Source organism: Tenrec ecaudatus, chromosome 17, assembly GCF_050624435.1.
Source record: "Tenrec ecaudatus isolate mTenEca1 chromosome 17, mTenEca1.hap1, whole genome shotgun sequence".
Taxonomy (NCBI): Eukaryota; Metazoa; Chordata; class Mammalia; order Afrosoricida; family Tenrecidae; genus Tenrec; species Tenrec ecaudatus.
Genome location: NC_134546.1, coordinates 82,712,233 through 82,856,411, shown reverse-complemented (window position 1 = coordinate 82,856,411; position 144,179 = coordinate 82,712,233).

Genomic DNA, 144,179 nt, shown 5'->3' with positions numbered 1-144,179 from the left:
ATTTGACGCTTAGAACACTAATAACAGAAGACCTATAGGTTGACATAAAGAATCTCATATTTGTGCAACACTGAAGCTTCAGCCCAGAGAGAGGGACATGTCTGATTGGAGTACACAGGAGCAAATGAAAGGAGAGGAAGAGAGAGTGAAACACATTCTGACGCACCAAGCCCTGAGGACGATATTCCTGCTCAGAACAGCCAGTGCACAAAGAGGACCCTAGGGCCATCCCCACTACAAAACATGACATCTCTCACTGACCCATACCACTATGGGGGACAACATTGTAGACACAGTGTGGGAATTGCATCTGAATCTGGCCCCACCACACCGAGGCAAATCACTAAGGGCTTGCAAAAAAAACAGCAAGGGGAGCAGAGCAAGGAAGTTCCCAGGGAATATAAAAATATATAGGGTTGTTTTTCTTTCATTTTTTGTTGTTGCTTTGTTTTCTTTGCTTTGTTTTGCTCTGTCTTATTTTTGTTGCATATTATTATCTCTGCAGGTCTATGCAGATAAGATAGGCGAGACATACAATCTGGAGGAGAAAACTACAGGACTGACAGTTCTGAGGTGGGGACATGTGAGAGGGAGCGGCATGGGAAAGGAAGTGGGTGTTAAGAAACCCATGGACAAGGGAAAAACAAGTGATCCAAAATTGATGGCAAGGAGGCTGTAGGATGTCTGGTAGGAATTGATAAAGGGCAACATAACCACGAGGAATTACTGAAACCCAAATGCAGGCTGTACATGATAGTGGGACAAGAAGAAAGTAAAAGGATATAGAGGAAAGAACTAGGAGGTGAAGGACATTTATACACCTGTAAATACAGGCATGAAATATGTAAATATATTTTTATATGATGATGGGGAAATAGCTCTATGTGCATATATTTATAGGTCTAGTATTAAGTTAGCAGATGGACATTGGGCCCCTCCCCCAGTACTCCTTCAATGCAAGAACACTTTGTTCTATTAAACTGGCATTCCATGATGCTCACCTTCCTGACACAATTGCTGAACACAAGTGGGTGCATAAACAAATGTGGTGAATATAGCTGATAGTACCCAACTGTCAAAAGAGATAGTGTCTGGGGTTTTAAAGGCTTGAAGATAAACAAGTGGCCATATAGCTGATAAGCAACAAAGCCCACATGGAAGAAACACACCAATCTGTGTGATCATGAGGTTTTGATAGGACAAGGTATCAGGCATCAAACCCAGAACAAAAAAATCATATCATTGTGAATGAGGGGACACAAAGTCCACCTGCAGGCAACTGGACATCCCCTTACTGTGGGAAGCCGCAGCTCTCGCCGCCATTACAAAATGGCGCTGGGCAGTCAGGGCGGTGGCCCAGTTAAGTGGTAAACAACCACTTAGAGCATGTGCACTGCTTAGATGATGTAGTCATAACTCCACCCTGGATTATGCTAATAAGGGTTCTGGCGAACGCACCAATCAATGCACAGCACGTCCCCATAGAGCGCATATAAGCAGCAGTAGTTTGGGGCTTCGGGGTCTTTTTCCGCATCTGCAAATCGAACCCGCATTAAACGCCTGTGGAAAAATCCTGTTGTGGCGCGTCCTTATTGCTGGCGAGACTGAGCGCGCGACAAGTGGTGCCGAAACCTAGGAACGACCACCTCCAGCACGAGCGGAGACCCCCCTGTCATCAGGGAGGATTCAGAACCGCACGGCGTGGGAAGAAACGGTAAGTTCTGAGAGACATGAGCCTGAATGATTGTTAAGCCGCTTGCTGGTGCTTGAGTGTCGGCGTGTGAATACTTCCGCTTTTGGTTTTAACGGCGAACAGCCAGCCGCCTTTTCTTTATCGCGCATAAATCGGGTGTAGATAAATCCGTGCGCGCCCGTGTGTTAAGTCCTTGTATACATAAGCAGGCAACATGGGGAATGCGGCAATAAAGACTATGGCTACGGCTCTCGATGCCCTATTGAGAAAGAGAGGATTAAAAATTTCAGAACAGACTTTGTGTAAATTTGTAAAAAACATAGATGAGATAGCACCATGGTTTGTTTCCACAGGCTCGCTAACATCCGCGAGCTGGAATAAGCTATGGCGAGACATAGACCGAGCTGTTGAAGCCGGACGGCTGAAGCTGGGGATTAGACCCATTTGGAAGCTAGTGAAAGCATGCATTGAGGACAAAGAGTGTGAGCAGCCATTGCGCCAAGGGCAGCAGGCTTTAGAAGATGTTCAGGAGAGCATGTCAGAAACAGAGCGGGAGGAAGAACAAGGAGGTCGCAGGAAGCAGCAAAAAGCTGTTAAAAATGAGGAGGCTGCACAGTTAAAATTAAAAGAGGAAGTTGATCAACAGAAGAAGAGCCGTGCCCGCCATTCGGAGCCCTTGTACCCGTGGCGAGACCTAGAGCTTCTTGAGTTAGCAGAAAGAATGAAGAGGACAGCGATCCATCCAGCGCTACTATTGACGCTAATGGTGATATGGGCCCCGGTAGCACAGGGAATTAAGAACAGTATTGTGTCTCAAACCGCTGAAGCGTTACTACAATGTCAGCGTGTGGATGCCCATATGACCTCTGGCATTTTATTATTAAATCAAAAAACAGATTTGCTCCAGCAGCAAATCAACCAGCTTACCACTATGGTACAATTAAGCTGTGTCTCTTCCACCACAGTGCTTTGCATCACTCCAGTATTATGTGATAATTTTAGTGCATTGAGTGCTAATATTTCTCAGTATCTCACAGGACAATGGTCCAAAGAGTTGAACCAGCTGCAAGAAGACCTCCTGAATCAAGTTGTCCGATTGAATGGAACACGCGTGGAACCCCTTACCCTTGAGCATTTTTCTTCTTGGCTTTCATCTGCATTTTCCTACTTTAAGGAGTAGGTGGGGGTGTTTACATTTACTGCAATAATGTGCTGTGGAGGAGTGTTGTTGCTATGGTTGCTCTGCAAACTTAAAGCTCAGCAAAGGCGTGACAAGGTCATCATTGCGCAGGCGCTCTTAGCGATTGAGCGCGGTGTTTCCCATGATCTTTGGCTTTCTTTGTTAAAAGAAAACTAACCCCCATAAGTTGTCAGCTCTCCCACCCCAAGGGGAAGACCCCATTGCACTGGGAAGAGTGACAGAAATTGGATCTTGGCCAGCCCTTGCACCATGCGGAGCTCTGCTCATTGAACGCATCAGGGTGACCAGATTTGGGTTCTTATATCCATCTTGATCTCCTGGGGCTGCTGGAGGCTCCGGGATGGATCGATGGATTAGGCCTAAAATAAATAAGAAAGGAGGAGATGTGGGAAGCCGCAGCTCTCGCCGCCATTACAAGATGGTGCCGGGCAGTCAGGGTGGTGGCCCAGTTAAGTGGTAAACAACCACTTAGAGCATGCGCACTGCTTAGATGACGTAGTCATAACTCCACCCTGGAGTATGCTAATAAGGGTTCTGGCGAACGCACCAATCAATGCACAGCACGTCCCCATAGAGCGAATATAAGCAGCAGTAGTTTGGGGATTCGGGGTCTTTATCCGCATCTGCAAATCGAACCCGCATTAAACGCCTGTGGAAGAATCCTGTTGTGGCGCGTCCTTCTTGCTGGCGAGACTGAAGCGCGACACCTTACAAAAGGGTTGGTGGGAGGAGACGAGGCAGTCAGAGTGCAGTATAACACTGATGGAATGTACAACTTTCCTATAGTTCTTTAATGCTTCCTCCCCAGCATCCACCCCAACTATCATGATCCTTACAAATCTGACTACACCAGAGAATGTACATGGGTACAGATAAGAGCTGAAAACACAGGGAACCCAGAACAGATAAACACCTCAGGACCAATAATGAGAGTAGCAATACCAGGAGGGGAAGGGGAAGGTGGGGTAGAATGGGGGAACCGACCACAATGATCTACATATAACCCTGACCCTGGGGGATGGACAACAGAAAATTGAGTGGAGGGAGATATAGTACCATGTAAGACCTGAAAAAAGTATAAATTATCAAGGGTTCATGACCGAGGGAGGGTGAGGGAGGGAGGGGGAAATGAGCTGATACAACGGGCTCAAGTAGAAAGAAAATGTTTTGAGAATGATGATGGCAACAAATATACAAATGTGCTTGACACACTAGATGTATGTATATATTGTGATAAGAGTTGTATGAGTCCCTAATAAAATGATCAAAAATAAATCTCATATTTGTGGAAAATGTTATTAAAGAGATAGAAAAGAATGTAAATATCAAAGTGGATATTAGGAGAGACTTTAAAGTTTGCTCTTGATCTTTTAATGGCAAAAGAAATTAGAGGAAATGATAATGTACAAAAGCTGAATAGAAAAAATAAGCACAAATATCAGCTAGCTAAAAAACCCCTGATGTTTTCCATCACTCTATGAGCAGTATTAAAGCTAGTAAAGATGATTTTATGGAATGAATTATAATTGGAATTGAGTCTAGGATTTTCCATTATAATGTAAAGCAAAAAAATCCAATAAAAGAGTGACTTTCAAGGGAATATTAAGTGAAAATTAAATTTAAGAAACACAGATCAGCTGAGAAGTTACCTTGATAGATATTCTGTAAGGATATAGAATGATCATGGATACTTATTAGGAAGAATTTTTAAGAATATTGGAAATTACATTGTTGAGAAAAAGGCTAGGGAAGCAGGTTCTTACCCCCATTTCACCCGCTATTACAGCAACACACTTGCTCTTTCTCATAGGGTATCAAGGGCTGAACGATTAGTATTTCATTAAAAAACAAAACAAAAACAAAAAACTGTTACCTCATCTGTCCTACAGCCCTGCTCTTTTTCAGAAAACACAGAGTGGGGATTGTGCCCAATCTGACCCCAACACACCGAGGTGAAACACTAAGGATGTGCAAAAGAACAGAAAGGGGAGCAGAGCAACAAAGCCCTAGGGAATACCAAATATAGACTTTGGGGCCAGGGCATGGCATCTCATCAGACTCCACCAAAAAACACTCCTAAAGATCAACAGACAGACTTTGAACTATTTATGGCCTTTTCTTTCTTCCTTTTAATTCCTTTGGTTTTTGTGGTTGTTGTTTTGTTGCTTTGCTTTTCTCTGTCTTGTTTTTGTGCATATTATTATCTCTGCAGGTCTATCTGGATAAGATCGGTAGGATAAACAATCTGGAGGAAAAAACAACAGGACCAGTGGTTCCAGGGGAATATGGGAGAGGGGGGTACAGGCGAAAGGAAGTGGGTGTTAACAAACCCAGGGAAAGGGAACAACAAGTGATCTAAAATCAATGGCGAGGAGGGTGTAGGAGGCCTGGTAGGGCTTGATCAAGGGCAATGTAACTGAGAGAAAGTACTGAAACTGAAATGAAGGCTGAACATGATGGTGGGACAAGAAGAGAGTAAAAGGAAATAGAAGAAGAAGAAGGAGGTGGAGGGCATTTATAGAAGTCTAAGCACAGGTATATGCATATGGAAATATATTTATATATGACAATGAGGAAATAGATCTATGTACAAATATTTATAGATTTAGTGTTAAGGTAGCAGATGGACATTAGGCCTTGAGATAGTTAAGGTTTATTCAGCCACCACTATTAATATAAACTCAATGCTTCTTTAGCAAAAACTCTTTTTCCTTCACCCATAGGAACTATTGGTCAAATTGATTGTTTCCTTTTTTAAAAGTAGTTTTCTTGATATAAAATTCACATATCATACACTTTCATAGTCAAATCACTTTTAAAGAAAGTCATATTTACGTCATCACAAATCAGTTCTAGTGCTCTCCGCCCCCTCCCTCATTCAGTTTTTACTCACCAATAACCACACATTCCCGACCCTCTGTCCCTGATAAACCATTTAATCAGTTATTGTCTGTACATGACTCCTTCTTCTAGAAATTAATAATTATATAAAGATAAATGTTAAATGTAAGAAATCCAAATCTTGCAACAATATTAAAAAAAAAACAGAGAAGGAATTACTCTCGTGGATAATTTTTTAAAATATTTAACCCTAGAGAAAATTCATGTTGGGTCAAGAGGGAGGTAAAGTGACCTCATATCATATTTTTTCAATGATTCAATCAAGTATAATCAAGTTTACAATAGTCTATGTGTGATACTAAAGCTGAAACTATTTCTTCAGGGATTAGAAATCAAATGAAGGAAATTTTAACATTATTCATTATTTTTAATTGTCTTAAAGATAACTGATATTTAAAACAATAACAAATGTGTATACTTATCTATTATATTCAAGTGCTTTTGTTTAAAAAGGGAGAGAAGATAGGGAAGGAAGTATTGGAAATATGTTATTGAAATATCCTTATGCTCAATGGAAAGAATGTATTATTGTCTAAGTGTAAAATAAGCTAAAATTCATGTTATAAAGCATTTGATAACTAAGTAAAAGTTCATGTAAGAAGAATTTAATGATTCAATTAATGTAACTAATATTTCTAAAATACTAATTCAAAGCAAGAAATAGAAGAAAAAACTAAATCCAATAAACAGAAAACTACTAGTAAAAATAACTTCTACTAATATATTCAGCTTTAATGCAAAAAAGTTCCATATGGTATTAATTTAAGTCTGAGTACTAATTTGAGTTGGAGACATTTCCTTTGAGGTAAATACCTGTCGCTCCCGCATGGGAACCGTGTGTGATTGTCGTAGGAGAGGGACACATGTGGGTAAAGTTTAATCCAGTGTGAGGGGAGAGAAAGTACATTTGACACACAGTATAAATTTTTTTTTCTTTTTAAGAAATTCTCTCAATCACAGAGCTGATGAGAGTCCTCAGGTTTATCAGAGGAAAAGGTCGCATGTCATGTAGGTAAATGGTCTAAGAACAGTCACCCTGAAACTCACTGATGGCATCGAGTCAATTCCAACTCACAGTGACCCAATAAGACAGAGTAGAACTACCTCACAGTGCTTTAGAGACAGTGAATATGTGTAGAAGGAGACAGCCTCATCACTCTCCTGCAAAGTGGCTGGTGGGTTTGAACCAACAATTTAGCCATTAGCAGTTGACCACTTAAGCCATTACACCACCATGGCTACTAAGAATGTTTTTAGTCAATGGAAAATTCTCATCTGTATACAGAAAATATCACTTCCTCCTTCTAAAACTGCATTAGTGATCAATGAAAGGCACAAAGAAAACACAAATTAAAAAGTGCTCTTGGGGACAACTGACAAAAAGGGGAACAGAAGAAAAATCAAGATAATATTGTTGTGCATATATCTGAATGTGCAAATTAAATAGGCAAAATTAAAAAGAAAAACAAGCTACCACTTCCTCACATACAAGCATCAGAAAACCAAAAACTGAAACCAGATACCAAAGATTACAGCGAGATATTAATGAGGATATGATAACATGTTACATGTCTTTGCCATTAGGGAATTGTAAAGTATTAACAGTGAGATACCATATTTTTGAAATGAATGAATCAAGGAAACAATAAAGAGCAACTTGATAATGCCTTGTGTTGTTTAGTGTTTTGATAGTTGTATAAAATACATAAATTTATAAAGTTGTTCTCTAAAACCTGGTCTGGAATATGCATCAACTGTTCTAATTTTAGTTTTGTGTTTTAATGCACGATGGTCTTAATAAATGGTAATATTGGTTTAATGATTTCCAAAGTATCTGTTGAGGATTGTTATAGTTAGGTTTTGTGTCAACTTGGCTGGGATAGTGTTTTTAGTGGTTTGATAGTTGGCACCTAGTAATTCCTCATCATGTGAAATGAACACAATTCAATCAACTCCATAATGGGGTCTGCTGTGAGTAGCCAAGCAGTTGTATGATTAGGGTGTATTGTAACTCCTTTACTCAGAACACAGGTCTGAAGCAACTGAAAGAAAAGACTCCGAGTGTGTGTGGCCTACTTCCTTTATAAATAGACTGGTAGGGAAATTTGTTAGTTTCCTTCTGGGTTTGGATCCTGAATCTGGGCTCTTCTGTCTCTAGTTTTTCGAATTGACCAAACACTTAAAATATCCCCCGCCTATTCTGAGAATCCACATGTGATCTGACCTTGGAGCAATATACCTCTTCAATAACAAGTATAACTTGCTAATTTTTATTCACCTGCTTTTAAAACTGCCATCAAGTTATGTTATTTTAGGTTTATCAGCCCCTGAAACAACATAAATCAGGAAAAATATAAATGAGACTTAAGGACTTAGAATTAGAACTAATGTACCCACTTCTACAACTGCATGAGCAATTCTCTTTATCTATCTATCTGAGATAGTTAAGGTTTATTGTGCCAACCTGGCTGATAAACACATGTGGAATTAATTGAAGGGCAGAGAAATAAAAGGTTTGGTGAGCCTCACCCTTTTGGTTCTCTGGTCTCTTTTTCTCTGATGGTCGGACCAGTGTGAGGCTGCTTTAGTTGGCAAGTCTCACTTCCTGCAAGACATCCCTGAGGAGAAGCCACATGGACTTACCCTGCTGCAGCCCTGGGTGCTGGAGAAACCACGTGGAGACCCTGCCAGCGCTGAGATGCTTATACCGCCACGGGATTCAAAGACTTTCTACCCACTGGCCTGTGATCCGCCTGCATTCAGCGTCATTGTGTGTGTTTTGTGATTTGAGGAGGACTTTGTAGATCGGTTTCAGAGGTATGGACTAAGTCAGAATTATGAGCTAGGACTGGACTAGGTTGAGATGCTTTCTGAATGAACACTTACCCTATATATAAAACTGTCATATATATGCATATATAAATGTGTATATATATATACACATATATATGCATTTCTGTGCATTTGTTTCTCTAGTTACCCGAGACTAGCACACTATTTATCTATCTCTGGTTTTATTTTTCTAGTGGACTTATCCTTACTTAGATGTTTAAAGTTATCGCATTGGATTTATCATTCAGTTTTAGAGATGGCAAGATGTAGAATCACTGAGTTTTACAATAAATACCATGACATGCTCCTCAATTTATTTCGGTTATATTTCATTTACCTCAATAATATTTTAAAAATTTATATGGAATTTTAAATATTTATATTGTATCCTTTCTTATGCATTGCATTTTTTGAAAAATATCATCTTGCTTTTTATTTTTTCAAAAACCATTTTTGAGGCACTAATGCAGATATCATATCATTCCATAGTTCATTCACACCAAGTGTTCATTTGCTACCACAATCAGTTTCAAAACAATTTTCTTCCTTCCTAAACTCTTTGATATCAGCTCCGCTATACTCTACCCCCCCACCATACCCCTGTACCCTTCAGGAACACTTTTTTGTTTGTTTTTAACTCTTATTATACTTGCTGTCTCTGTAGGGTTTCAATCCTGTGTTTCATATACTGGCAAATAGAAAACTATATATCATGAATTCAGTAGGCTTACCACCAGTGACAAAATACATCTGAGTATACCCAATAAGAAAGAGAGAGAGACAGAGAGAGAGAGAGAGAGAGAGAGAGAGAGAGAGAGAGAGAGAGAGAGAGAGAATGTTGAAAACCAGATCAGGCCCAGCCTGCATCAGCAGGGGTTAATTGAAAAAGTTTTAACCATTTAAATCAGGTTTTTCATTTTGATCTACTACAGTCATCTCACTAATGCAATCTGAGTAGGAACCAGGTGATTCCCATTTTCTATTATGGCCAGAGGGAAATCAACTGAGGTTTATTTCCTCTGTATTTCTCACAAATCTATCTTGTCTTTAGACATGTATCTTATATTCTTCCTAAAGTTTAGAATAATTACTTATTTCCTTTGGATCTTATGACCTTAGAAAGGGAAAATGCTATTTCTACTTTTTCCTTTTTTTTTTCTGTGAACACAATGATGTTCCATCAGAATAATGAGGGTTTTGTTGCTCGTTCCTCAGATAGATTAGTGTATTTCCTTACTACATTGAAATTTGACTTGTATTTATGCTAAAAGCTGCTATGGTCTCAGTTAAAAATGCTAATGGAAGCTTTAAACATAAGCCATGAAGTGTGATTATTTTATTTTATTGACCTTTCCTGAGATATACTATAATTTATTTCCTTAATATATTGAAAGTTGGTGTGGATTCTTGCTAAAAGGTATTCTTGTCCTATTTATAACCACAGAGGTAAGCTTTAATCATTGTGTTAGTGTGAGTAGATGAGAGAAGCAAAATCATAGATGCTTACATGTGTATAAGAGAGATTTATATAAAGGGTAATTGTACATTAAGAATGCATCCCAACCCAATCCAGTCCAAGTTCATAAGTTTGATATTAGCCCATATGTCTAATACCAATCTATAACATCTGCATCAGACTCACAAAACACATGCAATGACACCGAATGCAAGATGATCGGAGGCTAGTAGGTAGAAAGTCCTTGGATCCAATGCCATTGTAAGCATCTCAGCGCTGCCAGAGGTCTCTGTGTGGCTTCTCCAATTCTGAGGACTGCATCAGGGTAAATCCATGTGGTTTCTCCTCAGGAATGTCTCACAGGAAGTGAGCCTTGTCATTAGAGTGTCTCCAAGGAAGAAAACCCTGATTTCCCAGAATTCTCAGGAGAAACCCAAGCCCACACAGAGGCCTTGTTGGCTATGATCTGATTGACAGACTAAACTCCACCCCTTCACTCTTAATCCTCTCAAGTCCCAAATTGACACCAGATTATGTAACTACTGCAATCATATCCCATGAATTTTGATGATTTTACTTGTATATAGTCTTTATTATTTATCTATTACATGTTTTCTAGTTATTAATAACTGTAGCTTTTATTTTAAAAGTGTGATTTGTGTTTATTGAATTTTTTGGGTAAGGAGCTGATGAAATCCAACTTTAGTCATCAAAATGTTCTGATCCATCAGACACACACTAGGACAGTGGTTCTCAATCTTCCTAATGCTGTGACCCTTTAATACATTTCCCCATGTTGTGGTGATCCCCAACCATAAAATTATATTTTGTTGCTACTTTATAACTGTAATTTTGCTACTGTTATGAATTGGGTGACCCATTTGTGACCCACAGGTTGAGAACTGCTGCACTAGCAAGTGACCCATTGAAAGGCTAGTGGCAGCTCCCAGATGTCCTTGAAGCAGTGGGAGCCCAGAGATACAAAATCTCACTGTCCTGCTGTGCAGAATCATGGACGTGGTGTCTGAGAGGAGTAGTAAAGGCTGTCTGCTAAGAAATGATATCTCTGTCCACTTCCAAAAGTGAATCCTCATTGCTGTTGACAGACAGCATGGGGTCTGCTATTCCCTGCTTTTGCTTAAGGATCCTCCAGATGCCCACCCAATAAATATTCCAGGTATACTGTCAATCTCTTACTGAATCTGTTCTAGACCATGTGTTCCAAGGGGTGGAAGTTCTTCTTAGTTTTTCCTTGTGATCTGTTATATCAGGCACAGAGAGCAAAACATCAACCCTGAAGGTGCCAATGTAAATTGGGAACAAGAGGGGATCTATAATTAAAAAATATAAGATATTGGAAACAAGAACTTGATTGTAAAACCTCATCCAGGAAGGAATAAAAAACATATCTCTCTTTATTTAAAAGCAATGCAGGGAGAAAAGGTAAGCATCAGATATAACCAATAAGCGACATTGCTAAAAAGCAAGCAAAAACAGACAAGATGTATCACCAGAAAAGTCATACATATGGGGAGAAACATGTGATAAGATCCTCAGCATTACTTGTCATTAGAGTGTAAGGTTAAACAATGAGATACCATCGCATACTGTTTGAAAATAATACACACACACACAAAACAACAGCAACCCCATTCTAAAACAGGAATTTGAGAAGTAGATGCAAAACAGACAGATCATAACTAATGTTACTGCATTTATAGTTGTCTGAAGGCCATAAACACAGTGTTGTACTTCAGAATATTGTACAAAGTATATACATTAGCTATAGTTATTGTTTATTTTTAAATTTTATTTTATTGGAGGTTCTTACAGCTCTTATCACAATCCATCATAATTATCGATGTATGGCCCCATCCCAGGGGGATGGACAGCAGAAAAGTGGGTGAAATGAGACAGCAGTCGATGTAAGACATGGAAAAAAAAGAATTTATAAATTATCAAGGGGAAAAGGGGGATGGAGGGCAGGAAATGAGGAGCTGATGCCAGGGGCTCAAGTAAAAAGAAAAAATTTTTTTTTAATATGATAACATCATATGTACAGATGTGTTTGCCAAAATGGATATGTATAGGGATTGTGATAAGAGATGTAAGAGCTCCCAATAAAATATTTTAATCTACAATCACCCCAACTAAATTTTAATATCATTCTGATGATTTCTGAAAATTTCTGTAACAAAATTGGTAATTGATTCAATTGTAACAAAAATTTAAAAGGTAAAATGTTTGCAAATATTTTTTCAATAATATCTAGAAAACAAATATACTTATAACCCTTGGATCAGTGATCTTAGCATAGTACGAATTTTGTGTCACTGTTTACTTAGTTTTTAATTTGCAAATTCAACGATATCTTACCAGGATCATAAGAGTTTTATGTGTATTCCTCTAATGCAAATTCATTTGTTTTTACGTTACATGGGAATTTTTATTGGCTTCAATAAGGGAATCATTTATTGTTTACCATTATTTATAGCAAACTCCCAACTCCCTGCCCTTGAGTCCATTCTCTGTCATCACAGTCCTGCAGGGCCCTGTGGGTTGCGAGGATTTAGTACTCTACTACCTGCTAAACCTGCAGTTAGCAGCACGACCTGAAATCCACTGTGTCACCATGGCTCCTTGTTTCATTACAGTCATTATTATTTATTTCTTACACTTGTCCTTGGTTTTGTGTTATGCCTAAGGTTTTATAATAATTGGAAATAGCAGATGTATTGAATTTTAAATCATTTTAACACTTCTAAATAAAATAAAAACAATATTCAGTAAGATAGTATATTGTTAATTTAGGAAATTACATTTACTTCCAAAGTTATTTCAGTTTTCTGCCCCTCACTCATTAGAGATGTTGGTAGGTGCTGTTGAGTCAGTGCTCACTCATGGCGACTCTGTATAAAACAGAACAATAACAATAATCCCCAGGTCCTGCACCTTTCTCACACTTCTCCCATGTGTGAGACCATTTTAGCACCTGACTATTCACCTGATTGAGGATGCTCCTCTTGTTGCTGACACTCCAGTGCAATGGGACATTCTTCCCTAGCGACTTGCCTCCCTGAGGACATGCTCAAACTAGAGGAGAAGTGTTGTCATCTCCACTTCTAACCAGCATGCTGAGACACTCATTTGAAATGTCCTGCTCTTGTAACACACTTGCCATTTTAGAAGGATCAAATTGTCCTTCCAATGAGTGTTCCCTTCAATGAATGATCTCAGAAAGAAGTCCTCCAGTCACTCCAGGCCATTCCATTTGACCTTGTCTCACAAGTCAGGGCTCTCCCTATGTCCAGAACTCTTATTTCTGCACAGATGGAGACAATGGGGAGCATCATTACGGGCATGGCACAACGTCATGGCCAGAAGTCACAATTACTTTCTGAGACAGAGCTAATCAGTCACTCCTCACAGAGACAAGGACCAATGCAGAGAAGCAGCTCAGAGGACCTGACCCTGCACTATGAGATCAATGCACTGCCTGAGCTCAGGATATTTAAAACCATGCCCTGTACCAATTAGTGTGCACATGCCTTTTTTTCTTTTAATATCAACAGTTTTCCAGTGACTAGTAGGATGAGAATGTCTATGGTGTTCTGTTTGTCAAGAAAGAAAAATATGTAATAAAGAAGATAGTAAAGGGTCATGTAATTTTTATATTTCGATTTCAAACAGAGAATATTAGATGCTCCTTTCAAGCCTGCATTGTGCAGGAGAAAATTTAGACAGAAAAAAAATGAAAAGGCAAAATTGTCCTTGGGGATGTTGAGAGCTAAGAGGAAGTCTTAATTTCAACTGGACATCCTGTCATTCATCTGTGAATGTCTAGCGCTGGCTGGCTGTGCTCTGTGGGTCCTGCACAACCCCTGCTGCCCACTGTCTTCCCTGCAGGGGACGTTTGTGTCTGGGCTCACACTGATTTCCCCTCACTGTGCCCCTTGCACAAAAATACATGGCCGTGTCCTCAGCAGTCACGGAGCTCAGCTGCAGGGAGAACTGATTCTTCTGTGTGTCTCTGGTGACAGAGTCGGCTTTGGAAGGACGGGTTATAATTTGTACCACCACCATTATTTATGTATCCCATCCACTGTAGCCCCTTCCCGGCAGTCTGGCGTATGCAGTTCCAATAGTAACCACTGCTTGTGATGGAGAAACCAGAGACAGTGCAGATGAGGGCCAACTTCTGGGAGGGTTTCACCAGTCCTGGACCTGACTCCTGAAGCTGCACTTGAGACAGGACCCCTGCAAATAAAGGTAATTGGTCTATGTTAGTCACTCACAGTCACAACCACCCCAGATTCCACACTAATATCTGAGATCCTCACCTTGGGGAACTGTCACCAGGCACAGGAGAACACACAGCAATGGCATTTTTAGCCCACAGCTGTGCTTTCCCAAGTGACCCACAGTCCTGTCAGAAGAGAACTGATAGCCTTCAGTGCCCAAGGCTGGTATTTTAACCTAGTGCCTGAAAAATGATTTGCATAGGAGGGAGCCCTGTTCTTACAATAGAGGCTCCTTTGTTTCCTCTGAGGCCATGGTAGGGGAATTCTTCTTTTGAACTCATCTGTGTGTTAGTCTGTAGTGAGAGATCATTTTTCCTAGGATTTCTGAGCCCAGTATTTTCTCCTCCCAGCCCTTATTGCTCCTGCCCTGACTGAGGCTTCTGTATATCCTGTGTGTCAGAGACTGGGCAGTACAGAGTTCCTTGAAACCATCAGATCCACCCCACAGTGTCTCCATTACCTCACAACCCCAAAAATACATTTCTTTTTTATACACTGAAGCCACTTAATCAACCTCCTCAAAGTCCTTGGTAATTTTCATTTGTGGGAAATATATGTTTTAGAAGAATTAATACCAGGCTGGTCCTAATGGTTCGGGATTGCTGATGCCTCGAATATCCACCTCTTCCATGACGCAATTCAGGGCCCTTTTCACCCCTCCTCCCTTGAGTATATTTCATCATGTTTCTGGGCTCTGTGAATTGTTGCAATGTCCAACAGAAACTCATGAGTGCTTGAAGAAATGGCTCACGTGGTGGTGGGTACACTTCAAACCATATTCCTAAGGTCAGGCAGCGGTAAGCTGGGGCCAAAGGCTGTCCTTCACTTCTGTCCCCATATTTTATTAATGCACAGATTCCCTGAGGCCTCTAGCAGGATGTCTGCAGTCGGCATTGACCTCCTACTAGTGTTCAACAACAGGTCTTTCCCCACCTTGGCCAAGATCCTCACAAACCCCACCGCTCTTACAAACAACACCATCACTGTATCCCAGTACCTGATGGTAAGGAAATCCGCAGTGTAAGTCAAGTGATTCAAGTGCCATCTTGTTTCAGGGAAGAAGTTGCCAACTAGAAAAGTTGGTCCCCAGACAAGACAAGGTTTTATCTCTGTGGCCTCTAAGAAATGCAAGACTCTGAAGAGAGACCCTTTGTTTGGCAGAGAACATTCAGAAGAGTGCAGATCAGTCAGGTGTCATGACTTCATGTGTAGAGATACAGCAGAGCAGGGAGGGGGAAAGAGATGTTTAATAGACAGGGCAACGTAAGAGTAAGATCCCAAAACAGTATTTGAGACCCTGAACCAAAATACACTCGTTTGAGACAAAGGCACTCTGGGTTAAATGAGGTCCATTCAGTTCCTTAAATTTTAGGAAAAACTATAGACTGCTTTAACTATTCTTTACCCAGGGGACTCTGGCTCACTTGGAATTTGAACATTTACAACCAAAGTCTTTCTGCCTCTCTGTTTGTGCTTTAGGTGTGACCCCATGATAACCACAGGAATCTCACCCTTGAATTTTTTATGTAACTCACAGATTGTCCAATTTTGGAGTCCTTTGCATGAACTCAGTAGCACTCTTTAAACATGCATTTTTAATGTTCAATTCCATTAAGATTTTTTCTCATTTATATTCATCTTCTCAAGTCTTACAGCATTTTCTCCAGTCTTGCATCATTTTCTCCAGTCTTGCAGTTGACACCACTCATTTACTGAATGATGAAACTGTCTGTAGGTCTCTAAATTAATATTTCTTTTACCAATGTGGAAATCCAAGCACAAGGTGGTGGTCACCTGGACTTTTCTGAGCCAGAATTTGCTGAGGAGAATAAGCAAATCCTTTGAAAAAAATTAATGAGGTTCACTAAAATTCAGGTTTCAAAAGTAAATGATACGATGGTATTTTTCAGTTGAAGATTTTTGGAGTCCTTCAGTTTCCACATACAGAGTAGTATGGCCTTACGTGAACCTGGTCATTCCAGCACACACTCATCTCATAACATCTGTTGCTGCTGGTTGGCAGGACAAGTTAAGGATCACACTGTGATGTACCTGCACACTAGTCCAGGTCACCTCCATCTCTGAATGTGAATCTCATGATTGTGTAAGCTAATCCTATGACATGGATTAGTATGAACCTTCTTAAGTATAAATCTGTTGAAATTATCTATGTGCACATAAATTTCACACTAATTATGCTACCCATATGCTGAATGAGCTCATAAATTCTCTCTCAATCTTTATAGTATAAAACTTTGTAGCTTAAAAATTAACTACTTATTTTTGTTTTGTTTTTCTGATTTTATGAGTGACAAATAGCATGGACGAGAACGTCTCATCCCTGAACCCATGTAGTGCCTGCTTGAAAAGCTTCATGGATGGATGGTGACCCTTCTTCCAAGAAGGCACTTTCATAGGTCTGACAACCTGCCTCTGGCTGGAACTTTCGAATGCATCTAGGGCTGAAGGTCAAGCACTTGTTCCAGCACCTCGATCTCTCCTTCAACTCAGCTTCCTCCCAGCATGGTGCATTGGTGTCTCCTGAAAGTTGAAATAAAAATAAAGTTAAATTTAAATTATATTAATTATTGAAATTCATTTGTATTCAAATTGAATAATTAAATTCAACTATTTAAATTAATATGCACCTATAAAATTCTGACACATGTACAATTTCAAATGTTAGTGGGGAAAATTTGCAATCAAAACACAAGTCTAACAGTGGACAAGAGGTTGCTCAAGTGAAGCACCTGTCCTTACTCTACAACAAGGTAGCACAATGCTCCAGGTCCTCAAATGTGTTCCTTGAAACCCATCACCTGTTTTGTCCTGATTCCCAGCAGTGTCTGAGGATGTCAAAGGGATGAAGACAATCCGGTTTTTGAGATACACGGGACAGCTCCGATGCACAACTATGGCTTGAGGATGCACAACTGTGATGTGCTTGCTGGTTCTTCCTGGAGTGAGCTAACTTTAGGGAAACCCCAGTCATCCTCGCCTCTCAATACCCCTACTGAGGACAGATTTGCATCATGGCTGAGAGATATCTCATCTTTGCCTTGTCCCTCTGTGTGTATCTGACTCAATATGTGTCCTGCTCTTTGGAAATGGGAGACTGTTTCCTCCCCTTACAATGCAGTTTCTAATTCGGTGGTTGATACAAACCTTCACATCGAGAGAAGCTCCAAGGAAAACTGTAAGATGGAGAGGAACCCAGACACTGACAGGAAGCCAGCTCTTAACTCCCCTCCACACTGTCTGCCAGAACTGAGAGTGCTGAGCAATCCCTGAAATCCATACCTCCCTTTAGGGAGGTTTGTGTACAGACTTTTACATAGTCCCTTTTCCATGTCTCCATTATTGAAATAGAAGGTTGTGTTATCAATGTTGAGGCTGTCCATTTGAAGATGCAAAATGTTCTTGGTTTTATCTCTGGTGACTGTCAATAAGGTATTCACAGTGCATAGGTAGGACATGGAATAACTATTGCCCACTTCAGGCCCTTCATGGAATTGGCTAATGACATCCATGCCATCACTGCTGGGGATGGGTCCAAAGGTGCCCTAGTCTGCCTCAAGTCTCCCAGAACCCACCAGCTGCATTGGAGGCATGCAAACACAAAGACATCCTGATCAGGTAAACCATCACACAGCTTCAATCTCTTGTTCAACATGTTTTCTTTTCCTTTGTAATATTGCCACAAGGGAAACTCAGGTCAGCAAAATTTTTACTGCGACTTATGTATAATCATACCTTTCCAGTGAATGGGGAGACCTCAGCATCCTATGAGGTGTGTCCTCTCCTCTAGAGTTGAAGGGCTGGGCTAGTCCAGTTTTCATCAGCAGTGTGTCATGTGTGTCATTTATTATAAAACTAACTGAAGGGCAGATATGAATGTCCTGGGTGAAGTAGCTGGTAACTTAATATGTAAAAAATAATTTATTATGTCAGTTTACTGTATTGGTCAAACCACGTTGATACCAAGAGGAACAGAGGACAACATATGACTTTCCCCTCAAATATAACCCATTTTATCCATAAGATATAATGCATAGATATATGAGCTAAAGGCTCCAAAGCAGGATGTTATGGTCACATGTGATAAACTACAACAACTGAGGGGCAAATGGATGAAGTAAAAAGAGAAGTTCTCTCCTGTAAGGAGGCCAGGAATTTCTTCTGCTCCCATATTGCCCCTGAGGGAGAAACACGGATGTTTGTAAGGCCACACCTCAGACCTAGGTTCACAATGTTTCCTTAAGAATGATGAAATCAGAAGCCCATATTTATCAGACTTCCCTTTATCAAAAGCCCCACACAAAACTTACAATCATCAAATATAATAAACCTAGAATGTAACTGGGAGTGCTGAAAAGGCAAGTGCAGGTTTTTTTCCTGGCCAGTCAAAAGCCAAGAGAGAAACAAAAACAGCAACAGAATGTCACTAGAGGCCTGAGGACTCTGGTGTCCAGAACAAAGGGAACTTCAACACTGATAGCCACTAAATTGAACCTCTTATATCATTGCCTCCTCTGATCTTGGCTTTACAATTTCAAAATCTTGGATCATAGTCTGAAGCCCAAGTTCAACAGAGTAGTTCAGTTTCTTTAAGGACACTGTTGCAGGAGGTGCTGGTACATTGAAGTAACCCTGGGATGCTGCTGAATGTCAGAGCTATTTCCCCTTTTCCATTTCATGCTAGATGACAAAGTATACCAATCTGAGGTGGATCCTTTACTACTGAGGTCGATCCTTTACTACACACCTGTTTGTTTGTGGTTGTTTTGTTTGATTGTTTTGCTCAGTCTTTTTAAATTTTAGATGAACAAATGAGAGTGATAAATAGTACATAGAGAGTCATGTCACAACATTGCCTGGGATGTGATATATAATATTTACATGATCTCAACAGAGTTGTCAGGCTCTGTTGCTCTTTCTGATAGTGGTCCAATACAACATTTTCCTTTTTGTGATTGTCCACTTTCATTGAATATAATTTTCTATAGGGCTTACAGAAGCTGGTGCTTGTGTGATCACAGATGAGCTCTTCTGCTGTGTTGAGTTCGTTTTGTTCCCACTGTTTATAGTAGATGAGAGTACACTCCAGTGTAAAAATATTGCTTTTATACTTATCCTTATTCAATATATGAACCAAGCATCTCTGTCTTTTAATGCACTGCTACAAAAGACAGAGTGTAAGGATTAAAGAGCAATGTGGTAAAATCATGGACTGAGTGAATATGATCCAAGCAACAGTACTGCGTGGAAATTCTCAGATGCGTGGGAAATCTGTACAATTATTAAAGAAGACTGACACAGAGTATATCCTTATAAGTAGGTGTTGGGGGAGGGAACATTGAGAATATCATTGACTACCAGGATAGTTATAATGATCTGTGTTGGAAGAAGTAGCATAAGAATATTCCTTAGCAGCTTGAATGTTGACAGTCATATCAGAAACTCTTTACAAGATTTAGGAGGGGTCAGTCCCTAGAATATGACACTTTCTTTCTGATTAGAGGATAAGAAAAATGTACTGACACTGTAACAATGTGATCAGACATGCCAACAATTATGTTGATGGCTTGGGACCGGGCAGTGTTTTATTCTGTTGCACATAGAGTCGCTATGATTAGGAACCAACTCAATGACATCTTACTTGATTTGGATTGAGGAAACATGTTTTCCTAATCAGTAACATTTTACCTAAAAATCATTTATAGAAAAATATGGAAATTAAGGTTTACATAATGAACTGAATCACTGTTCTATGATAACACTTTTTGTCTGAGAATCATCAGGATTTACAAAAGACAAATACTAATGTCCTTTTCTAAGGCTTTTGCTGAGTCTGAATAGTAAAGAGAGATAAAAAGGACTAAGGGGGGCATAAGCAACTGTGGTGAAGAAAACTGATAGTTCGTGGCTATCAAAAGATGTAGTGTCTGGGGTCTTAAAGGCTTGAAGGTAAACATGCGGCCATCTAGTACAGAAGCATCAAAGCCCACATGGAAGAAGCACACCAGACTGTGCGATCACGAGTTCTGGAAGGGAGCAGATATCAAGCATCAAGGACCAAAAATCACATCATTGTGAATGAGGGGGAATACAAAGTGGGGAGTCCAAAAGCTATTTATGGACAACTGGACATCCCCTTACACAATGGTCTCGGGGAGGAGACGAGCTGGTCAGTGGGCAGTGTAGCAACGATGAAGCATACAACTTTCCTCTACTAATGCTTTCCCCAACTATCATGATCCCGATTCTACCTTACAAATCCAGCTGGACCAGAGAATGTACACTGGTACAGAGAGGAAGTGGAAACACAGGGAATCCAGGACAGATAATCCTTCAGGTCCAGTAGTGAGAGGGGTGATACCAACAGAGTGGAAGGAAGCTGGGGTAGAAACGGGAAACCGATTACAAGGACCTGCATATAACCTCTTCTCTGGAGGTCGTTCAACAGAAAAGTGGCTGAAGGGAGATGTTGCACAGTGTAAGATATGACAAAATAATAATGACTTGTCAATTATCAAGGGTTCATGAGGGAGGAGGGACCTGGGAGGGTGGGGAAAAATGAGGAGCTGATGCCAGGGCTCAAGTGGAAAGCAGATGTTCTGAGAATTATGATGGCAACAAATGTGAAAATGTGCTTGACACAATGGATGTATGTATGAATTGTGATTAGAGTTGTATGAGACCCCAATAAAATGACTTTAAAAAAAGGAAAACTTGGACTTCCTCTGCACCTGCTCCCAGTAGGCTTCCTTTACTACATGCAGACTGAGCACCAGCTGCAGGCCCACCCCTTCCTGCTGGGGAGGTTTATGTCTGGGCTCCCTGTGACTTCCATACACTGTGTCCCTTGTACAGTAATAAATGGCTGTGTCTTCTGCTTTCAGGTCTGTCATTTTTAGAGAGACTGTGTTTGTGGGGTTGTCCCTGGAAATTGTGAATCTTCCTTGAACTGACGGAGAGTACCACTGTTTACTCCCACTTGGTTGACTCACTGTTGCAACCCACTCCAGCCCCTTCCCTGGAGCTTGCCGAACCCAGTACATTCCATAATCAGAGAAGGTGAATCCAGAGGCTTTGCAGGATAAGCTCAGAGAAGTCCCAGGTCCTGTCACATCTCCCCCAGACTCCACGAGTTGAACTTCACACAGGACACCTGCACACAGAGAACGGAGACTAAGCTCAATCCAAACAGCAGCAGTTAGAGCAGATCGAATGTAGGAGAGACTTTACCTTTGAGAGTGAAGAGAAGGGAAACCCAGATCAGAGATGTCGTCATGATGCCTACAGTGACAAAGAGCACAGACCAGGGATGCTCCTCCAAGACCTGCACACACAGAGCAACACGTACTTTTCATGACTAGAGGAGGAGGGACCTCATTTGCATGCTCTTGTCCCAGTGAACATATATGAACCGCCCACCCGGGATTCCTGAGACCTGATGCTCAGGGTTACTCTGCTTGTTGCTCTGTGGACCACATGAGAGGAGAAGAGCAGTGCTTTCCCCAAAACTAGGTATAGAAGGCAGACAGGGCAAGAAAAAAGGACAAATGGGAACAAGGCATGCAAAGAGGAAATGGGAAGATAAGGGTGAAGGTAAATCCAGAGTCTTGCAGGACAGGGTCAGAGAATTCCCAGCGTGTGTCATCGCTCCATCGTTGACTTGCCAACAAGAGAGAATATGTGGACACTGGTTGGGTACTTCCATCATATCAGCACAGATCACCGAAACTCCAGTAAGAGCTGCATAGACAAAATGGACAAACAACTGCAGTCTGTGCCTCAGTTAAGGCTGTTAGCTACTGTCTAAATGTGTTAATGAAAGGAAATCCAGGGCTGCACTAGCTGGTCTTACTGTCACATTACCAGTATGTGATTTCTCCTATGATATTGCATGAAAAGACCTTTGGGGACCTCTCTATGCTACTTCCTGTGCATTGTAAGAAGAGATTGAAAATGGTCTTGATTTCCAAAACAGAGTTTTACTCAATCCTGCTATCACCTGGGAATATATATATATTTCATTCATATATATATATATATATATATATATATATATTTCATTCATATATAATGAATATATATGAATTAATGAATATATATGAATTAATGAATATATATATTTCATTAAAGTGAGATCCTGTGAACAGCAGGCAGATGTCTCAGGTTATGAGGGATTAGAGGAGAAGAATTGAAATCAAAGGATACAGTGTTTGAGGAAGTAAATGAGATGAAGAGAATTTAACCTAGATGTAGGAATTATGAAAGCATATAGGAAATTGGGGGGATTAAAGATGAAAAAAATAGAAGCTAAGTTCAAAATCATCATATCATTACAGGGAGGTTGGGCTGGGTGAAAAAATATACTGTTTCCCTGAGGGAGACTGAGATGGAGAAGAATCTCCAGACACCACTGAAAGACAGGGGTGAATCTGCGCCCGCACCTTCTCCTGGGTCTAAATCCTATGCTGTGTGGGTCCTGAGTGCCCCCGGCAGCCCAGCCCCTCCCACTAGGGGACAATCGTGCCTGGGTTAATCTCCAGGTCCCTTCAATGTGTGTCTTTTGCAGAGTCATACATGGCTGTGTCTTCGAATTTCAGGTTATCCACTTGATAACGTGTGTTCTTGCTGTTGTCTCTGGAGATGGTGAATTGGCCCTTCACAGTCTGTGTGGGATGTCCTACCAACACTATAAATGTGTGAAACCCACTGCAGCCCCTTCTCTGGATCTAGTCAGACCCAGTACATGTTACAGCTACAGATAGTGAATGCAGAGCCTGCAGAAGAGAGGATCAGAGACGCCTCGGGCTGCCTCAAGTCTCCCTGAGATTCCACTTCTCTTAGGACACCTGCAAACACAGACTTCTTGGTTATCGAAAGTGTAACCCATATTCACTGTCTCTCACTCATGCCTACTTACACACATTTGCTATCCATCAAATCATCTTTTAAAACTTCAATAAGTAAAAGTCAGCTCAATACAGACTCCACGGTGACTTAATGTGTTAAGTCCTGAATGGAGTCACGTGGAAATTCCAGTGCGGGGGCACCTCTGCAAAACATTCAGAGTTGGATCTGGGTGGTTCTCATCAGCAGAGGAGAGGGGAGGGACTCTATTTGCACACGCTCTGCCTATATATCCATAAGTGAATTTGAATGACTTCAAAGAACATCACTCCAAGAGGAGATAAGAATGTTCTAGGTATCTCGAAGAGCTTACGGGTTTGGATCATTACTGAGTGGGCTGCTAAAAGAAAGATTTGTCATTCTAAATCACCAATTGCTCTGCAAGAAAAGTGTAATGCTCTCTACTCCCATGAAGGTGTACAGGCTCAGAGGCCTACAAGGGCAGCCCTACTCTGTTCTAGAGGGTCCTTATGTGAATGAATTGACTTAACGGAAATGTCAACCACAGTTAGAGACACTCCCTAAAAATGCAGCCCCCCTCTCCACCCCTTTAAGTGTGGTCCTCATTCTTTCACTGAACCAGTTACATAATCCTGATAGAATTAGTTATTTAATCTGACACAAACATCCCTTGTCTAATGCTGTTTCCAATTACCTGTGGAAAAGGAAAATTCATATGCTAAAAGGAAAACCCTTCCCAGTCCTCTCAGGATCTGCCCTTAATTGTCCCCTTGGGTTAGATATGACAGTGGCTCCCAAGTCTCGCTCATTTTCTGCAAGTATGCTGAGCCTTGACTCGAGTTACCTTCCCTTCACAAGGCCTCTGCACACCAAGCATTTGAAGGTACCAAGTTAACCTTAGAAGTTCTATAGATGCTGAAGCTCTCAGCATCCTCCAGAGAAACCAATGCTGTTTGTAACTTTGTGTAGCACATTGGGAAGCTTCCAGTGACGCTTCCATAAACTTGAAGGAAGTTTCCCATGTTTGAGCAGTTGATTGTGTTCTCCAAATCTAGGTATTATGCTTTGTGATGTCCATGAGGCTCTTTTTTTTTTTAACATTTTCTTAGGGGATCATACAACTCTTATCAAAATCCATAGATATACATACATCAATTGTATAAAGCACATTTGTACATTCTTTTCCCTAATCATTTTCAAAACACTTGCTCTCCACTTAAGCCCTTTGCATCAGGTCCTTTTTTCCCCCGCTCCCTCCCCGCTCCCCCCTCCCTCATGAACCCATGATAATTTATAGATTGTTATTTTGTCATATCTTGCCCCATCCGGAGTCTCCCTTCACCCCCTTCTCTGCTGTCCGTCTCCCAGTGAGGTGATCACATGTAGATCCTTGTAATCGGTTCCCCCTTTCCAACCCACTCACCCTCTACTCTCCCAGTATCGCCCCTCACACACCTGGTCCTGAAGGTATCATCTACCCTGGATTCCCTGTGACTCCAGCTCCCATATGCACCAGTGTACAACCTCTGCTCTATCCAGTCCTGCAAGGTAGAATTCAGATCATGGTAGTTGGGGAGATTTAGGGGAAAGCTGTATTCTTCATCGGTACTACATCACACCCTGACTGACTCATCTCCTCCTCAAATCCCCTCTGTAAGGGGATCTCCAGTGACCAACAAATGGGCTTTGGGTCTCCTCTCTGCACTTCCCCCTTCATTCACTATATATATACCATATATATATTGCAATATGCCTTATACCTGGTCCCTTTGGCACCTCAGATCTCACAAGCTGGTGTGCTTCTTCCATGTGGGCTTTGTTGCTTCTCAGCTAGATGGCCGCCTGTTTATCTTCAAGCCTTTAAGACCTCAGACACTATCTCTTTTGATAGCCGGGCACCATCAGCTTTCTTCACCACATTTAATTGTTCACCCGCTTTGACTTCAGCAGTTGTGTCGAGAGGGTGAGCATCATAGAATGCCAATTTAATAGCAGAAAGTATTCATGCATTAAGGGCGTGCTTGAGTAGAGGCCCAAGGTCCTTCCGCCACCTTAATACTAAACCTATAAATATAGACACATAGATCTATTTCCCAATTCTCATATATATATTTGCATGTACATGTCTTTGTCTAATCCTCTATAAATGCCCTTTGCCTCCTAGCTCTTTCCTCTATTTCCCTTGACTTTCCTCCTGCCCCACTATCATGCTCCATCCTCACCTGGGTTACAGCTATACCCCTTCTTTACGTAACATTACCTTGATCATTCCCTACCAGGAATGCCACTCCCCCCTCACCACCAATTTGGTCTCATGTTGTTCCCTTGTCCCTGTGTTTCTTAACACCACTTCCTTACCCGCCCCCCCCACCTCCCTCTATCCCATGTTCCCCCAGAACTGTCAGTTCCATTGTATTTCCTCCAGATAGTTCATCCAGCCTGTCCTATTCTGACAGACCTGGGGAGACAATAACACAAAAACAAGACAGAGGAAAACAAAGCAACAGTATACAACCAGACAGCAAAACAACAACAACAAACCACTGACAAAGAAAAAAACAAAACACATCAAGAAAGAAAAGCTTGTAGTTAGTTCAAGGATCGTTTGCTGGCCTTTAGGAGGGTTTTCCAGTCCAGTCTGTTGGTGCACCATGCCCTGGCCCCAAAGCCCACTTTCAGCATTCCCTGGGGACCTTGCCACTCCATTCCCTTGCTGTTCCGCTGCATTCCCCCAGTGCTTTGCCTCGGTGTGCTGGGATCAGGTCAGGTGCAATTCGCACACTGTGTCTCCGGTGCTGTCCCCTGTATCGCCTTTGGTCACTGAGGGTCATGTCTCATAGTGGGGTCAGCCATGTTGTTCTCTCTGTGGAATGGCTTCTCTAATCAGAAACATCATCCTTACGGCCTGGTGGTCCAGGCTGTGCTCCACTCTCTCCTCCTCCCCCTTCATCTGCTCCCATGTGCTCTGATCAGACATGTCCATCTCCCGAAGCTACAGAATCAATGTTGTCCTTTGGAACAAATCCTTTTTGGGGGAGGGGCAGGACTCCACTTAATTTATGGTGCTGGGGCCAGCCTCCCAGACCTCTCCACTGGTTCCCTACTCCACGCCGGGATGTTACATTCACACCTTGTGGCACTAGGCTGAAGTCTGGTCCCACTTTCTCTGTGGAGATACAAACAATACCCTCCCCTTGGGTGGGTTAGTGCCCCATGCCCCCACTTCCCTTTTCTTCCTTATGTTCATCCTTTTATTTTCCTTTCCCCACCTCCTCCCCCGTTGTCTACCATGTGCATCCCTGGTTTTGATGTGGTCTCTGCCATACTACAGTCTTCACCCCAGAAATGTTTGTATACAGTAGCTTTTACCCTATGCCCTTTTTGCATTTTTTTAAATACCTCAGTGGGCTCTTGTTGTACTTGTCCTTTTGTGACCAGGAGGGTCTTTGATGTTTTATTCAGAATCTCAAAACTTCAGTTTCTCCAACTTTCAAAATGATAAACAATTATCAATTACTTTAGGAATTTTAAAAAAGGTTTTGTTTCATGATGTTTTCTCTTCACGAGAGACATTTGGGCTGGGATGTACACACATACAGTTTCAAACTGCTGGCATTTTGGGGGAAATATAAGGATGGAGAGAAACGGAATGTATTGAAAGAAGCACATTGAAGTCAGAATTTAATGGCATTCAAGAGACCACTGATCCTTCAGGGATTGATTTCAACTTATGCCAAGTTTGGTGTGTTTCTCCCCTGTCTTCTCAGGAAGAGTGTCAGATTTTCATTTCCAAGATGTCCCCAGCAGGAAAAAAAGAGAGATATTTGAACTCTACTTGCTGAGGAGTGCCTGGGGAGGCTCTCGACGGGTAAATTGGGAAATTCTAGACACAAGAGGAAACAAACACTCTGTACCCTGCACCTGCTCCCAAGGCAAAAATGTGTACCGTGTACCCTGAGCTCCCTCTGCTGCCCTCTTGGTCTCCTGACGCTTGAGATGTTTGTCCACTTCCCCTTCTCTGTGTCTCCTGGTTTATTTCTCACATAATATGTGCCAGTGTCCCCAGGTTTCAGAGTGCTCAGTTATAACACACTCAGCAGGTTGAGCTATCGTGGTTGCAGTGTGTTGATTTGTGAAGACGGGGTTGTTGCTAAAACCGTCATCACAAGGCTTTTTTGCCAAATAATGCCGGCTTTGTTTCCTAGAGCATGATAAATCTAGAAACTTGCTATCTGCAGACATGGCAGTGAGACATAGCCCTCAGAGAAAGCTTTCACAACCCATGACTGATATGTAACAGTTCTACCTTCATGATCACTCCTAGGAATAAGTTGGAGGTGGGCAGAATCTAATTGAAAAGGAGTCTAAGATGAAAGGCACAGTTTTTGACAATGAAGGTGCTCACAGGGTAGGACATCCATGTCGCCAAGAAGAATTCAGAAGGGTGTCACCTCCACTGGCATCTCTGATCAACATGGGAAGGATGAAGGCCGAAGAAGACTGACCTTCACATTAGACTTGGAGCTTTGCTGCCATAGTCTACACTGCAGCTGATTCCCATGTGCTGTGTTTGTGGAAGCAGAAGGAGGATGGCTCTGAGAAGGAGCAGCTGAGCAAAGACCGCTGGAGGAGATTTTCCTGACCTGTGTTCTGCGATTCAATCTCTCCCGTGCATCATTTGCACTGACTGTGGACAAGCAAGTCATCCCTGAAAACCATGGGCAGTTTGGTAGAAACTCAGGTAGTTGACCTGTGTTGTGAGCCACAATGAATGAAATTCCTGGGAATGCCATTTTCCTTGGAATGTTCCACTTTCTCTCTGGGCAGCTCAGTCCCATCCTAAGGACAAGGTTAGTCTATGAGAAATTCAGGCTGTTGGGTAAAGTGAGGGTAAAATGATGAATATTTCTGAGCATCCACTTCTCTTTAAAAAAACACAACATTTTATCGATACTTTATCCACATATTTTACAATTCAGTAATTAAACCATATCAACAGGGTTGTATAATCTTTACCACAATCAATTTTAAAATATTTTCTCCCCACCATAATCATTATTATTTATGTAATATTTTCACGTTTTGCAAAAATATACACAACAAAGCTTTCACCAATTCAACAACTTCTACATGTGTGAGTCGGTGCCACTGACCATTCTTTTTATGTTGCACAACCATTATTTTTATCCTTCTGTGAATTGCTCCACAGCCATTAAGATGAATTCACTGCCTCCTAAGCACAAACTCTTCCTCCTTCCCGCATAGTAAAAAGCTTGTTTTTTTTTAAATAAAAAAAATTTCTTGATATAATGTTCAAACTTCTATCTTTAAACCACCTCTAAAAAGAGTTCCATATGCATTGTCACAATCAGCTCTAATGCTCCCTCCTGCCTCCCGCACCCACTGATTACTCCTCAATTACCCTTGTCTCTATGCATCCCCTTCTGTGCTCCAAACAGGAGACAAATAACAGAAACAACAAACAAAAACAGGAAGAAATAATAATAGCATAAAGATACAAAATAAATTAAAGGATATGAAAAAAAAGAGGGAGCACGCACTTCTCATTTCCTCCTTCTCATCTGCCTCCGTGGTTGAGGAGTCTCACCTGTCCTTTTCCAGGTACTCAGTAGAGGTGCCCATGGTTTGTGACAAGATTTAGCTAGATCAGTTCTCTAGGTGATCACATTCTGAGGACAGGATCTTATAACATGGTTCTACACAATCCTCACCTTCATGAGATCACTGAAGATAAGGGCATTAGAGCAAAGTGTGGTGAGGAAAGCAATGGCACAAGGCTATCAACTATCTGGGGTCTTAAATGTCATGTCTTCAAACAAGCAGCCATCTCAGTGAGGTGTCAAATAAGTTCACTGAAGAAGCACATCAGCCTGTGTAATCCAAAGTTCGTGACAACAAAATCCAAATATAATGAAGGGAAAAGTTTCAGAGATCAAATTGAGAACATACAATTTGTTGAAGGCTAAGTGAACAGTGGTAACTCACAGTCCATCTGAAGAATATCTAGTCATATTAGTTCTTTGGCAGATCCCCTTGATAAGCTTTACTTATTCATTTATCTATACATCTATTTATTTATTTTGACAAGCTTTATTGTCAGAGATGATTGTAAACTTGATCATGGTGGATCAGACCATGGCATAATATGATACTTGGTCAGTTGACCTACCTGTTGACCCAACCTGAATTTTTTCTAGGGGTCAAATATTTCTCATTTGTTCCACAACAGATAATTTTTTTCTCTGGGCTTTAAAATACTGAGGGTGATCTCTTCTTTATTACTCTTCATTTTCATTTGTATATTATTATTTTCTTCTTGATGTTTTATTTTGTCTTTGTGTTTCTATTGGGTTTCCAAGAATGTAAAGCACAGAAGGAGCGGATACATAAAGACAAAAACTGATCGAATGGTCTGGGGCGTGTGGGGAGCAGAGGAGTGAGGAGGTGAGATGATTTGGGGAGCAAACAATGAATGCAAGAGGAAGAGGGAACATAAGAATTCATGATGATGATATATATGTGTGTATGCAAATATATTCACAACTCTTTTAAAAAGCGATTTAACTATGTAAGTGTATTATATTATATAATATGTGAATATTATATTAAAAACCCCTACATTAAATAAAGAAACAGAGTTGTCCAATGGTTACCATGGGTGAAAGAGAAAGGGTTGTTGCTTAGGGTACATTCAGTTTATATTAATTGTGACGGGGTACTTTGGAAAAGGATAGCAATAATAGCTGTAAAAGTAATATATAAAGAGTATAATCAAAGTCACTGAATTATACACGTTATAGTTGTTGAATTAGGGATTTTTTGTTGTGTATATATTGCCAAATTAAAAATGTAATGATATGACTAACAAAGAGTATAAACAAGAAGAAAAATTTGGATCCACAATGATGATTGTATGCCTTTTTTTCCCAAGATACATCTTTATTGACAGTATTTATTTGCCATCCCTCTGCCAAACCCTCAGCCAATTACTATGCCCAGCCTGCTGTGGGAGGTGCAGGGAAAGGAACATACTGGCAGACAGACGTGAGACAGAGAACTGTGGGGGTGGATATGGCCCTTTCACATGGCAAAGAGGATGAGGAAGGCCACTATCAGGCAGAAAAGCCCCATGGTCTCTGAGAAGACAAAGCCCAGGATGGCTTAAGAGAAGAGCTGCTGCTTCAGAGAAGGGTTCCTGGCATAACCAAAGATGAAGCTCCCAAGCCCAGTCTCAATGCAGGCTCCAGAGATGCCACTCCAACTGTGGCAGCCACAGTCCCAATGAACTTGGCTGCTGTGTCAATGTCCCTTTAGGTGGTGCTGGCTTAGAAGCTGCGAGTAGGGATCAGTGAGGTCAGGGAACGTGGGGCTATCGAGTTGATGAAGTGCTCATCTGTCAGTGCCTCCGGCTGTTTCTGCACCAACACAGACCAGGGTCGCGTCAACAACTGGGAGGTGTTCCTAAGTAGGGAAGGAGTGGAGACAAATTTGACGCAGACATACATTTTTAGGGGATGAGGGCCAGTGTCAGGGAAGCTGCTTTTGGGGAGAGAAGACAGACAGCTGTATGCCTCTCCTTGATATGATTGAATTATTGAATTGCAGCATATGTGCATGAAGTTCCAATAAATCTGTTTTTGTTTTGTTTTTAATAAAGAGAGGCTATCTTTTAATTACACAGACCTTCAGGTAGGGCTTTGGTTAACAGGCTCAAGGCCCAGTGTCTTGCTTTGTGAATAAAATTCTATCAGCACACAGCTATGTCCTTCTCTACTGCCTGCTGTTGTTTTCACACTCCATCAGTAGGTTTGAGTAATTGCCTCCAAGGCTACATGACTAATGGAATAATAAATTATAGTTTTATAGTTTTCATGCCTTTTTCAAAACATAAATTTGCTCACCTCTGCTCTAAATGAAGAGTCAGGAAGAAAAACATCAAGGCTTTCTGAAATACATAATTTTAAACTATGAAGATGAGTTGACAGAATAATATTTAAATTTTTTCACCCGGATGGCTAGGATAGAACTACCAACACTGGTTGCACAGCGGTGACTTGCCCAGCTGTTAAATGAAAAGCCAATCATTCAGACCCACCAACTGCTCTGTGGGAGAAATTTGTGGTAGAATAATATAATAAGGAATATAGGCTTGGAAATCTTATAGGAGCAGTTCTGGTTTGTCCTATAAGATTACTATGAGTTGGAAATGATCAATGTCAGCGGAATTTTAGTTTGGGTGAAAAGCAACCTTTTCAAATATATTATACTTGAATAAATGACACCAAGTTTCAAACCACCAACTTTACAGCAATTAGTTGAGTCCTTAACAGGTAACACTATCCAGGAACTCCACTGAGTCTGCCTGAAAGATATTCCGACTGTAGCAGTTACATGATCTCCTGTCAACTTGCAAAAGAATGAAGTTTAACCTGTCAATCAGGAGGCAGCTTAATGAACTCATTTGGAGGTGCAAAGGAGACACATAGCTCACTGGAGGCCAGATACACTCTCTCCCTGCCAGGAGTTCCTGTTGACAAGACACATGGAGATATGCAAATGAAGGCCAGAGCCTTGGAGTTGGAGGAGCCATGTGATCTTCCTGCACTCTGTGTTGTTGCATGTGTTGCATGAGTCTGAAGAGGAATTTACAGACTACTATCAGAAAATGGGCTAATATCAGACGTATGGGCTTGTTTGGACTGGGCTGGTAGTGTTTTTCAATATCCAATTGCTCTTTATATAATGATATTTCCTGTACACATAGGAGTGTCTATGAATTTGTTTCTCGAGTCCACCCAAACTAACACACCCAAACCAAAACATATGATGATCACTCCGACAGAGTAATTTCCCCTCCCTATGGAATAAGTTCATTTTGGTTGGTTGTTTTTTTCTCTATGAGAATGTTTTTTCTTCTTACATTATAACTTTGAATCCACAGATAGCAAGGGTAGGCACTGAATCATAAAAAATATAGATTCCTAGTGGGAAACTGAGAGATGAAGAACCCTGGATCACAATAGGAAAGCAGACAAAAACTCCCTCTCCAAAAGCTCCGGAGTCAGAATCCTTCCTTCTTTCCAGGCCTTTATAGCACCCTGCAATATACAGCTCCCTCCCTGCATAGCTGATTTTTATCTGTACTCACACTGACTTCCCTCAGTGTGTCTTACCCACCATAATACATGGACGTGTGATTGACTTTTAGACTGTCCATTTGCTGATACAGTGTGTGCTTGGCAATGTTTCTGGAGATTGTAGACCAGCCTTCATGGAATCTGTATAACATGTGATAGCAACAGTACTAATATATGAGACAAATTGTAGGCCTGGAGTATGGCTGTTACAGGTCACGGCAGTGCTACTCAAAGTGAATCCAGAGATTGCACAAGAGAACCTCAAAGACATCTTATGGTCCTTCAACTATCCTTCAGACCCAACCAGTTGCACATTAGTATTGACACTTGCAAACACAGTATGTGCTGGTCATGAAAACCATCTCACTTTTCTACTCTCTCCTACTCATACCTACTCACACACACTAGCTCTCAATAAAATGACTTGTTAAAATACCTGAGTGAAAAACCCAGCTTAATACAGACTCCATGATGACTCTGTGTTCATAAACACTACTGAATGGGGATACCTGGGGGCTATGGTACTGAGGATCTTCTCCCAGAGCTGTATGGTTGGGAATGGTGTGGATTTTATTAGCAGAAAGCATGGGAGGAGGGGGGCTCTATTTGCATATCTTCCTAATGTATGGAGGCAAGTATGGCTGGATACTTCCAGAAAGCTCATGGTCCCACCTACACACAAATATCCCAGAAGGATTATATGGGAATAGTACTTGGAAATGATTTATTATGTGGCTGTGATACACAGAATACAGTCCTGTTCATATTGTTTCATACAGAATAAGCAATTTATATATAGATGATTTAAGACAGTATGTATGCCCATTTGCTTAACTTATTCCACTCAATTTCTTTCATTTATGTGGCAACAGACCCATACGTTTGCATATAGTCAGCATGCATTGATTTTAATGCTCAACATCTTAGAGCAGGAACACGTGTATACCAAAATTTATTCATCTCTTTTTAGACATTTAGGTAGTTTCTCATTTCTGGTTTTATAATGAAATTTACTATTGGGGTTGAAATAAAAAAGAGAGGAGAAAAAAAAGCACTCACGTTCTTATTACAAGAAATCACAGTAACAAGCATGGCCATACTGTAAACTTTTCTTCAACACAATTGTAATATTAAAAAGAACAATAAATGTTATTTTTAGTGAGAGAATTCCCAATAGGACAGAAAAACACCAGTCTTAACTTTGCTGGAGTAGATGTTTTGGATGACATTTAAGCTGCATAAATGTTTTTCTAAAATATGTAATAGTTTAAAGCTTCTTGTGTTAAAGGGACTAGGATATCCCAGAAGCACAGACTTACGACAATAACTGTTTTATTGCAGAACATTCCTTAAGATGTAGATAATAAATAAAAATCGATTTCCTTCTAATCCCTTGATGACGGCTAGGGTAGCAGGAGAGTAATCACTGACAAAATGCAGCCAAACTTACCTCTCTTGACCCTCAACAGAATAAAATCACTGAAAGTCTCAGTATAGATTGATATAAATCTATATCTAACTGGCACAGGCCAGAACGAATCTGAAATTATGTCCAGAAGCAACTCTCTTTGGTTTGTTTATGTATGAAGCCTTCAATCTGAAGAGAAAGAACATAAACATTTGTAGCTGAAAATCTTTTTCAGCAAGGGAAAAAGGAAAGGGCAGGCATAGCTTCTCGACCAGTAGAACCTTTGCAGGAGGAAAGAAACAACGAGAAAGCCTTATCTCAGATCCAGCTTTTAAAAGGAAAGAAATGGGCTCTCTTGAGACAATGATAGTTACCTGGGCTCAAGATCAGTGATCTTCAGTGGGGCCTTACACCCTGAGTATCATCAATCCTCCAAGGCCAAGCCAAGCAGCTCTAACATGGAAACATCTTGAGCAGGTTGCTCTGGAGGTCTAGTGGAATAAACTATTCCACCCACATTCTGTCGAGTTAGGCAGTCATTTCCCCAGTGACCTTTCTGTTCGTAGTATGGCCTTCTTGGTGGTCATAGATTAGGGCATACATTTGCCCAATGCCCTGATAGGGAGCATTTGAAGCAGGGTCCTTGTGGCACAATCATGTGCGGCCCAATAACTAGTTTAGATATACTCACTCTGCCCTGGAGGGCACTTGCTAACATTGGACATTTCACTGTATCTCTTTGTAGCTTATATAACTTTTCCTGATCCTCCCTACTGTTGAAAACTTTGAATGCTGCACTGAGAAGATCTTGCTGTGAAGTATGGGGTACACATTCTCACTTTTTAAGTTTTCTTTTAATGTCTGGAGCTGATTGTGAGATGAAATTTGAGTGACGTACAATGATCCCTTCTGGAGTAGTAGGGTATACTTTGGTATACCTAAACCTTCTGGAAGATGATGTGACAAAAATTTGGCAGAATTTTCATTTGGTTTCTAAATGATTTCCCTAATTTTGTCATAACTGACTTCCTTGGTTGCGGCTTTCAGAAATCACTCAGTGAGATACAAATCACATCATTTTAAAGAATACGGTCCTCATGACCATGTGATAATTCCAATAAGGGTTGTGTTGGGTATTGCCTTGAAGTTCACGGGCTTATCCCGGTCTGGGAATGCCCTTCATCACTTCTCTGATTGCAGCTATCCAGACTCTCTCCTTATCTTCAGGGGTCAAAGTAGTTGTCAAATCATATGTGCAAGGGCTTAAGTGGAGAGCAAATGCTTTGAGATTGATTGGGGCATTGAATGTATGGATGTGCTTTTTACAATTGATGTAGGTATATGTATGGATTGTGATAAGAGTTGTATGAGCCCCTAAATTGTTAAAAAAATATATGGACATCATGACAGGTAAGATCATATGACTGAATGAGATGCTTGAATTCTTTTTTTTGAAACAATTTATTAGGGGCTCATACAGCTCTTATCACAGTCCATATATATATATACATCAATTGTATAAAGCACATCTGTACATTCTTTGCCCTAATCATTTTCTTTTTTTTTTCCTCCTCTTTTCTTTTTTTACATTTTATTAGGGACTCATACAACTCTTATCACAATCCATACATATATATACATCAATTGTATAAATCATATCCATACATTCCCTGCCCCAATCATTCTCAAAGCATTTGCTCTCCACTTAAGCCCTTTGCATCAGGTCCTCTTTTTTATTCCCTCCCTCCCCGCTCCCCCCTCCCTCATGTGCCCTTGGTAATTTGTACATCGTTATTTTGTCATATCTTGCCCTACCTGGAGTTCCCCTCCCCGCCCTTCTCTACCATCTCTCTCCCACGGAGGAGGTCACATGTGGATCCTTGTAATCAGTTCCCCCTTTTCAACCCACTTGCCCTCCACTCTCCCAGCATCTCCCCTCACACCCTTGGTCCTGAAGGTATAATCCACCCTGGATTCCCTGTGCCTCCAGCCCTCATATGTACCAGTGTACAACCTCTGCCCTATCCATCCCTGCAAGGTAGAATTCGGATCATGGTAGTTGGGGGGAGGCAGCATCCAGGATCTGGGGGAAAGCTGTGTTCTTCATCGGTACTACCTAGCACCCTCATTGACCCATTTCCTCTCCTGAACCCCTCTGTGAGGGGATCTCCATTGGCCGACACTTGGTCCTTGGGTCTCCACTCTGCACTTCGCCCTTCATTCAATATGGTATATATACACACACACACACACATATATATACATATACACACATATATCTTTTTTTTTGCATGATGCTTTTATACCTGGTCCCTTTGGCACCTCGTGATCACACTGGCCGGTGTGCTACTTCCATGTGGACTTTGTTGCTTCTGAGCTTGATGGCCGCTTGTTCACCTTCAAGCCTTTAAGACCCCAGACACTATCTCTTTTGATAGCCGGGCACCATCAGCTTTCTTCACCACATTTGCTTATGCACCCATTTGTCTTCAGCGATCCTACCATGGAGGTGTGCAGTCATTGATATTTTTTGGTTCTTTGATGCCTGATAACTGAACCCTTCGTGACCACTCGATCACACAGGCTGCTGTGTTCTTCCATGTGGACTTTGTTGCTTCTGAGCTAGATGGCCGCTTGTTTATCTTCAAGCTTTTAAGACCCCAGACACTATCTCTTTTGATAGCCGGGCACCATCAGCTTTCTTCACTACATTTACTTGTTACCCACTTGGGCTTCAGCAGTTGTGTCGAGAGGGTGAGCATCATAGAATGCCAATTTAATAGAAGAAAGTATTCATGCATTGAGGGAGTGTTTGAGTAGAGGCCCAAGTTCCTTCCGCCACCTTAATACTTAACTTATAAATATATACACATAGATCTATTTCCCCATCCTCTAATATATATTTGCATGTACATGTCTTTGTCTAGACCTCCATAAATGCCCTTTGACTCCTAGCTCTTTCCTCCATCTCCCTTGACTTTTTTCCTGCCCTACTACCCTGCTTCGTCACCACCTGGGCTACAGTATACCTCTTCTCTACGCAACCTTACCCTTGATCATTCCCCACCAGACCTGCCACTCCCCCCTCTCTACCATTTGGGGTCCCATGTTGTTCCCTTGTACCTGTATTTGTTAACACCACTTCCTAACACCCCTACCCTCCCACCCCAAGTCCCCCCGGAACTGTCGGTCCCGTTGTTTTTCCTCCAGATAATTCATCCAGCCTCTCCTATTCAGACAGACCTGTGGAGACACTAACATGCACGAAAACAAGACAGAGGAAAACAAAGCAACAGTATACAACCAGACAACAAAACAACAAAAACAAACCACTGACAAAGAACAGAACAAAACAGTTCACAAGAGAAAAGCTTGTAGTTAGTTCAGGGATCATTTGCTGGCCCTTAGGAGCGTTTTCCAGTCCAGTCTGTTGGGGCACCACGCCTTGACCCCAAAGTCCACTTTCAGCATTCCCTAGGGACCTTGCCACTCCATTCACTTGCTGTTCCACTGCACTCCCCCAGTGCTTTGCCTCGGTGTGTTGGGATCAGGTCAGGTGCAATTCGCACCCTGTGTCTCCGGTGCTGTCCCCTGTATCGCCCTTAGCCACTGAGGGGCATCATTTCTCATAGTGGGGCCAGCCATGTTGTTCTCTCTGTGGACTGGCTGCTCTACTCATGAGCATCATCCTCACGGCATGGTGAGCCAGGCTGTGTTCCACTCTCTCCTCCTGCCCCTTCATCTGCTCCCGTGTGCTCTGATCAGATATGTCCAACTCCCGGAGCTGCAGAGTCAATGTCGTCCTTTGGAACAAATTCTTTTCAGGGGAGGGGCAGGAATCCACTTAATTTATGGTGCTGGGGCCAGCCTCCCAGACTTCTCCACTGGTTCCCTACTCCACGCCAGGATATTGCATTCACACCTTGCGGCACTGGGTTGAAGTCTGCTCCCACTTTCCCTGTGGAGATATAAACAATACCCTCCCCTTGGGTGGATTTGTGCCCCATGCCCCCACTCCCCTTTTCTTCCTTATATTCATCCTTCTGTTTTCCTTTCCCCTCCTCCTCCACCATTGTCTACCATGTGCATCCCTGGTTTTGGTCTGGTCTCTGCCATACTACACAGTTATTCACCGCAGAAATGTTTGTATGCAATAGCTTTTTCCCCTATGCCACTTTTGCTTTTTTTTATTTAATTTTTTAAATTCTTACCTCAGCGGGCTCATTTTGTATTTGTCCTTTTGTGCCTGACTTACCTCGCTTAGCATGATTTCCTCCAGTTCTTCCCATGCTGCTATATGCCTCATACGTTCATCACTGCTTTTTAGTGATGCATAGTACTCCATTGTATGTATATACCACGTTTTTTTAATCCAACCGTCAGTTGATGGAAATTTGGGTTCCTTCAAACTCCTTGCAATTGTGAACTGTGCCGCAATGAACATTGCAGCACAGTTGTCTGGTCTTGGTTTGTTTCTTGCCTCTTCTGGGTATATACCAAGTAGGGGGATTGCTGGGTCATATGGTAACTCTATTTCCATATGTTTTAGGTATCGCCAGATTGATTTCCATAGTGGCTGTTCGTACTTACAGTCCCACCAGCAGTGGATGAGAGTTCCTGTCTCCCCACAGCCCCTCCAACACTTGTTGCTTTCTGATTTTTTGAATTGGGCTACCTTTGAGGGTGTAAGGTGGTACCTCATTGTTTTTTAATTTGCATTTCTCTTATGGCTAAAGATCGGGAACATTTTCTCATATGTTTGTTGGCCATTCGGATTTCTGTCCCTGTAAAATTTCTGTTCAAGTCCTTTGCCCACCTTTCAAGTGGGCTATTGGTTTTTTTCTTTTTGGAATCTAGCAGAGTATTGTAAATTTTAGTAATAAGGCCTTTGTCTGATGTGTCATTGCTAAAGATGTTTTCCTAGTCTGTGGACTCTCTTATTACTCTCTTGGTGAAATCTTTAGATGTACACAAGTGTTTTATCTTCAGTATATCCCATTTGTCAATTTGTGCCTCCTCTGTGTTTGTGTCTTTCCCTATTTCCGATAGCCTGTGTATTCCCTGCGCCAAAGTTCTCAAGTTGGTCCCAATTCCCTCATTGATGGTCCTAATAGTTTGGGGTTTAACTTCAAGGTCTGTGATCCACCTTGAATTTATTCTTGTGCATGGAGTGAGATAAGGGTCTTGCTTCATTTTTCTGCATGTTGATATCCATTTTTTCTAGCACCACTTGTTAAAGAGGGCATCTGGTTCTCATTTGATATTTTTGGGGCCCTTATCAAAGATCAGCTGTGTGTATGCTGATGCTTTTATTTCTGGGTTTTCAATTCTTTTCCATTGGTCTGATTATCTGTCATTGTACCAATACCATGCAGTTTTGAGAACTGTGGCTGCATAGTATGTGCCAAAGTCAGGTAAAGCAAGCCCTCCCATGGTGTCCTTCTTCCTGAGGAGTTGTCTGCTAATTCTGGGCTTCTTCCTTCTCCATATGAAGTTGGTAATCAGTTTTTCCATTTCTCTGAAGAAAGATGATGGTAATTGTATCGGGATAGCATTAAACTTATATAGTGCTTTTGGCAGAACTGACATCTTAACTATATTAAGTCTCCCAATCCAAGAGCATGGAATATTCTTCCATTTGTTGAGGTCGCTCTTGGTTTCTTGTAATAGTGTTCTATAGTTTTCCCTGTATAGATCTTTTGTTTTTTCAGTCAGGTGTATTTCAGTTTTTGTTTGGCTATTTTGAAGGGTACCACATTTTTGATCTCTTCTTCTGTGGTCTTATCTGATGTGTATAACATTCCGATGGACTTCTGTTTGTTGATCTTGTATCCGGCGACTCTGCCAAACTCCTCTATTCTTTCCAGTACTCCCCTTGTGGAACTTTTGGGATTTTCCATATATAAAATCATATCATCTGCAAATAACGATAGTTTCACCTCTTCCTTCCCCAGACGAATAACTTTGATGTCACTTCTTTGCCTTATGCTGTTAGCTAAAACCTCCAGCACGATATTAAATAGTGGTGGAGACAAGGGGCATCATTGTCTGGTCTCCTTTTTCAGTGGGATTGTGTTAGTCTTTTCTCCATTGACTACGACATTGGCTGTTGGTTTTTCATATATAGCTTGTATTGTCTTGAGGAACTTTCCTTCCATTCCTATCTTTGCTAGTGTTTTAAACAGGAATTGGTGCTGGATGTTGTCGAATGCTTTTTCTGCGTCTATTGATATTATCATGTGATTCTTATAATTTTTCATGTCAATGTGACGAATAATACTAATGGTCTTTCGTATGTTGAACCATCCCTGCATCCCTGGTATGAAACCACTTGGTCATGGTGAATTATTTGTTTTATATGCTTTTGTATTCTGTTGGCTAGTATTTTGTTAAGGATTTTTGCATCAATGTTCATTAGGGATATTGGTCTGTAGTTCTTGATTCTTGTGGGATCCTTGCCAGGTTTGGGTATCAGAGTTATACTAGCTTCATAGAAGGAGTATGCCATCTTTTTCTATGTTCTGGAAAAGTTTGTGTAGGATTGGTATTAGTTCTTCCCTGAATGCTTGGTATAATTCTCCAGTGTAGCCATCTGGTCCAGGGAATTTTTTTGTTGGTAATCCCTTGATAACCTTTTCTATTTCTTCTATTGCTATGGGTCTGTTGAGATTCTTTATGTCCACCGAGGATAGTCTAGGGAGGGATTGTTTTTCCAGGAATTTGTCCATGTCTTCCAAATTGTTGAATTCATTGGAGTACAATCCTTCATAGTATTGTGTAACTATCCTTTTGATTAATTAGGGTCTGTTGTAATGACCCCTCTTTCATCCCTTATTCTTGCTATTGAGATTTGTTCCCTCCTTCCTTTGGTTAGGTTTGCCAATGGTCTATCGATCCTGTTTATCCTTTCAAAGAACCGTCTTTTAGCGATATTAATTTTTTCCATAGTTTTTTTTACTTTCCTTCTCATGAATCTCAGCCCTGATTTTTATAATTTCTTTTTGTTTCCTATTAGTAGGGTTGTGCTGCTGACTCAGCTCTAGCTTTTGTAAATTTTGTGTCAGCGTATCCATCATGAGTCTCTTCCTTTCTTAGGTGTGCTTGTATTGCTATGAACCTTCCTCTGATGACTGCCTTTGCTGTGTCCCATAAGTTTTGGTACGTCGTGTGCTCATTTTCGTTGATTTCTAGAAATTTCCTGATTTCGTCTCTGGTCTGCACAAGTATGCACTCCTTTTGCAGTAGAGAGTTATTCATTCTCCCATTATTTGTTCTTATTTTCTTTTTCTTCCTTTTGTTGATATCCAGTCTTATGGCACAGTGGTCAGAGAGAGAGGTCTGTATTATTTCAATGTGCTTAAATTTATGTAGATTTGCCTTATGTCCCATCATGTGGTCTATCTTCGAATATGTGCCATGGGGGCTTGAAAGGACTGTGAAATTTTTTGTATTTGGATGAAAAGCTCTGTAAATATCTACTAGGTAAAATTGTCTAATTGTGGAGTTTAGCTCTCTAGTCTCCTTGTTCAGTTTCTTTCCCTGTGATCTATCTTTCTCAGTGAGTGCTGTGTTGAAGTCGCCACTATAATTGTCGAGTCTGTGATTTCTTTCTTAATCTTTTGGAGTGTTTGGTTGATGTATTGAACTGGTCTCTCATTCGGGGAATATATGTTTACAATGCTTAGTGGTTCATTGTCTACGATTCCCTTGAGCATCATATAGTGTCCCTCCTTATCTCTTTTTATGGTTTGCACTTTGAGGTCAATTTTATCCGAGATAACGATTGCAACCCCTGCTTTTTTTGTATTGCTGTTTGTTTGGTAGGTCCTTCTCCAGCCTTTGATTCTCAGCCTATTTTTGTCTGTAGCCTTGCGATGTGTCTCCTGTAGGCAGCAAATTGATGGGGTCTGTTTTCGAAGCCATTCTGCTAGTCTCAGTCTTTTAATGCCTGAGATCAGGCCATTGATTTTCAGGGTTTTTGTTTCCATATGCAGACGTTGTGATGCCATTTTATACCTTTTGTGTTGGGACTTTTCCTACTTTCCTTTCTCATTAGTGTGTGTTTTGTGTCTGTATCATTCTTGACTTCTTTCCATTCTTAAGCCATTGCTATCTTGGGGTCTGTTTTCTCTTTGTTGTGCTCTGGGTGAGTTTGTTCTATGTGTTGGTTTCTTATTTGTGCTTGGTGAGTGTTGTTCTTCTGCCCATACTGAGTCGGCGAGGATCTTTTGTAAGGCTGGGTTTGTTGTAACATATTTTTTGAGTTTTTCCTTGTCTGGGAAGACTTTTACTTCTCCATCGATCTTGATTGGTAATTTGGCTGGGTAGAGTATTCTAGGATTTGCGTTGTTTTCTTTCAATTTTTGGAATATGTTACTCCACTCTCTCCCTTTTTTCAGTTTCTGCTGATAGGTCTGAGCATATCCTTATGTGGGAACATTTATATGTGATTGCTTGTTTTTCCCTAGCTGCTCTCATGATTTTCTCCTTTTCCTCAAAGTTGGATAGTTTAACTATTATGTGCCTTGGAGATTTCTTCTTGGGGTCCCGTCGTGCTGGTGTTCTTTCAGCCTCCTGGATGGTTGCTTGGTTTTCATTCATTAGGCTGGGGAAGTTTTCCTCCAATAATTCTCTCGCTATTGCTGCAGATGATTACTTTGTTGTGTCTTCCTCTGGTAGGCCAATAATTCTAATGTTGTTCTGCTTCATAGCATCAGACATAGCTCTTATGTTTTCTTCGGCTTCTCTGAAGCTCTTATTAGATTTTTGTTCACGTTTATTAAAGTCTGATTGGCTGTCCTCCACGACACTGATGCGGTTGTCTGATTCCTCCAATTGATTCTCAAGGAACATGATTCTGCTATTGTTTTTCGTAATCTCCTTAAGCTCCTGTATTTCCCTTTGGTGTATGTCTTTTATCTCCTCTATCGTTTCATCCTTTTTCTGTATTGTTTCCCTTATATCCTGCATGGCTCCAAGCAGCATTCTGAGAGTTTCTTTGTATGGCATCTCAATGTTCTTCTTGTATATATGTTGCTATGTTCAGGATATCTTCTGCCTTTGTCTTTTGTTTCTCCTGTTTTTTCATTGAGGTCGTTGGGGTTGATGGCTGTTTGCATTGAGCTGTTTTTGAGGGACCAGGTGCCATTTTCTAGTCTCTCTCTGGAAGACTTATAGGAATGCTTCTTTGAACTGCCTACAGCTGATTTTGCTACGGGATTAACCTACCACTTGATCTTCCTGTGGCTTCCCTATCAGGGGAGTGCCCCCAGATGGCAGGTTGACTGCCTGCCCCAGTGTTGCAGAGACTGGGCCGAAGTTCCTGCTATTGGTTTGAATATTGATAAGTGTTGGCTGAGCTGCCTTATGTCTCCAGGTACACAGGCAGGAACTCCCTGGTGAAAAGTATGAGGAGTATCCCCTGGAGGGCAAGCAGGCCTTACCCTAGCCTTGGACTATCTATGCAGGGTGGAGCTCACCTAGCTGGGTGTGACCCAGGCGCAAATGCCCTAGGGCAATGGGAGTGCCCCGTAGGTCCGAAATGGAGTGTGAGAGAGCAGGGCAGGAACAAGACGGGGGAGAAAAATCAAAAAGTGAGACTAGACTGTGCAGGGGTACAGGGAAGCGTGGGAAGCAAAAGAAAATATGTAGCTGAATCCCACTCCCTGCCTGTGGACCTGCAAGGGCTTACTCCCTGCCCCAAGCCCCAGCGGTAGTCCGCAGCTGAGCCCCAAGAAGAGTCGCAAGAAATCTGCTGAGCAGCCCCCAGAGTAGTGGGGGGACAGAGAGCAGAGATGTTAACAAACACCGCAGTGTAGCTGAAGCTTGATCCCTGCCTATGGAGCTGAGGGGGTTCGGGTTTAGTCCCTGCTCAGACCACGTGGCAAGGCTGTGGAAGTGCCTTGAAAAAGCCCCTGCGCAGCCCTCCAAGTTTGTGTGGGAATATAGAGCAGAGATGCAAACAGAAGCAACAATGTAGCTGAACCCCGATTCCTGCCAGTTGAGCCACAAGCTCCTTGTCCCTTCCCTGAGGCAGGTAGGGGGAAACTGTGGCTGTGCTGAGACCAAGCCCTGCTACAGGCTCCAAATGGTCCCAGCTCCGGCAGATCCAGCAGCTGGGCTAGGTTCAAGCCCCAGCCGGCTTCCACTGAGGTAAGCCAAAAGCCCCCAGCCCCTGAAAACCCCATGGATCTGTGATGACTTATCTTTATGATCCGCCTCCTGCGATCCAGTGGCGTTGAATTTCACTCTGAGCAACTTCTCCTGGACTGGATTCTGTGGAGTCCCTCTGATATGTGTCACTCTGTCGCCATCTTCCCGGAAATCCCCAAGATACTTAAATTCTTTAATGTATGTGTCTGGGTCCAATGTATAACATCCAAGATGTTTTCCTAACACTGATAAATAATTTAACAAGAAAGGGATATGAACTTTTACTAGCCTCTCTGTTTTTGCAGATTTCACAGAGGAAAATGAGGGGGCCAGGATATGAGGATGGATCCTTTGTCTTTGAAGGTGTTGTCTTTGTGCTGGAGAGAGCTGAACATAAAAAAGTGAGAGGCGGAGATGATACTGGCAGTAGGGGACAGATGTCACATGTCTTAGAACAAGGCAAGGATGGGAGGGAAACTGATGACAGAAGAGAGGTGGGAGGATTGGACAGTCATGGTATGGGCATGGGAGGAGTTTGGGTAGAATTTGTAAGAGGTAACAGGGTAGGGGATATTGGATTATAGCTTGAGGACTCAGAGGTGGTGAGAGGAGTTTGAGACAAGGCACGGGTGGGAGGAGGTGGTGAGGAGGAAGGCTGATGAAGAATGAGACCAGATAGCAGGAGATATAGGGTTATAGTCTGGCAACTGGGAGAATGCAGCAGGATCCAGGGGGATTGGAGAGACCTGAAGGTGGTTGTAAGAGGGAGCAGAGAAAGAGAGCACAGCAACAGTTTGGTCAGAGACCATACACACTGGATTTGTTGGCACAGCGTGATCAGAAAGATCAAAGACTGATTCTTAGACTAAGAGAGGAACATTTTCCTGAACCAGTAGGACTGGCATAGTGGAATAATTCCGACATAAATGAGCTTGAGCATGAAGAAGAGAGAAAACTTGGATATATGGAATATCTGAATATATTTTGTAGATTAAAAAGAAATTATTGAGATCTTGAATAATTTTTAAATCAAGTATACCAGCTGGTGACCATCTTGAGTTGTCCAATTTGTGCTGCAGTCACACATTATTCTTAAGAAAATCAGTTCTCCCCTTTGATGACTGATTCAAGACCCATTGAATTGAAGTTTGCCAGTAAACAAATTAGAGGTGTTTTATGTCATTGCTTAATGTGGTAGTTATATAATCGTTTGTCAATTTGATGATTAAGATGGAAGAGGTGGAGTCCAGCCTGTCAATCAAAATATAACCAATGGCCCCTGGGTTGGTATGGCCTTCTCTGACAATTCTGGGAATTCCGGAATTTCCTCCTTGGAGGCTGGAAACAGACTCTCTTGCTCCTTTTGGCTCACTCCCTTAGAGACCCTCTACTTACCAGACACATGGCACTACACTGATAGACCCCACATCCTGGGAACTAGAGAAGCCACGTGAAGACCCCTGCCATGTTGTGATGCTTACACTACCACTGGATCCAAAGACTTTCTACCCACTGGCCTGTGATTATCCTGCATTAAGGGGCATTGCATGTGTTTCTTAAGTCTGGGAGGGATTTATAGATTGGTATCGGACATATGGGCTATTATTGGACTTCTGGACTTTAACTGGACTGGGTTGGGATGCATTTTAATGTACAATTACCCTTTAAATAAAACTTATATACATGAGTTTCTATGGATTTGTTTCTCTAACCTACTTGAACTAACACACTTAGAATTCTTACAACCCATTTTAAAAGGCTGAGTGAAAATTTGAGCTCTTAAATCAGGTAGCAAAACAGGAGAGTGTCCTTACACTGGGTAATTACACCTAAGCCCCTGGGCGGGGAAGGCCATCTGACTGAGCAAAGATTTCTGGTACGTGGACATTTTCAGAAAGGCCAAGAGAAAATGAGCAGACAACCTTGGAGTAGAAAGCTTTGGATTAAACACTCACCAATATGTTGTCAGAGGGTTTTTTAGCCAAGATGTGGAAATCTCCTTGCTAGGCTCGCTCGAAGGGGATCCGGAAAGGCTTATGGGGACTTTAGTGGCGGGGAAAGGAAAGTGCCACTCCAGTCCTAGCCCAGACCACTTCCCCGTACAGGGTAACATATATTAGGTTTTATAGATACAAGAGACAGAGTGAAACCTTTAATTTATAGATTTATTGAGGGAGGTGAGGTTTATAGGGAACAGGAAATCAAAGGAAATTAGATGAAAGGAGTTTGGCATAGTAAGATAAGAAAGGTTACAGCTGGCCCTTCGTCTAAAGCAGGAGTCCTCCAATTTTTTTAACAGGGGCCAGTTCACTGTCCCTCAGACCGTTGCAGGGCTGGACTATAGTTTAAAAAAAAACTATGAACAAGTTCCTATGCACACTGCACATACCTTAATTTGAAGTAAAACAAAACAGGCACAAATAAAATATTTAAAAAGAAGAACAAGTAATGTTAAATCAATAAACTTACCAGTATTTCAATGGGAACCATGGGCCTGCTTTTTGCTAATGAGATGGTCAATGCCTGGTTCCATATTTGTCACTGCTAGTCCTAACAAGTGATGCAAGTGTGCATCAGTTAGTCTAGATCTGGTTGATGATTTCAGATGTTTCCTTCTGGAAAAATGTCTGTTCACAGACATAAGTGCTGCCAAAGATGGTTGCCATTTGAGTGCATTGTTCCTGAGATTAGGATCTGTCTCAGAGGGGAGAGATGCATAGATATAGGAAGGCTGCTTGACTTGAATGTATCTTTCAAAGAGTCACAATTCTGCAGTTCAGCCAGTTCTATTTGGTAAATTATATCCACATTTTCAAAGTCAATAGAAAATGGATTACAGAAAAACTGAATGTCCTGCTCATGAAGATGAAGCTCTTTAAATCTAAATTGGAGCTCCTTTTGCAACTTTTCCAGTGCATCCACACGTTTTGTTTGGCAATGCAACCAATGGGTTTTCCGCTAACAGTTTTGAATTGTGGGGAGCTGGCAGAAATTTTCCTCCTTCACTTGACTGATAAGGAGCCCTAATTTTACTTCACATGCTTTCACAGATGATTGCATATGACAGATGAGCTTCCTCTTTTCTTGAAATTTCACACTGAAATTGTCGAGTAGCTCTGTTGTTGCATCTGTCAGAAAGGCAAGGTGCCATTTCCATTCTGCATCTTTGAGCTCTGGTACTTCTTTGTTTTTTGAAAGCAGAAAAGCTGCTATCTGTGGAAGTCAGTCAGAAATGTATCAAAACTGTCCCTCGACTCAGCCAACGGACTTCTGTGTGGTACAGAACATCTTCATAGGCAACATTTAGCTCAGACAGAGATTCCTGAAATTGTCTGTGTCTTAGTGCATTAGCTCTAATGGAGTTAACACAAGATACCACAACTTTTCTAACAGAGTCCCACTTCACTGATTTATTACACAGCACTTGCTGGTGGATGAGGCAGTGTATGACTATTGGATGAGAATTGTTATGTTTTTCCATCTTTTGGTTAATGCAAGCAATTATTCCTTTCGTAGACCCCACCATGCTAGGAGCACCATCAGTTGTCACACTGGCTAGTTTAGCCCAGTCTACCTCCAAACCATTCACAGTTTGACAAACCTTTTCATAGCTATCCTCTCCGGTAGTTATTCCTTTGATGCTTTGCAGCGCAGCAAGCTCTACTGAGACTTCAGAATAGTCATTCATCCCACGAATAAAAATTAGAAGTTGTGCAGAATCATGAACATCATTACTTTTGTCCAGTGTCAAGGAAAAATAGGAAAGTTTTTTTTTTGCAGAGTTTTGCAAATGCTGATGCAAATTGTCTCCCATTTCAATCCTTCGTGTGATTTTAGGTCCTGAAAAACTCACTGTACTAAATAAATCGGCCTTTTCTGGACACATCTCTTTGGCAACAGAAAGAAGGCATTCTTTAACAAAGTCTCCCTCCACGAATGGTCGGCCAGTGCATGCTATTAGCTTGGCAACTTGAAAACGTGCTCACAGTGATGAAATATTTAGCTGCTTCTGCTTCACAAAAATATTTTTTCTGAGTTGTCAATGTATTTTTCAGTTTTAATATTTTATCTTTTCTCACTTCTCCAATCAAACAATCATATTTATCTTTATGTTAAGTTTGATAGTGTCGACGCAAATTGTACTCTGTGAACACAGACACTATATTCTGGCATATCAAACACACAGCTCTTTCCTTGTACTGCATGAAAAAATAATCATAAGTCGACTGTTCTCTGAATAGCCTACACTCCAAGTCAATTTTTCTCTTTCTTGATATCATTGTTTCCTAGGATTTCCAAGGGCTTTAGCCTAGTCCGAGAGCTGGACGCCGAAAGACTGGAGAGCTTTAGTGAAAATTTGTCTATACACGTCAGAATCTTTGCAATATCAAATGCTGTGGAAGGAAGCAGCCCTTCCACACGCACGCAAACATGCAGAAGAGGGCATAGATATAGGAATTCATCAATTGCTAGGGGATGAGAATTATATCACAGTTGCGTCCCAACTACAGTTTCCTGGACAGGCAATAGGAGAGCTATGTGAGGTTTGTCTAAGCGCCTGAAAAAAGATAATTCCATCAGAAGAGAGAAAGCCTAGTTCCATGGCTATAAAATCCAGCTGGAAGGAATGAGTGAAGTTAAACAAGAGAGACTATTGCAAGATTGTAAAATCATACAGTGTAAGAAGCCTGAAGGGCAAAGAGGCTTAATTGAGTCTGTAACCTTATTAATAAATTTCGAGAAAAAATGTCTGTTTGGTTAGGTACTTCAAGAAGAGCTGAACAAATTTATTAAGAATTTTTTCATTCTTTCAAATCATCCTGAGTTAGTTAACTCTCTTAATTTTCTGAGAGCTGTGAGCTGAAATTTACATATTAGCTCTGGATTCTCTGAAAGCTGGGAGCAAAGATATTTACACAACAATGAAGGCTATCTAACTAGTAGTTTTACTGGTTCAAGACCAAGCAACATAACTGAGACTGCTAGCAGTACTTTAATATCTGCATTGTTAAAACAGAAGGGGGAGAAGAGGAATCCTATCTGTGAAAAATTTCACTTGGTCATTTTAACTAAAAATTTTTCTCCTTACTAAATGCTTGTAATTAAATTAGGGCAGATAAACACGTTTTCACTTCCAGAACAAAAGCTGATCCTGAAGAGTCCCAAGATGGTGGGAATCATCTTAGGGATCCAGGTTCATTTGACACCTGGAGAAAGGGCCATTCATTTATGGTTTTGCAGAATAAAGCTGATGGACTCCCCTTAGAAGGACACAACCACGTTTGGAGAAAGGTGAACATGAAGGACACGAAAGAACCAAAAAACTTAATCATAATTCTTTTTCCAGGTTAATGACACCCTGAAGAGAGGAGCTATTTGTTTATAGGGAAAGGAGATTGGTGGATTTCTCTTCAGCCAGCAAGACCTAGAAGAAAAGAGGGAAACTGATATGTGTGTGACCTGACCCTGTCCTGTTACTGAAGCTATCTAAAACGTCAAGGAAAACAGGCAGATTCCTGAGAATGGCGATGACTGACTGCTATTTCTTCCATTGTTGACGCTGTCTAATGGACACTCTGGAACTCTATCAAAGCTGAACATTTTATACAATCGTGACTGGACTATTACCACGAACTATTGCTTTTCTGAAAGATCAAGATTTTGGACTTGTCAGTTGTTAAAATGTGATTGGAATGCAACTGATTTTTGTATAAACCCTTATCCTTTTAAGACATTGTATGATTGGGATTTGATTAGGAAACATTTTCAAGGCTTTAAGAGAAACATTTCATTAGATGTTGATCAGCTTAAAAAGGATACATTCTATACATTCAAAGACAGATTGAGGCATCTCCTGGCTTTGATACAATTAAGCAATTGGTGAATGGCAAGGAAGGATTGGATCCTCGTGCTTGGGTTCAAAACATTTCTCATAACCTGGATTCCAGCCTAACAGTGCTGCCCATAATCACAATTTTTGTCCTGGATATCACGTGTTGCTTCTTTAGAAAGTTAAGGCATGTGAAGGAGAATCATAGGGCCTCTATGGCACTTTTGAAGTTTGTGCATAAAGCAAACACTGAGGAGCAGAGAATGGGAAGAGAGTGTTTAAGGATGAATCCTTCATTGTCTCGCAAAGGAGCCTGGAAGGCTAGGTTTCTAGTGGTAGAGGGGGACCTCCACCCTTGTGAGTTGTAGGTAAGGCCTAATCATATTCTCATGATATTTTTCCTCACATTACCCTCCTTTATGGTGCTGATTTGAGGTTGTCTCTTACAAGCGCATAGCTGATTGCTGTGTGACCAGCAGCTTTAACTATAGAAGCAGACATTCCTATTTGGTCCTATTTCTTCCCGCCATGGCATCCAATCCCTCTCATACATTCCTCCAATAGAAGATGGGCATAGGCCACAGGAAGACTTTATCCCCCCATGCCTGAATTCAAAATGTTTGGTATAAGCCTGAATTTTTGGCTATATTAATTGGATCATGAAGTTTTGCCTTGAGAACTTTTTAATGTATAGAAAATAACCATGTTGCCCATGTAGCTCTTTTGAATTATACATATAAAACTAAAGGGGGAAGTGTGGGAACAGAAAGATTTCTCCGAAGTTGTCTCCCCCACCTATGTTAGACTTAGGACTCTGCTTGCAGCTAATAGTAAAGTTTAGCTCCCTTGAGGCAATCTGCTGCCAGACTGCTGTCTAGCCCAGCACTTGGTGGGCCTGCTCCGTGCTTCTGGGGACAATGGACTACTTCTCCCGGAAGGCTTGCGCCCATTAGCTTGGTTCCTGTAGGTGGGGCCTACACCCTACTTATAATGTTTGCTATGGAGATCCAGAGAACAGATCAAACTGGCTGGTGACATCCAACGTTAGGCTGCTATCTTGTATCTAGGATCCACCCATCTTGTGACATATATGCCCCCAATCCCTCCTCTTCCCATTGCGTATATATCCCTAGATTGTCCCCCCTTCTCATTGCTGTATAACCTACAGTGCAACCCCTTCCCGTGACCTATGTCTTTATCTGTAATTAATGGGATTGCATGCCCCCAGGGTATATAGGCCTGGGTTAGCAGTAGAGAACCCTCTCTCTTGGCTCTTCCCTTGGCCTCTCATCAGCTCCATCACCTCTCCTGTCCTTCCTCCCCTGTTCCCTTTCCCTTTGTCCTCCTTCCCTTCCCGCTCTCTTCACATGGACCACCAAGTGGGGCTGAGGTGAGCATGCTTCTATGAAATGTGTCTGACTCCATTATTTCAATATCGCTTCTATCTCTCATGCTCTTGATTACTTTAATATAATATTTCTATACCTCAACTGTACAATTGTGCCTATTAAACCCATGATTAGTGGTGGAGGGGCTGACTCCCCCTTCCAACCACACCTTAAGAATAGTGCAAAGTCAGAGGTTCAGATTAATCACACCTCCCTTTAGCAAAGCCCTCGACAAAACGTATAATCACCAAATATAGTACCCCTGGATTCACCTGAGAGTGATGAAAGGCTAGTATAGGGTTTTTTTTCCTAGTAAGCCCAAAGCCAAGAGAGAAGAAAAAAACAACAGAATATCACTAGAGGACTGAAGTCCTTGGTGTCCAAAGCAGAGAGAACTTCAACTCTGATAGTCACAGAATTGAACATAATATCATTCCCTCCTCTGATCTTGATTTTAGCATTTGAAATCTTGGATAATACTCTGAAGCCCATGACTTTGTGATAGTAGTCATCTCTGCCTCCCACACCAGGGAGTTTCAGCTTTAAGTTCATCAGAGTAGTCCAGTTCCTTTAATATCACCATTGTAGGAGACTCTATTAAATTGAAGTAACCCTGGAATGCTGATAAATGTCAGAAGCTATTCACCACTTCACATTTCCTGCTTTATGAAAAAGTATCACCATCCAAGTTAGATCCTTCATTACAGTAGTGTTTTTTTATTTTTGTTTTGCTTAGTTTTCTTTTTTTATTTTATGTACAAATGAGAGCGGGATAAATAGAAAGTAGCCATGAGAGAGCCATGTCACAATATTCCCTGGGATATCATATTAAATGACTACATAATCTGAGAAGAGGTTTCATGTTCTGTGTTGTTGTTTGTGCTCATAGTGTTCTCATACATTATTTGCCCCTTTGTGATTATCTAGTTTCATTCAGAATAATGTTCTACAGGTCTATGTCATGATGTGCTTTGTGGTCTTTCCAGTATGTTTTAAACATATAGAGTACGCCATGGTGTCTTTTGTGTTGTTTCTAATTTCTTTATATTGAGAACAATACTTTAATGAACATGGAAGTGCATATGTCTGTCTGTGGTATGTGACTTTACTTCTTTAAGCTATATACTAACTAAAATTATCAATGGATTGTATGCAATTTCTTATGCCATTTGTTTGTATTACCACCATATAGCTTTAAAAAACTCATTTTATTAAAGGCTCATACAACTAATCACAATCCATACATACATCAATTGTGTAAAGCACATTTGTACATTCATTGTCCTCATCATTCTCAAAACATTTGCTCTGCACTTAAAACCCTGGCATCAGCTCCTCATGTTTCCCCTCCCTTCCTGCTCCCCCCTCATGAACACTTGATAATTTATAAATTATTTTGTCAGCTCTTGCACTGTTCGACGTTTCACTTTTCTGTTCTCCATCCCCCGAAGGAGGTTATATGTAGATCCTTGTAATTGGTTCCCCCTTTCCAACCCACCTTCCCTCCATCCTCCAGGTATTGCCACTTGCACCACTGGTTCTGAAGGGATCATCTGCCCTGGATTCCCTGTGTTTCCATTTCTTATCTGTATCAGTATACATTCTCTCTTCTAACCACATTTGTAAGGTAGAATTGGGATCATGGGGGTGAGGGAGAAAGCATTTAGGAGCTAGAGGAAAATTGTATGTTTCATCATTGCTACATCGCACCCCTGACTGGCTCATCTCTTTTCCAAGACCCTTCTGTAATGGGATGTCCAGTGGTCTACAAATGGGCTTTGGGTCTCCACTCCACACTCTCCCCCTCATTCGCAATGGTAAGATTTTTGTTCTGATGATGCCCGATACCTGAACCTGTCAACACCTCATGATTGCACAGACTGGTGTGCTTCTTCCATGTGGGCATTGTTGCTTCTGAGCTAGATGGCCACTTGTTAACCTTCAAGCCTTTAAGACCACAGACACCATATCTTTTGATAGCCGGGCACCAACATCTTTCTTTGCCACATTTGCTTATGCATCCATTTGTCTTTAGCAATCATATCAGGGAGGTGAACACACAATGATATCATTTTTGGTCTTTGATGCCTGATCACTGATCCCTTCAGCACCTCGTGACCATGCAGACTGGTGTGCTTCTTCCATGTGGGCTTTGTTGCTTCTAAGCTAGATGGCCACTTGTTTACCTTCAAGCTTTTAAGACCCCAGATGCTATGTCTTTGATAGCCAGGCACCATCAGCTTTCTTCACCACATTTGCTCATTCACCTGCTTTGTCTTCAGTGATTGTGTATGCAAGGTGAGCATCATAGAATGCCAATTTAATAGAGAAAGTATTTTTGCATTGAGGAAGTACTTGAGTGGATGCCCAATGTCCATCTGCTACCTTAATACTGAACCTATAAATATATGCACATAGATTTCCCCATCCTCATATATATATTTACATATGTACATGCCTTTATTTAGACCTCTTGTCCCAATATCATGCTCAGTCTTCATTTGGGTTTCAGTAATTCCTCTTGGTTACATTATCTTTGATCACGACCTACCATGCCTCCAAGACCCTCCTCACCACCAATTTGAATCGCTTGATGTTCCCTTGTCACTAGGTTTGTTAACACCACTACCTTTTCCCCCACCTCCCCCTTTCTCATTTCCCCCTAGAACTGCTATTCCTGTTGTTTTCTCATCCAGATTGTTCATCCAGTCTATCTTATTTAGACAGACCTGTGGAGATAATAACATGCACAAAAACAAGACAGAGCAAAACCAAGCAACAAATTAAAACAAACCAATAACAACAACAAACCAGTGACAAAAATAAATACACAAGAAAGAAAAGCTTGTAGTTAGTTCAAGGACTGTTTGCTGGCCTTTAGTAGTGTTTTCCAGTCAAGTCTTTCGGGGTGCCAAGCCCTGGCCTCAAAAGCTATTTTTGGTATTTCCTGGGGACTTCGTTGCTCTGTTCTCCTTAAGGGTGCTCTGTTGCACACCCTTTGTGTTTTGCCTCGGTGTGGTATCACCGTATAGCTTTGCAGACTCATTGTACAGAACCACCAACAACATTGGTAAAAGTTCCAAACTCTCTGCTTCTTCTCTGGCATATCTTTTCTGGTTTTCTTTTTTTTAATGGGCTATAATTTTCAGTGTAAGCTTATATCTCTTCTTCTTCTTTTTTTTAAATCTGCTTCTCCTATATGGCTAATTACCATGAACATATTATCATGTGTCTTTTTGCAATTTTCTCTTTTAATTATCCCTTTATGGTATTTGTTGCATTGCAATTGAATTATTCTTTCTTTTCCCTCTCTTTTTGTGGTATTACAGCATTCTCTAGATTTTTAAAGTAAGTTTTTTTGTCCATTGTGTCATTGCTAAGAATTGGTTTCCAGTCCGTGGACAACATTTTATTCTCCCGTTGAAGTATTTTTATGAACATATGTCTTATTCTAAGTAGGACTAGTCATGTGTTTTGTCTTCTATTGTGGGTGCTTCCTCTACTATGTTTGATAATCTCTGTATGCCCTGTCATTGGGTTATAAGTTTCCCATCAGTGATCCTCATAGCTTTGGATTTAGGTTTAGTTTTTTTGTTCATCTTGAGTTCATTTTTATTCATGAGCTGAGGTATGGGTCTTGTTTGATCCAATTTGCAGTCACAGTTTTTTGAAGAGAAAGATTATTTCTTACTTCACATTTTTTCACCCTATGTTGAAGGAGTTTCTATGCTTTTCCCCCAAATCCCGATGTTTTGACTACTGTGGCTATGTAACAGTTTTTGAAGTTGCATATGGGAAGTCTCTTAATTTATTCCTCTTCTTTTGGGTTTCATTGCTTATCCTGCATTTCTTCACTCTTCAGATGAAGTTAATAATTACTTTCAACAAATCTTTACAAAATCAAGTCGCTATTTGGTCAGTATTGTGTTGTCATTAAAGATGGTTTTGAGTAATATATATATATACCATATATATATGATAATTACTCTTCTTATCCATGAATGTGGGCTATTCTTCCATTTGTGTAGGTCTCTTTTGGTTTCTTGTTGTTCTTAGGTGCCACTGTATTGGTTTCTGACTTATAGCTACCGCATGTACAACAGAAGGGAAAACTGTCCCGTCCTGCCCTACCCTCATAATTGTTCAGATGCTTGAACCCATCGTTGCAGCTACTGTGTCAGCCCATCCTGTTGAGGGTCTTCCTCTTTTTTGCTGCCCCTCTGCTTTTTGCTAATAGAAGCATGATGTTCTCCTAGAGCAACTGTTCTCACCTGAAAACAGGTTCAAAATATGTCTGATAAAGACTTGTCATCCTTGTCTCTAAGGAACATTCTGGCTGCATTGTTCTATGATTTCCTTGTATGCATATTTTCTTTCTCTTGATTGCTTTATCCCTGGGTTCTTCATCTTTTGTGTGGCTATTGTAAATGATATTGTTTTCTTCGTTATTTTCAGAGCTATCTTCATTAGTTTACAATAATCCTATTGATTACTTTTTGTGTTTTAATCTTATATCCTGCAACATTATTGACTATTTTGATTACTTCAAAAACTATTTTTGTTTTCTTCAATGTATAAAATCATATCTGTGAATAAGAGATTTACTTATTGCTTGTCCAATTGTTTTTCTTTTAAGTCATTTTGTTATATAATATTTCTCGCTAAGATTTCTAGCACAAAGGTTAATAAGAGTGATATTACACGAAAAAGAAAATGATCATAGGGAGTATATTTTTCTGGATCCTCTTTGAAAGGAGAATGCTATTAGGTTGCCCCTATTGAGCACTATGTTGGAAGTAAATCAATGTCACATAACAATGACAATATTCATAAAAATTTATAAGTAATATATCCACAGGAGCATATATAAAGAAAATTATTACATGATTACAGAAACCTTTATTTACTAAAAATATTGTTTTACACATATCCACATTTAAGGTCAATACATAGATGAACTCAAAGTTTCTGTCTTTCTAGCCCACTGCTACAAAAGACAGAGTTTAAAGAGAAATGTTGTCAAATCCAGGACTAAGGTGAACCTGATCCAAGCAACCGTAGTGCATGGAAAATCTCATATGCATGGAAAATCTGTACAATGAATAAGGAAGACTGATACAGAGTATAACCTTTGAATTTGGGTATGGGAGGAATATTGAATATATCATTAACTGCCAGAATAGTTAAAGATACCATTCTTGGAAGAAATAGCTTAAGAAAGTTCCTTAGATGTTTGGATGTTGACAGTCATATCACCAACGGTGGACAAGATTTCACGAAGGACCAATCCCTGGAGAATGATATATAAGTTGATTTATAAGTAGAAGGATTGACACTGTAAAATGTATCAAATATTATGATGATGGCTTAGAATGAGGCAGTGTTTTACTTTGTAGTGAACAGAGTCACTATGATTAGGAACTAACTCAATGACATCTTACTTGATTTGAATTGAGGAAAACTGTTTTCCTAATCAGTAACATTTTATTTAAAAGTTATTTCTAGAAAAATATGAAAAACGAAGGTTTGAACAATGAACGGAATCACTGTCCTATGATAACTCTTTTTGTATAAGAATAACCAGGAGTTACAAACAAAAAACACTAATGTCCTTGTCTAAGGTTTTTGCTGAGTGTGTGTGAACAGTAAAGAGTGAGATAAAAAGGAAAGCTTGAACTTCCTCTGCACCTGATCCCAGTAGGCTTCCTTTACTACTACATGCAAGCTGAGCATCAGCTGCAGGTCCGCCCATTTCATACAGGGGAGGTTTGTGTTAGTGCTCACTGTGACTTCCTCTCACTGTGCTCCTTGTACAGTAATACATGGCTGTGTCCTCTGCTTTCAGGTCTGTCATTTTTAGAGAGACTGTTTGTGGGGTTGTTCCTGGAAATTGTGAATCTTCCTTGAACCGATGTAGAGTACCACTGACTACTCCCACTTGGATTACTCACTCCTGCCACCCACTCCAGTCCCTTCCATGGAGCTTGTCGAACCCAGTGCATTTCATAATCAGACAAGGTGAATCCAGAGGCTTTGCAGGAAAGGCTCAGAGAAGTCCCAGGATGTAACACATCTCCCCCAGACTCCACGAGCTGAACTTCACATAAGACACCTGCACACAGAGAATAGAGACTAATCTCAATCCAAACAGCAGCAGTTAGAGCAGATCGGATATAGGAGGGACTTTACCTTTGAGAGTGAAGAGAATGGAAATCGAGATCAGAGCTGCCGTCATGATGTGGACAGTGAGAAAGAGCACAGACCAGGGATGTTCCTCCAGGACTTGCACACACAGAGCACCACGTGCTTTTCATGATCAGAGGAGGAGGGACTTCATTTGCATGTTTTTCTCCCTGTGAACATATATGAACCACCCACTCGGGATTCCTGAGACCTGATGCTCAGGGCGACTCTGCTTGTTGCTCTGTGGACCACATGAGAGCAGAAGAGCACTGCTTGCCCCCAAACTAGGTATAGAAGGCAGACAGGGCAAGAAAGAAGGATAAATGGTATTAGGAAACCAAAGAGGAAATGGGAAGATAATGAGTGAGGGTAAATTCAGGCACTTTACAGGCCAAGCTCAGAGAACTCCCAGTTTGCATCACATCTTGATTGTTGACTTGCCTTCAAGAGAGAGAACGTGGACACTGACTGGGTACTAGCATGGTATGAGTGCATTTCACCAATCAAATCCAGTAAGAGGCAGCATAGAAGAAATGGACGTCAAATTGTACTCTGTGCTTCAGTTAAGGCTCTTAGTTACTGTCATGCCAAAAGGAAACCCACTTGTTTACATTTGCCAGGTTGTACCAGCAGGTTCTACTATCATATTACCACTAGGTGATTTTCTCCTGTAATATCACGTGATCAACCGACCGTCAGGTGTCTCTCTAAGCTACTCCCTGAGCATTAACAATAATGATTGACATTTTTCCTGATATTAAAATAGACCTATCTTCAATCCTCCTGTAACCTGGGAACAGGTCACCTGAATGACATACATAACTAGTGGCATGTTGCCAATAATGTGTCTGAGTTCATGGCAAAGGGGTCATTAATGTTTGTGGATTCCACAGGCATAGTCTGTAACACTGGGTTTGATAGTACTGTGATCACCACCAGCAGTTACAACATAATCATGGTTTAGTTACTGTTTCTGTCCTTGTTTGCATTCTATTTTGTTCATACGTCTGCAATGGAGCAACAAAGGAGATACTCATGTGGTCGCCTGGGTGGTGCTCATCCATATCATCCATATATGGATAGTGTTCCAGTTGTTAGAAAATAAGTCATGGTGAGATCACTCTGCTTTCAGTTAGCTTAATGTTTGTACCAAATGAAGACCTGGCTGATCTCTCGGGGAATCAGAATTGGGAGAGAATGGGTAGAGTGGTCAAACAGGGATAAGGCTTCTGTGTTTTCAATTGTGTGGGGCACACAGGTGTGCACACACAGTGAGGATTAACTGTGGCTTACCCATGAGCTTCTGCGCATTACATGTATCAATTACCAATGTGATCATTAAAATAATAAAGATTGAACACAGGTTATTTTAGCCTTGGAATTTACATTGTGAACTATAAAATAAATTTTAAACACTAAGGATATTTCTTAATAAAGGTCCCCAGAGAAAGCATAGGATAAAACATTGTTTTTAGCTGATGCGTCAATTATGACTTCTAGCGATCCTAAGTACAATAAAATGAAACACCACCCATTCCTGAGGCAATCTCACAATTGTTCTTATATTTGAGCCTTAAGTTGTAGCCCCTGTGCCTATCTGTCTTTTCCAGAATCTTCCTGTTTGAATGGATAAAATACCTGTAGCAAAATACACGCATATTAATGCATACATATTATCAAACAAATACATACATGTGAAATGTGAACACACGCTAGCAGGAAACTCACATAATGACATTTGTATTCTAACAGTCATATTAACATACACATGCATACTATCAACAAATGAGCACATATGATAGAACTAACAAATGTTCATACAATATCCTCAGATTAATAAATACACATGCATTTACTTAAGAAAAAAACACAAAGACACACTAAAATATACCAGAATTATAATATTAAAATAAATGCAGAGCAGACTGCACATTCTATCACATAGTATAATATATTAAGGCAAAGAGTAGTTCATGTATATTAGCACACACATAAACACACATATAAAGTACATAAAAGAACATACACACACTGAGCTACAAGAATGTGGAGGTCTGTGGCAGAGACGTTTTCTGTGCAGGTAGAGGAAATACGTACATAATTTAACTAATCCTGCTTAGGCTCCTCTGCATTTTACCCACGAAGACCCCTGTTATCTGTGGGCTTTGAGTGACCCCTGAGCCCTGCCCTCTCCCTGCATGGGTGTTTGTGTCTCGATTCCACAGCCTTTCCCTCTGTGTGTGTCTGACTCAGAAATATGCGATCATAACTACAGCAGCCACAGTGCCAGTTGAGGGAAAATCAGTCCCTGTGCACATCTCTAGAGAAGGATATTCTGTTCTCAATAATACGTGGAGGCAAAGCCACCCACTGAACTCCTACGGAAGCTGTGGGTGCCCTTTACAGATTAGGACATGTACAGCCCATGGACAAGGGAACACAGGGAAGGAAGGAAGGTGAGTTCTGTGGAGGCACATTGACACTAAGCATAAAAAGTATCTTGTCTCTCTTTTCGCACACTTGTATCAATATTCAAAACTACTAAATTAAACAAACAACAAACTGCATTTGTAGGAAAAAACTGACTCTCAAATTAGTCTGTGGGGAAAAGGGCAGACAGGAGCTGTGAATTAATAAAACGAATGAACTCAGAGAAGAAAACATCTGTATGAATGGAGACAGGTGACTTGATCTAGGATTGTTGTTAAATTCTTATAGTATTTTGTCTGAATATATATATATATATATATATATATATATATATATATATATATATATATATATATATATATATATATATGAGATCCTGTGCACAGCAAGGCCTGTTGTCCCACAGTAGGAGGGAATACAGGAGGGGTATTGAAAGCATGGTGTAAAGTGTTTGAGGAAGCAGATGATGTGAAGAGAATTCATCCTAGATGTAGGACTTTCCAATTAATATGGGACATTTGGGGGGAATTAAAGGGGGAAACAGAACAGAAGCTAAGTTCAAAATCATCCTACTATCACAGGGAGATTGGGTGAGTGTTTCAGAAAGAAGTGAGGAGATGCATTGGTTCCCTGAGGCATACTGAGAAAGAGAAGAATCCCCAGAAACAACAGGAAGCCAGTGACAAACTCTACCTATACCTGCTCCTGGGTCTGAGTCCTGTGCTTTGTGGGTCCTGTGGGACACTGCAGCCTAACCTCTTCCACTAGGGTACATTCGTGTCTGGGTTAACTCTGACTTCCCCTCACTGTGTGTGTTGCTCTGGGTAAACTAGAGAAACAAATCCATAGACATACGCATATTGTATGTAAGAGAGATTTTTATATAAAGGGCAATGGTACATTAAGAAAGCATCTCACCCCAGTCAGGTCCAAGACAGTAAGTCCAGTATTAGCCCATATATCCAATCTATATAGTCCTCTGCAGACTCATGAAATACATGCAATGATCACAAATGCAAGATGATCACAGGCCAGTGGGTAGAAATTCTTTGGATCCAGTAGCATTGTAAACTTCTAAGTGCTGGCAGGGGTCTCTACATGGCTTCTCCAGCACCCAGAGCTGCATCAGAGTAGGTCCATGTGCCTTCTTCTCAGTGATGTCTCACAGGGAGTCAGCCTTGTCAGAAAGGAGTCTCCTAGGGTGTCTAGAGAGTGTCTTCCACCTCCAAGAGAGGAATATTGGATTTCCCAGAATTCACAGGAGAAGACCTTTCCCACACAGAAGCCTCATTGGCCATGCTCCGATTGACAGACTAGACTCCACCCCTTCCGTCTTTATCCTCTCAAGTCCCACATTTATACCAGATTATGTAACTACCACACTGTGCGTCTTGTGCACAGAAATACCCAGCTGTGTCCTTGAATTTCAGGTTGTCCATTTGAAGTTGTAGTATGTTCTTACCATTGTCTCTGGAAATGGTGAATTGGCCCTTCAGAGAGTCTGTGTGGCATGTGCTACCAACAGTATTAATGTATGAAACCCACTTCCGGCGCTTCACTGGAGCTGGGCAGACCCAGTTAATATTATAAATACAGATAAGGAATGCAGAGACTGCAGGGTAGAGTCTCAGAGAAGCCTCAGGCTGCCTCGTCTCCCTCAGATTACATAGCTACACCTCACAATGGAAACCTGCAAACACACAAACATTCTGATCATGAAAATCATAATATATTCACTGGCTTTCACTCATGCCCCCTCATACACACTTGCTCTCCATCAAAGTACCATTTGAAATTCTAAAAATGAAAATTGAGCTCAATGCAGATTCCATGGTGACTTGATGTGTTCAGTCCTGAATGGGGGTACCTGGGAATTCCAGAGCTGTAGCACCTCTCCAAGAGCTTCAGAGTTGGGACTGGGATGGTTTTCATCAGCAGGAGAGGGGTCTATTTGCATACCTTCTACTTATGTAGCCATAAGTGGTGTTGAATGACTTCTAAGACAGTTACTCCAAGATTAGATAAGAATGTTCTAGATATCTTGGAGAGCCCTGCATGTGGGGTATATTATGCAGTGGGCTGCTAAATTCAAGGTCAGTCATTCTAAATCACCGATGGCTCTGCAGGAGAAAGAGAATGCTCTCCACTCCCATGAAGGTTTACAAAATCAGAAGCCTCCAAGAGCAGTCCTACTCTGTCCTATAGGGTTGTTATGAAAAAGAATTGGCTTAATGTAAATGTCAACCACAGTTAGAGACACTCCCTAAAAATGCGGGCCCCATCTTCACCCCTTTTATTGTGGCCCTCATTCTTTTATTAAACCAGTTAAATATTACCTGTAGAATTATATATTTAATCTGACACAAGCATCGCTTGTCAAATTCTGTTTTAAATTACATTTTGGAAAAGGGAACATCACATACCAAAAAGAAAACCCACCCCAGCCCCCTCAGAACCTGCCCTTAAATGTTCCCTTGAGCTGGATGTGACAGTGGCTCCTGAGTCTCGCTCCTTCCCTCCAGGTATGTTACACTTTCACAAGGCCTCTGCACACCAAGCATTTGAAGGTACAGAGTTAACCTTAGAAGTTCTATAGATGCTGAAGGTCTCTGGATCCTCCAGAGAAGCCCATGCTGTTTGTGAATTTGCATAACACTTCGGGATGGTTCCAGGGCATCTTCCAAAAACTAGAGGAAGTCTCCCATGTTTAAGGAGTTGATTGTGCTCTCCAAATCTAGGTATTATGCTTTACAATACTAATGCTTTCTTTTTTATTAAATACTTTTATTAGGGCTCTTATCACCATCCATGCATTCACCCATTGTGTCAAGCACATTTGTACATATGCTGCCATCATCATTTTCAAAGTGTTTTCTTTCTACTTGAGCCCTTGATATAAGCTCCTCATTTCCCCTCCCTCTCCCACTCTTCTTCCTTCATGAACCTTGATAAATTATAAATTATTATTTTCATATCCTACATTGTCCGCTGTCTCCCTTCACCCATTTTTCTGTTGTTTCTCCCACTGGCAAGGAGTTATATGTTAATCCTTGTGATCTATTTCCCCTTTCTACTCCCACCTTCCCATTATCCTCTTGGTATCTCTATTCTCATTATTGGTCCTGAGGGATTTATCTGTCCTGATTCCCTTTGTTGCGAGATCTTATCTGTAGCAGTGTACGTGTTCCGGTCTAGTCAGATTTGTAAGGTAGAATTGAGGTCATGACAGTGGGGGGAGAAGCATTAAAGAACTAGAGGAAAGTTGTTTTTAAATTTTTTTTTTTTTAGCGGTGCCATAGTGCACCCTGACTGGCTCTTCCCTTTATTGTGACCCTTCCGTAAGGGGACGTCCAATTGTCTATAGATGGGCTTTGGGTCTCCATAGCACCTCTTCTTCATTCACATAGGTATGATTTTCTTTGTTCTGTGTCTTTGGTGCCTGATACATGATCATATGGACACCTCATGATCACACAGGCTTGTGTGCTTCTTCCATGTGGGCTTTTTTGCTTCTCAGCTAGATGGTTGTTTGTTTATCTTCAAGCCTTTAAGATCACAGACACTATATCTTTTGATAGCCATGCACCATAAGCTTTGTTCACCATATTTGCTTATTCACTCAATTTGTCTACCGCCATTGTGTTGGGAAAGTGAGCATCAATGAATGCTGGGTTATTAGAATAAAGTGTTCTTGTATTTGGCGAACATTTAAGTTGAGGCCAAGTATCCATCTTCAGTCTTAATACCTAACATATGGATATAAGTGCACAGATATATTTCCCTATCATTACATATAAATATATTTACATAGGTACATGCCTATAAGTAGACTTCTATAAATGTCCTTAGCCTCCCGGTTTTTTCCTCTATTTCCTTTTACTTTTATCTTGTCCCACTACCATGTTTCACCTTCATTTGTGTTTCAGTAATTCCTCACTCTTAATTTGCCCTTGATTAATCCTCACTAGGTATCCTATGCATTCTCTCCATCAATTTTACTTTATTTGTTGTTCACTTGTCCTTGGGTTGGTTGACACCCCCCCTTCTTTTCTCCAACCTCTCCTTCTCCCATGCTCCCCCGAGAACCACTGGTCCTGTTTTTTTCCTTCTCTGAATTGTTTATCCTATCTTTTATCTAGATGGATAAGCAGAGACATGGATAAGCACAAAAACAATGCAAAGAGAAACCAAACAACAAAGGAAGACAAACTAACCAAACATACAGCAATAACAACAAAAAGATAGTCAATGGCAAAACAGGAAAAGGCTGTAAATCATTCCACGTCTGTTTTTTACTTTTAGGAATGTCTTCCAGTCTAGTCTGAAGGGGGACTATGCCACACTCTGTCCCCAAAGTCTAATATTGGTATTCCCCGGGGATTTCATTGCTTTACTCCCCTTGCTGTTGCATGCCCTTAGTGTTTTGCTCCAATGTGATGGGGTCAGATCAGACATAAGTCCCACTCTGAGTCTCCAGTGTTGTCCCCCATAGAGATATGTTTCAGTTAGGGATATCATGTCTTGTGGGACTGGCCCTATGATCGTCTCTGTGCATTGTCTGCTCTGAGTAGGAATATCTCCTCGGGGATTGGTGGGTCAGAATGTGTTCTACTCACTCTCCTACCCTCTTCGCTTCTCCGGTGTGCTCTAATCAAACATGCCCCTCTCCCCAAGCTTCAGCTTCAGTGCTATTCTCTGAAGTGCTGTCTTTGGGGGTGGGGGAGAGTTCACATAGTTGGGATTGGGGCCAGCCCATTATGATTTCTAATGACTATGACACACTTTGATTGTATACAACTGTCAATTATTTCAGAAATGGTAAAATCAGATTTGATTTTGTTTTCTCTTCACAGGAGATATTTGCGCTGGAATTGACACAATACAGTTTCAACCTGCAGCAATTTTAAAAAAGAATTAGGATGGAGAGAAACTGAATGTGTTGAGAGAAGTACAGGGAGGTCAGAATTTAACAGCCTAGAGAGACTACCAGTCCTTCTGGGATTGATTTCAACTAGTCCCATATGTGATTTCTTTCTCCCCTATCTTCTCAAGAAGAACCAGGGCTTTTAATGTTTAGGATCTTCCCTTCAGGAAAATAAGAGACATGGAGAGCTGTAGTTGCTGAAGTGTCCTTGAAGAGGTTCTCCACGTGGGTGAACTGGGACACTCCAGACACAAGAGGAAACAAATATTTGGTATCCCCTGCACCTGCTCCTGTGGCAAAGACTGTGTCCCATGTACCCTGAGCTCCCTCTGCTGCCCAATTAGTGTTGTGATGCTTGAGATGTTTGACCATTTAGCCTTCTTTGGGTCTCCTGGTACGTTTCCTACATTTTACATATCAGTGTCCTCAGGTTTCAAGTTGTTAAGTTAAAACACATGCAGCTGGTTGAGCTATCATGGTTGCAATACATCAATATGTGAAGACTGAGTTGTTGCTAAGACATCCAATTTGTCTAAGTGTAGGTGAACAGTGAGAACTCAAAAAACACAAGGCTTCTTTGCCACTTAACACAGGTTGTGTTTCCCAGAGCCTGATAGATCTAGAAATTCGATATCTGCAGACCTGGAAGTTAGACATATCACTTTGAGACATGCACATAGCTTTCCCAACTCATGACTAGTCTGTAGCAGCTCTACCTGCACGATCACACCTAGGAACAAGATGGGAAATATAATTTAAAACCATTCTAAATTGAAAAACACTGTTTTTGACATGAAAAACTGGGTAGGACATTCATGTCTCCAAGAAGAATCCAGAAGGGTGTCACCTCCACAGGCATCTCTGATCAACATGATGAGGATGAAGGCCTAAGAATCCTGACTTTCATGTGTGACGTGGAGATTTGTTACTATATTTTACTCCAAGTGATTAACGTGTGCTGTGCTTGTGGAAGCACAAAGAGGATGGCTCTGAATAGGAGCAGCCGAGTAATGGCCTCTAGAGGGGATTTTCCTGACCTGTGTTCTGTGAGGTCAATCTCTACACGTCATCATTTGCACTGACTGTGGAAAACAACTCCTTCCTGAAAATTATGGGTAGATTTGTAGAAATGCAGTTGACCTGAGGTGTGAGCCATAATGAAGGGAATTCCTGGGGATACTATTATTCTTGGAATGTTCCACGTTCTCTCTGGGCTGTCCCAGTTCTAACCTTAGGAAAAGGGTAGCCCATGAGATGTGCAGGCTATAGGGTTAAAATGGGAGGTAAAATGATGAACATTTCTGAGCATCGACTTCTCCTAAAAACACAACAAGTCAATCTTATTGGCACTTTTCCATTTATCTTATAATTCAATACTTCTATCATATCAAGAAGAGTTGTACAATCTCTACCACAGTCTATTATAGAACATTTCTCCCCCTCCATAATCATTATTCATGTAATATATTTCACATACTTGTGAAAATGTATGCAACAAAACTTTCACCAGTTCAACAACTTTTATGTGTGTAATTCAGTGCCATTGAGTATTCTTTTCATGTTGAACAACAATTATTTTTTATCCCCCTGAATATTGGTCCACCACCATTAAAATTAATTCACTGCCCCCTAAGCAAAAACTCTTCTTCCTTCACACATGGTAACCATAGATCAAGTTTTCTTTCTTTCTTTCTTTCTTTCTTTCTTTCTTTCTTTCTTTCTTTCTTTCTTTCTTTATTAATGTTCATGATATAACATTCAGATTTCCATACTTAAAACACTTCTAGAAAAGAGTTGTATATCCATCCTCACAATAAGCTTAATGCTTCATCCTGCCTCACAGATCCACTAATTACTCCCCAATTTCCCTCCCCCTTCCATATAAACCATTGCCTGTGTTATTGTCTCTATGCACCAACTTCTTTGCTTCCAAACAGGGAGACAATAACAAAAACAATTAAAAACAAAGAAAAATGAAACATAAATAAAAATAATAATTACATAAAGATACAAATTTAAGTAGCGTACAAAACAAACAGAAGGTACCTACTTCTCTTTTCCTGTCTTCCTCTTCATCTACTTCCATGGTTGTTTTGGTAGTTGCATAATCTGTTGTCAATTTGAGAGTCAAGAGTGAAGGGGTGGAGTTTAGTCTGTCAATCCGGGTGCAGTTTGATGACATCATTTGGAGGCACTGAGGAGATAAATAGCTCGCTGGAGGCAGGACACAGGCTCACGCCTTGTGAGACATTCCTGTGAACAAGACACATGAAGCTAAACTGGAGCCCTGGAGCTGAAGGATCCACGTGGAGACTCTTGACAACATTGAGATGTTTCTGTCTCCACTGGATCCAAAACAATTTCCACTCACTGGCATGTGGTCTTCCTGCATTCAACATCATTGTATATGTTGTGTGAGTCTGACGAGAATTTATAGTCTGGTATCAGATATATGGGCTAATATCGGACTTAGGTTCTTGAACTGGACTGGGCTGGTATGCTTTCTTAATATACAATTGCTCTTTGATATAAAGTTCTCTCTTGTACACATATGAATGTCTATGAATTTGTTTTCCTAATCCACCTAGAGTAACACAGTTGTGGAGTTTCACATGTCACTTTCCAGGCACTAGGTAGAGGTGCCCGTGGTTTATGACAAGATTTAGCTAGATCCATCCTCTAGGTGATTATATTCTGGGTACAGTATCTTAACATGGCTCTGCTCAATACTTACCTTTATTGAAAAATCAATGAAGATAAGGGCATTACAACAAAGTGGGGTGACAAAGCAGATGGTGCCAGGGTATCTATTATCTGGCGTCTAAAAGGCTTGTCTTCAAACAAGCAGCCATCTAAGTGAGGTGTCAAGGAGATTCACAATGAAGAAGCACACCAGCCTGTGTGATCCAAAGCTAGTAACAATTAAATTCAAATGTGATGAAGGAAAAGGTCCCAGAGCTCAAATTATGAACATCCAATTTGTCTAAGGGTAGGTGAATAGTGAGAACTCAAAATTCATTTGAAGAATATCTAATCATATTAAACCTCTGGCAGATCCCCTTGAAAAGCTTTACCATCAGACAGAGATGATTGTGAACTTGATCATGGTGGATTGGACCATGGCATAATATAATTGGTCAGTTGACCTACCTCTCTATCCAACCTGTACTTGTTCTAAGGTAAAGTATTTCTCACTTGTTCCATGACAGAATTTTTTGCTGAACTTTAAAATATTGATGGTATTCTTTCCTTTCTTACTATTTATTTTCATTTTTATCTTTATATTATTATTATTTTCTTCTTGCTGTTTTATTTTGTTTTTTAATGTTTTTATTGGGTTTCCAAGTTGTTTGTAAAGCACAGAAGGCAGGGTTCCCTAGAGACATTAACTGATGCAATGATCTATGGGGCCCTTGGGGAGTAGAGGAGTAAGAAGGGTGAGAAAATTTTGGGAGCAAACAGTGAATGTGGGAGAGGGAGAGAACATAAGAATTTGTTATGATATATATGCATGTATACGTATATATTTTACAACATTTTAAACATTATTTAACTATGTAAGTGTATGATATGTGAATATTATATACAAATATTTTCAAACTACATAAAAAAGAAACAAAGCCTGACCAGTGGTTGCCATGGGTGAAGGAGAAAGGTTTGTTGCTTAGGGGGAATTCAGTTTATATTAATAGTGGCGGGATAATTTTGAAAAGGATATCAATAATGGCTGTAAACATGAAGAGTATAATCAAAGATACTCATTTGTACATATAATAGTGGTTGAATTGGAGAATGTTTTGCTGTGTACGTTTTACCAAAATAAAAATATAATGATATGAACAACGAAGAAAAAAAATTTTAATCGATAGTGATGATGATTGTATGCCCCCAACATTTTTTTAAAAAGAACCATCTTTATTAATACAGTATTTATTTGTCTTCCCTCTGTCAGACCCTGAGTCAATTATTTTTCCCAGGCTGCCCGGGGAGGTGCAGGAAAGGAACATACTGGGCAGACAGACATGGGACAGAGAAATGTGGGGGGTGGAGACGGCTCCTTCACATGGCAAAAAGCACGAGGAAGGCCACCATCAGGCAGAAAAGCCGGAGGGCCTTCAAGAAGGCAAAGCCCAGGATAGCGTAGGAGAAGAGCAGATGCTTCAGAGAAGGGTTCCTGGCATAACCAAGGATGAGGCTCCCAAACCCAGTCCCAGTGCGGGCTCCAGAGACCACCACTCCAACTGTACCAGTCCCGGTCCCAATGAACTTGGCTGCTGTGTCAATGTCCATTGAGATGGTGCTGGTTTGGAAGCTGTGACTAGGGATCAGTGAGGAGGGAATGTGGGGCTGCCAAGCTGCTGAAGCGCTCAGCTATCAGTGTCTGTGCTGTTTCTGTGCCACAGACAGGGGGTACCTCATCAGCTGGGAGGCGCTCCTGATCAGGGGAGGGGTGCAGAAGAATTCGGCACTGGCAAAAATTTTTAGGGAATGAGAGGTAGTGACAAGTGAGCTGCTCCTACTGCAGAGAAGACTGACAGGTGTATGCCTCTTCTTGATATGATTGCATTGTTGAATTGTATCATAGGTGCATGAAATTCCAATAAAACTGTTTTTAGAAAAGAAACAGAAGGTCATCTGTTACTTACACTGACCCTCAGTGTAGGGCTTTGGGTAACAGCCTCATGGCCAGTGCCTGTCTTTGTGAAGAACATTCTATTAGCACACAGCCTTGCCCTTCTCTACTGCCTGCTGTTGTTTTCACAATCAGTAAGGTTGAATAATTGTCTCAAAGCCTATATGAACAATGGAATCATCAATTATAGTTTTCAGAGGTCTTTTTGAAAAAAGAAATTTACTGACCCCTGATCTAAGGGAAGAGTCTGCATGAAAAACAGCAAGGCTTCATGAAATACATAGTTTTAAACTATTATGATTGTTTGACCGAATATAATATTTTTTTAATTACTGATAGATATGTTAAAACTACCAACCCTAGTAGGATAGTGGTGACTTGCCTAGCCATTAAATGAAAATTCAATCATTCAAACCCACCAACTGCTCTGTGGGAGAATTTGTCGTAGAATAATCTCATAAGGAAATACAGGCTTGGAAATCTTGTAGGAGCAGTTCTAGTCTGTCCTCTAGGATTACTATGAGTTGGAACTGATCAATGTTAACAGAATTTTAGTTTGGGTGAAAAGCAACATTTTACAATATATTGTACTTGAATAAATGACACCAAGTTTCAAACTACCAACTTTACAGCCATTAGTTTAGGGCTTAACAGTTAGCACTACCCAGGCACTCCACTGAGTCTGCCTGAAATATATTTCGACTGGCAGTTACATGATTTCTTGTCAACTTACGAAGGGGTGGAGTCTAGCCTGTCAATCAGGTCATGCCTCTATGACCTCATTTGGAGTTGCGAAGAAGATAAATAGCTCACTGAAGGTTAGATATACTTTCTCCCTATGATGCATTGCTGTTGACAAGCCACATAGAGATATGCTAATGGAAAACAGAACCTTGGAGCTGGAGGAGCCACGTGGAGACCCACACCAGCACTAAGATGCTTCTAATACCACAGATCCACAATACTTTCCACCCACTAACCTGTGATCTTCTTGCACTCAGCTTTGTATCATGTGTTGCATGAGTCTGAAGAGAAACTTACAGGACAGTATCAGACACATGGCCTAATCTTGGACTTACAGGCTTGTCTGGGCTGGACTGGTATGTCTTCTCAATATACCATTGCTCTTTATATAAAGCTTTTTCCTATACACATAGGAGTGTCCATGAATTTGTTTCTCCAGTCCACCAGTACTAACACACTGACCTTCTCAAAATATATGCTGATCACCCCTGGCAAATTTCTTCTCCTTATGGAACAAGGTCATTTCTGTTGGCTGTTTTTCTATGAGAATGTTTTCTTTTCTTACAATACAACTTTGAATTCACAGATATTAAGGGTAGGCACTGAATCATATTAAAACATAAATTCCTAGTGGGAAACTGAGATGAAGAACCTTGGATCACAATAGAAACCCAGATTAGATTCAGAATCCTTCCTATTTTTCATGCCCTTACAGAGCCCTGCAACACTGCTCCCTCCCTGCATAGGAAGTTTGTGTCTGTACTCACTCTGACTTCTCCGTGTATCTTCCCCACCATTATACATGGACGTGTGATTGACTTTTAGACTGTCCTTTCACTGATACGGTGTGTTCTTGGCAATGTCTCTGGAGATGGTAAACCAGCTTTCATGGAATCTGTATACCAGGGGATATCAATAGTACTAATAAGACCCACTGCAGGCCTGGAACTTGGCTGATACAGGTCATGGAAGAGCTACGAAAAGTGAATCCAGAGTTTGCACAGCAGAATCTCAAAGATGTCTTATGTTCCCTCTGGTCTCCTTCAGACTCATCCAGTTGCACAATACAGTTGACATTTGTAAACACAGTATATGCCGGGTGTGAAAACGATCACACATGTCAACTGTCTGCCACTCACACACACTTGCTCTCATTAATGTTACTTATTAAAATAGCTGCCTGAAAAACCCAGCTTAGTACAGACTCCATGATGATTCTGTGTTCATACAAATTGCAGAATAGGGACTCTTGTAGATTATGGTACTGAGGATCTTCTCCAAGAACTGTATTGTTGGGATTGGGGTGTTTTTATTTTATCAGCCGAAGGAGGGCTTAATTTGCATATGCTGCTCCTGGGGAGAATGAACCAGGCTCACAGATAAAGCAGTCACAAAACCTCATGCTTCAATCCCTGAGTGTTTCACCTCTGAGAGTTTCCTCATAAAGCGGAAGAAACTGACATATTGGCAATGAGGCCTATTATCCAAGGTGTATTATTCAGAGTGAGTAAGACCTCAATTTGAATAAAAACATTATGAGACTATATCTGATGGATTATGTGGATATGCTTGTGAGTAGTAACTTTGTAATAAAATTTAAAAGGGGTCAATCTGGGATGAGAACGTTGACTGCTTCCCCAGAGAACACATTCCCTTCCATGACTTCTCCACCCTGCAAGACCAAGGTCCTGTTTTTCCAGGCCACAGAAATTGATGAAGAAGATGGTTAAGAAAGGAGACATGACAAGATTGATGATGGCTTTAGGAATGAAGGCAGTGGTATTCTTCTCTCTGGGACTCACATCTTTCTAAGACACTCAGAACAAAACCAAGAATACTTAAATTATCAGATACACATTTTCTCTTCTGCAATAGATAATGGAAAATTATTAGATATTCAAAAGTTTGAAGGTCAGCTAAATTTAGAAATCTCATTGCATTCAGCCAAAAGTGGCTCCCAGTCAATGTGTGCTGTACATAGGAATGGCTTTTGTAAATCACTAAGAAGGAAGGGCTTTTCTTTGACAACTACACTTCTACATCTGCTCAAGAGTCATTCTAGTGTGGAAACAGTACATGTAACACTAAAAAACAAAATTACCTTTGACACAGGAAGACATTTCTTATCCACAAAATCATCATTAATAAAGTTATTCACACCTAATCTTACATTTTATAAAGTATATTATACCAAAATATCTGAAATTCCTCACTTAAGGTTGTGTATCAATGGATACTGGGAATGTTACCGGTATCAAACAACAAATTACTAGCAAAGCCACCAGGAGGAGGAGGAGTTGATTAGCAGGACAAATGTGGACCCTTTGGGTGAAACCAGAAAGAGTGGCCAACATTCTGTGGGGCTGTGAAGATGAAGATACCGCATCCAGAATGAAGAACTAAATGATCCCGTTTGGCCCCAGAGCTCTCCCCGAATCCTGAATATTGACATAAAGTTAGTATGTTTCCTGGACTATCATGGCTGCAGGTTCTGAAGGATAGACTGATAGAGGATATTAGCACCCAGATAATAAAATGCAGTTGGTGAATTTATGTATTTTTCACACGGGATTCCAGAAAAGATACACACACACACACACACACACACATTAGTCCACAAAGGTTAGGAAAAACAACCAAAGCTGTGCTGACCCCTGAGATTTCCCCAAGTGTGGGAAACTCGACTGCATAATTTGTGCTAGTGGGACCCTGCTTTCACGCTCTCCCCTGGGGGTGGGGGAAGAAAAACAACAAAAGCAAAAATCAGCAACACCAAAAATTGTGTCATTTGAAGAAAGAATTCCATATAAAATAGGCAAACTGCCTATCTTTTAATTAAATCATTAGCTAGATGATTGCCAGAATTCCTCACAGAGTGTGATGGAAGAAAATACTGTTAGATTTTCAGCCAATACTCAAACACTTAATAGATACCTTTACCCAGGCACCATTTTCCTGAAGTCTGATTGGAAAGTATTTTTTTCTGAGCGTCATGAGAACTCTGATACAGGGATTGCTGGCAGAGTCATTTCTTGTCCTTAAAGGTTAAGAAACTGATTGTTGCTGTAGGACAGAATATATATTTTTTGTTACAATATAATTTTTGAATTCACAGATGCCAGGAGGATCCACAGAAAAATTATTTTTTTAATTAGAGATTTCCTGCGAGGAACTGTGAGATTTAGAAGAATCCAGATATAACCACAGGAAACCAGCCTTGAAGCTCCAGCTGCTCCTGGGTTTCAGTCCTCTACTCTGTGGGTCCTGAGCGCCCCCTGGAGACCAGTATTTTCACTGCAGGGGACGTTTGTGTCTGGGCTCTCACTGACTTCCGCTCACCATGGCTGTCTTTGGCTTTCAGGCTGTTCATCTGCAGATACAGCGTGTTCTTGGAGTTGTCTCTGGAGATGGAGAATCGGCCCTTTACTGAGTCTGTATAGTATGTACTACCACCAGAACAAGAATGCCTGCGACCCACTGCAGGCCCTTCCCTGGAGACTGGCTGACCCAGCTCATCCAGTGGTCATTGAAGATGAATCCAGAAGCTGCACAGGAGAGTCTTAGAAGAGTCCCCAGGCTTTCTCAGATCGCCACCAGACTCCACCAGCTGCACCTCACACTGTACACCTGCAAACAGAGACACTCTGATTAGATGACTTACAGACACATGCACTCACAATTATACACACATACAGCAAGCTCTACAATGATTACCATGTAAAATGGCCAAAATGAAAGCCAAGTTTGGTACCAAATTCATTATGTGTCCTCTGGACTAGCTCCTGGATTCAAAATATTAACAGCAGAGATCCCAGAAACTGTCCTCTGAGATGTCCCACATCAGGGGTTGTGGATGGTTTATCATCAGGCAGAGAGCTGCATTTGTATGTCCCCTGATATTTAGAAGCACATGAGTAGAGATTATGGACAAGAGTTCTCCCTCAGACTGAGAGAAACACAAGCACTCCCAACAGAAAACAGCTCTTTGACAAACAGGTTGTTTGTCAAGCATTGCTTTCATTGTTATATATTATCAATATTTAAAAAAAATAGTTTTCAATGTGTAAACTTTATATTACATACATAACAAACTTTCTAACTGTGTGGTATGAGGACTCACAATGCATCCTCTCTCATTGCCCTTACGGAGTGGATACATATGATCATAGTGGACCATTTTATTACCTGTTTCTTGTGTGGGAACCTTACTGATTTTCTTTCCTTCTAAGGCATTTCCACATTCCAGTGATATTTGTACAGTGTGGACAGGAATTTCTTCATAAAGCATGTCCACAAAACATGCACAATGGTGTCTCCTCTCTGGTTTCTGATCTGAGAGATTCCCGTACTCCCGCTTTTGTGATGATCAGGAAACCTGGCTATTGATCACTTTTCTTAATCTTCTAAAAGATTCAATTTTCATATAATCAGCTTACTGGTTGTGTTTCTGTTATTTCATTTATCCTCTCCCAGGCACATACTACCTATGCCATGAATATTACCTATGCATACTCACCTTTTTGTAGTTCTGTTAGTTGGAAACTGAAGTAATCAATCTCAGAGTTTCACTTCTATACTATACTATTGTGTGTTGCTATGAATTCCTCATTAAGTTCTCTTCAGATGAACCCCACGGTTTGTGGTCTTGTGATTTCATTTTGATTTAATCCAGTACAGCCATCCAGGATGTGAAAATCATTGAACACATGTTCATGACACAAGTAGTGTAGTATATATCCATGTATTCATCACTCACATTCACTGCCATGAGTCAGTGCAGACTCATCATGACGTTAAAGGACATGGTAGAATTGTCCTTGAGCACTTCTGAAACCGTTACTCTTTATAGGAGAAAAAAGACCCGTTTTTCGACTGTGGAACAGCTAGTGCTTAAGAACCCCTGAAATTTCAATTCACAGCTTAATGAGTAACCAAAACACCACCAGGGTTTATTTATGCATACATATATTTAAATGTGTTTATGCATACAACATATAAATGAATGAATATTGAAATTGATGTGGTGTTTTGTAATAAATATTTAGGAAGACAAGTTTCTCAGAGAAAATATTTTGGAGGGAAAGGAAACCCTATATACTAACAGGAAGCTCCTTGCTTCCATCCCTCCCCCATTGCCCTTGCCAGAAGTCTGGCTCCTGTGCTTTGTGCAGTTGATGCGATCCCTGTAGACCGAGGTCATTATTGCAGGAAGGTTGTGCCTGGATGGCACTGAGTCTTCTCACTGTTCCTCTCACACAGTAATGGACAGCTGTGCCCTCAGTGGTCATGGAGCTCAGCTGCGGGGAGAATGGCTTGGTGGACATTCTTCTGGAGCTTGAGAGTCAACTCTATTGAAGCGGGTAATTGTTTCCTGCTGCTCAGACATACTGATAACAACCACTGAAACTTTTCTGCAGGTTGTAGTAGATCTAGCTCCAGAAATATGGAGCCACCAGAGACAGCAAATCTTAAGGGGAGGATTGTGAGGGATTTGTCACGCCTGGGCTCAAATCTCGATGCTGTACCTGTCACAGGACACTCAGGGAATGGAAAAAAATCAATGATGACAACTAATGCAAACTTCTTTTATGTCAATCCATTTTTAGAATCTCATGAAACTATAAGAGAGAAGTAACCACCAGGCCAAATAATACCCAAAAGAAAATAGAAACTGATGAACAAGTGATGTAGGATGTAGTTCCTATGGAACTTTGACCACTATGTGGTGTCTTACACCAAGTTTTGACCTTAATCTGGAAATTAAAGGGGTGATCTGCATGTTAGCGTCCCAGGAGAAAAAAGTAGAGAAACTTTTGATCTTTTCTCATAAACCACAACGAGAAAGTCTAATGTCTTCCTTTTCTCTGGGATTGATCCTTGTTTATTGAGAAATCAAGATTCTTTTTTCAAGAAACATTTTATTAGGGGCTCATACAAGTCTTATCACAATCCATACATATACATACATCAATTGTATAATGCACATCTGTACATTCTTTGCTCAAATCATTTTCTTTTTTTTCCTCCTCTTTTTTTTACATTTTATTAGGAGCTCATACAACTCTTATCGCAATCCATACATATACATACATCAATTGTATAAAGCACATCTGCACATTCCCTGCCCCAATCATTCTCAAAGCATTTGCTCTCCACTTAAGCCGAATTCAAGATTCTTAAGCAGAAGATCAGAGAAACTATTGGGACACAGAAAGCATAGAAAGTGTTAGGAAATTTGGATTTCATTAAGACCCGCAATTGATAATGGATATTTATTCTACCATGTTTTCTCAGTTCTCTGCATATTCTCTTGAGAGTTCTCTCCTATTTCTTCTTCCTAACATCTCACTTAACATCCGTTGGGACAGTGAAACATGTACAGAGTTTGGAGACTCAAAATGGGTAAAAGACATGAACTTGACCAAAGGAGACATTCAAGTTGCAAAAAAACACATACATAGATATTAACTCCCATTATTTATTAGTGCTGTTATTGTTTGGTTGGTTGGCTTTGTTTGGTTTGAGATCGTTTCTTGGAATGGGTACAGAATGCCTGGCCATATTTTCTGGAAAGTATTTGAAGCACTATCATAGAATTAAAAAAAAAAAACATGTTCGATGCAATCTGTAGTGTGACTTGTTTATCGTTTCCACTGATTTTCATTGTTCATCACAGTAATACAGAATCTTTGAAAACTTCAGTAGTTTCTCTATGCAACATGCTATACTGAGCAAATAAACTGAGAAGCTGTACTAAATTAAAACCACGACATCAAGATTGTAGGAAGCCATGTTAACAATCTGGCTCATGTAAATGACATAGTACTACATGTTGTAAGATAGTTTGACTTGTAAACCTTACTGATGAAGAACAGGGACTGTTGCTTTCACTTTAGTTTAAAATTCATTGTAAAGAAATTAACTCCCCACTATGGGGCCAATGGAAATTATCAAGATAATTGGAGATAATATTGAAGTTGTGAAGGAGTTCATCTCACTTATATCTAAAATCAATATTCATGAAAGCCACAGTCAATCAAATGATGCAGTTCATTGAGAAAACCTGCTGCACAGAACTCCTTAAAGGTTGAAGATCAAGGATGACTCTTTGAGGACTCAAATGTACCTGGCCCAACCTATGGGTTTCCAATTGTCTCATATGCGTGTGCAAGTCAGACAATGAATGAGAAAGATCAAAGATTAAATGGTGTATTTGAATTATGGTACTGGTGAATAATTTGATGGTAGGATGGACAGCCAGAAGAACAAAAAAAATGTATATTGGTTGATATACTCTTATAATGCTTACTCGAAAGAAGTGAGGAAGTGATTGCTTCATCTCAGGTACTTTGGACATGTATCATGAAAATCTTAACTTGGAAAAGAACATAATTATTGATAAAGCATAAGGTTATTTTTAAAAGCTGACCTTTAACAGGATAGATTGGCACAGTAACTCCAACAAAGGCCTCATACATGACATGTGTGGGAATGAAGCATGACCCATTTTTCATTTTGTTTTCTCGATTGTTGCTGTGAGTTCAAACTGAGTTAATATGATTTAAAACAGCAAAATGCAATGTCAATGACAAACATTGTACTCAATGGTGAGGGAGTGAAAGCATTCCCCTTTCAAAATGAAACCAGATAAGGATACCATTAAATACCAAACTTATTTCATATTGTGCTGAATCTCTATGGTAACTACATAATCTGGTGTCAACTTAAGACTATTAAAAGTGAAGAGGTTGAGTTTAGCCTGTCAATCAGATCATAGATTGATGACCTCATTTTGGGGCACTACGGAGATAAATAGCTTGCTGGAGGCAGGATACATACTCACTCTCTGTGAGACATTTCTGCTGACAAGAAACATGGAGCTGCACTAGACTCCTGCAGCTGGAGAACCACTTGGAGACACTCTGACAGCATTGAGATGCTTCCACCATCACTGGATCCACAAGACTTTCCAGCCACTGGCATGTGATCTTTCTGCATTCAGTGTCATCACATGTGTTATATGAGTCTGAAGAGGAATTTGTAGATTGGTATCAGATATATGAGCTAATATCGACCCTAGGGACTTGATCTGGACTGGGCTGGGATGTTTTCTCAGCTTTTTTTTTTTTTTACGATTGCTCTTTTATATAAATCTCTTTCTTAAACACATGTTTCTCTAGTCAACCCTAACTAACACAAACTCTTAACTATAGCTATCAATCAACACATGTAAAACAAAGGCATCCAAAATGGCAATAAAGAAGTAAAACTCTCTATAGCTGCTGATGACCTCATTCTAAACATAGAAAACCCAAAAGCCATAGAAGAAAATTATTGAAAGTAGTTGAAAGATTAAAAATTTCACAGGTTATAAGGTCAACATAGAAAATCAGTTTGGTTTCCACATACCAATAAAGTTATGAAAATGAAATAAAAAATAATACAATTTACAATAGCCACGTAAGATATAAAATAAATTGAAATAAACCTAAGCAGAGAAACAAAAGTCTTACAGAAAGAAAACTATAAGGAAAACAGTACTCCAAGGTACCAAATGACACTCAAATAATTAGAATAATGGACCATGTTCAGGAAGAGGAAGGCTTAACTTTGTCAAAATAACATACTCTAAGTGATCTATAATTATAATACAATTCTGAACAAGATCCAAGTGTCTGACTTTAAGGGAATGGAAATTGCTGACCAAATTTTAAAAGAAAATACTCATCAAGTTAAAAAAAATGAAACAGACCCAGGATAAGCAAGGTCAGAACTACCCATCCGTCCTACCTCAGAGATCCTGTGGTGTTGTGGATTACACAGTAGACTATTAATTGCAACTTCTGCTGTTCATGAGCACCATATACTCTTCAGGAGAAAGATGAAGCTTTCTGATCATGGAAAGTTTTACAATCTCAGAAATCTAAAGGCACCTTATGTTTTCTCCTATGTGATTTCTATGAGTATTCATTGGCTCAACAGCAGTCTTACACCATATTCTATCACTTGTTTTAGTGGAGTATATTTCTGTTTTTCTGTGTATTTTATTTCACGATAGTTTTTCCTCTTCTAAGTTAAGACAAAATAGAAGAGTTTCTACTGGAGTTTCCTCTCAATCAGTTGCTAAGCGGTGGGAACAAAGCCAACTCAAGACGCAACAGAAAATCTCATCTGTGCTCACACACACACCTGCTTCTGGTTCCTGGGCCTGTTCATTTGGGCTTGAACTCCCCCTGCTGATCTTTACATCAGTTGCCCCTCCAACACCCGCCCCTCCATGTGCCCCAGCTGTCCTGCAGGGTGGTTTGTGTGGGGGCTCACATTGACTTTCCCTCTCCTCGGCTCCTTGCACAGTGGTCATCAGGGGTCACAGAACTCAGCTGTAGCGAGAACTGGTTCTTGGATGTGTGTGGGTGAGGGACACTTGGTAAACCAAGCAATTAAGCTACAAAATGAGCAATCTCTTCCTCCAAAACCAACCCCACTATGATTGCATCTATTCTGACTCATAGGAACCTTAGAAGACTGATTAGAACTGCTTGTTAAGCTTTCTCTGACTGTAATTATATACAGGAATAAACGTCATCTTACTCAGGGGAACCGTTGGCTTGTTTAAATCCCTGGCCTTTTTAGTGAGCAACCAAATCTAATCCCACAGCACCACCAAAGCCCTTTTTATCTCTGCACCAACACGCCCATATTACAGGGTTTCTTAAATGTCACTTTTAGAAGCAAGTCATAATATATGCCATATTATTATATACATATGAACTCTGGACTATGAATAAGCAAGGCCATAGGAAAAATTATGGCCTTTGACTTGTGATGTTGAAAAAGAATGAGGAAAGTACTATGGGGCAGGCTGGCAATAAAACAAGCAGATCTGTTTTGAAGGGAGAACAGCCAGCGAGTTCCTTAGAATCAAGGATGGTGAGACTTTTATACCAGTCCCTTGAGAAAGACATCAACCATGATAAAGCAGGGGATCAATGAAGAGTAAGACACATCATGAGATGGATTGACACATTGGCTGTAACAATGGGCTCAAAAATAGTCATTGTGATTATGGTGCTGAACAAAGCATTATTTCATTCTGTTGTACATGGCATCACTGAGAACTGGAACTGACTCTGTGGGACTTAACATCTTCAAAAAAAAAAAAAAACACCCCGAAACACACAACATTCTTCTCATGTTGAATTACAGTGCAGGGGAAAAAGCATACATTTTATGTTGGAAAAAACACCTAGCGAAGGGAAATATGTAACAATACACTGTCTTTATAATAATTCTTATGTTGCCATTCACTGTCTCGGCTAATTATTCATAGTAAATGTCTTGTCTACATAATGGTATAACTTTAGGCATCCAAGGCTGTTTGGGTGCAGGATGGTTGTTAGACCCTGAATCAAAGAAAAGAACTGTCCAAATAGGATTTTCTTTTCTGTAATACTGATGGAAGACAGTTATCAGGTCTTTAACCAACAGACTCACTGAGTGGTTTTAAACTGCCAATCTTTTGGCTAAAACTTGAGCATTTAATCATTGTGCTTCATAGTTTCATGGTCCAGGTTCACCTAAGTATAATTTACATGTATCGACCTTTACTTTCTGAAGATCAACAATTTTTTCATGTTGACCAGAGTTAAGATTATATAGATTTCTTCAATGTCGGCACTACTGCTGCTTTTTGATCCTTGAGTATTTATTGTAGGATGCTGTCCTGTACATTGTGTGATTTTAGTAACAATGCGGAACATTATCTGTAGTGCCTGAAACAGCAGCCGCAGTTGTGATCACCAAGAGTGATTCTAATAAAGACCAATTACCCTATAAGAAAGATCAAAGAAGATTTGATGCACTTGGGTTATGGTGCTAGAGAGTAATATTAAATGTATCATGGGCTGCCTGAAGGACAAGCAGGTCTGTCTTGGAATAAGCACATCTTGGATGCTTCTTGGAAGCATTCAAGTAACACTTTATCTCCCTTATTTGGGCATGTTGTTAGGAGGAACCAGAACCCGGAGAATGGTCTTGTGCTTGGTAAAGTAGACTGTCAATGAAAAGGAGAGAGACTTTCAAGGAGGCGGATTGTCACAAAGGCTGCAACGATGAGTCAAACAGAGGAACGATTCTGAGTGCACTTCCGGGCAGTATTTCATCCTGTTGAACGCGGATCTCTGTGAGTTGAAGCCAGCTCAAGGGTGCCTAACAATATCAACGTATACAATATGGTCCAGATCATTGTAAGTTCAAATCATTACATAATGTACACTTAAGAGCATTCACTGGAATGAAAACATTGAACATCCATCTGATGTCTTGGAGACAATTTGGAGCTCACATGAGAATTTTTCCTGCATTAATATTTTTATAAAGGCTGGTCGCATAGTGGTTGTGTATTGTGCTGTGATCTGCATGCCAGTGCCCACTCCAAAGAAGAAAGACAGGGCTTTCTACTCCCATAAGCAGTTAGAATCTCAGAAACCCACAGGAGCATCACTATAAATTGTCATCAACTACATGGCAGTGAGTTTTTTTTTTTATTTCTAACTTTGACAACACACAGCACTAATAGTCTGAATTGTAAACTGAGATCTCGTCGATACCTATTACTTTGAAGCCTGCCTTTGCATAAAAGGTGAAACAAACAAAGCCTATTTCTCTGAGAGAAAAAAAAGGCAAGTTGAGATACATGAAGATTCTCTAGAGTGTGTGCTTGGTGGTCGGTAGAGAGGTGCTGACAAGGTGGGGAAGCCAGTTTCTGAGAGGAAAACATCACTGGCTTGTCTCTGTCACATCTGCTGAAATCATGACCTGATGTACTAAGGTTTGTGTCTGGCCTCACACAGACTTCCCATCATTGTGTCTCTAGCACAGTAATACATGGCTGTGGCCTCAGGATTCACAGAGCTCAGTTTTAAATAAAATTGGCTCTTGGAGGTGTCCCTGGTGATGCTGACTCAGGACTGCAGAGCTAGATTATAGTCTGTTCTCCCACCACTCCACATTGCCCCAACCCATTCCAGTCTCTTTCCTGGAGCCTGGCGGATCCAGTGCACACTATAGCTGGTTAAAGAGAATCCAGAGAGAGTGCAGGTAAGAGCCAAGGTCTGTGAGCTCTTCAACAGTCCAGGGCCTGACTCCTGTAGCTGCACCTGGGCCAGGACACCTGGGGATAAAGAGAAACACAGTGAGTCATGTGCTCAGATGCTGAAAACCCAAACTTCATGTGAGAATCTCTGAAGCACTCACCTCCCAGAGTCACCACCAGAAAGAGGAAAACCCACACACAATTCATGTTCATGTGGATAAGATTTGTGACACCCAGAAAATGCTCCCAAGTGTGAGAAGGTATATGAATTTAAGTACATGCATGCTGTGATTTCATGGGACTGGAATTTGCATGTGGGAGGTGAACTTGTATGCAAAGGTGGAAAGGGCTGAATGGAGCCTGTAGCTCTGGGACTCAGACTATTAAAGCGATGCCAGTGAAGAACTTGCGAGAACGCAGCCTTCTCTCTGAGGTCTTCACTGTACCAATCATATGCATATCTGTGTAGATTTCATGTTCAATGTAACTTTATGTGCATTCCCATCAAAAGTACTCAAATGATCTATTGAAATTCAAGACAATCTCTATCCTCAATACCAGGTTAACCTGAATCATTTTGTACCTCTGAACACACAGGGAAAAAATGTATATTATCCCAAATTCTTCTTCCCACTATTACATTTTACAATATTTGGAAAGAGGTAAAAGATACCTCAATGTTATTTTCTATATTTAGAGTTGGAATGAAAAGGTTTCCTAACAACAGGGCTATTTGTGAGATTAAAAGAAACCACAGAAATAAGAAGAAGCTCACTTTTCCTCCCATGAATTAGTACCCGGGGTAGGAATTGGGTCAATATATTCTGAGAGTCCCCTGCTGATAGCATCCCATCACATACAGCAAAGGTGTGGGCTTACACTGTCTTCCAACTTCTGTGGGTCGCACAGCAACATTTTCTCTGGCCCTAAGTGTTCAGACTATTGTCAGGAATGTTACCTGGAGTTGTCTCTGCAGGTTTCCTGCAATGGGCATTAGCGCTACCACAGTGGTCAGCACAGCAGTTCTAGCTGACCAGGCACTGCAGTCCTTACCCAGGCTCCTGTACTCACTTCTTTCTTCTCTTGGTCCAGAGCTGGTGGATCCTTAGCATCCCTACAGGTCAGCTTTCTCCCTGAGACTGGATTTCTGTCTGGACTCACACTGACTCTCACTCACCATGAAAAACTTTGGCTATACAGAGTGATACAAGTTGCAAACACTCTGAATTGGTTGTAGTGAAAGGACGTGTGATCTATACATATAGATATTTATATAGATATTGTTATTGAGATATATACCACAATAAAATACCAATCAAGAAAGACATTTGCCTGAAAGACAATCAAAGTATTAAACAGAGGTTAGGGTTCATTCCATCCACAGAAAGAGGAAACATACTTAAAGCAGACTTCTATTCAAAATAACTGAAGCAAGAGAGTTATAGAGATATTTAGTCCATATTAAGGAAGAAATTGTCAAGTCATAATTCTTTTTTATGGGTTTCTGTGATGCGTGTGATAGCAAAATTTGCAGCTGTCGGTAATTGTTGAAAACAATAATAATCTAATGCCATTTGTGTTAGTCTGGGTACATTAGAGAAACAAATTCACAGAAACTCATGTATAAGAGAGTTTTATATAAAGGTTAAGTGCACATCAAGAAAACATCCTAAACCAGTGTTACCCAAGCCCACAAATCCAACATGAGCCCATATGTCCAACACCAATTTCTTCCTCTTCTATCTCACAAAACATGCACAATGATGCTGACGGCAGGAGGAAAGTGGAGTAAGTGAATGTGTAAGCATCTCAGCTCAGGCAGGTGTCACCCCCAGCTGTTCCAGCACCCAGGCCTGTATGGGGGTAGGTCCGTGCAGCTTCCCCTAAGGGATGTTCTTGCAGGAAGTGAGCCTTGCAGCTGAAGCAGGGAACTGGCTAAAGCACCCGCACCCTTGTCTGACCAGCAGAAGTGACCCTAGAACTAGAAATGCGAGATTCACCAAGCCATTTATCCCTTGGCCCTTCAATTGACCACATAAGTGTTTATCGGCCAGGTTGGCACAATAAACTATCTACCTCTCCATTGAATTATGCATGAGAAGAATGTTGACAATATTATTTGGTTGCACATATATGAGAAAAATAACTTAGAATATGACGTAGTTTTCTTTTTTATTCACAATCATAAACTGATGGAAAGTCTTGCTGGTACAACAACATTTCAAAAAACTAGCTAAAATATTCAACCAGAAAAGAGATTATGATACAAGCCAGAAATTTTAATTCATAAAAATTGTTATCAATTGAATAAATATTCTTATTTAATATTTTATTTATTGTATAATTATTTTCTCCAAAAAAGTTTTATTGGGAGCAAATACAGGTTGCACATCCATCCATAGTTCAAGTGCATCATCAAGCAGTACAGTTTAATTGATACCACAATTAGCTTCAAAACATCATCTTCCTTCTTCAACTAGTGGCATCATCTCCCTTTATTCCACCCCCCACTGTAGCCCCAGAAGCCCTTATTCTACTTTCTGTCTCTTTATATTAATCAATTCCAGCTTTCATCTACTCTCAAACAGAAAAACATATCACTGAATTTCAAGAATGCTATCCCAATTACAAAATACATGAGATAAACTCCAATAGGAATTTAAAATTGAGGAAGCAGGCAGTCCAAGTACAGTCTGCTGCCCTTCCCCAGAATCCATAACAGACCTAGGTGTGCTACGGATATGTTAGTTTGGCTACTGGAATGTGGGGATCATGCCAGTTGACTGTCTTTCTCAGGATTTTCCGGATCCAAAAGCACTCTTTTGTAGCTGGTGTCCTAAAACACACCCTGTGACTCATGCTGAACACGCAAACTGCTTGTCATGCACATGGAATTGAATACACCAAGCAACAACAACAACAAAACTGACTCCCTGCCTTCCAGGAGATTTCAGCTCACAGCACAACCCTATTTCTCTATGTTTGCTGTTGAGGAAGGAACACGATTCTTCAACTGCAGCACAAACAAGGCATGCTTGCAAACCTACATTCCTGCCCTGGCCACAGAGTGAAACCACTGGCTGTGAGGACTGCTGCCCACTCTGATGGTGAGCCGGCTCTGTCTTTTATCTGTGTGAGCAAACTACTGTTGCACACAGAGCCTGCTTGTGAGCTGAGCTTTTGTCGGTGACCTCAGACACTGGTTTAACAGAAATCAACAGTTACATTGTGTGCATTACACAATAAGGGGATTAATTCAACTTGAAGGGAGAATAAGGTTATTTTTATAAAAGAACCTTGTAAATTGAAGCACAATCAGGAAAAATATATTTAAAAGGAAAACGATTAACATGTTAATAAAGATTTTATAAATAATATAAAAGATATCACAGAAAAAGATGATATAATTAAAATGAAAACACAATGTTTGAAGTTCTATGGAGACCAGGATGATGGAAAAAATAGAACAATTTCTGATAATAATATCAAATATGATTAAACAAAACACAGAATACACAGAAAACAAATTAATGGACATAAACAAACAAAACAAGATACAATTTCAGAAATTTGATAACTATAAGCTATTGGCACCAAGTGAATCCCGAATCACAGTGACTCTAGGACAGAGTAGAACTGCTCTGTAGGGTTTCAGACACTGTTAATCTTTTGGAAGAGCAAACAGACTCATCTTTCTCCCTTGGAGGAACTGGTGGTTTCAAACTACTGACATTGCACTTTGCATCCCAATGTAAAATAGACAAAAAACGATGGCAAAATGTAAAACTGTCCCAGAGGAGGCTAAGAGCTAAGTGAGAAAGCCCAAATTCCAACAGGAAATCCTCCCTGTCATCCATCTGTGCCTGTCTAAGGCTGGGTGTCTGTGCTAAGTGGATCCTGCGGGCCCCGTGCTGCCCAGTGTCTTCCCTGCAGGGGAGGTTTGTGTCTGGGCTCAAACTGACTTCCCCTCACTGTGCTCCTTGCACAGTAATATGTAGCCCTGTCCTCAGCAGTCACGGAGCTCAGCTGCAGGGAGAACTGATTCTTCAATGTGTCTCTGGTGAAGGAGAGTCGGCTTTGGAAGGACGGGTTATAATATGTACTACCATCATAATCTATGCACCCCATCCACTGTAGCCCCTTCCCTGAGGGCTGGCAGATCCAGTGCCAGCAGTAACCACTCGTGAAGGAGAAACCAGAGACAGTGCAGGTGAGGGACAGCTTCTGGGAGGGCTTGACCAGTCCTGGACCTGACTCCTGAAGCTGCACCTGGGACAGGACGCCTGCAAGTAATAAAAAAAAAGTTCCATGTCAGTCACTTGAAGTCATAACTATCCCCATATACCCAGATTGGATATCTGAATCTCTCTCCTTGGGAACCTCTCAACAAGCACAGGAGAACTCATAGCAAGCCCATTTTTACACCCCACCTCTGCTTTCTCAAGAGACTTACAGCCCTGTCTGAAGAGAACTGATAGTTTTCCCAACCCAAGGGTGAAATTGTACCCTAGTGCCTGAAAGATAATTTACATATGAGAGAGTCCTGTCCTTATAAATAGAAAGTGATAGAGACCAGGCCCCCCTTTATGTTCTGAGCTTATGGTACAGCAACTGTTTGTACTCATATGCATATTAGTCTATAACAGAAGAAATTTTTCTCAAGAGATGTGTGGGAGAGGTCAAAGAGTGCCCAGAATTTCTGGGCCCAGTGTTCTCTCCTTCCTGCCCCTCACTGCTCCTGCCGTTCCTTGAGCTCCTGTATGTCCTGTGCCCCAGAGAGTGGCAGGATATAGTTTGTTAAAACCATCAATTGGACCCCAAGTCATCTTCAGACCTCACAATCTCTAAGGTCCACATTTTTTCCTGTACATCCTGATCTCTTAATTAACGTCCTCATAGTTCTTAGTAGTTTTCCTGGTGTGTGAGTAAGATCTTTGAGACGCATGAATATCACGTTAGTACCAGGGAGTTGGGGTTGATAGGGTCCCAAAAGTCCAACTCTTCTATGAAGCCATTCAGTTCCAATTTCCACCCACTTCACTCTTGAGGAGATTCCCTCACGTTTTTTGGGTTCTGTGAATAAGTGAACCACCTGAAAGAAATTCATGAAATTATTGGGTTCTGGTTAGTCCAAATTCTGATGGTCAGGAAAGGCAAACAAGACGCTATGCCCAAACGACAAGCTTCACTCCCAGCTTTGCAGTTTATTAACGCACATCTGACACAAAGCTTCTGACAGAATGGCAGTCGACATTGTCCCTCTGCTAATCATATGCAGCCAGGATTTCCTGAGCTTGGGCCATGGTGATCACCATCCCCACAGCTCTTACAAACAATACACACACTACATCCCAGAGCCTGACAACTGAGGTTAACCTCAGTATAACTAAAGAAAATCAAGTGCCATAGAGTCTCAGGGAAGAACGTGACACCTAGGATATTTGGGCTTCAGACAAGACAATATTGTAACTGTTGCTGCTAAAAATGCAAGATTCTGAATAGAAAACTATTCCCTTGTTTGCTAGGATATCCAGAATAGTTAAAACTCAGTCGAGTCATGATTTAAAGTGCAAAGATGCAGAAAACCAGTAAATGGAAAATAATAATTTAAGAAAGGGCTCAGAGTAAGAATAAGAGTTAATTACAATAGTTTAGACTTTGAATCCAAAGACATTTTCTTGAAACCCACAAGGCACTTGTGATTAAAATCAGGTCCATCCAACCAACTGACCCTCGAAATTTAGAGACTAAACATAGATGCTCTTGGAAATGTTCCTTACCCAAGGGGCTCTGGTTCCATTGAAATGTGAGCATCTCCAACCAAAGACAGCCTCTCCATTTGTGCTCTGGGCACAGCCACATCACAACTGCTTATGGATCTCTCCTTACATTTATTACCTACACTCAAGGATTGTCTAATTTTGGAAAATGGTTCATATTATTGATTATAGAAGCTGTGACACTATCTCTAAACATGCAGTTTTAAATCTCAATCCCCATTTAGTTTCCTTCCTCTTAACAAAGTTTAAAATATTTCCCCCAGACTTATGGTTGACAACACTCATTTACTGATTAATTAGAATCTGTATATCTCCAAATTAATGTATCTTTTTACAGTGTGGAAATCCAAGCACTAGGTATTGGTCACCTGGACTTCTTTGTGCCAGAATTTGCTGACGGGAATAAGCAGTTGATTTGAAATTAAGACACCTTGTACTCACTACAATCCAGGGGTTCAAGCACAGGATACTAGCATTTTTCGTTTGGAGATCATTGAGTCAGATCACTTTTCATATGCACACTGGCAGAGCATCACTTGATCCTGTTCATTTCATCAAAGCCCCATCTCACTGTCTGCTCTTGGTGCTTGTCTAACCGATTCAAGCGTAAGACCGTGATGTAACTTGTGTTAGTCTGGATAGACTAGAGAAACAAATCAATGGATACACATATGTGTATAGGAAAGAGATTTATATACAAGAGCAATTGAACATTGAGAAAACACCTCAGCCCAGTCCAGTACAAGTCCATAAGTCAGATTTTACTCAATATTTCTGATATCAATCTATAAAGTCCTCTTCAGACTCACGAAACACATGCAATGATGCCAAATGCAGAAGATCAAAGGCCAGTGGGTAGAAAGTCTTTGGATCCAATATCATTGGGAATATCTTAGCCCTGGCAAGGGTCTCTGTGGCTTCTCTGCCTTCTGAGGTCTCGTTGTGTCCATGTGACTTCTCTTCTTCAATATCTCCCAGGGAGTAGCAGAGAAAGAGAAGTATCTTCTTCCTCCAAAAAGGAAGTACCAGATTTCCCCGAATTCTCAGGAGATGGTCATGCCAACAGAAGTCCCTTTGGCTATATCCAGATTGACAACCTAGAATCCACCCTTACACTCTCAGTCCTTAAATTGATACGAGATTAGGTGACTACCACGTAGCTGCACACAAGTTCAGGTCAGTGCCTTAATCATCTCAGATAATTTCATAGCAGTGATTAGTAGAGATATTCTTAAGTGTCAACCACATGACATTATCCGTATACACATCACTTTCCTAACAGGTTTGTTACACATGTTCTCAATGAGCTCCTGGGTTCTCCCTGCATTCTGAAGAAGCAACACTTCAAGTTCTTCTAGACCCAGATGTCTGGGTACCTTTTGCAGTCCCCCATCTCGTGAGGTTAGGCTTGGGTGGTCTCTTAATCAAAGTACACTTCATCTCTCAAAATTCTGAAAGGTGGAAATGATAGAAATTATCGCGAAAGGAAAATGCAATATTATTTGCTCCAGTTGTCTATTGTTGTACATGGAATAGACATACATTGCAACTTAAAATGACAAGTACTTTTTGCTTTTTATCTGTTGCTTGATTTCCCCTTTAACTGTTGATGCACACAAATGTCTGATTTTTAGAAGGTCACTCTCATCTATGGTGTCTTCTTTGCGTGTGCTTCCTTTGCTGTGTTTGCCAGTGTATGAACGCCCTGCAATGGGGCAATTCACGTGTCCCTGCTTCCTTATAGATGGTCTTCATAGCTCTGGGATTTACATTAGGTCATTGATCATCTTGTGTTCATTTTTTATACATGAGCTGAGGTTTGGTTGTCTTTCATTATTCTGAGGGTGGCAATTCACTTGTGTCAGTACATTGTTGAAGAGAATGTCTCTCTTTTAAGCTCCTTGGGCCTTTGGTGAAGATCAGTTGCCTGTATGTGGATGGATTATTTATTAGTCTTCTATTCTGTTCCATTGGTCATCATACCTATCATTGTATGAGTGTCAGGCTGTTTTGACTGCTGTGGCTGTGGAATAGTTTTGAGGTTAATTTGTGTGAGGCCCCCTACCTCGACCTCAATATTTTTGGGTCCCTTGACTATCCTAGCATTCTCCATATGAAATTAGTAATTATTTTTCAATTTCTTTAAAGCATTAATTTGACATTTGAATCAGGATTGCATTATATTTAAAGATAGCATTAGGTAGTATTGGCATTTCCTTGACATTGAGCTTCTTTTTCCATGAATATGGCATATTGAGAATGTGAACAAGCTTGTATTGGGACGGATAAAAATTACGGAATCATGTCATCTTGCTGAACAAGAGAGACAGAAAATAGATAAAGACACAAAGAGACTTTGGACCAGTGTTGAGTCTGACGTGCACACTTCCTACTGAAGATGAGAGCCACATTCATAGGGGAGCTACATTCTGCTTTCATGTGGTTCGTTTCCTAACTTGCCGCCTGCATAACTCTAGCCTGGAACTCAATGACATTATCAGGGAATTCTATGGAAGCCTCTGCTCTAAGTCTATCCTTTCAGAAATACACCACTAAGTCTTTCTCTTCAGGCATCATTTGGAGAGTTTGAATAACCAGTCTCTCTGATCAAATTCAAATATTCAACCTCCCACAACAACCAATCGCTCCATACTTCCTCAATCTCATTAGATCTGAATCTCCAAGTCTCCCTGAGTTTCATCTGGACCCTTATCCTGAGGATCACCTGGAAGAATCATTTTCCTCCACAAAAAAATCCAGCTGATTTTGTTTGAGGAATGTTTTCTTGTTATAACACAACTTTTTAAATGTAGGAAAAATCAGGAATAGCCATAGCATGGTAATTTATATAGAGAGATTCTCTGAAGGAAAAGGAGAGATGGAGAAGAATGCCAATATCAAAACAGGAAAGCAGACCTGAACCTCCATCTGCACCTGCTCTTGGACCTGAGGTCTGTGTTCTGTGCGTTCTGCGTGCCCCCTGGGGGCCCATTTCCTCCTTGCAGGGGAGGTTTGTGCCCTGGTTCAAACTGATATCTCCTGGCTGTGATGGTAGCAACACAGAAATACAAAGGAGTCTCCTGGAATTGCAGGTGGTTCATATGCAGATACAGCATGTTCTTAGAGTTTCTTTGCAGATAGTAAATCTACCCTTCACAGAGTCTTTGTAGTAAGTTCCACCACCCCCGGGACTAATACTTGAGCCCACTCCAGGGCCTTCCACGAAACTGGTGGATCCAGATCATGGCATAGCAACTGAAGGACAAGCTAGGGGATGCAAAGGAGAGTCTCAGAGACCCCTCAGGCTGCCTCAAGTCACCCCATGCTCCACTAGCTGTACCTCACTCTGGAAATCTGCAAGCAGAGATATCCTGGGTGGGAAAACCATCGGACATATTCACTGTATCTCTCATTCAATACCCAAGCACACAAACTTGCCCTCGATTAAAAAAAAATCACCTATTAAAATAACAACAAGGACAAACCCCTTTCAGCACAGACTCCATGCTGTCTGTGTTGTGCTCAGTCCTGATCACTGAGTGTGGACTCCTGAGAATACAGGAGCACTTCCAGAGCTGCAGGGTTGGGGCTACATTGGCTTTCATCAGCATAGGGAGGAATGGATTTGCATGCCCTCCTACTATACTGCATAGCAATAAATGAAGTCACATGTCTTCTGAGATATGCATGTTCTGTTCCTAGAACAGATCTGAGTGTTTTAGGTGTGTTGTGAATGGCACAAGGAAAATAACCTTAGAAGCATATTTTATGCGACTGTTCTACACTAAATTATTATCACACTTTAATTCGTTTTATTGTTCTATCACAACACAGTAACATAATTATAGTGATATGTCTCTGTTTTATATGAATAATGCTACAAACAGAAATGTATAAACTGAAGTTTATATATCTGTGAGGGATTCAAGTATGTTCCTTCTCAATATCCTTTGAGATTTTGGAAAGGGCAAGATCAGGGTTGTAGGGTGGATGAACAAAAGTTTCCAAATTAAATGATCAGGGTAGCTCCTGCTACTCTTGAAGAGTAAGTACAAAGTCATGAAGGGTAAAAAACTTATATTTGGCACAAATTCTTTGCCCTCTTTCTCGCCAGCGCAATTTTCCATTTCCCTAAGCTATTTCATATGAGCCCTGGTCATCATCCCATAGCCATTTAGAATTTCTTCAAGATGACCCCCCAGGAGAGGGGTCCTGACAAGAAGTAGTCCAATTATAGGGCAGTTAGAATTCCTTCTTCCCACTAAAGCATCATGTCCTAAATGAAGGAAGAATTAGAGTTCTGGGTCATGTTATGGATGTGGTTGTGTTTAGGTGCCACTGAGTCAATTCTGACGCAGAGTGACCTGTGCACAGCAGAACAAAACACTGTCTGGCACTGCACCATCAGTGCACATTGTCCTATGCTTGAACTGTCTTGGGGACAGATAATTAAGGATAAATGAGGGGAAATTTTCTTCATAAGTTAGAGGTGAAAACTTGGCATTTAAAAATGGATGTTTTAGGAGAAGCGGTAGAAAAAAATACTAAAAATACAATGAAACTTTCCAAGATATGCTTATTAGTTCTTTGTTTTTAAATTGACTGTATCTCAGGCTTTGCTCATGATCATTTGCAAAGGAACACCTGAGTAGTGTAGGTATCCGGTGTGGGTGCCTCCCCTTCATGCCAGAAGATGCTGAGTTGGAACAAGCAACTTCATGGTGTAAGTTTATAGCTAGGCAGCATGAATTGATTCTAGTGCTCAACATCTTAGAGCATGAAAATGTGTATACCACAATTTATTCATCTCTTTTGGGACATTTAGGTTGTTTCTAGTTTCGTTCTTTTTTTCTTTTTTTTTAACCTTTTATTAGGGGCTCATACAACTCTTAATCAAAATCCATACATATACATACATCAATTGTATAAAGCATATCCGTACATTCTTTGCCCTAATCATTCTCAAAGCATTTGCTCTCCACTTACGCCCTTTGCATTAGGTCCTCTTTTTTCCCCTCCCTCCCTGGTCCCCCCTCCCTCATGAGCCCTTGATAATTTATAGATTGTTATTTTGTCATATCTTTCCCTATCCGGAGTCTCCCTTCCCCCCTTCTCTGCCTTCCGACTCCCAGGGAGGAGGTCACATGTGGTTCCCTGTAATCAGTTCCCCCTTTCCAACCCACTCACCCTCTAATCTCCCAGTATCGCCCCTCACACCCCTAGTCCTGAAGTTATCATCCACCCTGGATTCCCTGTGCCTCCAGCTCCCATATGCACCAGTGTACAACCTCTGCTCTATCCAGTCCTGCAAGGTAGAATTTGGATCATGGTGGTTGCGGGGAGGAAGCAACCAGGATCTGGGAGAAAGCTGTGTTCTTCATCAGTACTACATCGCACCTTGTTTGACCCATCTTCTCTCCTAAACTCCTCTGTGAGGGGATCTCCAGTGGTCAACAAATGGGCGTTGGGTCTCCACTCTGCACTTCCCCCTTCATTCACTGTGGTATATATATATTTATATGGTACATATATATTTTGCATGATGCCTTATACCTGGTCCCTTTGGCACCTTGTGATCGCACAGGCTGGTGTGCTTCTTCCATGTGGGCTTTATTGCTTCTGAGCTAGATGGCCGCTTGTTCACCTTCAAGCCTTTAAGACCCCAGACACTATCTCTGTTGATAGCCGGGCACCATCAGCTTTCTTTCTTTTTTAAAATAAAATTCAGGTTGAAAAAAAATAGAGGAGATAAAAAGGCATTCACATTATCACAAATCACCATAATAAACATGGTCAATCTGAAAACCTTTCCTGAACACCAATTGTAAACATTGTAACATTTAAAACAACAACAAACATCATATTTTGAGAGAGAGAGACGACTGCTATTAGGAAGGAAAAGGAGCAAGTTCTTACCTTCACTGGAGAAGATGTCTTGGATGATATTTAAACTCTATAATGGTTAGCCTGAAACATCTAAGAAACAGTTAAAAGTTCCTTAGGTTAAAGTAAATAGGATCTCTAAGGAGCACAGACTTAAGAAAATACGGTTTTCTTGCAGAGAAGTCCCTTAAGATGCAGATAATAGACAAAATTCATTTTGCTTATATCCCTTGATCATGGCTACAGTAACAGATGGGGAGTCATTACCCCAGTGCACCCATGTCCAAGCCTCCTGGCCCTGGAAGCCTCAATATAAATTCATAAAAATCTACCTTTAAAGGACAAGTCTCAAATCATGCCCCAGACCACCTCTCTATTTAGGCACGAAGTCTTCCATCGGAAGAGGATGAGCATAATGATTAGTAGCTGAGGCACTGGGGAAACCTTTGCACCAACGGAATGAACAACTTGGAAGAAAAGTTCTCTGTCCCATGGGAAAGGGCAGGCAGAACGTGTAGATAAGGAGAACCTTCACAGACTAAAAGGAACAGTTAGAAACCACATCTCAAAGCCCGGTCCAGGAGGATCCCCTTAGAATGAGGCTCAGTCAAAAGACCAGAGAAATACTCATCGCCCAAACCCTGCCAGCACAGCAACCGGCACTCAGTAATAATAACAGCAGGGTGCCTGTCCATCAGGGAAGTTAATATCAGGATTCTCTCTAGCGATAATGCAAGTGAACACAAAGCAAACAAATTTTAAAAAGAGTTTTTTAGAGGAATCTGAATCCTTAATATTTTAAATAAAAACCAATTTCAGCAGTGATGTACATTGTTTATAGTTATGTAAAATGTGTCCATGACTATATTTTCACAAACCCTGGCAATTAAAGTCTAGCAGAACTTCGGTCATAATTAGTCCTCATTAGAAAGCATCATACAGAACATAATATGCTGATATGTATGGACATATTGAACATGCCCATCTATCCACAAAAATTATGGATAATACAAAACAGTAAGAAAAAGTTGTAAGTGATACAACATCAATATGAGATACACAATTGACACAGAAATGCATACTATGAAGTTAAATAAGAAACTCAAAAATTATAAAAATCTACAGGAAAATGTCAATAAATGTGTTATAAATAGTAGCATTAACAAGGTCACAAAAATGACCTGGTAGAAAGAAAAACATAAAGTGGGTATTTATTTTTGGAGACTATTATTATAGAAAATAAAGAACATTCTATCCAATAATGTAAATTACGTGTAAGAAAAACCAAGAATACACAAAAATGAAGATCATGTAGTATTATGCAGCTCAGACGCCTTTCTTTACCTGGAGTTCAGGAGTCACATTGCCTTTCCCCGCCTCCTTTCACAGTGATGCACAGCAATGGCCTGCTCAGCAATGGAGCTCAGTGTTAAATGAATGTGACTATGAACAGGGTCATTGGTGATGTGTACTTTATATATGGGAGGAGGAGTATAGTTTGCACACACCACTCCATAAGATGCTGACTCACAGCTGATGCAAAAGAATCAGGAGACAAAATAGTGAGTCAAAATGTATACACATTATATATTGGTCCAACCCCAGTAGATTGGCCTGGAGACAGAAATCCAGGTGCTCAGATGAAGTAATGCCAAACCTTCACATTTCAGCCTCTGACCTACTCACCTCTGAGAGCTGCCCCAAGAAGAGGAAGAAACTGACATATTCTTGGGAATGAGGTCCATGAATCTGAGATGTATTATAAAGAGTGAATGAGACCTAAATTTAAACAAACACATCATGAAACTATATCTGGTTGGAGATTTGCATGTCATTTTTTTAAAATGGGTTCATCTGGGATGAGAATGTTGACTGTATCCTCAGAGAACACAATCCCTGTCCATGACTATTCCATTCACCGAGACCAAGGTCCAGTTTTTCCAGAACACAGAAAGTGATGGGGAAGATGACTGAAGAGGTAGGCTTGGCTTAGGATTGAGGATGACTTTAGAATAAAGGCAGTGGTCCTCTACTCTCAGGGACATGCATAACAAAACCAAGAACATTTAAATTGTCAGATACACATTTTCTCTTCTCCATTAGATTGTGGTAAAATTGTTAGTTATTCAAAAGTTAGATGGTGCCCGGCTATCAAAAGAGATAGTGTCTGGGGTCTTAAAGGCTTGAAGGTGAACAAGCGGCCATCTCGCTCAGAAACAAATGAGCCCACATGGAAGAAGCACACCGGCCAGTGCGATCACGAGGTGCCCAAGGGACCAGATATAAGGCATCATGCAAAAAAAAAAAAAAGATATAAGTGTGTGTATGTATGTGTATATATGTGTATATGTATATATGTATGTGTATATATATATTATATTAAATGAAGGGGGAAGTGCAGAGTGGAGACCCAAGGCCCAAGTGTCGGCCAATGGGGATCCCCTCATAGAGGGGCTTAGGAGAGGAGATGGGTTAATTAGGGTGTGAGGTAGTATCGATGAAGAACACAGCTTTCCCCCAGATCCTGGATGCTTCCTCCCCCCAACTACCATGATCCGAATTCTACCTTGCAGGGCTGGATAGGACAGAGGCTGTACACTGGTACATATGAGGGTTGGAGGTTCAGGGAATCCAGGGTGGATGATACCTTCAGGACCAAGGGCATGAGGGACGATGCTGGGAGAGTGGAGGGTGAGTGGGTTGGAAAGGGGGAACTGATTACAAGGAGCCACATGTGACCTCTTCCCTGGGAGAGGGACAACAGAGAAGGGGGGAAGGGAGACCCTGAATAGGGCAAGATATGACAAAATAACGAGGTATAAATTACCAAGGGCATATGAGGGAGGGGGGAAAGGGGAGGGAGGGGGGGAAAAAGAAGAGGACATGATGCAAGGGGCTTAAGTGGAGAGCAAATGCCTTGAGAATGATTGGGGCAGGGAATGTATGGATGTGCTTTATACAATTGATGTATGTATATGTATGGATTGTGGTAAGAGTTTTTGGAGTCCCTAATAAAATGTAAAAGAAGAAAAGAGAAAAAAGTGATTAGGGCAAAGACTGTACAGATGTGCTTTATACAATTGATGTATGTATATGTATGAACTGTGAAAAGAATTGTATCAGCCCCAATAAATTGTTAAAAAAAAGAAAAAAAATATTAATTGCTAAGAAATATACCAAGCCTTCATTGATTGCTCCAGGCATTATCATTCTTGTGGATTATATGTTTTCCAAACTAGTCAAGCATCTAGTTTCTCCTTCTGCCCGATTCTCTCTAGGTTTGGTTCATTACCCACCTCATTAAAATTTCCATCAAGGCGAGGACACCTCATTCAGTGCCGTCACGTGTTACCTGCTCTGGCAGAGGCTGCAAGGCTGGCACATGGAAAGCAATGGCTAAAGTGTGGCTGGAGCCTGCATCCAATTTTCATTACCAGCTAAGGAGTAGAACTGCTCTTTGAATGAACTTTATGTTCTAGATGGCCTATTAAGAAAAATAGGGTTTAAAAAAAAAAGAAAAAAAAGTTAGATCAGCTAAATCTAGCAATCTCAGTGAATTCAGCCCAAAGTGGCTCCAATTCAATGATTGCTGTAAACAGGAATGGCTTTTGTGAGTCACTAAAAAGAAAGAGCTTTTCTTCAACAACTACACTGCTATGTCTACTCAAGAGTCATTCTACTGTGGAAAAGAGTACATATCACTGTAAAGCAATTTACCTTTGTCACAGGAAGACATTTCTCATACAAAAAGTCATTAATAATGTTATTCACACCTGATCTTACATTTTATACAGATTCTTATTCTGAAATATAGGAAAATCCTCACGTAACATTGTGTGCCACTAGATACTGGGAATGTTCCTGGTATCCCAATACAAAATAGTAGCAAAGCCACCAGAAGGAGAGTGAAAAATATGGACCCTCTTGGTGAAACCAGAAAGAGTGGCCGACATTGTGTGGGGCTGTGAAGGTGAAGATAAAACATCCAGCATGAAGAACTGAATGATCCCGTTTGGCCCTTGAGCTGCCCCTGAATCCTGACTTTGCACAGATAAGTTCATGTCTCTCAGGACCATCATGAGCTGCAGTTTCTTAAGGACAGACCTATACAAGATATTAACACAAGATAATAAAATCCAATGGGTGAGTTTATGTATTTTCAGATGTGTGTTACAGAAAAGACACACATACACGTAGTCTGCCATCCAGGTTAGGAAAACAGCCAAACCAAAAAAGAGCAACAACAACTAAAACTGTGTCATGTGAAGAATAATTTCAATATAAATTTGGCTGACTGCATGGATTTTAACTAAATCATTAGCTAGATGATTGTCAGACTACTTCACAATTGTGATGGAAGAACATACTGTTAAAATTTCAGCAATTACTCAAACAGTTAATAATTAACTTTACCAGCTGCCATTTTCCTGGAATCTGATGGGAACGTATTTAGCTGAGCGTCATGAGAACTCTGATGCAGGGATCCCTGGCAGAGTCATTTTTTTGTCCTTAAAAGTTAACAAACTGATTGTTGCTGTAGGACAGAATATCTTTTCCTGTTACAATATAGCTTTAGAATTCAGATATCAGGAGTAGACACAGAATTATTATTTTTAAATTAGATGGAGATTCCCTGAGGAAACTCTGAAATTTAGAGGATCCACATATGAAAACAGGAAACCAGCCTTGAAGCTCCAGGTACACTTGCTCCTGGGTCTCAGACCTGTGCTCTGTGGGCCTGAGTGCCCCCTGGAGATCAGTCTCTTCCCTGAAGGTGGGGTTTGTGTTTGGGTTCTCATGGGCTTCCCCTCTCTGTCTCTCTTGCTCAGTACTACACGGCCATGTCCTCAGCTTTCAGGGTGTCCATTTGAAGATAGAGTGTGTTCTTGGAGTTGTCTCTGAAGATACTGAATCAGCCCTTTATGGAGCCTGTGTAGTATGTACTACCGCCATCATAGCTTATGGTTGCCACCCACTGCAGGCCTTTCCCTGAAGCCTAGTGGACCCAGTTCATACCATAGTCACTGAAGGTGACTCCAGAGGCTAAAAAGGAGAGTCTCAGTGACCCCCTCAGGCTTTCTTAGTCACCCCAGACTCCACCAGTTGCACCTCACACTGGACACCTGCAAACATAGAGGCACTGTGATTAGGCGACACACATACAAACACAGGCAATCACAATTATACACACACACAGAAAGCTCTCAACAATTATCATGTAAAATGGTAAAAATGAAAGCCAACTTTGGTATGAAACTCATTATGTGTCCTCTGGACTAGCTCTTGAGTTCACAATAGTAACAGCAGAGACTGAGACTGTCATCTCAGATGCCCCACATCAGGGACTGTGGCTGGTTTATCAGCAGACAGAGAGCTGCATTTGCATGTTCCCTGATATTTAGAAGCACATGACTAGATAATTTGGACAATAATTCTCCCTCGGTCTCAGAGAAATACAAACACTCTCAAAGGAAAACTGCCTTTAAACAAACTGTTTATCAAGCATTGCTTTAATTGCTATACATTATCAATATTTTATAAAGTAGTTTTCTATTTGTAAACTTTATATTACATACACAATAAACTTTCTAACTTAGTGGTATGACAGCTCATTGCATTCACTCTCGTTCCCCTTAAGATGTGGATACACATGATGATAGTGGACCATTCTATTATCTGTTTCTTGCGTGGGAACCTTACTGATTTTCTTGCCTTCCAAGGCATTTCCACATTTCAGTGTTATTTGTACCCTGTGGACAGGAAGCTGTTCAAAAAGCATGTACACAAACATGCAGAATGGTGTCTCCTCTCTTATTTCTGATCTGGGAGATTCCAGTCACCTTTCTTTTGTCATGATCAGGAAAACTGGCTATTTATCAATTTTCTTCATCTTCTAGAAGAGTCAGTTTTCATATAATCAGCTTACTGATGGCGTTCCTGTAGTTTCACTTATCTTGGTTCCTTTTTTACTGCCTCCTCCCCCTCCTGCTACCTTTGCTATGGATACTACCTATGCATACTCATCTTTTTCTTGGCCCATTAGTTGGAAATGGAGGTCATCAATTCCAGAGTTTTACTTCGATAATATACAAATGTGTGTTGCTATTAATTCCCTTCTAAGTTCTCTTCAGATGAATCCCACAGTATGTTGTCTTGTGATTTCAGTTTCCTTTAATCCAGTACAGCCATCCAGGATGTAAAAAAACATTAAATGCATGTTAATGATACAAACAGTGTAGTACATATCCATGTATCAATCACTCACACTCACTGCCATGAGTTGGCGCAGACTCACAGTGATACCATAGGACAGGGTAGAACTGCCCCTGAGCATTTCTTAAGCCATACCTCTTTGTGGGAGCAGAAAGCCCCATTTCTCTACTGTGGAACAGCTGGTGGTTCAGAACTCCTGAAATTTCATGTCGCAGCTTAATGAGTAACCAAAACACCACCAGGGTTCCAGTATGCATACATACATTCACATGTTTGTGTTTTTGCATACACCATATAAATGAATGAATGTTGAATTGATGTTGGGGTTTGTAATAAATATTAAGGAAGACAGGATTCTTGGAGAAAATATTTTGGATGAAAAGGAAACTCTAGATGCTAAGAGGAAACTCCTTGCTCCCATGCCTCCCCATTTCCCTTGCCCAGAAATCTGGCTCCTGTGCTCTGTGCAGCCCATGTGTTCCCTATAAACTGACATCATTATTGCAGGGAAGGTTGTGCATGGGATGGCACTGAGTCCTCTCACTGTTCCTCTCACACTGCAATGGACAGCTGTGCCTTCAGGGGTCGTTGAGCTCACCTGTAGGGAGAACTGCTGGATGGACATTCTTCTGGAGCTTGATAGTCAACTCCGTTGAAGTGGGTAATTGTTTTCTGCTGCGCAGACATATTGATAACAACCGGAAAAGTTTTCTGCAGGTTGTGGTAGATCCACCTCCAGAAATATGGAGCCACCAGAGACAGCAAATCTTAGGGGGAGGATTGTGAGGGATTCATCACTCCTGGACTCAAACCCTGATGCTGTACCTCTCACAAGAGACTTGGGAGAGGGAGAAAAATCAAAGATGACAACTAATGTAAGCCTCTTTTATGTCAACCCATTTTTAGAATCTCGTGATATTATGAGAGAGATATAACCACCAGGCCAAAAAACATCTGAAAGAAAATAAAAACTGATGGACAAGTTATGTAGTTCCAAGACAGCTCTGACCACAATGCACTTTCACCATGTTTTGAACTTTAACCTGAAAATTGAAGGGGAGATCTGCATGTTACAGCTCAAGGAGGAAAAAGTAGAGAGTCTTTCAATCTTTTCTCAAAAACTGAAAAGAAAAAAGCCTAATGTCTTCATCTTCTCTGGGATTGGCCTCCATTTATTGAGAACTCACGGTCCTTAAGCTAAAGAAAATGTCTGGACACAGAAAGCATAGAGAGTGTTAAGAAATTCTGATTTCATTTAAACTCCCAATTGACAGCAGATGTTAATTTCACTGTGTTTTCTCATTTCTCTGAATATTCTCTTGAGAATTCAATCCTCTTTATTTATCCTAACATCTAAATTAGCACCAGTTGAGACAGTGGACATGTACCGTTTTGAGACACAAAATGGGAAAAGGCCATGAATAGACACTTGACTAAAGGAGGCATTCAAGTTGCAAAAATACACACATAAATATGTTAACTCCCATTACTCATTGGTGTTGTTATTGTCTATTTGGTTGACTTTGTTTATGAGAACTTTGCTTGGACTAGTTAAAGAATACGTGGACTTATTTTCTGAAAAACATTTTAAGCACTTTCAAGGAATCTTTTATTTTTATTTTTTTTAACATATACATTCAATGCAATGTGGTATGGTTAGTTTGTTGTTTCCATGGGCTTTCAGTGTGCATCATAGTACAATAGAATCATTACAAACTTCAGTAGTTCCTCTTTGCAACATGCTATACTGAACAAATAACCTGAGAAGCTGTACTAAGTGAAAACAACGACATCAATATTGTTGGAAGGCATGTTAATAATCTGGCACAAGCAAGTGACATAAAACTACAGGGTGTAAGACTGCGTGACTTGTAAAACTTACTGATAAAGAGCAGGGACTGCTGCCTTCACTTCAGATTAAAATTCAATGTAAAGAAAAATTAAACTCCCCACTATGGAACCAATGGAAAATATCAGGATAAATGGAGATAATATTGACGTTTAGAAGGTGTTCATCTCACTTGGATCTACAATCAATATTCATGGAATCTTGCGTCCATCAAATGGTGCATTTCATTGAGTAAACCTGCTTCACAGACCTCTTTAAAGGAGAAGAGCAAGGATGTCTCTTTGAGGACTCAGATGTACCTGGCCCAAACTATGAGGTTTCCAATTGTCTCATGTGCATGTGAAAGTCTGACAAAGATCAAATGAATGCACTTGAATGTGCATGAAAAATATCAAAGATCAAATGATGCACTTGAATTATGGTACTGGTGAATAATTTGATGATAGGATGGACTACCAGATGAACAAACAATTGTATATTGGTGTTTGGGCCGGGTCCGAACTGGGCAGCCCCCACGTCCTTTCTGGCTCCTCAGAAACACAAAACTTCACAGCCCCCATCCCCAGCCTCTTGGAGAGATGGATGACATATTAAACTATGCAACTCTTGTCCCAGCACCACAGAAAGCGATTTACCTTCCCAGGTCAATCTGCATAGCCCATTCTCCCAGCACTTCAAAGAGCAGGTCTGCATACAAGATGACCTCCCAGGGGTCCCATCCTGAATTAAGGTCCTGCAGCTGCAAGCAATAAAATTATAAGGATTCTCCCTTCTATTAACATATACTTCCTTAGCTCGAACCCTATATAACTCCCACCACCTCTCTGGTGAGTTGCAAGTGCACTGACCTAACTCAATCATACGAGCCGTGTTGTACAATCATTATCACAATCAGGTAGAAAACATGTTCTTCCTTGTTGAACTCTTTTCTATTAACTTCCCCTTTCCCCCCACCTCTCCTGCTGAAGCCCCCAGGAATCCTTATTCTAGTTATTGTGTCTGTAGATTCACCCATTCTGTACTACGTAAATTGAAAAACATAGAAAACGACATCAAGAGAGTGAAAAATGCTGCCAACAATTGCTAAACAATGCAGAAATAAATCCTAAATGTATAAAACAAAACGAGAAAATATTAAAACCCAGATTAATCACAAAGTATATCAAAGGGGAGATCAAATGACAAGTTTTTAGCCATCAAAGTCAGATGTGTCATTTTAATTTTCTATAGTCATCTCTCCAACACTCACTCTCTCTCTCTGACAGCCAGGTTAGTCCATCCCTCAGTTATGGTGAGAGGGAAATCACTGGAGGTCAATTCCCTGTGAAGATCCTGCAAATGTGTTTTCAGCTTCCCCTGTAATCCATAGCCTTCTGCATGCCAGAGTCTCACAGTTTAAGCTCTGACACTATTCCCTCCTTTGGATTTGGATTATATAATTTGCAATCCTTATACAGTTTTGGATAGCCTCATGTGTCTCCCTCGGAATAGTTGGTGGATTTTATCGGCTGACCTTGCACTTAGCAACCCAATGTGAATTTCCCCTATGCCACCAGGGAGAGTGAATTTTTATATAATATTTACTTCTTTATAGTATTCATTAATTATTTATTGTACTTTGTTTTCTTAATTATTTGCAAAGCATATACCTCTAACTTAATTAGAACTAGTATATTTAGTGTATTTTAAATATTAAATAATTTAGTTTTGAAAAAATTTTAAATTGTATAATTTATCATCAATTTAGGTAATTACACTTGACTGACCAAAATTAATCTCAATTTTTTGCACCTCACTCTATCAAAGATGTTGTTGGGTGATTTTTGAGTAAGTCTTACAATAGTTCTGTGCACACAATAGGACAAATAACTAAACTGTCAAGTCCTGGACCATCCTCACTTGCTCTAAAGTTTGGGACCATTTTTGCAGTCACTCTGTCCATGCATCTAACTGAGTGTTTTCCTCTATGGGTGACACTCTGCCAAACAGGATGTCCTTTCTCTAGGGAATGGTTCCCCTGATCACCTCATCCAAATGTGTGAGAAGTCTCCCTACTCTCAATGAGGATAAAGAACATTCTGAGCTATTAATCTGCAAATATCCTCTTCTTGTGACTCATTTGCTATCTTTTGGAATCAAAGTTGTCCTTCCAATGAGTTTTCCCTTCATTGTGACTAATAAATGACCTTATTAATGACTCTGCCCACCAGACAGGTCATTTCAGTTCACCCCCCGTCAGAGTCAGGAGTCTCCCTATGCCTGGATGCCTTGTTTCAGCATAAACAGAGACAATGGGTAGCAAGCATCACTAAGGATAGGTCACACATTTAGACCCAGATGTATCTACAATCATTTTCTCAGACACAGAACATTATTCAATAACTACCCACAGTGCACAGGGAGTAGTGCAGAGAGATACCCCCAGAGACCTGACTGTGTGCTGTAATACAGCAATGAGCTCAGGACACTTAAAATCATGTACCGCACGCAGGAATCTGCACATGCCTGTATCTCATTGTCAACATATTTTGAGTCACAGATAGTGTGAGGATGAGAGTCTGTTTCTCACCAAGGGAAATGGGGCATAGAGGATGATAATGAAGGTCAGCGTCACTTTTAATATTAGCACTGCAGAGTGCTAGTTCTTCCTTTCCCTCTTGAAGTAAGGAGAAAATTTAGAGAAAGAGAAAAAAAGACAAAGGCAAAAATGTCTCTGGGGATGCTGACAGCAAAGAGAAAAAGCCCGAATTACAACAGGAAATCCTCCCTGTCATCCATCTGTGCCTGTCTGGTGCTGGGTGTCTCAGCTCACTTGGTCCTGTGCGCCCCTTGCTGCCCACTGTCTACCCTGAAGGGGCGGTTTGTGTCTGAGCTCACACAGACTTCCACTCGCTGTGTCCCTTGCACTGTAATACATGGCCGTGTCCTCAGCAGTCATGGAGTTCAGCTGCAGGGAGAACTGGTTCTTAGATGTGTCTCTGGTGAAGGAGAGTCCGCTTTTTAAGGACGGGTTCTAATTTGTACTGCCACTATAACATATGCGTCCCATCCACTGCAGCCCCTTCCTTGAGGGCTGGCGGATCCAGTCCCAGCAGTAATCACTGGTGATGGAGTAACCAGAGACAGTGCAGGTGAGGGACAGCTTCTGGGAGGGCTTCACCAGCCCTGGAAATCGACTCCTGAAGCTGCACCTGGGACAGGATGCCTGCAAAAAAAAAAAAAAAAAAAAAAAAAACAGATGGTCCCTGTCAGATACTTGAAGTCGCAAACATCCCAATAGACCCAGGTTGGATATCTAAACCTCCCACCTTCGGGAACTTTCACCAAGCACAGGAGAACACACAGCAATAGCATCCTGCGACCACAGCTCTGTTTCCCAAGAGACCTATAGCCCTGTCTGAAGAGAACTGATAAGCTTCCCAGCCAAGGGAAAAATTGTATCCTAGTGCCTGAGAATAATTTGCATGTGATGGAGCCCTGGCCTTATAAACAAAAATTGATAGAGACCAGACTCCTCTCTTCCTTCTGAACACATCGTAGGGTAACTCTTTGTTTTAGCTCATAAGCATGTTAGTCTACAGTTGAAGAAGTTTTTCCCCAAGAGGCTTATGGGAAAGGTCAAAGGAAATCCAAGGATTTCTGAGTTCAGTGTTATCTCCCTCCAGCCCCCCATAGCCCTGCCATGCCTTGGGCTCCTATATGTCCTGTGCCCTAGAGAGTGGGCAGGATAGAGTCTGGGGAAACCATCATTTCGAGATTGGACCCCAAGATACCTTCAAACCTCACACTCTTTAAGATCCCTTATTTTTTCCCTGTATACCCTGATAGCTCCCAATTAAACTCCTCATAATACTTAGTAGTTTTCCTTGTGTGGAAGCAACATCTTTGAGAAGCATGCATACCAGATTAGTTCCAAGGATTTAGGGTTGATAATTCCTCAAATGTCCAACTCTTCTACGAAGCCATTCAGTTCCAATTCCCACCCCCTCCTCCCTTGAGTAGATCCCTCATGCTTCTGGAGTCCCGAGAACCACTGCAACGTCCAACAGAAATTCATGAAAATTCGAGGAAATGAATCATGTTGTGGTGGGTTCTATTCAGTCCAAATTGCGAAGGTCAGGAAAGAGTAAACCAGGCGTTGGGTCCAAATGACATGCTCCCCTCCTAGCTTTTCATTGTATTTATATACATCTGACCCGAAGCCTCTGGCAGAATGTTTCCAGTGGGTATTGTCCCTTTGCTAATCTTATATAGTCAGGATTTCCCGACTTTGGGTCATGGTCATCACCAACCCCACCGCTCTTACAAGCAATACACAAACTATATCCCAGAGCCTGATGACTGAGGTCAACCTTAGTGTAAGTAAAGAGATTCAAGTGTCAGAGGGTCTCAGGGAAGAGCTGCAACCTAGAAAAGTTGCACCCCAGACAAGACAATATTGTAACTCTGTAGCCTCTAAAAATGCAAGATTCTGAATAGAGACACTCCCCCCGCCCCTTTGTTTGCTGGAATATCCACAAGAGTGCAAATTCAGTGGAGCCATGATTTCAAATGCAAAAATTCTGGAGAGCAGTAAATGGAACATAATCATTAAAAAAATTTTAAAAAAGGATCCAAATACGAATAAGAGCCAAGCACAGTGTTTTACATCTTGAAGCAAAAGACATTTTCTTGAGACCCAACAGGCACTCTCCATTAGAATTAGGTCCATCCATGCAGCTGATCCTCAACATTAGGAGAATGAGTGCAGACACTCTTTAAAATGTCCCTTGCCCAGGGAGCTCTGGTTCATTTGAGGTGTGATCATTTCCAACCAAAGATAGCCTCTCCATTTCTGTTCTGGGCACAGCACCATCACATACTGCTTATGGATTTCACCTTAAATTTATTTCCTAACTAAAGTATTGTCTAATTTTGAAAAAAAATGTTCATATTACAGACTATAGAAGCTATGACACTCTCTCTAAACATGCAGTTTTAAAGCTCAATCTCCATTCAGTTTCCTTCCTCCTAACAAAGTTAAAACATTTTCCCCAGACTTAGGGTTGACACCACTCATTTCCTGGTGAATTAGAATCTGTATATCTCCAAATTAATATATCTTTTTACAATGGGGAAACCCAAGCACAAGGTGTTGGTCACCTGGACTTCTTTGAGCCAGAATTTTCTGAAGGAAATAAGCAATTGCTTTGAAATGAAGATGCATTGATTTCACTAAAATCTAGGTGTTCAATCACAGGACACTCTAGCATTTTTTCAATTGAAGATCAGTGAGTCAGTTCCCTTTTCATATGCACACTCACATAACATCATTTGATCCTGTTCATTTCACCAACCCCCATCTCACCGTCTGCTCTTGGTGCTTGTCTGACAAATTTAAGCTTGAGACCATGATATAGCTGCACACAAGTTCAGCTTACCACCATCTCTGAGTTTGATTGCAAGGATCGTCTCAGATAATTTCATATCAGTGAGTTAGTAGGAACCTTCTTAAGTGTCAACCTCATGACATTGTCCATTGCACATCATTTTCCTAACGGTTGGTACACATGTTCTCAATGAGCTCCTGAGTGCTCCCTGAACTTGAAGAAGCAACACATTGTGCTCTAGGCACAGATGTTCTGGGTTTGCTTTGCATTCCCCTATCTCCTGGGGTTGGTCTTGGTCGGTAACTTAATCAAGGTCTCTCAAAATTCTGAAAGGTGGAAATTATAGATACTAATACTCCAAGGAAATGCAATCATATTTGCTCCAGTTGTCTATTGTTGTACATGGAATAGACATGCAAAGTTGCAGCTTAAAATTACCAGAAATTTTTGTTTGATTTTTTATTTTTGGCTTGGCTTCCCTTTTTACTCTTTTAATGAACAAATGTCTGATTTTTAGAATATCACTTTCATCTCTGTTGTCCACTTTGTGTATAATTCCTTTGCTGTGTTTGATAGTGTATGAGTGCCCTGTGGGGATATAAGTATGTCCCTACTTCCTTATAGATGGTCTCTATAGTTTTGGGATTTACATTTAGACCTTTGATCATCTTGTGCTCATTTTAGTACATGAGCTGAGGTTTTGGTTGTCTTTCATTCTTCTAAGGGTGGTGATCCAATTGTGCCGGCACCATTGTTGAAAAGAAAGTCACTCTCCCTTATAAAGTTCCTTGGGCCTCGTTGAAGATCAGATGCCTGTATGTGAATAGATTATTTATTAATTATCTATTCTGTTCCATGGGTCAACATACCTATCATTGTATGAGTACCAGGCTGTTTTGAATACTGTGGCGGTGTAATAGTTTTCAGGTTAGCTTGTGTGAGAGCCCCTAACTTGATCTCAATCTTTTTGAGTCCCTTGATTATCCTAGGATTCTCCATATAAAGTGAGCAATTATTTTTTCCATTTCTTTCCAGGGTTAAGTTGGCATTTAGAATCACAATTACATTGTATTTAGAAACAGTATTGTGTAGCTTTGATATTTCCTTGGTACTGAGGGTCTTTATCCATGAACATAGCATGTTGAGAATGTGAACAGACTTGCATTGGGAAGCATAAACATTCCAGAATCATGTCATCTTGCTGAAAAAGAGAGACTGAAAATAGATACAGACAGAAAGAGACTTTAGAGAAGTTGTGAGCCTGACCTGCACACTTCCCACTGAGTATGAGAGCCATATGGATCCATAATCTGCTTTGATGTGCCTGGTTCCCTAACTAACCACCTGCATAACTCTAAACTGGTATTCAATATCATAATCCAGGAATTCTATGAAAGCCTCTGCTCTCAGTCTGTCCTTTCAGAAGTAACATCACCAAGTCTTTCATTTCAGGCATCCTTGATAAGTTTGAATAACCAGTCTTTCTGATTCAACTCAAACATCTCACTCAGGGATAGGTACAACTGGCAGTATACAAATAGAGAGATTCTCTGGGGTAAACTGCGAGATGGAGAAGAATACCAATACCACAGCAGGAAAGCAGCTCTGAATCTCCATCCCCACCTGCTCCTGGACCCAAGGCATGTGTTCTGTGGATCCTGAGCGCCCCCTAGGGGCTTTTTTCCTCCCTGCAAGGGAGGTTTGTGTCCTGGTTCAATCTGAATTCTCCTCACTGTGATGGTAGCAGCACAGAAATACAAAGGCGTGTCCTCGAATTTCAGGCTGTTCTTATGCAGATACATCATATTCTTGCAGATTCAAAGACACCTTGGAGAAGTCTTTGTAGTATTCATCATCACAACTGATACTAATACTTGAGACCCACTGCAGGTACTTCCATGGAGACTGGAAGACACAGATCATGCATAGCTACTGAAGGACAATCTAAAGGCTGCACTGGAGAATCTCAGAGACGCCCCCATGGGACCCCCATACTCCACTAGCTACACCTCACTCTGGACTTCTTCAAGCATAGACATCCTGGGGAAGAAAACCATCAGACATATGCACCGTGTCTCTCACTCACACCCAAGCACACAAAAATGGTTCTTGACAAAATCACCTCTTAAAATATCAACAAGGACAAACCCCTTTCAGCACACACTCCATGCTGTCTGTGTTGTGCTCAGTCCTGATCACTGAGTGGGGGCTCCTGAGAATCCAGGAACACTTCCAGAGCTGCAGGGTTGGGGCTGCATTGCCTTTCGTCAGCAGAGAGAAGGGTGGATTTTCATGCCCTCCTACTGCATAGCAATAAATGAAGTTGCATGACTTTTGAGATCTGAGGGTTCTTTTCCTAGAACAAATCTGAGTGCTTCAGGTGTGTTGGGAAGGGCACGATGACAATATCCTTGGTAACATGTATTATGTGACTGTTCTATGCTAAATTGTTATCACATATTAATTTATTTTATTTTCTATCAACACAGAATACACGAGATTATAGTTATATATTTCTGCTTTATAGGAATAATACTACATATAGAAATGTAAAAATGGTTTTTGTATTTATAAGGGATTCACAGCATTTCCTTCTCAATATCCTTTGAGATTTTGGTAGAGGTAAGATCAGGGTTGTCCTGAGGACTAATAATGTGATTAGCCATATCAGAACGGCAAGGGGAAGGTGGGGGAGAAAGGAGAACTGATCACAATGATCTACATCTAACCCCCTCCCCCAGGGTGCTGGATAACGGGAAAGTGGGTGAAGGGAGACATCGGACAGTGTAAGATATGACAAAATAATAATTTATAAATTATCAAAGATTTGTGAGGGAGGGGTAGTGGGAAGAGAGAGGGGAAATGAGCTGATACAAGGGCTCAAGTAGAAAGAAAATATTCTGAGAATGATGATGGCTACGAATGTACAAATGTGCTTGACACAATGAATGTATGTATCAATTGTGATAAGAGTTTTACAAGCTCACAATAAAGTGATTTTTAAAAGATCAGTGTTGTAGGATGAATGAGCAAAAGTTTCCTAATTAGATTCTCAGGACAGCTCTTGCTACCCTGAAGAATAAGCAGGTAAAAGCCTTAAAGAGTGTAAAAACGGAACAAAGAAAAGTGGCACAAATTCTTTGCCCTTTTTCTCACCTGTGCAGTTTTCCATTTTCTTAAAACTTCTTCATATGAGGCCTGGTCATCACCCTGAAGCCTTTAAACTTTTCTATAGGACAGAGGTCCTGACAGGAAGTAGACCAGTTATTGGGCAGTTAGAATGTCTTCTTCCCATTAAAGCATCATGTTCTGAATGAAGGCAGGGTTGGAGTTCTGGGTCATGTGGTTTTTGTGGATAGGTGATATTGTGTCAGTTCAGACCCACAAGGACCCTGTGCACAGCAGAACAAAACAGTGTCTGGCACTACATCATCCATCTCAAGATCCTATGCTTGATCTGTCTGGGGGACAGATAATTAAGGACAAATGAGGAAGAAATTCCTTCATAAGTTCTGAGGGCAAAACCTGGCATTTAAAAATTTATTATCTAGGAGAAATGGCAGAAAAAGTACAAACAAACAATAAAATAAAACATTTAAAAATATGTTTATTTGTTTTTTGTTTGTTTGCTTGCTTTTTAATTGTTGAGAGCTCAGGCTTTGCTTCTGATAATTTCCAAAGGAATACTTGTGTAAAAAAAGACCTTTATATCAGGAAGTTACTATTCATCAATAAAATATCCCAGCCAGTCCAGATAGTCTATAAGTTCAATATTAGCCCATTTGTCTGATATTAGTCCATGAATTCCTATTCAGATTTACACAACACACGCAATGATACTGAATGCAGGATGATCACAGGTGGGTGCGTGGAATGTCTCGTGGATCCAATGACAATGGACACATCTCCAGGGTTTTGGCTGCCATCACTGTGACTCCATGTGGTTGGCTTGTCCATAGGATGGTGAGAGAAAGAGAGAGAGAAAGAGAGAGAGAGAGAGAGAGAGAGAGAGAGACCAGGCTCTTCTAATGGCAGAATCAAGAAACAGTTCCCAGAAGCCTCATAAGAAGGCCACACCCACAAGGAGGGATCGCCAGGCTGTGACCTGATTGATAGGCTAGACTCCACCCCTTTAGGCTTTTATCAGGTTAACATGAGATCTTACATCTACCACAGCATAAAATCTACAAATATATGAACAGGGCATTATCTGTGGGGTTTTGTAATAAACTTTTAGGGAGAGAGTATTTTGGGGGGGAACTGAAACCCTAGATGCTAATAGGATGATCCTTGCTGTCATGCCTCACCCATTGCTATGTCCCCAGAATTCTTGTCCCTGTCCTTTCCACAACCCAAGTTATCCCCATAGACCAATGGCATAATCGCAGGGACGTTTGTGTTTGAGATGGTAGTGAGTCCTCTGCTTCTCTCACACATCAATGGACAGCCGTGTCCTCATTTCACTGAATTCAGATCTAGGGAGAACAGCCTTTTGTTCTGCATATTTTCCTGAAGCATGAGCATGAGCTCCTTAGAGACGGGAGGCTGTTTTCTGCTACTGATTTATATCGCTCACAGCTGCTCCAACCTCTTGGGAAGGTCTTAGCAGCTCCTGCTCCAGCAGCATGAAGTCATCAGAGACAGCAAAGCCTACAGAGGGGATCTGTGATGATTCCTCCCTCTTGGACTCAAATCTCTGACAACTAGGAACAGGGAAAATAATCACTGACGACAAGTAATTGAGGCCTCAGTAAGCTAGCCCATTTTTGGAATCTTTACACTGCTAGAGAGAACTAATGGCTAGGCAGAGGTATCTCCACAGGACCTTGATGACCTATGGAAAAGGTCTGTGGATCCTAGAGTATCCTGTCCATGATGAAATGATTCTCACTAGGTTGAGACTGTACCTGGAAATTGATGAGGTGCCCTGCGTATTAGAATCCCAGGAATAAAGAAGAGAAGTTCCCAGTCTTCCCAGAAACTGAAAGTCTGACCCCATCATCTTCTTTGTGCTAACACCAACACCACACTCACTGCCATCAGTGGATTCCGACTCATAGAGATGCTATAAGACAGAGTGTACTATTGTGTTGAAAAGCACACTCGGCAAAAGGAAGTGTGTTACCAACATGACTCCTGCTAGCAACAAAAACAGGCCTGCATGAAAGTGAAAGGAGTCCGCTTCCCTTGGATCAAGCAAGGACTGAGTCAGAAGATTCCACAAGGAAAGCTTCTGGAAAAAAAAGGTGACCACGGTTTATAGTATAAAATATATACTAATAAGTAAATGTATAGGATTATGGATGTGAAACATATGTCACAGGGATGGTCACGAATATGCATTAGGGTAAGGTTAAGTTTCTTAACAAAATACAGATCTTGGTCCTTCTTGGTTCCGAATGTCTTCTTATTTGGCCTTTATTGTGACTTTTGATTCCTTGACCAAAGTTCTTCTGTTCCGTGTGATGTGTGACTGGAAGGTTGGGGATGTTTATGTGGACATGTTTGTCTGGCCAGTTTGGGTCAGAATGGGTACTCATTTGGTGTAGTGGGATACTTTTTGTGAGGGAAGGGCTCAACAGGGATGGGATATCAGAAAGGGATTTGCAGAATAATTATGGGAAATAAATGGGGCACTCCAACATCCAGTGGCAACATCTCATATCCTAAGGAGAGGTTTCTGGGACAAGCTGTGGAATTTACACTGTGACACAACGTTAAGCAGGTTGGGGAATAATCTTAAACAGAATGTCCAATGTTCATTTTATACTGTACTCAGAGTCCTCTTAGCTACTATATTCACAACAAATATAATCTTGCCACAAGACATTAGTTATTGAAGATTACTTTTCCCCAGAAATGGTAAGTCTATTGTCATTTATTGTTTGTCTCTTTTTTAGGAATTTGGCAGTGATTGGTAGACATAGTTTGGCAAGAAATGTATATATTATTTCCTTCTTTGTTCCTCCTAAAGATCAAACTGGAAATTCAGTTAAAAATTGGAGAGTTTATTAAGGAACAAAACAATCCAGGAATGGACGATAATAATTGTAAATATTCACAAAGTCTCAGAGTAAATTTTCAGAGTTTAAATGCAAAAGGATCCCGGAACTTAAAAGAATATTTCAATCCTTTGATCTTTACTACATTTGGCTCAAATGGAGATGGCAATATTAAGGACACTATACAAAGATCAAGTCATGTAACAATTTTTATTTGTTTTGTTTTGACTTTAGATATTGGGAGAGAGAGTGAATGCTCTTCCTGGCAGTGTTGTGGGAGGAGCTATGCTGACTTTTGAAAGTCAGTTCAAAATAAACAGTAATCATAAACAACACAATTGTAATCTGGCCTGCATCTTTTAGTCTTCTTTACATTGACTCATATCCATAATGAGGTCTTCAACACTTGATCATCAGCAGCAAGTGTTTCAAGGCCTGGTCACCGTCAGGAAGCAAGATTAAGGCACCTTCATATCACAGGTGGTTAATAAGGCTTTCTCCAGGCCTGATGCCATATTCTTCTTCATATACACCAGCTTCTCTGATTATTTGCTCATCATGCAGCTTGGACAAGTATGATGAGAAGGTACAACCTGACACATACTTTTCTTGATTTGCAGTTCTTGATTTGCAGTTCTGTTCACACAACTACTTCTTGATCCATGTACAAGTTCCTCATGAGCACTACGAAGTGTTCTGGAATTGCAGTTTTTTCCAAGGTTATACATAATTTATTAAAATATTTAGCTTAAATTAATATTTACAATGGCAATAGTCCAAATTCTATAGAACTTATTGTTTTTTCTTTCATGAAAGTTTTATGTTTCTATCAAAAAATCTCACATTCATACAAGCATACATGCAACACTAATATAATGTCCATTATTTTATTTTAGAATATTTTTGACTTTGCATTTTGTTTTAACATCTAAACACTTATATATAATTTTTCTTAATAGGAATAAATTTTTTTTGTTTTACATTTTTTGTACTATTGATTGAATAGATTTTCATTTCTCAAATTAATTTTTAAACAGTCAAAGAACTTTCTCTTAGAGCTGGCCTTGAATTTGGACTTCTAGTCTCTAGGTATTCAATAAAACTTATTTGACGACTTCCGGGTAGATGGCGATTGAATGACAAATACCAGAGGGACTCCACAGAATCCAGCCCAGGAGAGTTGCTCAGAGGGAAATTCAACGCCACTGGATCGCAGGAGGTGCATCATAAAGATAAGTAGGCACAGATCCACGGGGTTTTGAGGGGCTGGGGGCTGTTGGCTTACCTCAGTGGAAGCTGGCTGGGGCTCGACACTAGCCCAACTGCTGGATCTGCCGGAGCCGGGACCATTGGGAGCCTGTAGCAGGGCTTGGTCTCAGCACAGTGACAGTTTTCCCTACCTGCCTCAGGGCAGGGACAGGACGCTTGCTGCTCCACTGGCAGGGATCCGGGTTCAGCTACATTGTTGCTTCTGTTTGCATCTCTGCTCTATATTCCCACACAGCCTTGTAGGGCTGCGCAGGGTCTTTTTCAAGGAACAGCCACAGCTGCGCCGCGTGGTCTGAGCAGGGACTAAACCCAAACCCCCACAGCTCCATAGGCAGGGATCAAGCTTCAGCTACACTGTGGTGTCTGTTAACATCTCTGCTCTCTGTCACCCCACTTCTCTGGGTGCTGCTCAGCAGCTTTCTTGCGACTCTTCTTGGGGCTCAGCTGCGGACTACCCGTAGGGCTTGGGGCAGAAAGTAAGCCCTTGCAGGTCCACAGGCAGGGAGTGGGACTCAGCTATATAGTTTCTTTGCTTCCTTCACTTCCCTGTACCCCTGCACAGTCTAGTCTCACTTTTTGATTCCCCCCTCCCCCGTTCCTGTCCTGCTCTGTCACACTCCACTGTGGACTTACAGGGCACTCGCATTGCCCTAGGGCATTTGCGCCTGGGTCACACCCAGCTAGGTGAGCTCCACCCTGCATAGATAGCCCAAGGCTAGGGTAAGGCCTGCTTGCTCTCCAGGTATACTCCTCAGACTTCTCACCAGGGACTTCCTGCCTGTGTACCTGGGGACATAAAGCAGCACAGCCAACACTTATCAATATTCAAACCAATAGCAGGAACTTCAGCCCAGACTCTGCAACACTGGGGCAGGCAGTCGACCTGCCATCTGGGGTACTCCCCTGATAGGGAAGCCACAGGAAGATAAAGTGGTAGGTTAATCCCATAGCAAAATCAGCTGTAGGCAGATTGAAGAAGCATTCCTATAAGTCTTCCAGAGAGAGACTAGAAAATGGCACCTGGTCCCTCAAAAACAACTCAACGCAAAGAGCCATCACCCCCAACGACCTCAACGAAAAAAACAGGAGAAACAAAAGACAAAGGCAGAAGATGTCCTGAACATAGCAACATATATAGAAGAAGCAGACATTGAGATGCCATACAAAGAAACTCTCAGAATGCTGCTTGGAGCGATGCAGGATATGAGGGAAACAATAGAGAAAAAGGATGAAAGATAGAGGAGATAAAAGACATACACCAAAGGGAAATACAGGAGCTTAAGGATGAGATAATAAAAAACAATAGCAGAATCATGTTCCTGGAAATCGAATGGAGGAATCAGACAACCGAATCAGTGTCTTGGAGGACAGCCAAGCAGACTTTAATAAACATGAATAAAAATCTAATAAGAGCATCAGAGAAGCCAAAGAAAACCTAAGAGCTATGTGTGATGCTATGAAGCGGAACAACCTTAGAATTATTGGCCTACCGGAGGAAGACACAACACAGAAGTCATCTGCAATAATATCGAGAGAATTCTTGGAGGAAAACTTTCCCAGCCTAATGAATGAAAACCAAGCAACCATCCCGGAGGCTGAAAGAACACCAGCACGACGGGACCCCAAGAAGAAATCTCCAAGGCACATAATAGTTAAACTATCCAACGTTGAGGAAAAGGAGAAAATCATGAGAGCAGCTAGGGAAAAGCAAGCAATCACATATAAAGTTTTCCACATAAGGATATGCTCAGACCTATCAGCAGAAACGATGAAAAAAAGGAGAGAGTGGAGTAACATATTCCAAAAATTGAAAGAAAACAATGCAAATCCAAGAATACTCTACCCAGTCAAATTATCGATCAAGATCGATGGAGAAGTAAAAGTCTTCCCAGACAAGGAAAAACTCAAAAAATACGTTACAACAAACCCAGCCTTACAAAAGATCCTCGCTGACTCAGTATGGGCAGAAGAACAACACCCATCAAGCACAAATAAGAGACCAACACATAGCACAACCTCACCCAGAGCACAACAAAGAGAAAACAGACCCCAAAATAGCAATGGCTTAAGGATGGAAAGAAGTCAAGAAGGATACACACACAAAACACACACTAATGAGAAAGGAAAGTAGGAAAATTCGCAACACAAAAGGTATAAAATGGCATCACAGAGTCCGCACATGGAGATAATAACCCTGAATATCAATGGCCTAAACTCAGGCATTAAAAGACTGAGACTAGCAGAATGGCTTCGAAAAAAAAACCCATCAATTTGCTGGCTACAGGAGACACATCCCAAGGCTACAGACAAAAATAGGCTGAGAATCAAAAGCTGGAGAAGGATCTACCAAGCAAACAGCAATACAAAAAAAACAGGGGTTGCAATCCTTATCTCGGATAAAATTGACTTCAAAGTGCAAACCATAAAAAGGGATAAGGAGGGACACTATATATTGCTCAAGGGAATCATAGACAATGAACCACTAACCATTGTAAACATATATATCCCGAATGAGAAACCAGCTCAATATGTCAACCACACCCTCCAAAAGATTAAGAAAGAAATCACAGACTCAACAATTATAGTGGGTGACTTCAACACACCACTCACTGAGAAAGATAGATCACAGGTAAAGAAACTCAAGAAGCAGACTAGAGAGCTAAACTCCACAATTAGACAATTTGACCTAATAGATATTTACAGAGCTTTTCATCCAAATATAAAAAATTTCACATTCCTTTCAAGTGCCCATGGCACATTTTCAAAGATAGACCACATCCTCGGGCATAAGCCAAATCTACATAAATTTAATTACATTGAAATAATACAGAACTCTCTCTCTGACCACTGTGCCATAAGACTGGAAATCAACTAAAGGAAGACAAAATTTACAAATACTAGAGTAGAGTCAGTAGGACACCCTACTAATACCAAGAGAAAATAAATGATAAAAATTAGGTGTGAGATTCAGGAGAGGAAATGTAAAAAAAAAACTATGGAAAAAATTAATATCGCTAAAAGTTGGTTGTTTGAAAGGATAAACAGGATCGATAGACCATTGGTAAACCTAACCAAAGAAAGGAGGGAACAAATTTCAATAGCAAGAATAAGGGATGAAAGAGGGGTCATTACAACAGACCCTAATGGAATCAAAAGGATAGTTACACAGTACTATGAAGGATTGTACTCCAATGAATTCAACAATTTGGAAGACATGGACAAATTCCTGGAATAACAATCCCTCCCTAGACTATCCTCAGTGGACATCAAGAATGTCAACAGACCCATAGCAATAGAAGAAATAGAAAATGTTATCAAGGGATTACCAACAAATATTCCCCTGGACCAGATGGCTACACTGGAGAATTCTATCAAGCATTCAGGGAAGAACTAATACCAATCCTACACAAACTTTTCCAGAACATAGAAAAAGATGGTAAACTCCCAAACTCCTTCTATGAAGCTAGTATAACTCTGATACCCAAACCGGGCAAGGATCCCACAAGAATCGAGAACTACAGACCAATATCCCTAATGAACATTGATGCAAAAATCCTTAACAAAATACTAGCCAACAGAATGCAAAAGTATATCAAACAGATAATTCACCATGACCAAGTGGGATTCATACCAGGGATGCAGGGATGGTTCAACATATGAAAGACCATTAGTATTATTCATCACATTGATATGAAAAAGTATAAGAATCACATGATAATATCAATAGATGCAGAAAAAGCATTCGACAACATCCAACACCAGTTCCTGTTTAAGACACTAGCAAAGATAGGAATGGAAGGAAAGTTCCTCAAGACAATACAAGCCATATATGAAAAATCAACAGCAGAAGTCATATTAAGTGGAGAAAAGACTAACGCAATCCCACTCAAAAAGGGGACCAGGCAAGGATGCCCCTTGTCCCCATTCCTATTTAATATCGTGCTGGAGGTTTTAGCTAACAGCATAAGGCAAAGAAGTGACATCAAAGGTATTTGTCTGGGGAAGGAAGAGGTGAAACTATCGTTATTTGCAGATGATATGATTTTATATATGGAAAATCCCAAAAGTTCCACAAGGGGAGTACTGGAAGCAATAGAGGAGTTTGGCAGAGTGGCAGGATACAAGATCAACAAACAGAAGTCCATCGGACTGTTATACACATCAGATAAGACCACAGAAGAAGAGATCAAAAAGGTGGTACCCTTCACAATAGCCAAACGCAAATTGAAATATCTAGGGGTACACCTGACTGAAAAAACAAAAGATCTATATAGGGAAAACTATAGAACACTATTAAAAGAAAACAAGAGCGACCACAACAAATGGAAGAATATTCCATGCTCTTGGATTGGGAGACTTAATTTAGTTAAGATGTCAGTTCTGCCAAAAGCACTATATAAGTTTAATGCTATCCCGATACAATTACCAGCATCTTTCTTCAAAGAGATGGAAAAACTGATTACCAACTTCATATGGAGAAGGAAGAAGCCCAGAATTAGCAGAAAACTCCTCAAGAAGAAGGACACCGTGGGAGGGCTTGTTTTACCTGACTTTGGCACATACTATGCAGCCACAGTTCTCAAAATTGCATGATATTGGTACAATGACAGATACTCAGACCAATGGAAAAGAATTGAAAACCCAGAAATAAAAGCATCAGGATACACACAGCTGATCTTTGATAAGGGCCCCAAATATATCAAATGGGAAGCAGATGCCCTCTTTAATAAGTGGTGTTGGAAAAAAATGGATATCAACATGCAGAAAAATGAAGCAAGACCCTTATCTCACTCCATGCACAAGAATAAACTCAAGGTGGATCACAGACCTTGAAGTTAAAGCCCAAACTATTAGGGCCATCAATGAGGGAATTGGGACCAACTTGAGAACTTTGGCGCAGGGAATACACAGGTTGTCAGAAATAGGGAAGGACACAAACACAGAGGAGGCACAAATTGACAAATGGGATATACTGAAGATAAAATACTTGTGTACATCTAAAGAATTCACCAAGAGAGTAATAAGAGAGTCCACAGACTAGGAAAACATCTTTAGCAATGACACATCAGACAAAGGCCTTATTACTAAAATTTACAATACTCTGCTAGATTCCAAAAAAAAAAAAAACAATATCCCACTTGAAAGGTGGGCACAGGACTTGAACAGAAATTTTACAGGGACAGAAATCCGAATGACCAACAAACATATGAGAAAATGTTCCTGATCTTTAGCCATAAGAGAAATGCAAATTGAATCAACAATGAGGTACCACCTGACAACCTCAAAGGTAGCCCAATTCAAAAAATCAGCAAGAAACAAGTGTTGGAGGGGCTGTGGGGAGACAGGAACTCTCATCCGTTGGTGGTGGGACTGTAAGTACGTACAGCCACTATGGAAATCAATCTGGCGATACCTAATACAGGTGGAAATAGAGTTACCATATGACCCAGCAATCACCCTACTGGGCATATACCCAAAAGAAGCAAGAAACAAACCTAGACCAGACATCTGTGCTCCAATGTTCATTGCGGCAGAGTTCACAATTACAAGGAGTTGGAAGCAACCCAAATTTCCATCAACTGACGTGTGGACTGAAAAACTGTGGTATATACATACAATGGAGGACTATGCATCACTAAAAAGCAGTGATGAATGTATGAGGCACATAGCGGCATGGGAAGAACTGGAGGAAATCATGCTAAGCGAGGTAAGTCAGGCACAAAAGGACAAGTACAACATGAGCCCGCTGAGGTAAGAATTAAAAATTATTTTAAAAAGCAAAAGTGGCTTAGGGGAAAAAGCTACTGTATACAAACATTTTTGGGGTGAAGTTGTGTAGTATGGCAGAGACCAGACCAAAACCAGGGATGCACATGGTAGACAATGGTGGAGGAGGGGGGGGAAAGGAAAACAAAAGGATGAATATAAGGAAGAAAAAGGGAGTGGAGGCATTGGGCACTAATCCACCCAAGGGGAGGGTATTGTTTATATCTCCACAGGGAAAGTGGGACCAGGCTACAATCCAGTGCCGCAAGGTGTGAATGCAATATCCCGGCGTAGAGTAGGGAACCAGTGAAGAGGTCTGGGAGGCTGGCCCCAGCACCATAAATGAAGTGGATTCCTGCACCTCCCCCGAAAAGAATTTGTTCCAAAGGACTACATTGACTCTGCAGCTCCGGGAGATGGACATATCTGATCAGAGCACACGGGAGCAGATGAAGGGGCAGGGGGAGACAGTGGAACACAGCCTGGCCCACCAGGTCGTGAGGAGGATGTTCCTGACTAGAGCAGCCAGTCCACAGAGAGAACAACATGGCTGGCCCCACTATGAGAAATGATGCCCCATAGTGGCTAAGGCGATACAGGGGATAGCACTGGAGACACAGTGTGGGAATTGCACCTGACCTGATCCCACCACACCGAGGCAAAGCACTGGGGAAGTGCAGCAAAACAGCATGGGAATGAAGTGGCAAGTTCCCCAGGGATTGCTGAAAGTGAACTTTGGGGCCAGGGCGTGGTGCCCCAACAGACTGGACTGGAAAACGCTCCTAAGGCCAACAAACGATCCCTGAACTAACTACACGCTTTTCTCTTGTGAACTGTTCTGTTTTGTTCTTTGTCTGTGGTTTGTTTTTGTTGTCTGGTTGTATACTGTTGCTTTGTTTTCCTCTGTCTGGTTTTCGTGCATGTTAGTGTCTCCACAGGTCTGTCTGAATAGGACAGGCTGGATGAACTATCTGGAGGAAAAACAACGGGACTGACAGTTCCGGGGGGACTTTAGGTGAGGGGGTAGGGGAGGGTAAGGAAGTAGTGTTAACAAACACAGGTACAAGGGAACAACATGGGACCCCAAATGGTAGAGAGGGGGGAGTGGCAGGTCTGGTGGGAAATGATCAAGGGTAAGGTTGTGTAGAGGAGAGGTATACTGTAGCCCAGGTGGTGACGAAGAATGGTAGTAGGGCAGGAGGAAAGTCAAGGGAAATGGAGGAAAGAGCTAGGAGTCAAAAGGCATTTATGGAGGTCTAGACAAAGACATGTACATGCAAATATATATAGGAGGATGGTGAAATAGATCGATGTGTCTATATTTATAGGTTAAGCATTAAGTGGCGGAAGGACCTTGGGCCTCTACTCAAACACTCCCTCAATGCATGAATACTTTCTTTTATTAAATTGGAACTCTATGATGCTCACTCTCCCGACACAACGGCAGGAGCCAAAGTGGGTGAACAAGTAAATGTGGTGAAGAAAGCTGATGGTACCCGGCTATCAAAAGAGATAGTGACTGGGGTCTTAAAGGCTTTAAGATAAACAAGCGGCCATCTAACTCAGAAGCAACAAAGTCCACAAGGAAGAACACACCAGCCTGTGTGATTGAGTGGACGCGAAGGGATCAGTTAACAGGCATCAAAGAACAAAAAAATCATATCATTGACTGCACACCTCCATGGTAAGATCTCTGAAGAAAAATAGGTGCATAAGCAAATGTGGTGAGGAAAGCTGATGGTGCCCGGCTATCAAAAGAGATAGTATCTGGGGTTTTAAAGGCTTGAAGGTGAATAAGCGGCCATGTAGCTCAGAAGCAAAAAAGTCCACATGGAAGAAGCACAACGGCCAGTGCGATCACGAGGTGCCAAAGGGACCAGGTATAAGGCATCATGCAAAAAAAAAAAAGATATATGTGTGTATATGTATATATATATATATATGTGTGTGTATGTATATATGTGTACGTGTGTGTGTGTGTGTGTGTATATATATATATATATATATTGAATGAATGAAAGGGGAAGTGCAGAGTGGAGACCCAAGGCCCAAGTGTCAGCTAATGGAGATCCCCTCATAGAGGAGTTCAGGAGAGGAGATGGGTTAATTAGGGTGTGAGGTAGTACCGATGAAGAACACAGCTTTCCCCCAGATCCTGGATGCTTCCTCCCCCCAACTACCATCATCCGAATTCTAACTTGCAGGGCTGGGTAGGGCAAAGATTGTACGCTGGTATATATGAGGGCTGGAGGCACAGGGAATCCAGGGTGGATGATACCTTCAGGACCAAGGGTGTGAGGGGCGATGCTGGGAGAATGGAGGGCGAGTGGGTTGGAAAGGGGGAACTGATTGCAAGGATCCACATGTGACCTCCTCCCTGGGAGAGGGACGGCAGGGAAGGGGTGGAAGGGAGACTCCGTATAGGGCAAGATATGACAAAATAACGTTGTATAAATTACCAAGGGCACATGAGGGAGGGGGGGAGTAGGGAGGGAGCGAAAAAAAAAAAGAGGACCTGATGCAAAGGGCTTAAGTGGAGAGCAAATCCTTTGAGAATGATTGGGGCAGGGAATGTATGGATGTGCTTAATACAATTGATGTATGTATATGTATGGATTGTGATAAGAGTTGTATGAGTCCCTAATAAAATGTTAAAAAAGAGGGGAAAAAAAGAAAATGATTAGGGCAAAGAATGTACAGATGTGCTTTATACAATTGATGTATGTATATGTATGGACCGTGATAAGAGTTGTATAAGCCCCTAATAAATTCTTAAAAAAAAACCAGTTATTTTTGTTTTTAAATACCCTCTACTTGTGATATCAAGTTGCAGTAACTTTCAGAAACATAGAATTTATTCAAAAATTCACTATATGAAAAAGAGTCACAGATCTCTAATTAAATATCAAAATAAAAGTAAGCTAAATTGGTTTTACCTTCATCATAAGTGTAACAGTTTAGAAAGTCATTCAATTTTTAGGCTGAGAGGATATAATATTGTTAATAGACACCACCGTGTACACTGAATAAACATACAATGAATCTGGTGAGAACAAGGACCCAGTGGAGCTGTCTGACAACCCTACACCCACTGGACTCACAAATTTTCTACCATGGACAGGGTATAAGTTCACCACGTTCCGATCTCTTATTTTGTGGGTGATATTTGTATTTTACTTTTGTGACAAGTTTATACCTTCATAAGGCACCATCTTGTAGTGGTTTTACTGTCTTCCTTCACTTTTTTAAGGGACATTCTCTTTGTTAGAATTTAAGAGACGATCGTACAGTCCCTGAGTGGAGGATGTTGGATTTCAACCAAGTGACCTTGTGATTAGAAGCCCAATACTTAGCTTTCAACACCACCACCCCTCTTTGTATCTCTGCCCCATGGGGCCTATTTCTCTGGCTATCATGCTGGTACTTTCATGCGAACTCCAGGTTTATATAAATCACTCATATTTTCTATACTTTCAACTAACTAAGTTGAAACCAAGAAGTAAAATCGCAGATCACATTGCAGAATTTTGCAGGACCAACCACTACTATGCAAATACCTTTTACAGGGGTAGTTCAAACCTTTGGTTTGCAATAAATTATATGACAGTGAGAGTTTCTTTTTTACTATTAATGAGACACTAGTACAATCCCTACAATTGTAAACAGAGTTTCCACTGAACCAGTTTGAGAGCTGTGGGAACAAAACCAAATGAAGACCCCCCAGAAAGCCCCACCTGTGCTCATCTCTGAACCTGCTCCTGGATCCTGGGCCTGTGCTGTTTGTCCTGAGCGCCACCTGCTGGTCTGAATGATCCATGCAATTCAGCCCCAGAGCAGTCCTGCAGGATAGTTTATGTGAGGGCCACACTGACTGCCCTGTCTGTGTCCACAGGCACAGTAATACACAGGTGTGTCCTCAGTGCTCACAGAGGTCAGGGGTAGGGAGAACTGTTTTCGGTAAGCGTCAAGGTCAGCATTACAATGACTTATACTAGGAGATCCCTGTACACCATGGCCTCTCCCTGGGTGCTGCCTGACCCTAATCAATCCAAAATACCCATCCCTGACACTGACCTCCTGGTAGGACCAGGATCTTCAGGAGAAACGGGGAGAAAGGAGATAGAAATTTCTGAACCAAGGTCTTCCTGGCTCAGGAGGGTCCGGAGTCTTTTAACCAGAAAACTATACCAACAACTTTCCAGAGTGTAACTGACTGGCATAAGGTCTGGGATCCATGAGAAGTTTGTTAATCCCACAGCGACACCACTTCACCAGGAGTTTCTACAAAACTGTTTCCTGAATCAAGTTGAATGCAGGCAACTGAATCCAGTTAGAAAGCAACAATGATCATTTGGAATACTTAAGAAGAAGTTCTAGTAATACTGGGAATGGTCTTGGTGAGGGGAAAAAAATGAGCTGAGGAATTTCACTCCTATTATGACAATGCACCTGCTCATTCTTCAAAGGAAGCAAGGGATGAGCTCTGAGGATTTAACAAAGAAACCTTACATCATTTGCTCTATAGCCCTGCAGTTATTCAGAAGTCATAGAGTGAGCCACTCCAGAGAACCCCGATCCAGTAAGAGGCATCATTGCCCCCACGTGGGGAGATGTCTCCCTGTCGTGTCAGTGGCCTGTGTTCTTGTTCTCACTCTCTAGGAGACAGCAGACTGTGTCCTCTGGTGCTAGACTGAGAGATGCCTCTGAGACTCCTGCTCTGCAGCTGCATCAGGCTGAGGGTTTCTGCCCCTCTCAGGAAGGGTATTCTCTCACTGTGTCCCTTGCACAGTAATGCATAGCTGTGTCTGAGTCGTTCAGGCTGCTCCACTGCAGAGACATGGTGCTGATGGAGTTGTCTGTGGAGATGGTGACTTTTCCTTGGAAGGATGGGTTGTATCTGATGTCAGCATCACTAGGATTAATCAATCCTATCCATTGCAAACCCTTTTCAGGTGTCTGCCTAATCCAGCTGATCTAGCTTCCAGGAAAGCTGTACCCATATGCCTTACAGGAGATCCTCAAAGATTCTCCGGGTCTCTTCACCTCTGCCCCAGACAGCACCAGCTGCACCTGAGCACAGACACCTGCGGAGGTAGGATTCAGAGATCAGAGATTCCCTACATACACGCACATACACCCCTCCATTCATCTCAAACCCTGTGATGATCCTGACCTGGGAGAAGAGCAATGAGGAGAGCTAGGGGTGCAAGCCCATCTTGCAAGGAGGATGGAAAGGAATCACACTGTGGCCGCCAGCTGGGTGCTTCCCCTGTGGAGGTGACCTGTGGGTCTAAAATGGATTCTTCCACTTTGCATATTTCTGCCCTGCCCTCCATGTCAGACTCTTCCAGCCTTAAAGCCCTGGAAACCCAAGGCAGGGGTGGGTGAAGGTCTTAAGATTGCTGAGAGGGACAGAACATGATCCTAGTAATATCACGCAACACACACACACACAGGCACTGGCACCTTGATCGTGGAGAGCTTTGAACGGTGGCTCTCCACTCAGTGTATCTCTCAGTCCACACCCAGGAGGAGTAATTTCAAACCCAGTGTGAATCTGCAGCTCAAGAAGCCTGGGATCCTCACAGATGGTACCTTGCTAATGTCTGTGGGGAATTATGCCCAAGACAGAAAGCACCTCTGTTTACTTAGTGAAGATTTTGAAGAATCTGATCTTCTGAATGGCCCCGTCTCAATAGACTCTCAGGTGTATCCTAGCACCCAGGTCTGCCCTGTGCTTCCTGCTGTCTGTCGAGAGGAAACAAATCTCAGGGGATGTAAGTTTTACTCAGAGTTGTCAGACAAATCTGTGCAGAATAAAGACAAAGATGAGTGTGTCACTCTGAATACTCATGGTCAACCTGACCCTTGTCACCATCTCTCTGACAGTGGAGCTCTGTTAAGAAGAGAAGTTAAAAGTCTAACATGGGGAATATTTCACCATCAATTTCATAATCTGTCTAAACATTTCTCTGCTCTACTCTGATCTAAACTAAAGAAAACCTTCAGTGTGTTAACTTTTCTCTCTCTGAGGAGGCCTTGGGGTTCACGGACCACCAAGAACCACTGACATAACAGTCCACAAAAACAATGTCCTACATCTGGCTTTTGAGAGTAGTGACTGGGGACTTTAAACCACATGAGGTGCAACTAATTGTTTCTCCCTTTCCAGAGTGAGGATAAGTTAAGACACATGGAAACCATTCATCCAATGCTGTAATGAATCATGGATACGAGTCTTCTGAAATCTATGACCAGAAGAAGTAGGTAGTGCCTTGATATCAGTACCCACTTCTTTGGAAAACATAGCGTTAGAATGTCTTGCGTAGGGTGGGGTAAAAAGTAAAACAATATACATACACACACACACACACACACACACAAACACACACGGAAAAGTAAAATACAAAGACTAGGCTTACTGGTTGGGTAGACTGGTGGAAGTCCTGAGACTAGGGCTGTCAGTGTCCCTTCAGGTGTGGGACTGCACTCAGCCCTTGAAAAAACTTCCAGCCAAATAATTGACAAGCCTACCAGGGAGCAATAGTCCTGGGGAGACACAATTACCTTAAAATGATCAAACTTCTGAGTTTAAAAGGGCATCATTTATTCAGGAAAGAATTCAGAATGTTTGGATAGAAAATGTAATTGTAACAGGAGTTTGTGTGTATTGTAGTCAATGAAATGAAACAAAAGCGTATGAATTGTTGAATGAACACTAATCTTCTTGGTACACCTTCACGCAATCCACAGGAAAAGTAAAGAGAAAATAACATTAGAACACTTCCCCTCAGGTCTCCTCTGGTGGGCAGAGAGCACCTTGGGTTGTGGTTTGTGTACTCGGGGTCTCCCAAGCAACAAGCCAGGACCCAGAGAAGATGTCCTACATCCATGCCTCATTCTCCTCCCTCTGTTCTCTGGGGTTGTCAGTCATGCTGAAAACATCTAAATCTTGGTTCTCAGAGGCAGGACGAGGACTAAAAACCATGACACAGGGGAAAATGGGATAGGGGAGGCTCCAAATTCTGCTACAAAACCTGTATCTTGCTCCCTGGGCACTGAGTTTTGAATGAGGGTCAGGTGTCTATTTGGCCTGAGACCCTGTGCCATAGATCCAACCTTCCCTTCATGGTGGTTACAATCTGTTCTCACATAACTTCACTTACCTACTTTTATCTGCATCACCACATACATCAAATATGTGATATATCCCTGTTGTGGGGACTCAGGTATTTGAGATAATCTCTTGAAGACTGAGTCATTGTTTTATAAAAGCCATGTACAACACCTTACTCCTGATGAAATACCTCATGTTGTAGTTCGTGCATTTACTCTCCAATTTATGTCACGACAGACAAGAGTGTTATCTGAACACCATCTTCCTGGACTCAGCCCAAACCCTTGAATCTGAATATACAATGACACTGGAGTCTGTTTAACAAACTTTTCTTTCTCTCTCTCATCCATCTATATATTTTCCTATCTCTGCTATATATCTATCTATCATAAATCTATTAATTGGTCTACCAATCTACTGAACTATCAATTTAACTATTATCTATTTTCTCTATATATCCTGTCCATATCTTGTAGCTGACGTCTATCTGCATTTATCTATCTATTTTTGTTTCTATTTCCATATATTTCATGCTTAACTTTATTTCTGAAATAAACCCCATCTTAATGGGAGCAAGTATGTTTTGTTCCTCCTGGTGGAGTAGGCTATATTTTGGTCATTGATTCTAGTTTGCTAGACTCATTTTTTGTTTATTTATTTAATTCTTGATGACCTTATGGATCTATTTCAATATCAAGTCCATAATTGAAAATGGTGAATTGAAATATTTACCTATTTGGTTGCATCATGCTGTTACTTATTTATAGTATTTAAAATATTAGCTAGAACTTATATATTTTGAAGAAATAATGTTATATTCTCACCACCTGTCTGGTTGTTCATCATACTGTGGTGGCCTGTGTTTTGCTGGCACGCTGGAATATATGTCAGTGATATATGTAATGCCAGCAGAGTCACCCAAAGGCAGCAGATTTCAGCAAAGCTTCCAGACTAGGAACAGGCAATACAGAAAGACCCCTCTCCCCTCTTCAGAGGAAGAAGCTGCTAAAACCTTATGCATAACTTTGGAGCATTGTTGAATACTGAAAGCTTACGGAAAGGAAGTAGGAAATTGTTGAAGCTACTGCCAGAGGATGGGCCCCTCAAGTTCAAGGGCCCTAAAATGTGACTGAAGAGAGGCTGATTTCTTGGAGGGGAGACATCCATGAGGACGTGACTTGGGTAAATCCTCTGGGAGTGGAGCCATCAGCATCTTCATTTACTGATGGGGCATGACCCAAGGTAAAGAGAAACAGCTGAGAAAGTCTCCTAAGGACCAGAATTAGGAATTTGCATAATACAATTTTAGGGAACTTGGAAGTGGTCAAAAATAAATGAGATGCATGAATATTGATTGGTATCCTAGGCATTAGTGAGCATAAATGGAATGACTGGTATTGGCCAATGTGAATCATAAAATCATAGGATTTACTATGCCGGGAACAGCACAGTCAAGAGAAAGGCATGGCATTCATGGTCAGAAAGCATCTTCCTAAACCCATCATGAAATACAGTATAGTCAGTGATAGGATTATATCTGCCTTCATGGAAATCCAATCCATATAACTATTATCAAACATTACTTGAACAATGCAATTGCTGCCAAGTTTAGTATATCAATAAGTAATGCATAATACTAATAAAAATATTTTAATTTGCTCCTCCCTCCCCACTTTCTGCTGAGACTTCAATTCCATTATTATATATCCCACATGCAATAGGTTTGATTTTACATATTTCTTATATCGTATTCCTATGTCAAAAAAAGAGAAATCCCTTGGGGGAAACAGCGAGATGGAGTAGCATCTCCAGACCACAACAGGAAACCAGTCCTGAAACTGTCACTCTACACCTGCTCCTGAGTGTGTCCAGTGATGTGTGGGTCCTGAACGCCCCCTGCAGCCCAGCTCTCTCCCAGCAGGGAATCTGTGTCTGGGATCACACTGACTTCCTCTCACGTTCTCACAGAGTAACAGAGGGTCTTGTCTTCTATTTTCTAACCATCCTTTTACAGATAAACTGTGTTCTTGTCATTTTCTCTGGATGTGAGGAATCAACCCTTCATAGAGTCTGCATTGTTCTTGGTGCCATAATGGAAGTATTTACAGAGAGATGAACAAAGGCTACATACCAAGGTATTTTTATCCTCCTCTCTCGAGGGGTGATTTAATGTCACAGGCAAGTAAGGCCAATCTCAGGAAGTAATTTACTTAGTCTGTCATTTTTAAATGCATTACTGGTAAATAAAGGATTCAGCGAAATATTCCAAGTCATGGCCTTAGTGAACACAGCTGCCATTCCCTCAGGTTTCCTGACGCTCTCAGGATGTGGGTTTCGCAGCGTGTGTCTCACACAGGAATAGGTGCAGCATCCTCACACTTCAGGCGGATAATCTGTAGATGAGCTGTGCTGACGGAGGCATTCAAGGAGAAGACATAACCCTGTGTGAAGCCCTGGACATATATTGACTTTCCAGTATGGGTGTTCATCGAGCTCTTCCATGAAAGGCGTTTTCTGGGTGCTTGTCAAACCATATTCATACTGTAGCTGGTGAAGGTGTTTCAAGAAGTCTTACAGGACACTTTCACCAATCTCCCAACTTTTTCACCTACGCCCCAGACTGCACTAACTGCATTTGTGCATGCACACATGCGAGGAAGTAAACCAGATGGTACATGCACACCTTTTAGGAAGTAAACCAGAAGGTGAGGGCTCTGGAAAATGCCACAGTAGTCTCTCCATCCCCATATGTTATCTTACCTAAGGTGACTGTTTATAGGAAAATTAAACTCCAGTTACTCCTTCAGGAGTGCACTCTGTTATTAGTGGTTTAGATGGTAATGTCCTTGCTTAATGCTTCCTCAGGCGAGAAGGCTTCAGCTTTCAACTCTATAGGGCACTTGGATGTGGATATAATTCACATTCATGAATGTATTTCTGGTCTACATCAATGATAAATAATAGGAAACCTTTATAATGCTAGAGCTGTGGTTCTCAACCTAAGGGTCACGACTCCTTTGGGGGACAAACAACATTTTAACAGGTGTGGTCTAAGACTATCGGGAAACACATATTTCCAATGTTCTTAGGAACCAAGACACAGCTCCTCTATCTGTCTCCAGGCAAGGCTACACACATGCAGATACACCCACATACCGGTACCCAGCATGATGACATTATCTTGCCAACCCCATTTTATACACCCCGTACAAATACATTGAGGAGGGTAATTGTTTTCTGCTACTCAGACATATTGATAACAACCACTGCAAACTTTTCTGCAGGTTGTGGTAGATCCAGCTCCAGAAATATGGAGCCACCAGAGACAGCACATCTTAGCGAGAGGATTGTGAGGCATTCATCACTCCTGAACTCAAACCCTGATGCTGTACCTCTCACAGGAGACTCGGGACAGGGAGAAAAATTCATGATGACAACTAATGTAAGCCTCTTTGATGTCAACCCATTATTAGAATCTCTTGATATTATGAGGAAGACATAACCACCAGGCCAAGAAACATCTGAAAGAAAATAAAAAGTGATGGACAAGTTATGTGGTTCCAAGACAGCTCTGACCACAATGTGCTGTCTTTCACCATGTTTTGAACTTTAAACTGAAAATTGAAGGGGTGATCTGCATGTTACAGCTCCAGGAGGAAAAAGTAGAGAGGCTTTCAATCTTTTCTCAAAAACTGAAAAGAAAAAGCCTAATGTCTTAATCTTCTCTGTGATTGGCCTCCATTTATTGAGAACTCAAGGTCCTTAAACTGAAAAATGTCTGGACAAAGAAAGCATAGAGAGTGTTAAGAAATTCTGATTTCATTAAAACCCCCAATTGACAGTGGATATTAATTTTACTGTGCTTTTTCATTTCTCTGAATATTCTCTTAAAAATTCAATCCTCTTTATTTATCCTAACATCTAAATTAGCACCAGTTGAGACAGTGGACATGTACAGTTTTGAGACACCAAATGGGCAAAGGGCCTGAATAGATACTTGACTAAAGAAGCATTCAATTTGCAAAGATACACATATAAATATGTTAACTCCCATTACTCATTGGTGTTGTTATTGTTTATTTGGTTGACTTTGTTTATGAGAACTTTTCTTGGACTAGGTAAAGAATACGTGGACTTATTTTCTGGAAAACATTTTAAGCACTTTCAAGGAATCTTTTATTTTTATTTTTTAACATATACATTCAATGCAATGTGGTATGGTTAGTTTGTTGTTTCCATGGGCTTTCAATGTGCATCATAGTACAATAGAATCATTAAAAACTTCAGTAGTTCCTCTTTGCAACATGCTATAGTGAACAAATAACCTGAGGAGTTGTACTAACTGAAAACCACGACATCAAGATGGTCGGAAGGTATGTTAATAATCTGGCACATGCAAGTGACATAAAACTACATGTTGTAAGACTACATGACTTGTAAAACTTACTGATAAAGAGCAGGGACTTCTGCCTTCACTTCAGATTAAAATTCAATTTAAAGAAAAATTAAACTCCCCACTATTGGACCAATGGAAAATATCAGGATAAATGGAGATAATGTTGACGTTTGGAAGGAGTTCATCTCTCTTGAACCTATAGTCAGTATTAATAGAAGCTTGCGGCAATCAAATGGTGCATTTCATTGTGCAAACCTGCTTCACAGACCTCTTTAAAGGAGAAGAGCAAGATGTCTCTTTGAGGACTCAGATGTACCTTGCCCAAACTATGAGGTTTCCAATTGTTTCATGTGCATGTGAAAGTCACACAAAAATCAAATGAATTCACTTGAATGTGCATGAAAAAGATCAAATGATGCACTTGAATTATGGTACTGGTGAATAATTTGATGATAGGATGGACTACCAGAAGAACAAACAATCCTAGATTGGTGTTTGGGCCGGGTCCGGACTGAGCAGCCCCCACCTCCTTTCTGGCTCCTCAGGAAGACAAACTTCACAGCCCCCATCCCCAGCCTATTGGAGAGATGGATGACACATTAAACTATGCAACTCTTGTCCCAGCAGCACGAAAAGTGATTTACCTTCCCAGGTCGAACTGCATAGCCCATTCTCCCAGCACTTCAAAGAACAGGTCTGCATACAAGATGACCTCCCACGGGTCCCATCCTGACTTAATGTCCTACAGCTGCAAGCAATAAAATTATAAGGATTCTCCCTTCTATTAACATATACTTCCTTAGCTCGAACCCTATATAACTCCCACCACCACTCTGGTGAGTTGCAAGTGCCCTGACCTAACTCAATCATACAAGCAGTGTTGTACAATCATTATCACAATCAGTTAGAAAACATGTTCTTCCTTGTTGAACTCCTTTCTATTAACTTCCCTTTTCTCCCCACCTCTCTTGCTGAAGTCCCCAGGAACCCTTACTCTAATTATTGTGTCTGTAGATTCACCCATTCTGTACTACGTAAATTGAAAAACATAGAAAACGACATCAAGAGAGTGAAAAATGCTGCCAACAATTGCTAAACAATGAAGAAATAAACCCTAAATATATAAAACAAAACCAGAAAATATTAAAACCCAGATTAATCACAAAGTATATCAAAGGGGAAATCAAATGACAAGTTTTTAACCATCAAAGTCTGATGTGCCATTTTAAGCTTCTATACTCATCTCTCCAACACTCACTCTCTCTCTCTGACCGCCAGGTTATTCCATCCCTCAGTTATGGTGAGAGGGAAATCACTGGAGGTCAATTCCCTGTGAAGATCCTGCAAATGTGTTTTCAGCTTCCCCTGTAATCCATAGCCTTCTGCATGTCAGAGTCTCACAGTTTAAGCTTTGACACTATTCCCTCCTTTGGATTTGGATTATATAATTTGCAATCCTTATAACGTTTTGGATAGCCTCATGTGTCTCCCTCGGAATAGTTGGTGGATTTTATCGGCTGACCTTGCACTTAGCAACCCAATGTGAATTTCCTCTATGCCACCAGGGAGAGTAAATTTTTATATGATATTTATTTTTTATAGTGTTCATTACTTATTTATTGTACTTTGTTTTCTTAATTATTTGCAAAGCATATACCTCTAACTTAATTAGAAATAGTATATTTAGTGTATTTTAAATATTAAATAATTTAATTTTGAAAAAATTTAAAATTGTATAATTTATCATAAATTTAGGTAATTACACTTGACTGACCAAAATTAATCTCAATTTTCTGCACCTCACTCTATCAAAGATGTTGTTGGGTGTTTTTGAGTCAGTCTTACAATGGTTCTGTGCACACAATAGGACATATAACTAAACTTCCAAGTCCTGGACCATCCTCACTTGCTCTTAAGTTTGAGACCATTTTTGCAGACACTCTGTCCGTGCATCTAACTGAGTGTTTCCCTCTATGTTTGGTGACACTCTGCCAAACAGGATGTCCTTTCTCTAGGAAACGGTTCCCCTGATCACCTGATCCAAATATGTGAGAAGTCTCCCTACTCTCAATGAGAATAAAGAGCATTCTGAGATATTAATCTGCAAATTTCCTCCTCTTGTGACTCATTTGCTATCTTTTGGAATCAAAGTTGTCCTTCCAATAAGTTTTCCCTTCATTGTGACTCTAATAAGTGACCTTATTAATGACTCTGCCCACCAGACAGGTCATTTCAGTTCACCCCTTGTCAGTGTCAGGGGTCTCCCTATGCCTGGATCCCTTTCTTCAGCATAAACAGAGACAATGGGTAGCAAGCATCACTAAGGACAGGTCACACGTTTAGACCCAGATGTCTCCACAATTATTTTCTCAGACACAGAACATTATTCAATAAGTACCCACAGTGCACAGGGAGTGATGCAGAGAGACACCTCCAGAGACCTGACTGTGTGCTGTAATACAGCAATGAGCTCAGGACACTTAAAACCATGCACTGCACATGCCTGTATCTCGTTGTCAACAGATTTTGAGTTGCAGATAGTGTGAGGATGAGAGTCTGTTTCTCACAAAGGGAAATGGGGCATAGAGGATGATAATGAAGGGTCAGCGTCCTTTTTAATATTAGTACTGCAAAAAGAATGCTAGTTATTCCTCTCACTCTTGCAGCAAGGAGAAAATTTAGAGAAAGGAAAAAAAAGCAAAAGGCGCAATTGTCTCTGGGGATGCTGAGAGCAAAGAGAAAAGGTCCTAATTCCAACAGGAAATCCTCCCTGTCATACATCTGTGCCTGTCTGGTGCTGGTGTCTCGGCTCAGTGGGTCCTGTGCGCCGCTTGCTGCCCAGTGTCTTCCCTTCAGGGGAGGTTTGTGTCTGAGCTCACACAGACTTCCCCTCACTGTGTCCCTTGCACAGTAATACACGGCCGTGTCCTCAGCAGTCATGGCGTTCAGCTGCAGGGAGAACTGGTTCTTTGATGTGTCTCTGGTGATAGAGAGTCGGCTTTGAAAGGACGGGTTATAATTTGTACCGCCATTATAGCATATGCGTCCCATCCACTGTAGCCCCTTCCCTGAGGGCTGGCGGATCCAGTCCCAACAGTAACCACTGCTTGTGATGGAGAAACCAGAGACAGTGCAGGTGAGGGACATCTTCTGGGAGGGCTTCACCAGTCCTGGACCCGACTCCTGAAGCTGCACCTGGGACAGGATGCCTGCAAACAAAAACAGATGGTCCCTGTCAGATACTTGAAGTCACAAACATCCCTATAGACCCAGGTTGGATATCTGAACCTCCCACCTTGGGGAACTGTCACCAGGCACAGTAGAACACACAGCAATAGCATCCTGAGACCACAGCTCTGTTTCCCAAGAGACCTACAGCCCTGTCTGAAGAGAACTGATAGGTTTCCCAGCCAAGGGTGAAATTGTACCCTAGTGCCCGAGAATAATTTGCATAATAAGGGAGCCCTGGCCTTATACACAGAAAGTGATAGAGACCAGACTCCCCTCTTCCTTCTGAGCCCATTGTAGGTGACCATTGTATGAAATCATAATCGTGTTAGTCGATAATGAGAGAAGTTTTTCCCCAAGAGGTGTGTGGGAAATGTCAAAGGCAATCCAAGGATTTCTGAGTTCAGTGTTCTCTCCCTCCAGCCCCTCATAGCCCTGCCCTGCCTTGGGCTCCTCTCTGTCCTGTGCCCTAGAGAGTGGGCAGGATACAGTCTGATGAAACCATCAATTGGAAATTGGACTCCAAGATACCTTCAAACCTCACACTCTTCAAGATCCCTTATTTTTTCCTGTATACACTGATACCTCCCAATTAAACTCCGCATAATACTTAGTAGTTTTCCTTGTGTGGAAGCAACATCTTTGAGAAGCATGCATACCAGATTAATCCCAAGGATTTAGGGTTGATAATTCCTCAAATGTCCAACTCTTCTACGAAGCCATTCAGTTCCAATTCCCACCCTATCCTCCCTTGAGGAGATCCCCTTATGCTTCCGGATTCCCAAGAATCACTGCAACGTCCAACAGAAATTCATGAAAATTTGAGGAAATGCATCACGTTGTGATGGGTTCTATTCAGTCCAAATCGCGAAGGTCAGGAAAGAGTAAACCAGGCGCTGGGTCCAAAGGACACGCTCCCCTCCTAGCTTTTCATTATATTTATGCACATCTGACCCGAAGCCTCTGGTAGAATGTTTCCAGTGGGCATTGTCCCTTTGCTAATCTTATATAACCAGGATTTCCCGACCTTGGGCCATGGTCATCACCAACCCCACCGCTCTTACATGCAATACACAGACTATATCCCAGAGCTGATGACTGAGGTCAACCTCAGTGTAAGTAAAGAGATTCCAATGTCAGAAGGTCTCAGGGAAGAGCGTGCAACCTAGAAAAGTTGCGCCCCAGACAAAACAATATTGTAACTCTGTAGCCTCTAAAAATGGAAGATTCTGAATAGAGACACTCCCCCTGCCCCTTTGTTTGCTGGAATACCCACAAGAGTGCAAATTCAGTGGAGCCATGATTTCAAATGCAAAAATTCTGGAGAGCAGTAAATGGAACATAATCATTAAAAAAAAAAAAAAAAGATCCGAATAAGAGCCAAGCACAGTGTTTACATCTTGAAGCAAAAGACATTTTCTTGAGACCCAACAGGAACTCTCCATTAGAATTAGGTCCATCCATGCAACTGATCCTCAACATTTGGAGAATGAGCGCAGACTCTTTAAAATGTCCCTATGCAGGGGGCTCTGATTCATTTGAGGTGTGAGCATTTCCAACCAAAGTTAGCCTCTCCATTTGTGTTCTGGGCACAGCCCCATCACAACTGCTTATGGATCTCACTTTAAATTTATTTCCTAAACTCAAGTATTGTCTAATTTTGAAAAAAAATGTTCATATTATTGACTATAGAAGCTATGACACTCTCTCTAAACATGCAGTTTTAAAGCTCAATCTCCATTCAGCTTCCTTCATTCTAACAAAGTTAGAACATTTTCCCCAGAATTACGGTTGACACCACTCATTTCCTGGTGAATTAGAATCTGTATGTCTCCAAATTAATAAATCTTTTTACAATGGGGAACCCCAAGCACAAGGTGTTGGTCACCTGGACTTCTTTTTCTTTTCTTTCTTTTTTTACATTTTATTAGGGACTCATACAACTCTTATCACAATCCACACATATATATACATAAATTGTATAAAGCACATCCATACATTCTTTGCCCTAATCACTCTCAAAGCATTTGCTCTCCGCTTAAACTCTCGGCCTCAGGTCCTCTTTTTTTTTTTCACCTGGACTTCTTTGAGCCAGAATTTTCTGAAGGAAATAAGCAATTGCTTTGAAATGAAGATGCATTGATTTCACTAAAATCCAGGTGTTCAATCACAGGACACTAGCATTTTTCAATTGAAGATCAGTGAGTCAGTTCCCTTTTCATATGCACACTCGCATAGCATCATTTGATCTTGTTCATTTCACCAAGTCCCCATCTCACCATCTGCTCTTGATGCTTGTCTGACCAATTTAATCTTGAGACCGTGATGTAACTACTCACTAGTTCAGCTCACCTCCATCTCTCGGTTTGACTGCAAGGATCGTCTCAGATAATTTCATAGCAGTGGGTTAGTAGGAGCCTTCTTAATTAAAGTGTGAACCTCATGACATTATCCATCTGCACATCATTTTCCTAACAGGGTTGGTACACATGTTCTCAATAAGCTCCTGAGTGCTCCCTGCACTTGAAGAAGCAACACATTGTGCTCTAGGCACAGATGTTCTGGGTTTGTTTTGCATTCCCCTATCTCCTGGGGTTGGGCTTGGTTGGGCACTTAATCAAGGTCTCTCAAAATTCTGAAAGGTGGAAATGATAGAAACTTATACTCCAAGGAAAATGCAAACATATTTGCTCCAGTTGTCTATTGTACACAGAATAGACATGCAAAGTTGCAGCTTAAAATTACCAGAAATTTTTGTTTGATTTTTTATTTTTGGCTTGGCTTCCCATTTTACTCTTTTAATTAACAAATGTCTGATTTTTAGAATATCACTTTCATCTCTGGTGTCCACTTTGTGTGTAATTCCTTTGCTGTGTTTGATAGTGTATGAGTGCCCTGTGGGGCATGTATGGCCCTACTTCCTTATAGATGGTCTCTATAGCTTTGGATTTATATTTAGGCCTTTGATCATTTTGTGCTCATTTTTGTACATGAGCTGAGGTTTTGGTTGTCTTTCATTCTTCTGAGGGTGGTGATCCAATTGTGCGGGCCCCATTGTTGAAAAGAAAGTCAATCTCCCTTATAAAGTTCCTTGGGCCTCGTTGAAGATCAGATGCCTGTATGTGGATGGATTATTTATTAGTTTTCTTTTCTGTTCCATGGGTCAACATACCTATCATTGTATGAGTACCAGGCTGTTTTGAATACTGTGGCGGTGTAATAGTTTTCAGGTTAGCTTGTGCGAGAGCCCCTAACTTGATCTCAATCTTTTTTGGTCCCTTGATTATCCTAGGATTCTCCATATAAAGTGAGTAATTATTTTTTCCATTTCTTTCCAGGGTTAAGTTGGCATTTAGAATCACAATTACATTGTATTTAGAAACAGTATTGTGTAGCTTTGACATTTCCTTGGTAGTGAGGGTCCTTATCCATGAACATGGCATATTGAGAATGTGAACAGACTTGCATTGGGAAGCATAAACATTCCAGAATCATGTTATCTTGCTGAAAAAGAGAGACTGAAAATAGATACAGAGAGAAAGAGACTTTAGAGAAGTTGTGAGTCTGACCTGCATATTTCCCACTGAAGATGAGAGCCATATGGGATTCATAGTCTGCTTTGATGTGCCTGGTTTCCTAACTAACCACCTGCATAACTCTAAACTGGTATTCAATGCCATAATCCAGGAATTCTATGAAAGCCTCTGCTCTCAGTCTGTCCTTTCAGAAGTAACATCACCAAGTCTTTCTCTTCAGGCATCCTTGGTAAGTTTGAATAACCAGTCTTTCTGATTCAATTCAAACATCTCACTCAGGGATAGGTACAACTGGCAGTATACAAATAGAGAGATTCTCTGAGGGAAACTGCGAGATGGAGAAGAATGCCAATACCACAGCAGGAAAGCAGCTCTGAATCTCCATCTGCACCTGCTCCTGGACGTGAGGCATGTGTTCTGTGGATCCTGAGCGCCCCCTAGCGGCATGTGTCCTCCCTGCAGGGGAGTTTTGTGTCCTGGTTCAATCTGAATTCTCCTCACCTTGATGGTAGCAGCACAGAAATACAAAGGCGTGTCCTCAAATTTCAGGCTGTTCTTATGCACACACAGGAAGTTCTTGCAGATTCAAAGACACCTTGGAGATGTCTTTGTAGTATGCACCATCACCACTGGTACTAATACTTGACACCCACTGCAGGTCCTTCCCTGGAGCCTGGAGGACACAGATCATGCATATCTACTGAAGGACAATCTAAAGGCTGCACTGGAGAATCTCAGAGACGCCCAAGGGACCCCCATACTCCACTAGCTACACCTCACTCTGGATTTCTGCAAGCACAGACATCCTGGGCAGAAATACCATCAGACATATTCACCGTGTCTCTCACTCACACCCAAGCACAAAAAAAGGTTCTTGACAAAATCACCTCTTAAAGTAGCAACAAGGACAAACCCCTTTCAGCACACACTCCATGCTGTCTGTGTTGTGCTCAGTCCTGATCACTGAGTGGGGGCTCCTGAGAATCCAGGAGCACTTCCAGAGCTGCAGGATTGGGGCTGTGTGGGCTTTCATCAGCAGACGGAGGGGTAGATTTGCATGCCCTCCTAATCCATAGCAATAAATGAAGTCGCATGACTTCTGAGTTATGCATGTTCTGTTCCTAGAACAGATCTGAGTGTTTCAGGTGTGTTGGGAAGGGCACGATGACAATATCCTTGCTAACATGTATTATGTGACTGTTCTATGCTAAATTGTTATCACATATTAATTTACTTTATATTCTATTAACACAGAATACATGAGATTATAGTTATATATTTCTGCATTATAGGAAGAATACTACATATAGAAATGTAAAAATGGTTTTTATATCTATAAGGGATTCACAGCATTTCTTTCTCAATATCCTTTGAGATTTTGGTAAAGGTAAGATCGGTGTTGTCCTTAGGACTAATAATGAGAGTAGCCATATCAGGAGGGCAAGGGGAAGGTGGGGGAGAAAGGAGAACTGATCACAATGATCTACATCTAACCCCCTCCTCCAGGGTGCTGGACAACTGGAAAGTGGGTGAAGGGAGACATCGGACAGTGTAAGATATGACAAAATAATAATTTATAAATTATCAAGGATTTGTGAGGGAGGGGGTTGTGGGAAGAGAGGGGGGAAATGAGGAGCTGATACAAGGGCTCAAGTAGAAAGAAAATTTTCTGAGAATGATGATGGCAACGAATGTACAAATGTGCTTGACAAAATGAATGTATGTATAGATTGTGTAAAGAGTTGTACAAGCTCACAGTAAAGTGATTTTAAAAGATCAGTGTTGTAGGATGATTGAGCAAAAGTTTCCTAATTAAATTCTCAGGACAGCTCTTGCTACCCTTAAAGAATAAGCAGGTAAAAGCCTTAAAGAGTGTAAAAACAGAAGAAAGAAAAGTGGCACAAATTCGTTGCCCTTTTTCCTCACCTGTGCACTTTTCCACTTTCTTAAAACGTTTTCATGAGTCCTGGTCATCATCCTGAAGCCTTTAAACTTTTCTACAGAACAGGGGTCCTGACAGGAAGTAGACCAGTTATTGGGCAGTTAGAATGTCTTCTTCCCATTAAAGCATCGTGTCCTGAATGAAGGCAGGGTTGGAGTTCTGGGTCATGTGGTTGTTGTGGATAGGTCCTATTGAGTCAGTTCTGACCCACAAGGAACCTGTGCACAGCAGAACAAAACAGTGTCTGGTACTGCATCATCCATGCTCAAGATCCTATGCTTGATCTGTCTGGGGGACAGATAATTAAGGACAAATGAGGAAGAAATTTCTTCATAAGTTCTGAGGGCAAAACCTGGCATTTTAAAATTTATTATCTAGGAGAAATGGCAAAAAAGTACAAACAAACAATATAATGAAGCATTTCAAAATATGTTTATTTGTTCTTTGTTTGCTTGCTTTTTAATTGTTAAGAGCTCAGACTTTGCTTCTGATAATTTGCAAAGGAATATTTGTGTAAAAGAGAACTTTATATCAAGAATTTACTATTCATCAATAAAACATCGCAGCCAGTCCAGATCGTCCATCAGTTCAATATTAGCCCATTTGTCTGATATTAGTCCATGAATTCCTATTCAGATTTACACAACACATGCAATGATGTTGAATGCAGGATGATCACAGGCGGGTGCGTGGAATGTCTTGTGGATCCAATGACAGTGGACACATCTCTAGGGTTTTGGCTGCCATCCCCATGGCTCCAGGTGGCTGGCTTGTCCATAGGATGGTGAGAGAAAGAGAGAGAGAGAGAGAGAGAGAGAGAGAGAGAGAGAGAGAGAGAGAGGAGAGGCCTCTTCTAATGGCACAATCAAAAAACAGTTCCGAGAAGCCTCATAAGAAGGCCACACCCACAAGGAGGGATTGCCAGGATGTGTCCTGATTGATAGGCTAGACTCCACCCCTTTAGGCTTTTATCAGGTTAACATGAGATCTTACATCTACCACAGCATAAAATCTACAAATGTATGAACAGTGCAATATCTGTTTGGGTTTTGTAATAAACTTTTAGGAGAGAGTCTTTTGGGGGGAACTGATACCCTAGATGCTAATAGGATGGTTCTTGCTCTCATGCCTCCCCCATTGCTATGGCCCCAGAATTATTGTCCCTGTACTTTCCACAACCCAAGTTATCCCCATAGACCAGTGGCATCATTGCAGGGATGTTTGTGATGGTAGTGGGTACTCTGTTTCTCTCGCACATTAATGGACAGCCGTGTCCTCATGTCATTGAGCTCAGATGCAGGGAGAACAACCTTTTGTTCTGGATATTTTTCTGTAGCATGAGCATAAGCTCCTTAGAGATTGGAGGCTGTTTTCTGCTACTGATTTATATTGCTCACAGCTGCTCCAACCTCTTGGGAAGGTCTTAGCAGCTCCTGCTCCAGCAGCATGAAGTCATCAGAGACAGCAAAGCCTACGGAGAGGATCTGTGATGATTCCTCCCTCTTGGACCCAAATCTTGGAAAACTAGGAACAGGGAAAATAATCACAGATGACAAGTAAAGGAAGCCTCAGTAAGCCAGCACATTTTTGGAATCTTGACACTACTAGAGAGAAGTAATCGCTAGGCAGAGGAATCTCCACAGGACATTGATGACCTATGGAAAAGGTCTGTGGTTACTAGAGAACCTGGTCTATGATGAAATGTTTTTCACTAGGTTTGAGAGTATACCTGGAAATTGATTAAATTCCCTGCATATTAGAATCCCAGGAATAAAGAAGAGAAGTTCCCAGTCTTCTCAGAAACTGAAAGTCTGACCCCATCATCTTCTTTGCACTAACACCAACACCACACTCACTGCCATCAGTGGATTCTGACTCATAGAGACTCTATAAGACAGAGTATACTATTGTGTTGAAAAGCACACTCGGGAAAGGAACTGTGTTACCAACATGACTCCTGCTAGCAACAAACACAGGGCTGCATGACAGTGAATGGAGTCCGCTTCCCTTGGATCAAGCAAGGACTGAGCCAGAAGATTCCACAAGGAAAGCTTCTGAAAAAATTGGTGAACACAGTTTAAAGTTTAAAAAAATATACTAATAAGTAAATGTATAGGATTATGGATGTGAAACATATTTCACAGGGATGATCACGAATATGCATTAGGGTGAGGTTAAGTTACTTAACAAGATACAGATCTTGGTCCTTCTTGGTTCCCAATGTCTTTTATTTGGCTTTTATTGTGACTTTTGGTTCCTTGACCAAAGTTCTTCTGTTCCATGTGACGTGTGACTGGAAGTTTGGGGATATCTTTGTGGACATGTTTGTCTGGCCAGTTTGGGTCAGAATGGGTACTCATTTGATGTAGTGGGATACTTTTTGTGAGGGAAGGGCTCAACAGAGATGGGATATCAGAAAGGGATTTGCAGAATAATTATGGGAAATAAATGGGGCACTCCAACATCCAGTGGCAACATCTCATATCCTAAGGAGAGGTTTCTTGGACAAGCTGTGGAATTTACACTGTGACACAACTTTAAGCAGGTTGGGGAATAATCTCAAATAGAATGTCCAGTGTTCATCTTATACTGTACTCAGAGTCCTCTTAGCTACTATAGTCACAACAAATATAATCTTGCCACAAGAAATTAGTTATTGAAGATTACTTTTCCCCAGAAATGGTAAGTCTATTGTCATTTATTGTTTGTCTCTTTTTTAGGAATTTAGCAGTGATTTGTAGACATAGTTTCACAAGAAATGTATATATTATTTCCTTTTTTGTTCCAACTTCCAAAGATCAAACTGGAGCTTCAGTTAAAAATTGAAGAGTTTATTAAGGAACAAAACAATCCAGGAATGGACAATGATAGTTGTAAGGATTCACAAAGTCCCACAGTAAAAGTAAATTTTCAGAGGTTAAATGCAGAAGGATCCCGGGACTTAAAAGAATATTCCAATCCCTTGATCTTCACTATGTTTGGCTCAAATGGACAAGGCAATATCAAGGACACTATACAAAGATCAAGTCATGTAACAATTTTTATTTGTTTTGTTTTTACTTTAGATATTGGGAGAGAGAGTGAATACTCTTCCTGGCATCTTCTTGTGGGAGGAGCTATGCTGACTTTTGAAAGTTGGTTCAAAATAAACAGTAATCATGAACAACAGAATTGGAATCTGGCCTGCAACTTTTGGTTGTGTTTGCATTGACTCATATCCATCATGAGCTCTTCAATCCTTAGTCATCAGCAGCAAGTGTTTCAAGTCCTCGTCACTTTCAGCAAGCAAGATTGCATCACCTTCATATCACAGGTGGTAATAAGGCTTTCTCCAGGCCTGATGCCATATTTCTCTTCATATAAACCAGCTTCTCTGATTATTTGCTCATCATGCAGCTTGGACAAGTATGATGAGAGGGTACAACCTGTCACACACTTTTCTTGATATGCAGTATTCCCTTGTTCTGTTCACACAACTACTTTTTCATCTGTGTAGAAGTTCCTCATGAGCACTACGAAGTGCTCTGGAATTCCAGTTCTTTCCAAGATTATACGTAGTTTATTAAGAATATTTAGCTTTAATTAACATTTACAATGGCAAAAAAGTACAACAAATTC